The sequence below is a fragment of the Phycodurus eques genome, chromosome 16 (genome assembly GCF_024500275.1).
Source record: "Phycodurus eques isolate BA_2022a chromosome 16, UOR_Pequ_1.1, whole genome shotgun sequence".
In the NCBI taxonomy this organism is placed as follows: Eukaryota; Metazoa; Chordata; class Actinopteri; order Syngnathiformes; family Syngnathidae; genus Phycodurus; species Phycodurus eques.
This window is the reverse complement of record NC_084540.1, coordinates 1,315,852-1,460,030: the sequence shown is the minus strand read 5'-3', so window position 1 is coordinate 1,460,030 and position 144,179 is coordinate 1,315,852. Positions and strand designations below refer to the sequence as shown.

Below are 144,179 nucleotides of genomic sequence, written 5' to 3'. Positions count from 1 at the left end.
TTGTGGTCATTTTGTTGTGGCTTCTGTATGATTTATTTTGTACTGTTTTAGATCAGGCACGCTGTTCGACTGGTTAGCACATCTGCTTCCCAGTTCTGAGGTCCACGGTTCAAATCCGGCCTTCCCCCTGTGTGTTCTCCCGGTGCCTGCATGTTTTTTTTTTTTCCGGGGACTCCAGTTTGCTCCCACATTCCAAAAATATTGGCTGGCACCCTGTTCAGGGGGTACTGTGCCTCTCGCGCAGAGTCAGCTGAGATCGGCACCAGCACACCCGTAACCCTAGTGAAAATAAGCAGTTCAGAAAATGGATGGATGTTTTCGAACAATGCACTAGATAATGCGGTGAGTGCGTTTACTAAAAACGGCCACCAGATGGTGACAAACATCAACACTAAAATGCGTTTGCTGTCACCGACTCGAACTTTGAGTACCGTGTAATTTACTGTACAGTCTGCCACCTCGGTGAGAAAACTCAATTGTTATATTTGACAGTTTTTCAATATATTATTTTTAAGCATATACAAAACTCAAGGCAAGACATGTAAAGTACAGCTATAATAAACTCACACTCCTTGGACATTCCAACATCAAGGCATTTCTGCAGTCGACAGGACTGACACCGGTTGCGTGTCACTTTGTTTATGACACAAACTTTGTCTCGATGACAAGTGTACGCCATGTTTTTCTGGATGCTCCTCCGAAAGAACCCCTAAAAACAAATATGAGAGAATATTGCAATGACTTCAATTTCTTTTCAGAAGTAGCGCGACCTTGAGCCGCTACTCTATGTGGTATACTCCAGGGAATATCTTTGTTGCAGAAAACTTTGACCAAAAACTGTGTGTGTTTTTGTGTTGTCAATGCTCGTAACTGTGGATGATATGGTGGGACACGAGTGTGTCCTGAGACCAACAAAAACTCACAATGGTTAACTAAGTAAATACTAATTGCATGTTAAGATTGTGTGTGTGTGTGTGTTTATTGGATTAGATAAAGCGAAGAGGATTAGTTATCCTAGGGGAGGTGTAAAGGTCATGGCCTCCACGCTGACACATTATGCAAGCACCGTGTCGACTCAACCTCTGTTTAACAGACTTCCTGCAGGTTGCCTAGCTGCACTGCTGTTGTTGTTACCCAGAATCTTTATGTTGTGATTGTGAGATTTTGCGTACCTTGCAGCCCTCACATGCACTGACTCCATAGTGGTATCCTGAAGATTTATCCTGACATACAAAGCAAGGCTTGTAGATGCGCGGTGGTGGTGGTGGAGATGGGGGACTTGTGACCAGCAAATCTTCTCCAGAACTCGTGCTTTCAGTTTCTATTGCTGCAAGAAGAGAACAAAAATATTTAGTGTGACACCAATTTAATTACCCCAACCCCAATTCCAAGGAAGTTGGGACATTGTGTTAAACAAACAAATTCAAAGTTAATGATTATTGGCTAAAAATTATTTTTTAAATTATTGGCTGTATCAGTTTGAACATTAAATATCTTGTCTTTCTAGTGTATTCAATTAAATATAGGTTGGACATGATTTGCAAATCCTTGTATTCTGTTTTTATTTATGTTTAACACAACGTCCCAACTTCATTGGAATCGGGGTTGCAGGTTTCTGTAAGCAAATGATTCACCTTTTGCTTCATTACTTCCTTCAACTCTAACCTGGTTACAATTCGGACACATTTATTTTGCAGAGGAAGTGCCATTGGTTAGCTATGTTTGTTTACCAACCCCAATTCCAATGAGGTTGGCGCGTTGTGTAAAACGTACCTCAAAACAGAATACAACGGTTTGCAAATCCTTTTACACCTATATTCCATTAAATACACTACAAAGTTTAAATATTTAATGTTCAAACTGATAAACTGTTTTTTATTGCAAATATTCACTCTTTTAGAATGGAATGCATGCAACATATTCCAAAAATCCTGGGGCAGGGGCATATTTACTACTTACTGTTAGACTTTACGCCGATCTGATGGGTCTTATCGGTATCGGCCGATAATTAGCATTTTATGCTGATCGGCTTTCATGTCATAAGTCGCCGATCCGATTAATGGCGTCATCGAGGGGGGAATAAATAAATAAATAAATAAAGTAAAACGGACTCAAATTCTGGACAACACCCGTCCATATAGGCAGGACTGAGAAAGTTAGAGGAAGCATGTCATTAACAGTATTTATGAAAGTCATTTAATTGCAATAAAGTAATTTAATTACAGTAAGCTAGCACCCATTATTTCTGTCATGTAATGTTGATTTGACCTAAACTTATGTCAGTGGCCAATCCTTGAATGCTCCCTAGAGGTCATTGATGTTTTAACTTTTGACTAAAATGCTAGAGAATAATTTGAGCTGGGACGCGGGCTCCAGCACGCCCGCAACCCTTGTGAGGATGAGCTGTACAGAAAATGGATGGATGGATACAGTACACAAGTATATACAATAAATGAACAAGACATGTAAAGTCCTGTAATACAACCGTCTCTACATAAGGTTCACAAGATCTTTTTTATTATGACGTCTGTGGGTTACAGAGTTGTCTAAGCGTGGGAGGTAACCTTCCTTTCCCCCCATTCTCTTGCCATTTTTTTCCCCATCTTGTCTTCCACGAGAGCCTAAAAACAGAATGTCTGAGGTCTTCGAAAGGCTGAGTGAACATCTGATCTTCTTTGGCTCTGTCACAAACCCTGTGTCTTAACCAAAGTGTCACTGTCAATTTTCAGTACAACTGTACACACCTGCCAGAAAACAGAGCAAAGTGGAATCGCAATACCTTGGGACGAGCATTGGACAAAATGTTCTTGATTGATGAATGTCCAATTATGTTACTTGTACAGGCCACTTCTGCCTTATTTCAGGCATGACATCATGACTCCAAAAGTAACTTTTTACTCACCTTCCCGGATTTTCTCCAAAACAGCAAATTCTCCCAGCGTGGACATACTAAAAAGGCATGCTTAGTAAAGTACTGTATAGTATGCCAGATGCTATGTGGCCTCAAGCAGCAGTCACTTGCTGCAGCTCTTATGAGACAGCCATCTACAAACTACAGGCTGGGTCTTTAAAACATCACGAGCTGATGGCTATCCATGAAGTCAGCAATAGAAAAGAAAAATGTTTAACTACCATTTAATAGGGCCACATTTAGGTCATTGATTAATGTTACGGTTTATGTGTATACGCAAGCTTTTTTGTTGTATTTAATTAATTATCAAAGATAGTTTCTGGATCCTTATTTTGTATTTGCAGGGAAAAAAAGGATTGTCATAAAGAGTGTACCTCGTATATTCCACAAATATATGTAACATAGTCATTGTCCCTTGTTTATCACAGTGGCTACATTCCAGAGCCCCCCCCCCCCGCAATAGACAAAAATCCCCTAACTAGTAAGCATATATATGTATACTACGTACGATTGAAAAATCTGTGATACAGTGAAACCATGAAAAGTGAACCGCAATACGGTGAGAGACGACTGTGTACTGTATATTTCACGATATTGTTTTTGTCTCTACAGTTAAACGTGAAATAGCTTAAGTGTCAAATTGTAAATGGAGATGAACAAACAAAAAATAATTGTATATTAAGGGCCACAACTTTCTCTGTTCAATAATAATGAAATTATTTTCAACAGAACAAAATATGAATCAAAACATTAGCTGGAAAGACAGTCGAGCCTGAGGCCCGACTAGACCTCTTCACATTAAATATGCGTGCATCATAAAACAGCAAATGTAAACACAGTTGATATAACTTGGCCAGTGTTGTACCTGAACGAGTTCAATGAACAGAAGTTCATCAACTAGTTCGTATTTTGGGATGAACTGAACTTTGTTCATTTCTGCCCGATGAACGTTATTTAGAACGCGGTCAAACAGTAATTTACAGCTAATCCAGTTCAAAGTACTACATAGATCACATGCTACGCAATATAGTATGCATAAAATGGGCTGTTCAAAATCAAACAAATCCACTCATTGTATACTGAAAACACTCCAGACACTTATTTTCATGCTCTTTGGCATTGTATACCCGTACAGCACTTCTGGTCACGAGTTACACAGAAACTTGCCTCAGTTTTGAACTGTAGGATTCCAATTTCTCCCGATCTGTGTTTGCTGGGGGATTTAAAAGGTATAGATCTTCCAATTAAACACGCTCAACCAATACTTGTAATTCTAGCTATCGCGAAAAAACCCCAATACTGTTAAATAAATAAGCTATCAACATTATCCAATGGCAAAATCTTATCATAGAGTATATAACACTAGAAAATACCTGTGCCAAACATCATAAGCAAAGGGATAACTTTAAGAAAAGTTGGTCACCTTTCATTAAAATGGTGAAGCTTGATTCTGGTTCCCTGGGAAAGAATGTCATACAGAAATGTAATGTGACCAAAGAATGTCTTGTCATTTTAGACCCCCGTGCACAGCATAGGGTCACTTGCATGCATTTTAACCCCTATCCTTCTGGATTTGCGAGGTTGGCCTCTGGGGATGCTAGGCCTCCACCCCGCCCCCTCCTCGTGGGTATGGTTGTGTCCGTGTTGCCCTCCGGGGGAATGCCGATCCTGGGCCCGCTCTCTGTTCCCAGGTGCCGGGGTGGTGCCATTTGGCCCACTCCGGGGGTCTCGTCCTGGTCTCCGGGTGGGGCTGTGCTGCTGCGTCCTGGTCCTGTGCCCTCCTTTTACCTCTCCCCGGGTCGTGCTGCCGGGGTCGTCGCCCTTCCCTCCCTCCTGGGGCCTACGCCCCTCGACGCCGGTTGTTGGACAGCGGAGAGGTGGGGGTCCGCCCCCCCCCGGGCCCCGCCTTCCTCTCCCCTCTCTTGGCGCCCTCACCCATCCTTGCTCACGACGGACGCGTAACATGGGCTCGCTTTGGCGGGCTATGACCGTTTTTGGGTGGGTGATGGCTCCGTCGTTGGGCCCTGTTGGTGGGTCGGGCCCCCTTGCTCTCCGGGGATAGTGGGGGGGCTCGCTGGGTGGGGGGTTGGTTTGGGCGTGGCCCCCACCCTAACATGCATGTGATATGGTGTTCATTCACTAATACTAACTGTGATAGACACACTATAGGCTTTAATTACTTGTGCTGGGATCACTAACAACAACACAGGTTATATTACCATAGCAACCCACAGGTTGTTAGAGGTGTTTAGACACTGAAAAAATATCCCACCGCACCACTCGTCAGTAGCACTGCCTTGCTCATTTTCCCACATCCTGTCCTGCCCTTTTCTGTTCTCTCTTATCTTGTTCTCTTGGTTATTGCATGTCCTCACCGGGTGTGTGCGTCCCCCATCTACAAATGACTGTTGAAACGTTACTTGTATTCAAGTATCTAGACTGTCTCAATATTGTTCTGCTGTGGTTCTCACCCCTAGTCTGCTTGCCCACTCTGTGCTTTAGTTAAAACACTCACATTGTCACAATATGTCATTTATTTTGTTTTGTAATATAAGAATAGATGAGATTTTTTTGTTTTGTTAATATAGCTGTTAGTAAACATTGATAATTATATTTATCCATCCATCCATCCATTTTCTGTACCGCTTATCCTCACAAGGGTCGCGGGCGTGCTGGAATCTATCCCAGCTATCTTTGGGCGAGAGGCGGGGTACACCCTGAACTGGTCGCCAGCCAATCGCAGGGCACATATAAACAAACAACCATTCACACTCACATTCACAATTTAGAGTCTTCAATCAACCTACCATGCATGTTTTTGGGACGTGGGAGGAAAGCGGAGTGCCCGGAGAAAACCCACCCAGGCACGGAGAGAACATGCAAACTCCACACAGGCGGGGCCGGGATTTGAACCCCGGTCTGCAGAACTGTGAGCCAGATGTGCTAACCAGTCGACTACCGTGCCGGCCCGAGCAATGCCAAATATATCCAAATACCTGTATATACAAATATATAGTATTGGCACTTGGCACATGCCAGAATAATAATTTTTTAAAAAAGTTATGAAGAGTGTGTGGTCAATACCGTTTGAGAAATGGTTCATTCTGGCATATGATCAATTCAGCCAGTGAACAGGTCTCAACTGCATTAAAGGTGTTTGGCAAGGAAGGAAGATGAAGATATCCTGTCCGGTTGTCTCCCCAATGTGTAATCATTGATCTGCTCACTCGCATCCACATTCGAAGTGCCTCTCAATCATGTCACTGATGGGACCCGAATAAGAGACGACCATAAATCTTTGATATCACGGCTCATAAAATGTTGGCCCTATTAAAGATATCATTTACTATGTTAGGTGGGGGGGGTTAAAGGGAAGGATCAAGTGTGTGACTTTGGCGTAGAGCTGGGAAAAGCAGTTGTCGACTATAAAACAGAAAAGTGAGCTGATGTGTACATTTCATAGAACCGTAATGGATGGAGTAAGTTTTAGCTCTGTATTCATTTCATCTTATTTCAAATACAAACTAGCCAGCTATAATTGGTGGGAAAGCAGGAACACAGATGTGAAAATAGAAATGGGCATAATAACCTACAGGTAAATATCAAATAGTTCCGACAATTGTGTAGAGTTGATGATTGTTGATTAATTATATCTGGGAAAACTGAGGCAAAATTGAGTGCCCTAAATGGTAGCGTTGCCACCTCAGTCTCAAAGACTATGTTCACACTGCAGGTCAATTCCATTTTTTTTTTGCCCATATGTGACATGTATCTGATTTTTTTTCATTTCATTTTTTCACATCTGACCCAGGCCTCTTGTGTGTGGATATAAATCAGATATGTATCTGGTGCGAGCGCAGTCTCACCGCTCAGGTTGTGCTGTAAAGTTTACATCATCAAAAGGCGACACGCGTCACAGTTGTTCGACAAAATGCACGAAATGCAATGGTAGACAAAGGAGCAGTAAACAGTCAGTGGCGAAAAGAAGATGCTTTAGAACTAATAAATATAAGAAAATGTTGGCTCCGTTTGCACAAAATCCTTGAAATTGTCATAAATGTGTCAGGAAGAGGAACCATATTTACTTCCATAAACACACTGTGCCTCATGTATTGTGCACATGCGCACAAAACACGATGTCACGTCACTTCACGGACGAATTCTGTTCACGGTAGAAGTCACATTCATTTTTGTAACGTGAACGACTATATAGATCGATCAGATTTTACAAAAAAAAAAAAATGCAGTGTGAACGTAGCCAAATTGATTGTGGTATAAACAACAAAACAGTAGTATGCACTTTGGAGGAACTCTTCTAGGCAGCAAAATGACAATGGCATTGAAACAGGAGTACAGAACATTCGGAGAGAAAGAGAGGGAGACAGAGCGAGAGAAAACTGATCCTATCCATCAAAGGCAACTCTATGAGCGGGTTCACCCAGGCGACCAAAGAAGCACATAGGCTAATGAAGTTAGCATGTCATCATATCTGGAATACCTAAAGTGAGATTAAATTTGCTGGACTGACTGTAAGTAGACTGTATTCATGCTGACATGCTCATATTTCTGCATGAGAACTAAAACGATAGCTTTAGGTACTTTCTCAACGTCTTTTTTAGTTGGGCCACTGGCTTGACTAACTTTCGCCTGTTATTCCATTTCCCCCCAAGTGTAGGCAGAGAGACACCAAAATAGACCAGAAAGTAGTCAGATGTAGGGTTCAAAAGTAAGTGAAAGTAACACAGCGTCACTTAAAAACAAGTCTTTACCGCAGAACTACCAGCTTTTGGAAAGCAACAAGTGTGCATAACTGGGACCTATCTGGTATAGCTCTGAGCCTAATTGGATCATTTTGCACACTTTGCAACTCTCAATTTCTTCAAGCTGCAGTACCAAAGAAAGCTAGCCATCATAACCTTAAATATAGATTCAAACTTTTCCTTCAGAACAATTTGTCTCCACCCTTTCTGGCCTTTTGCTTTTGTTCAGAGACATGGCAATGATAGAGTGTGACACATTCTAAGGTCATGACCCTCCAGATTAAAAACACAATCCCTTTGCTTCTGCCCCCTTCCCTCTGCCTCCACTAACCTCTAACCTAACACACTTTCATGCACACACGAACACACACACTTGTCCCCTCCCCCTGCCTCGGTAACCATACCAGACATTCCACCATAGAGAGATTGAGCTTCCCTCCGTTGATCTACTCTCTTTTAACTAAGGGGATCAACACTGGGAAATGGGACTGTCCCATAGCCTCAGTCCACATCCGAATATTCCACTCTATCCATTGGACACTTCATTCATATTTGTGCTTGTGTTCTTCTGGCACACTATTCAACAGTTTCCGAAGAACCGGCAGTGTTTCTAAACCCCCACTTACACAGCTGCTTTGGGCTGGGAATGTTATGATGCCAAAGCTGCAGCAACACTGCCAAAACTCGACATGCAAAGGTGTAACAGAAGTGCCAATAGCAACATGACAAGATTTCCCAAAAATGGCCATGACAACTGGACTCCTCATTTTGAGTCCAGTTGTAATGGCCACTTCAACCGGAGTACAATACACCAATCATTTTGAAAATCAGAGGATGTGTTCTGGAGAAAGAGTTTTTGTGTCTGGAAAAATAAAATTGCCCTTTTGGGGAATGATTTTTTTGTGATATCGCCTACAGAAAATCTGGTCCAAAAAAACGCCTTCAAATCGGAGTAAAAGAGTGTACCTTGATTATTTCTCATCATACCTTCTCAACTGTTTCATCTTCTACTCGGGGAACCCTTTCTCCGATTGGCTGACAAGTTTCAGTTAAAGGTACTCTCCAAGTCGACGTGTCAAATTTACCGTGACGTTTCAAACGGTGTCTCTTGCCCTTAAGTGCTCAACTTAAATAGTGCAAATGGAGCATTTTTTTTTTTTTTTTTTTTTTTTTTACAAGAGCAGTGTGAGCAGTGTAATAGGTCATGTACTTAAGTAATATTTTTATTTTTGTCAATTTGTGTTGTAGAGGATTTTAGAGGCGTTTTAAGAGCTTATTCCATGATTACTATTTTTTAATAACACAAAGATGTCAGCCACTTGTCACTTTTGTTTGTAAAAAAAGCAAGTTTTATTCTTTATTCGATTTAGTCTTTTACTTATCAATCTTCCTCTCTTACACTCTCTTCTAATGACAAAGTAGGGACTGTTTACTTTGTAAAGTTTTCAACTAAAAACTGTTAAAAACAGTGCCACGTCCCTTACTGCCATTTCACTGAAGTGAGACATAATACCAATCGAATATTAACAAATGCGCAAATGATGTTCACTTTAATAATACGCCACACGTTTACTTTAGTTACCATTACATTATTTGAGAACAATTGCGGTCCTTGGTGCAAATTAGTGTTGACATTTGCCTACAATGCCTGCATATGCCAGTGAACATAACAAAAACAACATTGCTACACCGCAGTGTCGTTAGTGCGTTTGTATTCTCCAAGATAATACATTTGATAACACTTCGACAATAACTACTAGCGCGGCATGCATATTTCATATTTGCATTACTGGTCTATATTTCGCGGCACAGTGGGCGACTGGATGGAGCGTCTGCCTCACAGTTCTGAGGTCCGGGGTTCAATCCCCGGCCCCGCCTGTGTAGAGTTTGCATGTTCTTCCTGTGCCTGCGTGGGTTTTCTCCGGGCACTCCGGTTTCCTCCCACATCCCAAAAACATGCATGGTAGGTTAATTGACAACTCTAAATTTCACATAGGTGTGAAAGTGAGTGCAAACGGTTGTTTGTTTCTATGTGCCAGTTCAGGGTGTACCCCGCCTCCTGCCCGATGATAGCTGGGATAGGCTCCAGCACGCCCGCGACCCTGGTGAGGAGCAGCGGCTCAGAAAATGGATGGATGGATGGATGGATGGTCTATATTTCCAGTATTTTCACAAAAGTTTGTTCAGGTTAGCGTGAATGGGAATCTAACTTTATGAAAACGCAAAGAAAAACATTTTGTTTTGTCAAATGTATTGGCTTGAGAAAAACAAAATATTCACTGTATCGGGTTAGGATGTGGGCGATAAGAACAACAAGAAATGAAGACAGGATATTTTCGGCCTTTTGCGATTTCTACAGAAGAAATACAAGCTGCTTTTACATTAACAGTTGAGCACAAGAATACATTTTAATTTCAGGCTTAAAACCCTTTGCATAAACGATATTAAAAAGCAGACCAATGCAAACTATGTCTCCAGAGCTTCTTTTGAACTGTAAAAACGTGTGACATTTAAACTGTTTCATGTGCTAAATAACACGGAACTACACAAAACAAGCATCGATCATCCATGGCACGTGTAACCTGGACTCAGGAGTAAGGGAGACTTCTGAGATGACTGAGGATAGTCTTTGAAAAAACACGTCTTGAAGAAAGTAATCACTGAACAAAAGCAAAAGGTTAAGGGCAGGAACAGGTGTACAGTTGTTTCCAGGAAAAACAGTGCTATAATTACATAAATGGTGGATGAGATAACTGGCAGAGGCAAAGATAATGGGTCAGTGTGGTGTGCTCGGCAAGGTGAGCAGCTGTGTGCAGGTAAAGACGGATGACCGGGCGAGCTTAAGCTGATGTAGTTGGAGGGCAGTGAGAGAGACAGGATTTTGAATTAAAGGAAGTGTCTAAAAGGTCAAAAAAGCCACAGAGTAAATGAATGTATGATAATGAGCCTCATTATCATGAGGCAAGTCAGTTCAGACACCGTATAAGAGGTTCTTGTAGTTTGTGACATATCTGAGCTAAATACATAACAAAGTGTGTTAAGACACTTTCAGGAATAAAAACCACTCATGCCATGTTTAAAATAAAAACCACTCATGCCATGTTTTTATTCTGTTGGACCATATTGAGCTTTGGCTTTGTGTATCACTTTTCAATCAGTAGCGTTGCTTATCAGGATTTCTTTCTCCTTACTACACTTTCACAAGGAGAAGGCGAAAGGTCAGCCTTAAAGTATTACACAATGAATACGATTGCACAATGACAAAGGAGCTGTATCATCATTTTTATTTCTGATGAAACCAAATGCATGCAAGACAATCAAATACCGCTTTCAACACCCGGAAGGGAAATGCTCCATGACCTTTAGTAAAGCAGTATTAAGTATTACTTCTACTGAAATGACCACACCAAAAGTCAATTAGAGGAGTCAGAGGGAGTGGCTGTGGGTTAAATCAGTCCATCAGCAATTGCACTGGCTTCTGAAGCTGAAAAGTGCCTGTGTGTAAGAGGCCGTGATCAGAGTATAAAGTTTAAAACCTCAGATTCAATTCTAATGCCTCTTTGCTTTGAAGCCAATTGTCACCGTCTCAGACGCTAACAATAATGTGACCAAACAATTTAATCATCTGAATGCTCTCAATTGTCCGGAGGTGTGAATGTGAGTGTGAATGGTTGTTTGTTTGTATGTGCCCTGCGATTGGCTGGCGACCGGTTCGGGGTGTACCCGGCCATCTCTCTCAGCTGAGATGGGCGCCAGCACACCCGCGACCCTAGTGAGGAGAAGCGGTTAAGAAAATGGATGGCTGGATGGATGAATGCCCCAAATCGCAAGGGCTTTGGGAATGGCCACTTTGGCCACGGCAATGTAAATGCCTACTCCACTGTTATGCCAATTTTCCTGGAAGGCAGCGAAAAGGGGCTTGTGCTCATCAATCTGCCACAATGACGCTAATGTATGTACATTACATTGCATTCTTGCCCAATTGTGAATTAGTCTCTATATCTGTTACTTTTTCTATTTTCAAGTGACCCATATCTGATGACATTTAATGAACAAACCGCACAACAATGCAAACATACTCAAAATACAGGTAAACAAACAGAATTTTTTTTTTTTTTTACCAGATAACTAGCAACCCTTTACTGCTCAGTGACTGTTTTTTTTGGTCGTCAATGTCTTTCTGTCTCCAAAGTTTTTCTCTGTCAATTGACTGTCTGTTGTCGTACTCGAGCGGCTCCAACGACCGGAGACAAATTCCTTGTGTGTTTTTTGGACATACTTGGCAAATAAAGATGATTCTGATTCTGATTCAGCTGATATTCCTTTGCACTGACAAGGGGCTGGATTGCTGTTTTGATTATTGATAGATTTTAGATGTTGTCTTGGCTTTCCACACCTTTTTGCACTTCCCTTTCTTCATGTGTTCAATACTTTTTCCATGTGTCATTTCACATTATTACACACAGCTGAAGGTCTGATCTTATTTGTTCTACTTTCTTTGTATGTATGGATTACTTGGGTTGTTCCCAAAATCTGGTGAAAATTTCATGTCAATAGCACCTTTGGAAATATATTTAGTGAGAAAAATGGTGATGTGTTGAATACTTATTTCAGCCGCTGTGTGTGCTTGCAGGAGTGTTTCCGTCTGCATATGTGTGTGTCACTTGTGCTAACTTTTTTTTTTTTATTATTGTGTGTAAAAAAAAAAAATAAACATCAATGAAATCACACTAGTATTAGTAGTATTGTGGAAGATATGATATGGCGCAGCCCTGGTTGGTTGTGTTGCATTGGAGGGGTGGGAAGATGTACTGAACTCCTTTCCATGTCTGAGTCATATTGAGCAAATAATGCTGCCTGGAGGAGTTGTGCCATAGTGGAAGTCTACTTGGTTGTACAGTAATTTAACTTCCTGTGAAGCTGACTGCATGTTGTTGTTCTTTAAACCGCAAAGTAAAAAGTAGTGCACTTCAATTTCCCTCAATTGTTTCATGATGGGATAAATTAGCAATACGTTTCACAGAGCTGGCACAATTTGTAAGGACCAATTAATAATTACGACAAAATAATGAATATTAGTAAATGTAATTGATTATGCCCATCTAAAGTCAGCACCTCTTGCCCAACATCAGTGTCTGACCGATAAATGCTCTTCTGGATGAAAGGTCAAAACTCCACACAAAATCTGAGTACAAGCAGCAAGCCCCCATATTTTCATTTTTAATTCCTTGTACATGTAATGTCCATGAACCGGATAAATTTGTAAAATGTGTGTATGTCAGTGGCCTTTGGGTGTGAGTGGCTATATTATGCAAACAACAAAGACAGCATAATAATGCTACGTTCTTTTTATGAAAATAACAGCGCTTTGATATTGTATCGCAACGCTATTAATACAAAAACTCCTGAAGAACAATGCTGTGTAGACTATTGCGCTTTCATCTCCAACCCATAAAAAAGATACAACACAAAATGAAAGCCACCCTCAGTTAAATGCATGGCACAATGAGGCGGGCTACAGCTGAGGACTCTGTCAAGGACAAATTAATTAATAACTAGCTTTCCCAACGCCACACTTCTGTCTTTCAACTAATGGACTGTGCTCCCTCATGCACATCCACAATAAATACGCCTATTTGATATAAACACCGATACGCAACTATTCAACTCCTCCCTTTTTCGCACACTCTGGTCAAACTTAGTCAGTGTACTCTCACATTCCCAGGCAAACTGTGAGTGTGAGAGGATCCATGTAGTGTGTGTATCGCTGTGTACATGCGCCCCCTTTGTGTGCGAGTGTGTCTCAAGCAGACGGAGGGAGAGAGGGGTCATTCAGTGCGGAGAAGTGATGACTGGGCAGCTGACACAGGAAAGAAAGAGGCAGATAGAAGGTGGATAAAGAGAGGGAGAGATGTAGGTCACTTCCCAATTGTCAGTGAGTCATTGCTCTAGATCACACCCAAACACACGCATACACAAAGCCAAGTGCCGTCCCACGGCTACTGCTTGCAAATCACCGGAGCGGTCGTCCGATGCGAATGTGCGTCTGTGTCCATTCGGCCTTTGACCTTTGAACCGGTTTAATGCTCATCATTCCAGTCACACACAAAGACACACAGACACACACTCTGGAGGCTAACCCCCATTGCCCACGCCAATGTGCCTACTCCTCACCGGCCCCCCCTGTCAAACATCAACTGAAAAAAAACCCTATCAGGTCTTCAACATAAATATGTAGACATTAAGCAGCGTAATATGTAATGCGCAAATATAGGGAGTCATAATTGTAGCTTCATCTTATATCACTAGTCAATGCAGTCTTTTCAAAATGGGAAGCGTTAGCAAACTTTGACCAAAACAGATCAATCCCTTTTTTAATTCTCACTATACCTTCGTCTTTTCCTCTTCTGTATTTTACATTTTGAATAGTTAGTGTGATTTTTGAAAATATGCTCGATATTAATGACCAACTGGGTGTCTTTACTTGTAGAATTTGTTTGGAACGTTACCTAAATCTGTATGTTATAACTAAAGGATTATGGAAATTGTGCAAATATGGCAACTGTCTACATAAAATTACGCTTATTAGTTAAATGCATCTATACCTGCTGTTGTCTTGTAGTTTATAAAAAGGGTATAAAATGACAGACTACTCACCCTAACCGAAGCCCATTTCAACCCCAAACTAAGTGTGTTTAACTACTGTTCCGTCACAGGCAAATCACTGAAAGTGGAGCTCAGGGTGCGCTTGATGTGGTGGTCACTGAGTGCAGGCAGCTGTTGCTCCACTGAAGGCCATTTCGGTGAAAGACGCACGACAAGTCGAAACAGGGGGATCATTTTCGATGCAAAATTACGTCACACTAAGTCGTACAAAAAAAAAAGATAAAAGAGCACAAACACATTCAGAATGCTTAAGGAAGCAGAAAGATAAGAAGGCACTCGATAACCACAACTTGATTCACCGTGTCGTGCGCTACTTTGCTCAGGTTACTTAATATTTAAGATTTGAATTGTGAAATTTCCTGTCCGTTCTGTCAAGCATAGCTCTCACGGGGACACAAAGCATTTTCCAATTGTTTGAATGTGAACATTATTTCTGTACTGTAGCTCTACCTCGAGTCCGGATGACGACACTAAATGAAGGGAGTAAGTCACCTTCATAAAAAAGGGGCTATCGTGATTGACAAAAGTGTCTTCCACCAATGACTATAAGCGACACGACTCCGAGTAAGCATGTTTTTAAAAAGCACAACACGTCATGTTTGAACGAGACTCACAGTGGCAAGATCCGCTCCAGTGCCTGCCGGTCACCAGGGAGCCTCCGAAGGGCCTCTGAAGCCCCCCGACGCCGGCGAGGAGTCCTTTCTCAGGCTCGAACCCCGGCGGTCTGTGGTAGTAGTCCATGCCCAGGAAAGATCCGCTGGTGGGGCTGCGGGGGCTGGGGCTCAAACCCACCACGTCCACGCTTTCGTACATCCCCGCGCCTTGTCTTATGGTCTCGGTATTTAACGTAAGAAAAACAAACACGCAATATAGAAGCTGATGGAGTTCACATCTTCATCGAGGACTGATGGGCGAAGGGACAGCGGGAGGTGACCGGTCCTTTTGACCTTTCACCCTAACACGAAGCGCCGTTTGCAGCACCGGTTAATGCCTTGTTTTCTTCTCTCTTCTCTTTTATTGTTATTTGTTATTATTATTATTATTATTTTTTTACATTCACGGGGCTACAAGTGCCAGGCAAATGAACACGCGGGGTGGTGGTGGGGCTTCGAGTCCATGAAAGCACAAAAAAACAAGACCCCGTTAGCGTAACATTCAAATGTCGACACACGTGGTCTGTATTGACTTTATAAAGAGTCCAAACGTACCTGCTGCCGATTCGAAAACATAAAATCAAATAAAAGCAAAACGTCGCTATTCAGCGCTTCCAATTTGTATCGCTAGCTAACACGAAATCCCGGTCGAGCGTCAAGCTTGGCGTCATTCGGCTTCTAAACGTGCCCGAGAGCCAGGTAACGGCAGCCGGTAGCCGGCGGCGGCGGCGGCGTGTCGTTCGATCCACGGCTGCACCCCGACCGCTCCCGGTCGCTCCCGTCACTTCAACGAGTCCACGCGGCGACCGAGACATAAAAAGCCGCGGCACTTTAAAATTGCCGCTGCGTGTCTGCTAGGGAAGCTAAGAGGTCCCGCTGCCCGCTACGCTCAACACAAGTCGGCGGGGACGGTCTCGTTGATGGCGCTTGTTGTGGTCTGTTCCGCCTGTGTCCTGTGGTAACCTCCGGCCTGGACCCGTTGCACCCCCCCCCCCCCTCCCTCTCTCTCTCTCTCTCTCTCTCTCTCTCTCTCTCTCTCTCTCTCTCTCTCTCTCTCTCTCCTCTCTCTCTCTCCCCCTCTCTCTGTGTTGTGTACACGAGCGCCACCTATCTACCTCTGCCTACTGTCAACAAATACGTTTTGCTGAAATAGGTAGTTGTTGAAGTCACAAATTACACTTACTTCGAACTACTCTACTTGAGTATTTCATTTTCTGATGACTTTTCTAGCAACACCCCAGCCCTACATTTTAAACTATACTGCTTGTATCTACTGCTTATAAGCAGTCAACTTTGTCAAAAGAGGCCTGTTACCTTTTTCGACTTCCGCAAATTACCTCACGATTTAAAGAAGACTTAAAAAGAGAGAGGTGAAGTTCAACCGCGGTCGACATTTTGACTGACTGATTGGTCTTGGGGACTTAACAAGGCGCAATATGAACCAGGGAGCATTAACAATAATGTCACAGATTTGAGAAGCAAGATATTCCCTATCCATGACCTTAATTCGGTTAATTGTTTGACCTTCTCAGCTTTAAGAATTATTTGTGGCGAAGATGTTGTGCTTTGTGCCAGGCTAAAAGCTACCAGCTTCTGGCGTTTCCAAAATTCTCCGTCTAATCTGAAAAAAAACCACAAAGTTTAGGTGTATATATATATATATATATACAACTAATATATATATATATATATATATATAATTCTTTTATTTAGCAATTTTTGCTATTCACTTCCCAATGTTAGCCAAGCTATGGCATCGCATTTTGAAAGCATAAAATCCTGAGTCAACGTGAGCTCTTGGTCTAAAACATGTTTCCCCCCCCATCGTACTAAGTTATCAATCGATTATTGTATATAACTGACAGTAAAAAATAACTTTTAGTTTTGTACTTAACTACGTTTCAGAGTCTGGTACGTTTTGAATACCGCCTCTGCATGTCAGTATATTTAGTGGTGCACTTCCACAATAACCTATACGTATTCTTATGAAGCATTGCATAAATGACACTTGAAAAGCATTGTTCGAGCGTAAGATCGAAAGTGTTTATAAGAGTATGGTAGAGGTTAATCCGAGTGTAGGGAAGTTCATACAGCTTTAAAGTACGTATATTAATAATGACAAAAATATGGTCGCTACTTTGCGGATTTCATCTATTGTGGGGGGTGGTCTGGTACCCAACCGCCTCGACAAACGACGGATCGCTCTGCATGAATACATTTTTGTTCGGTGGTGTGTCCGTGAGATTTTTCCAATGTAAAACATGCGCCTCGGCTCAATAAAGGTTGCGAAACACTGGTACATGAACTAACATATCATTAACTAAGAGACTAGTTTTACATTTCTGAATGTTGATCATAATGTATTATAATTTGTGTTGTTAATACAGGTCCATCTCAATCAATGTGAATATCGTAGAAAGTTATGTCAGTAGTCTAATTCAAAAAGTGAAACTCATATACAGATTCATCATCCCTCCATTTTCCGTAGCGCTTGTCCTCCGTGCCGGAGCCTATCCCATCTGATTCTGGGTGAGAGGCGGGGCACATAGAAACAAACAACTATTCGCACTCACATTCACACCTACGGGCAATTTACAATCTTCAATTAACCTACCATGCATGTTTTAGGGATGCGGGAGGAAACCACAGTGCCCGGAAAAAACCCACCCAGGCATGGCGAGAGCATGCAAACTCCACACAGGGGAGGCCGTATTTGAACCCGGGTCCTCAGAACTGTCAGGCAGATTTGCTAACCAGTTGTGCGCTGTTCCACCGTCGAGTTGAACTACTAAAATCAATTATTTTTCCCTCCATGTTCTAATATATTGAGGCGTGCACGGACGCAGGCACACACACACAAGTACAAACGTATATTGATTCAATCTCCACGCAGTATCTCTTGATCTGGCCACTCGACATACAGTAAACCTATCCATGCTCCTGTACTGGTGATTTACAGTTCATGTACATATCAGCACGGCTGTCTTTCATGTCTTATGTCTAGTACACAAAAACACACGTACGGGCTCAAATCTTTTTTAAATGAAACAAAAACCCAATCAATGCTCTTGCTCCAAGGCCTCCCTTTATCGATTACCTGCTGGTTAAAATGTGGCCATTGAACGGGGAAACACATCACATTCATCTATGGCTGTTCATCGATGCGGACATGAAATCTCTGGACGCCACTGGGGAAAGTGAGCAAAAAGCGCTGGCAACAGTGAGCATGAGGATGAAGGAGCGGATGCTTGAAAGACGCAGCAGTACACCGTCGCAGACAAACCAGAAAATGGGATCGGCTCACTAACAGTACGTGATAGCATGCAGGCACAGAAAGCGTTCAAGTAAATACAACATATTGGAGTGGAATATACGACCCCAATTCCAATGACGTTGGAACGTTGTGTTAAACATAAATCAAAACAGAATGCCATGATTTGCAAATCATGTTCGATTTAATTGAATACACGACAAAGACAAGATATTTAATGGATGGACTGACGCAAAGTGGAAAGGTGTTCTGTGGTCTGACAAGTCCACATTTCAAATTGTTTTGGGAAATTGCGGACGTCGTGTCCTCCGGGCCAAAGAGGGAAAGAACCATCCGGACTGTTATGGACGCAAAGTTCAAAAGGCAGCATCTGTGACGGTATGCGCCTGTGTTAGCGCCGATGGCATGGCTAACTTACATGGGCCACATCAAATGACGTGGCCTTGAGTTGGACACCTGTGCCTCACACTGTACATTGGTGACCCATTTAATTTACTGTAACATCTCCGATTTTCCAAATGTAATTGGTGCGGTGCCACATACAATGTAAGGAAGTTTGACGCGTTCAAGTCTCGAGGCACAACAACGCTTATTATGTTTGAAGGATACATATTTTACTGTTCTTTTGCCCTATTGCACTGGAAAAGGACCACTAGAAACAGGGGAGTTGAGCTGAAATCAGGAAGGAACACAATCTAATAACATTAAGCTAAGGCTTGAGGGAATGTGAGAGAAGAGAACAAAGGCAGGATTGCTGCTGATGGAAACACTGATAGTAACTCTGTCCTCCATTATTCATCGGACAGCTGTGCTGTAAGTAGGTTACACTTTTCAAAGACAACATGGAGTAGAGGACTGGGCAACTGGGACGAGGAGGAAAATGGGACTGTAGGAGGGAAAGAGGGGGCGCATAGACAGAGATGTGCAAATAGGGATTGTCAACAGCAACAGAGAGGCTGAGAGAATCCAAACATTGCGGCTGTGTGCCTAAGGTGAAAAGAAAAAATGTATTGATGCACATCGACTATGTATAGAATCCGCTATGGTTGACTTCACACATCAGGCCTTGCCACGCAATGTTGGAAGGGCGCCTCATGTTTACAGTGACACAAAATGCAAGCGAATCAATTTGTCAATTGAAAGAATGTGCAGTTCAGGAAGCTACAGATATTGCAGATTCTGTTGCAAAGAGACATTGACTTCACCGAGAATGGATTGCACTCGTTGAAAAATGCGCACATCTCCATATTTCATCTCTTTCCGCACATGCCTGGAACCAAGTTACAAACATACATAGTCATACAGATATCACATGCTCTTTTCACATTTCAGAAATCAGCTAAACGCGTTGCATTATGCTACACGAGTTGAAAGGAGGTATGGGGTCTTCGTGGTCCATAAACTAACAAGTCGATTGTATCTATTTGCTATATGTCATGGACCTGAAGATGAAATTCATGAGAAGATTCGCTCTTTCCAGGGACAAGGGCAACTTCGAGAGTTGTCGTGGGATACGGGAAAACCTGCCGTAAACGTACACACAATATGCCCGTCATGGTAAGAGTGATGGTGTGGATTGTGTGTGTGTGTGTGTGTGTGTCTATGTATATACAGCACATGATGTTCCTCTAGAGTGTGTACATTTGAACGTGTATATGTGTGTACGTGTGATTCTGACCTACTGGTGGGTATATCCGTGTTAACATTATTTATAGGTCAGTGAGTGGCAAATCCCAGATGCAAAAATTGCAACAGAAGGCCATATCTGGGCTTTTACCCTCAACCAGATACAAAATATTAACGTGCCGTAATACGTAAGCGGAAAGCCAACCGTACCGGCATAAATTTGCCTCGATCAGAAGCTCCTCGCAAGATTTCTGGCAGAGGAGTGCAAAGAATAATCAGAAGAGTTGTCCAAGAGCCAAGGGCCACCTGTGGAGAGCTTCAAAAGGAGCTGGAATTAGCAGGTACTGTTGTCACAAGGAAAACGGTGAGTAATGTACTCCGCCGCCGTGGCCTGTATGCACGCTCACCACGCAAGACCCCGTTGCTATGTTACAAGCCAAAATATCATAAAATGATCTTTTTCATTTTCGTGGGACATTACCATGCACGGTATGGTATTGATTGGAGTGTCGTGTCTCTTTAACGGAGACAACGAGCAGATACTGTCGATTGTAAACTTGCTCAAAACCCCCCCCCCCAAAAAAAAACAGCAAAATTGTTGTCCGCTAAACCAAAGCTCCGCGGCAGAAGGTAGACGTTCCGCTTTAACACACGCTCCTTTGCCCTACTCCGAGTCCCTGCCTCGCTCAGGCAAGCAAAAATCAAACAGCAGTGTTCCATTTATGATTGACAGTTAGCGGGAGTGGCTAGATAAGACGGTGGCGTCCGCGTTTGCTGCGGCTGCTTTGGCTCATAATAGTTTTGCCGAACGAGGAGTAAACACGGCATAGGTACAGCAATCTTTGAACAGGTTTGTAAGTGATTTCATTTGGAAGACTCAGAGCAAATGAAATAATTCCTAAAGTGACTATTTGATCACTGAGGGCTTTTTCTTTCATTTTCATGAATCATCCTTCTTTGGTCTCTTTTTTCCCCTCCACTTTGGGGGCCCTGGTGAGGGGGCTGGTGGAAGCATGCCCACAGGCCTCTTGCACATGCACGCAGTTGCTGAAATAAGAGGCCAACCCTCTTCAATAACTTGGACTTCACTTTCACACTATTCAAATCACATTTTCCTTTTCCTTTTCCTGGCTGTAATAAGGTTTCATGAACATATGTAAGCTGGTACGGGTGGTTGGGGACCACTGTTATAGAGCAGTGAATGACATGTTCAAAATGGCACAGGTGTTTTTTATAATCGACACTCGGTTCGGGACGTTCAGAACTGCTTTTTGTGTCATGTGTGTGTGTGTGTGTGTGTGCGTGTGTGTTCCAGGTTTTGTCTTCCCCTCTCTCGTTGCTCACACACCTGCTCCTGTGAGCATCTTCACCACCTGTGCCTCGTTCATACCTAATTACAGATTGTATTTAACCTCGTGTCTCATTCCCACTCGTTGCCAGTTCGTTGTACCTTGTCGTCACGTTCCAACATTCCTTGTCACAGACTCACAGTAAGACTTTGACCCTGTTCCGATTATCGACCTTGCCTCTTTGCCTCATGTTCTTGGATACTGTTGCCCTTCTTGGATTGCCTGCCCGTGTACCGACCTATGCCCGTCTATTAAACCTCTCTTTTTGGAAACTGTCCATTTGTTTTGGAGTCTTGCATTTTTGGGTCCTAGCCTCTGTTCCGTTCATGACATTTTGGTGCCCATCCTGCAAGAGGTCCCCATCAATGACGATGGAAACAGAGCTCTGTCCCCAAAATGTGATGCATACAATTACCCGCATTTTGTATCTTCTTTCAACTCTGCGTGTGTATTTTGTGTGTGCAATTCGCTTTCAAGTATCAGGTGTTCGTGTTGCATTTGCTCCAATCTTTTTGAAGGTCAGGGTGGGATGGGTTTCGTATGGGGTCGATCAGGAGGTCGGAGACTGACTTTGACGGTGGCTAGCGACTACTTAACAGCTGCGCGGCAAATGTTGAAAGGTAGTCGCGACTGGGTGAATCAAAGGCTTACTGTCGGTAATGGAAACCTCAGTCATAAACGACGCGGCGATTTGGTTTAAACTGTAACTGCATCCATCCATCCATTTTCTGTACCGCTTATCCCCACTACGCTTTTAATTCATTTCTACTGCTAAGTGCACAAACAGCCCATGTAGAGTCGTAGCACATACAAAGAAGTCCTCCTCTTCTTCCTGCATCCATTTCCATGGCAACCAGTGTCTGGGTTAAAGACACGAGTTTTGAAGGGAAACTCACTCGCACCGCATCTGTTTTCAACCTGGCTCGAACTCTGCCCGTGTATCCGATACTTTCTGTTAAAAGTTTCCGAAAACACACCTGTTTGAAAATGTCACGTATTTGCGAGGCAGTCACAGATGCGCGGCTTCCAAAAGCAAATGAACGGAGGGATTGCCTCCTGTTACGTCACAGCCGACCACAGCCGAAGACGGGAAGGCGCTCGATTCAAAACGCCGATGACGCATTCGGAGATATATTTAGTGGCTAAACTGCGGCATAACTGCTAAATAAACAAATGGCACTTATCGTTTATAAAGGGGTTGAAGATGTATTGTATTAAGAGGCATTTTTAAATCTTTGCACTCTTATCTTTAGAGAATAACATGGAGAGAATTCACCTCCCTTAGAGAAACAAAAGCAAAGCAACATAAATCATGTTTTTTTTTTTTTTTTTAAGGATTGAAGTTTCAGTGTCGGTTAAATCTCCAGGAAATGAATGGAAGTTAATGCAATAATCTCTGAAGTGATAATAGATTAATTTAGAAATGAAACCAATAGAGCATTTGGGGAAGTGGAAACACATGATGCTCTTTAACTGCGGTCACATTCTTGTCTTTAGCCAGTGACTTTGTGTTTGTTTGTGATGGCAAATTAAAAGAGAAGTCAGAAAGGCTTGCCTGGAATACAGAACAGAGAGTTTGCTCAGATGGGAGGGGGAATATGCAGTGGCGGTCCAAGCTCGAATGGAAACATTCGGAGGAAAGAAACATGGAATTGGATAGCCTCACGTCGTAATCGGGCCGACGTCTGCCGACATAACACAAATCAACCCAGTTTCATCCCAGTTTTTGCAGGCGTCACATTCAAAATGAGAGAACGTTTGCAAAAACAAACAAACAAACAAAATATAAACAATGTTTGAACATTAAATATCTTGTCTTTGTCGTGTATTCAATTGAATATAGGTTGAAAAGGATATGCAAATAATTGTATTCTGTTTTATTTACATTTTACACAGTGTCCCAACTTTACTGTAGTTTGTCATAATTCCCATCGACACTGCCTTTAATGATTGCAAGATCGGCATCCTGGCTTTATTTTTGTCTGAGCTTGACAAAACATTACGAGTTGATTACTTTATACATCTCTAATTCATCAGCTATGCATTCAAAACAGACTGTAGTAGAGCACTGTCTGGTTTAGCAGTCAGGCTACTAGGGTGCAATAAACCGCTTACAATTAACTTTAAAAAGTACATTTGGGAGAGTTTCGCCTGGGAACTACTTGGAAACACGTACAGCTTTCCCTAAAAAAATGAATCCCCAAATCCGAGCAGAGAAGTGCATGAAAAGGCGTCTAAACGAAGAGCTGACAAACTGGGGCCATGCTACACAAAAATGAGGGCGGAGAATTTGGGGTCTGCAGGCTAAAAGACAAAGCTCTCAGCGAGCAGTTTGTGACCCCATTACCGCAGTGGCAGTGATGTGCACTGGCAATAATGTGAGGAAAATCACGTCACAGTTATTGTGTGTGTGTTTGGCCTATTGTGTAAGGTCAGATAACTGCGTAACTTGATACAAAATGTATCCACAGCAATGGTGGTCTCGTCAGTTGTTTTTTTTTTTTACATGGATCCCCCTGTGCAGCAGGGCAAGCGGATTATTTTGACGGTTCTTCTCGCCATTCCGCTGGTGATTTGTTACAAGAACTAAACCCTGTAGGGACAGACAAAAGCGTGAGTTGCCACACGGTTGCTGCTGCTACACAACACGCAACGTTGTCTGTGCTTTTGTCATTGTCGACCTCAGTGCCTCACCGAACTGGGAAATGTAGGGGAATCCCGACATGACCCCCCCCCATTGTTTGAAATATGCAGCTTCGCCTTCCCTATCTTTAGCCACACCTCCGTTCCTCAAAACAATATCTACCTTAAATACCTTAGGTAGATTATAAGCATCAGCATTACCTTCAAGTGTAACTTGCAATGCATTCTACTTGGCGTCGTCCAAAAGTCCATGACACCCTGTTTGCGTATGAACCGTGTGACTGACTGGCAACCAGTCCAGGGCGTAGTCTGCCTTTTGCCCCAAGTCAGCTGGGATAGGCTTCTGTGACCCTTAACAGGGTCAGCGGTATCGAAATCGATCAATGCATTGTTTCTGATGAAAGAATAGTCCACCCCTCAAACGGTTACACATTTACATACATCACTGTACTGATTTTCAGTCATTCATGGTCAAGAATGTCATGCCCGGATGATTTTTTTGCCGTAAGTGAAGAAGTCCAAAGTGAACATTCCCATGAGCCTCTGCAGGTTGTATATACTTCCTCTTCTTCCCTTTTTTGACGCCTACAGCAGGAAATCCTTTGTCACCGGCCTGCGTTTGCACGTCTGAGTAATTGAGATTGGGGGAGAGAAGCATACGCATTTGGAACGAGAACTTAATGACACGCACGCATCACTACCACACACGTGAGGTTGCGCAAGTGTTGTCATTGAGAATGACCATCTTCTCCAAAATTGCATCGAAGGTTCCTCTTTTCACTTTATCAAGCATGGTATTGTTCCTCAAACGTAGCTGTGGGGAACGCATAGACGCTTGCGTTCCTCACTGAAAGCATTCTTTTCAATGCAGTCAATTTGACAGAAAGAAGTGAGATGTTATCTGAGGTGAGAAAAACACACACAAGAGGGTCTATGGTGTTCTATTCCCTCTTTATGTTCAAGTCTGTGTCAGCCATGCAAGATGGAGGCGGAGGAAGAAAAAAGATGATGAATTATTAACAATGCAGGCGCATGCCTCGCTCGCTCCCTTTTTTTTCTTAGTCTGGCCTACATAGCGAACACCCGATGCAGGCTTCCAAATAATCCCGTTGACATCCAGCGAAGTGTGTCTGCTTTTTGTGGAACTTTATTTGTGGACGTCGTTCTGTCACACGCATGGGGGCCGAAAAGAGAATAATATAAATTAGTCAGAGTATGGGTGGAGAAAAGAACTGAGTACACACACGCAGATTGCTGCGCTAATGATTCTGTACTTCTGCATAAAAGCTTTGGAGATTTTAGAAGCAGAATTGAGCTACTTTCTACTTCAATTTACAAATTAAATACGCGCTATATTAATACTTTACTTCCTAAGTTGAGGAGTAATGAAGTTTGATTATATGACTTCGATATAATTTAGTAAGTACTTTTCCTACGTACTCCCCTTCTCAGACAAAGAGTTAAAGGAGACATAGGGCTATATTTCCGTAGACGACACATCTGCGGCGGGGCACAAACGCCACAGGGTCCTGATTTTCGTGCAAGCGTCAGCCTCGCCGCGCGCGTTTGCCAATTTGCAGAGCAGTCTGGACCAAGATGGTCGTTCTGGCGCAGTCGAGCGAGTGTCGTCGGAGAGGCGCCGAGCGGAGTGACAATTTGGTGGCAGAAAGTCAATCTAAACTTACGCCTGCTCAGACCACGTCAGACCACCTAGCGCAGCCTTGACCGCTGCTCTAATGAGCTTCTGGTGAATTTGATCATGGCACCGGCAGACAAATGCTGAGATCTGCAGACATGATTTGTGTCATCGGCGATTATCACCGGCTGGTTCTGTATTTGATAAGGCTACCTGCTCACAATGCGTGTTGCCACACAAGACCAGAACAGTGACAACGCTCCACTCACGGCTGTAAACACTCCCACGGCGGCACGGCCCACCCGTTGTCGGATCCGCCGGGCTGCGCTGGTCTACGAAATTGCCAACACTGGTCTAACATGCCCCTGCCGCACAGTGCCCCTGCCGCCCGCCTTGCTGAATTTGAAAAATGGGCCTGTAATGTGTGATTTTAATGTGCTTTTTAAAAAATGTAAATAGTTCCAAGGTGTCGTAATAAAAGTTTGTCTCCGACAGTCTTGACATTTCGTGCAAAGGCAGAGTGTACGGCTTTTGTTACCATCACGACTGAGGGTGGAGCTCAGTTTTGAGGACGGAGCGAGCAGCTACTCGGTGTTGCTAACTTAACGACTTTTCCGAACCCTTTAGCAGCTTTCTTTCTTTCTTTTTTTATACCAATGAGGGGAAAAAAATGGAATTGGAGACTTCTGAAGACTCTGAGAGTCCCTCACGTCACCGTGTCCAAGATCGCAAAGGAATGGTGCTTGAGTGACGTCACTGCTGGTTAATTGAATTGTAGTGTCACGATTTGGCCAATTCCAGAACGGCTTGCTCTCAGACACATTTTCAGACGTAGGCAGAAACGAAAAGAATGACTTGGTTGTTTACATTTCCACTTGCTAGGTGGCCACGCCACTGCAGAGACCCGCCTATTTGCATACAAGCGAGTAGAAAGTCAATTTTCCATCATATATTCTCTTTAACAAATAACATGAACCCATTTTTTTTTCTTATTTGATGTCATTATGCTGTGTCTAAATCAAACTCCCATTTCTTCAAACAAACAGCTCGGCAAGGCATCGTCCATTCGAAGGAGCGAGCTCCGTTCGCGAAGACGTCATTTCTATCTGCAGGAGATGCATTGCGTCGTCATCTAATTAACATTAAGAGGTGCTTCCCAGAGAGGGGGTTATATGTCCTACTTCCAACTTCACATTGCGAGTGGAAGGAAACGACACCATGAACAATTAGAATGATGGAAGGCCTCTTTTCCAGTCTTTACTGCGTAGCCTCTTTCGGTCTTTCTGTATTTCTCTCAACCATCTCTGCTCCCCTCCCTCTTTCTTCATTTCCCCCTGTCGCTACATCTCTCCATACCTCACCTTAATGAGTCTTTGTGAGGGACAGTAGCCTTTTAGTAGAAAGAGAAGTTAATAGGTTTGATGATGGCTGCAGCTAATGTCTTTGGTCTAATGGCCTTCGCCGCTGCTGATGATAACCACGAAATCGTGGCAGCAATGACGGATCGCTTGCTGCTTTTACACTTGTGTTGCGGATCAAGAACAGATCTTAGGAGAACAACCACGTCTTGTCTGAATATTGCAGTCGCGGCCACAGGATCCATCGGAACGGTACGGAACAACTGCGCTCTAAAAGCCAAGACACGGTTGCGACAAAAGTGAATGACACTCAGAGCTCGCAAGGGGAGGCCAGGGATGCCGAACTTGTTTTCATCACGGGCCACGTCATCGTTATGGCTTCCCCTAATGGTGAAACCACATTCAGTACACCAAAGAAATCACAGTACCCTTCACGTTCACATTCAGTCCAGTAAAGGAACAAAATGCTTTTGTAGAAACGGGAGCAGATTTAATGTTTTTGAAATTTAAAATTTCAACGTCAGCAGCATAAATGTTTACTTTTTAGGTCTTGTAACATTGTCTTGTTCAGATTTTTAAGACCGTGGGAAATGAATTCAGCGATTTGTTTCCAAATAAAACCCACCATTTTCAAGATAATTGCTGTAAACGTGCAAAGACTGAGAACTTTGAACTCAATTCTGGAGCTATAGCGTGAAACTGTTTTTCACCATTTCTTTGGGCGCGTCACGGCCCGCGCTACGAGTCACCACTTCCCCACTTCATAAGAACTTGAGCACTCTCGTCCACCTCAGCGGTTATCGGACACAATTGCGACGTGCACTTAGCGAGATGGCAATGCCTACGCCCCAAAAATGTATCTTCCCTTCTGATTTAGAGCACCTCGTTGTTGGCCGTGAGTGTGCGCACGTCACACAGAGCAAGGTGGAAGAGCGAGGAGGGGGGATTTGAGTTGTTTTTAAAGTCTGCCGATTCTGTTTGGCTCATTGTCGCTGTGTGGAAAAGCCCCACGATGACACGGTGGGATAGATTCCAGCCACCGGAGGCTTTAAGTGGATGTACAGGTCAAGTCACAGCGCAAAAATGGAGGGATGCGGATAGGCATAAGAAAGTTGCTTGATAAAGTAGCATCCATTGTTCCCAGTAGAGAGACTTTATAGACACTTGACAGTTGAGCAGCTTGATTTTTCACGATTTTGAAGCCTCATTACGTATGCAGTATTTTGCGACTTTTGGTTTTTGTTTTTTAAGCGTTCAAACTTCTTAACAACTCTCATCTCTGTGGCGAGTCAAATTCGGAAGACATTTTCACTTTACGGGGACTTTAAATGCTAGCCGGAAGCTGAGCTGTACTGTGTTTGTATGTAATAATGACAGCAACGTTTATACGCATGATACAGTATGGCTTCGGCGTGTGGCTACAACGCAAGGCAATTACACCTCTTGTCCTTTAGTCGGAAAAAAATGTTTTGTGGGCGACATAAAATGGTGCGAAGGTCTGTATCTGGCCCTCAGGCCTTGAGTTTGACACCTCTGGGTTTTCTACGTCATCAAAAAAATGCATAATGCGACCTAAATTGTGAAGGAAGATATTGTTTAAAAGTCAAACGAGAATACAGAACCACGTGGCCTGTGAAAAGGGACCATCGGCGTTTCTAGCCCATGCCGCACCTCCAAATTGAATCCGAGCACCCCTAATATTTCACATATATGACATATATTTTTTTACGAGCAAGAAAAGCGTACAAACCCCACAGTAACCAGCTGAAACGTAATATTGCCACAACAAAATGGAGCAATGAGAGTCAAAAAAAAGAAGTCCAAGGTCTATTTTGGGTTTTCACTATCGGGGGCCGGTTTGCTGCAGAAGCGTGCGTAGTGTTCATGCCGTACGTATGTCGAGGGTCCGCTCTGTCAATTGAATTGTTTTCTTCCAGAAATTGGGGTTTCGGTTTATTTGACTCTTCCAATCCATTCCTCTTTTGCGGTAGCTCGACATTCAAATAGCCTTTATCAGATATGATGGTGTAGTTGCTTTAGTTAGGCGCTTGGAAATTGCATTCCAATGTACTCAACACTGAGATTTAAGCCTGGCCAGGAGCTCAGCAGCCCTAAACCTCTACACCTAGAATCACCCCTGAAAGAGACTGTAGCTTCTTTTGCACAGATATCGCGCAAAATTGACGCATCATTGCCCAAATATTTGATTCGGCATTTACTAACCTGCGCTTTTTATTCGGAACGCAGCAAAGGGGGATATTGCCGCGTCCCTGTGCACTTTACGCAGCCCCGTGGAATCCTGTGTTCAGATCATTTGATGATCCGGTTACTTTTTATATCACTTTTCCTATTGAAGGACATGAGAAACTGGAGCCCAACCCCGGCTGGGTTCAGATGAAAGGCAGACTACACCCCGGACCGGTCGTACGTAAATCACATACTGGGACAAACGATCATTCACAATCCAATTCACACAGTCGCTGAGTGGAAACTGAACCCACGCTGCCTGAAGTCAAGAAAATGAAGACGTATAAAATACTTTTTACAACACAATAGGGCAGGAAAAGTCTAGGGTGTTCACACAGGCGCCGTCCTGCCGTGGAGCCTACCTAAGAAGCAAGGAAATTCCCAGGTCGACTTCCCCATTCCACTGCAGAACAGCAGCGCAGGAAAAAGCCCGGAAAAGGCCAGACGGGGTGAAAGGCGCGATGAAGTGTCTCAAGCTGATGTTTCTCTCGAGCCACCCAGTCTTAAGAGGATTTGTTTGTGGTTTTTGTGTGTGGTGTGGAGCCAAAAAAGAAAAATCATAATGACTAGGGATCGGACTCACACTCACGGAAATCTAATAGTCCAGCAGATGAAAAATCCAATTTGCTTCTTGGAAAAGCATCTATTGACCTGCAAAGAGAGTATGTTGGCATGTTTTGGCTCCCGCTTCTGTCTCCCGAAAAGTTGTTCTTTTTAGTTTAAAAAAAGGGCTTACTTTAACCAGGATCCCTCAGCGTACTGTGGCCAAAGGTAGGTTGGTTTTGCGCCTGTCGCTGCTGTAAATCCTTGCTGCCTTGGAACAGCTGTCACCTTTCTAGCTCGCCGGCTAGATAGCACGAGGGCTATTTAAAATGGATGGCCGGATATGACGGAAACAAAAATTGGGATTGAAATTGTGCAACTTCAAGGGGCATTCAAATGCCGACCTTCCATTGGTCGTAATGTTACTGAATTGTCATCAATCCAAATGTTTGTGTCGGCATCGTCGCATTGTTATTACTCTTTGATTTGCAAGGTTGACCGCCTGAGCCCATTCAGCCTTGTCAGTTGCTGGGGACGACAAGTATGATAACACCGTGGGACCACTCCGATTTACCTCCAGAGCGCCAAAGTGCACACACATCGACGGGTTCTACACAGTCACTGGCCGTTGCAAGCAAATCCCAGTCAAGGACCTTTGCCTTCAAATGTTAAGCACCTCAATCTGTCGAGCTCCTCGGTTCCATCTCTTGTACTCGAGATAATCAGCATTCTTTTGTTTCAAATTGAAAAACGACACGATCCGTCAATATATCGCGTAGCTTCAAGGTTATATTAAAAGCCGACGAGAAGAACGCGATTAGAAAAAGGCCCTTTGCACCGAGCTCTTGGATGGGAAGGTCACGCGGTGGCGGGAGGAAGACGAGCTGGAGCGATGAAGAGCTAAGTGTCCCGCAGAGGCAGAGGCAGAGGCGCGCCATTCCGGTGACATACAGCCATTAGCCAGCTCAGCTCTCGGCTGCCGGTGGCCGTTAGAATTCACTTCCTATTAATGCGCTGCTTGTCATTCAGCAGGGATAGCATCCTTATGAGCTATGCATCACATATATTGTCTGCCAGGTAGCAGCCGTGCCATAATTTCTCCACTCACTCCTGCATTAAATGACACTCAATCTTTGCTAAGAAGGCACCCCGATTCCTCCGTCCCCCCCGAGCACGACATCACACCTCGGCGTCTCGGATCCTAACTCGGCTGCTCGCTAAATCATTTGTGCCTCCGTCTCATCTGCCGCATCTGATTTTGTCATGTCCTACTCTCTGTTCGAAAATAACAACAGTAAAGCGAGGGGAAGACTGAAACGTTTTGTTGTGGGTTGTAAACACTCAGCCGAGGGAATTTGCCAGGCGTAACGAGTGAGGTACTGTTGTCAGGTTTTGGGGCGAAATGACGAACGCTGTGTTTAATAAACATGTTCGGCAATCAAAAAAAATCTAAATAAATAGCTGATGTCAACAGATCGTCATAGTCTGCGTTGCAATATATTGCATCTTTAAGTTTGTTTTCATGCAAACAGCAGGATGTGCTCTGACAAGAATGAGGCAGCAAGTGGAAACAAAAGTTTCTTATTTAGAAGCTAAAGCCGTAGAGGAGTCATTTCGTGGATGTAATCATTCCTCATGTTCGTTATTCATGACAAGCGCCACCCACCGTTTTCAAAAGGACCACGATGACTTAGAATAAGCCTTAAAATCAGTCGAGCCGCAATAATAATAACGTACGGAAACATGCTCGGGCTGCACCGTCTGCGAGTGGGCCAAGGGGGGAGGGGTAATATCAAGATAGCCGCGGTTGCCGAAAAGTCAAACACAAATGCAACATGAAATCGCTCACAAAGAGCGCGGAGAAGACATTAACGCAGAACTAACTACGCGGGAAAAGGTCAACGCGCTCCTGATGTCCCGCACTAGGCCCCGCCACATTTAAAGGCACAGCAACACAGAAATCTATTGAAATACAGTGAGAGATACTTTCTGCTTGATTACACGTAATTCAACTTCTTTACACTATATTTTAATATGTTTATTGATTTTTTTTTTTGGTAATACAGTGAGAGATACTTTCTGCTTGATTACACTTAATTCAACTTCTTTACACTATATTTTAATATGTTTATTGATTTTTTTTTTGGTAATACAGTGAGAGATACTTTCTGCTTGATTACACGTAATTCAACTTCTTTACACTATATTTTAATATGTTTATTGATTTTTTTTTTGGTAATACAGTGAGAGATACTTTCTGCTTGATTACACTTAATTCAACTTCTTTACACTATATTTTAATATGTTTATTGATTTTCTTTTGTAATACAGTGAGAGATACTTTCTGCTTGATTACACTTAATTCAACTTCTTTACACTATATTTTAATATGTTTATTGATTTTCTTTTGTAATACAGTGAGAGATACTTTCTGCTTGATTACACGTAATTCAACTTCTTTACACTATATTTTAATATGTTTATTGATTTTTTTTTTTGGTAATACAGTGAGAGATACTTTCTGCTTGATTACACGTAATTCAACTTCTTTACACTATATTTTAATATGTTTATTGATTTTTTTTGAACACTTTACAATACAGCGCCAGATTTCTTAATGAAGAACATCTTGTCTGGGGTGTGTTTTCGTTTGTGCCTTGTAAAGGTACAAAGCCGGGTGAAATTTCACACGGATTATTATTTATTTTATGATTATTATTTTCTCTTTTGGCCATTTGAAATACAACTTATGTGCTCCTGCCATCCCAGAATGCAAATGTCTGCCTCATTTTAAACTTTTCGTTCAGCCCTAAAATTTGAGAATCTTATTTGATTTCTTTTTAAGAAACTGTTTGTCATATTTGAACCTAGAAAATGGGAGAAGCACACGAATTGTTTGCAATGTAATAGTTTCATGGCAAAAATACGGCAACCCCCCCTTGCCTCAGAAATGGTTTGCGCCACCCCTCTCGGCCGTTTTGGGGGGGGGGGGCGATCCCCTCGGATGAATGAACCCCAGCGCCCCGAAACCTCTGATCCCTGAATCTCCCCTGAAAATCACGATGGGGGCACTCCCCTAACCCAGGATAAAGAATGGTGCAGTTCTGTCACCTCACTTCATCCTGCGTGTACAAACACCGAATGACTTGTGAAGATGTCATTCCCTCTTCGAACTTCGTTCCCCACAGGTGTCCACAATACACACAGCTGGAGTACAAGTAACCTCGGTGGAATTTTCAAAATCCTATGCACCACATCGCTGGCCTGTGACCACCGGTCGCCGAGGGCCACCTCCCGTTGGCTTTCTCCGGCCCACCTTTAGGTTTGGTCTAATTTGCTGTGCTAGTGCGTCTGTTAGTCCATCCGTCCTCCTAATCACCCGGCTCCTAATTCCCCGGTTCACGACTGCACTAGACAGAGAGTCCATTTAGTCGCTGTGTGCGGACATGTGTGCATGTAAAACATTCCTTCTGCGTCCATTTTGAGAGGCGGTGTGTTCTCAAGCGCGAAGGCTAGCTGTCAGTCCGGATTACATTCAGTTGTGCGCGCGTGTGTCGTGGAGCACGGTCTCAGTGCCGTATACGAACAGATGAAAAGACTTTGTATCTTTCATTGTTCTTGCCATTGCCGCGTTAATCACGTGCGCCATAGATGGACATCTACGCACTTTGCACGACTTTTAAAGATGTGTGTTGAACCAAACGCTCTTGCTTCACTCTTTGAACCACAGAAACACACACGCACGCACACACGGCACACGTAGATGCCATCCTCGCCCTAGTTCTTGTTTTGCACTTCCGCTGCTCGCACATGACCCACAATAACCTTTGCACGAGTTGCGCACCTCTCATCTGTACCCTATCTTTGGAAGAAGCAGTTGTTGGGAACGGTTTTTATTTTGATTTAGATTTTTTTAAAGGTTGGCTTGGCCTCCCCCTTCTGACAAGTCTTCAGAGAACCCTGTTAACAGAGTTTGGGGTCGAAAATGAGTTGCACGTCATCAAACGTTATGGATAAAAAATAACCTCCATCATGCATAGATGTGTCATCGTCATTGTCTAAAATGTCGTGATGGTCGGAATGATCAAATTGTGTCACGCATACAACTGCAGAGAATCAAAGATGCATCACTTCCAATATTATTACAAGCAGTAAAAAAAAAATGTTTTCCCCATTTTTAATTGATATTAAATGCTGGCTTTATTTCTGTATCCATTTCATTTCCTTTTGTGATGTTTCCTCTCCAATCGCCGCATCTGGCCGAGGCTCGCCGGCGCAAAGCGAGCGCTACTGTGAACCGAAACAAAGCGCAGGTGTCATGGCGGACGAGGTCACAAGACCTGCAGTTGTGGGTGCATCAGGGAAGAAGACTCGATGCTAAAGATCGATGAAAGAAATGTGGATTCAGTCACAACAACTTTCAGTTTCAGTTTCTTTATTTACCTTGATTAGGCCAATGTTAGCCAATCATGTGCGCGACACTTTTCTCGAGCTTGGTGACACTCAGACAAACTGGCATCACTGCTTTTGCCACGTAACAAAACAGATGCGCATTCCCAATCCCGCTTACAACTCACAGTTTTTCTTCCTCTTCTTTTCTATCTTTTGTTTTCCTTTTTGCGCGCCCTGAGCGACAAGTTTGTTGCCTTTGGTTGTCTCTGATACAAATATTTTAAGCACAGCGTGTGGCGCTTTAGCCAACTGCTTTTGACACAACTCTTCTCATGAACATCCTCAGATTGTGAAAGAGAAGCAACTATAATGTTGCGGCGGGTATCATCAAATAATCTTGTTTCCGCTAGTACGCAAGTGTCAAGACAAGGCCCGAGGGCCGGATCCGGCCCGCAACGTCGTTTGACGTGGCCCGTGCAAACTCGGCACCGTTTTTCAAAACTAGCTGTAAGAATGTTCGTCATCGAATGCAGGGACAATTATGCAATATGATGTGTGCATTATTATTCGGGTTCCCGTAAGGAACATATTAGGCAAGGGACAAGAAGTGAAACTGCCTTGCGTCTGTAAACAAACACAGTGCAGCTCAGCTACTGGCTAGCATGCACTGTATGTATAGCAGCGCAGTACTTCCAGCGCCATTTAAACAGCCTCTCTCTGGCTCTTCCGTTACAGACAAGCAACAACGAATGCCATGCTCGGTGCGCTTCGTTCGGCTCCGACTGTTTTGGATCTGTTTTGTTCTGAATAGTAGAACTTGTCTGAAGGATGAATTTCCAACAAAGAAGATGAGCTGTTGAAGTTTTAAACGGTTGTTTCTTTGCAAAATCTCGTCAAATACGTTGAGAAAAGAGGAAAGCAGGGTTCGTTTGCATTTTGTTATCTTACTGTGCCGAATGTTAGCAGAGCCGTGACCTTACCGACCCTATGCGTTTATGTGGTTTCACCGTTACCGTCAGGCAACTGCGAGTTTGACACTACGGCAGGAGTCAATTCTTAGTTCTTAGCCTGATACTGATCTGTGAGCAGAAGGCAACATTTCGGAATATACAGAGTTCTTCAAACAGGTGCCCTCGTGAGACGAAAGCGCAGTGGAAGTTGAGAGCGGGTCGTCGTAAATGAGAGGCGAAGGAGGATTCTCACACGTTAGCCACTTCCTCTACCTTGTCACGCCATGAGGCTCGCTGAGCTGTCAGGATCGCTCAGTGCGCAGACAAGCGTGCGTCGCTTGATGAGCGCTTCGATCCTGCCTCGGGTTTTGGCGAGGGACGGTTCGCCAAACCGTCCGTCCAGGTCAAGAAACCCCAAGTGGCAAAAAAGAAGAAACATGAAACAAGACTTGTCTTACTCAAAACGTACGCACGCACGCACGCACGCACGTAAAGTGTAAAGCCAATGCACAATACTCTTGATTTGTGGATCTGGTGAAAGCTCCTGATCAAAGAGTCAATTATTAGGATATAATGTCATTTGGAGATTTGTAAAGTGTCCTCCGGTGGCCTCTAGTGGTCACTCTTGTGTACTGCTGTGGTCGCATGAGAGTTGTCACTAAACGGCACACTTAAACCACAACTAAAACATCGGACAGAACCGATGTGTTTTCACATTTAGCTTCATGTTCAATTTATTAGAACATAAAGACGGCGTAAGCCCGTAATTATTCATTACCATTTAGTCAACAATGATAAGGGTGGCGGATTGTGTGCTGCAAGTGCCTCTGCTGCTGTTCACGAGCTTTCCTCGAGAAACTACTCAACTAATTACAGAACAAACACTAAAGAATAAAAACAAAAAGAGACAAGTTGTTCGTGAAACTAATATATAGTGCGCTATATTTGTTTCTTTTGATTGTTCCTTGGTTTTAGGTTGGGTTGAGAAGAAGAGCCATGCCGGAGGTCACCACAGCATTTGAATGTTTTTCCACAGCATTCCCAGCCGAGCTGCTTAAACTATCCTCGCGACGATGGCACTCACACTAAAACGAAAACCACACAAAAACCAAACAAGCAAAAGCCCAATGCAATGCAAGTTCACACGCGGCGTCGTTATTTTCATAATCAGTAAATGGTCTATATTTATTATTTGACGTTTGAAAGTTGTGCTGTACAAGGGTTGTGTAAGAAAATGGTGACAGATGGATACAAAGACTGGAGACAGCAGTCGAAGCATTTTCTCGTTGAAAATGTTCCTGATCTAATGGACTTCCATTTGAAATGCCTGACTGCACGTGTCCATTTAGGAAATGTAAACTTGCACCCGAACCTATGGAAGCTCATTACAGACAATGTTGTGTTCCGTCGTCAAAGTCAGGTGCTTGATTTTCCCAATCTAACAACTTCCGTCATTTGCTCGTCTTTTCTTGGATAGACAACAAACGAAGGCTACGCTGTATACACAATGCGTGTTAAATCATTGAATTATTTTCTGCTCGGACTTGACTTCCAACAATTTTATTTCAGTACTCTCCCCCCAGCTTTCAATTGTTTAAAATGAAATGAATCCAATGAAAAATGCCAGCTTTGTGTGTGTTACACGTTAACTAAATCAAAACGGCAAGTATAGACGAGTTAATAAAATCCTTTCATAAATGTTCCGTTCTACCGACGATGGCATGATAAACATACACCGCAGCTCGGTTCTGACCAAGATTAAAACATTTTGTTTTTTGTCATTAATAAGCTTCCATAGATGTCATTTTGCATGACCAAATTATAACCCTTGCCCCTTAATCATTTTATTAGAAGTAGAGTGTAAACATTGGTTAGCCGTGACAGAGGTCAATCTCAGACATCACATTTTCTTCCTGCCACATTCAAGAACACGAATGAATGAATGTATCATGTCAACACGAGGTCAAATATTTATTTTAGAGGTTGAAATGAGAGGGGCGGTCGAAAACAGCAATCGTTGCAAATTTGAAGCGATCTCTCTCAATAAATAAACCATATAGGTGAGAGCGAAACGAATCGAAATAAATAGACAAATAAATATGTACAACGAGCAGACGGAGGACAGCCTTCCACCGATCTGGAGGCAGAGCGACCGGGAACATGCACGATCCGCCCCTGTACGGTCCGCGTACGAGGCGAAGCAGCGACAAATGGATTTGGCACAACCTGGCAGCGGCTGCGGCTAAGCCGGGCCTTTTGGTCTGGCGACACACGAGAGGCAAATTCAAAAGAAGTTAGCGCTGTGGGCTCACTGCCAGGCATCGTAATCTCCCTCGAATATCAAACTAATGCTCGAAAAATAACTATTTAGGATGAAAGGATAGTTTTCTTTGTCAGAACAGTCGTTTTCAGAGTCAGACAAATGACCAGATGGCTTTTTGTGTTTGTTCCGCATCGCAAAGTTGTTACATTTGAGCTCACCGAAGGTTTTCTCTGTAATTATTAAGGCTTAAACGCAAGATTGAAATTGGATTGGAAATCCTACACCGATGTTGAGCTTGTATATTACCATTTCTAAATGATTTCTCTTTCGCACACAATCGTCAATACAGTGGTGCCTTGAGATACAAGCCGTCCTTTTCTGTTGTGCGCGCTTCGACTCGCGAGCGAACATTTTCGATACAAGCGCCGTATAGCGGCAGGTGAACTCACGTCGATGACAAGTCAAGTCTGGTCAGGGAGATGGTGAACAATTCTTCCAAAAAAAGAGGTTTCAAGCTGTTTAATGCCACTCCCACTTGACGCAAACTCAACGTAAAAAAAAAGAGAACGACACCTCGTGTATTGAAAACAAGCGCACACACGTCCGCTTTCATCCTAACACATAATGGTAAACGCCATGGAGGACAAAAATAGTGCAGCAACACTTGGAGACAGACAATATAACAATACTCACAGTTGTTTGTTTCTGTACTATACTGCCCTCTGGCTAAATCGTGCACACCAGGAGGAGCTGCAATAATATTTTTTATGATGTACAAGCTGTTTCATTTTTTTTACATTTTCCATTGTATTTACATTTTACTAAATGTTTTTAACAATGTAAACTACAATAGGGTGCTATTTTCCTTATCAAATAACACATTACAAAGGTTTGAATTATTTTTTGTGTGGATGTGGGGCGGGGGGGGGGGGGGGGGGGGGGGGGGGGGCCTGGAAGCACTTAATGACATTTGTATTCATTTCAGTTAGGGGGCTGCCCGATATTTTCTTTGAGCATCGTCATTGCGATGTACCTGTGCGCAATAGTTACATTGCAAAGTCTGCTGCGATGTTGGTGTACTGTAATATACAGTGAATCAACTGTAATATTTAAAGTGACTGTTCGGACATGCTAATAAGATAAGCACTGATGTTTACGTTCAATTACAACGCTTCAAACAACAGAACGAACAGCCCAGAGTGTACTTCTCTCCTTGTATGACAACTATGAATGAGGACACGGGAAAAAATGGACACCCGCTGCATTTCTTATTTTGCTCTTCGGAATGAAACTCGGCAGGCCGCCGTGTGAGCGCGCGAGGTGCGTTCGGGGACATGGGACTATGTTTTCTTTTGTAATACAATACATCGTCGTAAAAAGGGATTACTAGGAAAATATTTGCATCGGAATGCTTTAGTTAATACACTGTACGATCACACTGTGACAATATGGAATTCATTTTTTTTGGTGTGTGTAATATAAGAATAGACGAATTATTTTGTTAAAATAGTCAGCCAGAGCTGCGAGGAATGCAGAGTTATCAATGTCCGATGTCACCATCGCTCATGTCATACTGTGTTGCGCGTTTTCGTTTGCACTATAAGGACAAAACTTCAACTCGGAACTGAACTACTTCATTTTTGGTACGCGAACTGAACTTTGAACCAGTTCGTGTCGAAAACGAACACTGTTTTATTTGATGATATATATTATGTTATTATTTGTATATATATATTATATATACAACAAAACAAAAACGCAATGTCATTCCCCCCCCCCCAATATTGTGCAGCCCTAATTTGAATGGGGAAAGATGATCTGAGATACGAGTACGGAACCAATTCCACCGTATCTCAAGGCACCACTGTATATGGTTTAATATCAACATTTTATTTCAGTCTATAATTGATATTCCCTAATATCATTCTGAGCGAGTGAAAAAGTGAATTTTTATTTGGTGAATGGGTATGCTTGAGCTGAAATTGACACAAAGTAGCACAGACACATTAAGAAGTTGTGTTAGGAATATTTTCTCTATTATTCATCAGTAACAGAACCATTATTTCAATGGTGCCCCTTCCTTTTTCCTGAACTTCTAACCAACGATTAAAACCTCACAGGGCTGCTTTTCCTATTACGATATCCACATTGTTCAGTATGTCAATCCTTTTCAAACCAGCCGCTGCTCCAAAACTGATTTGACGTCTTTTTCTGTTGTCCGTCCTCTCGCCGGAATGACTAAAACAATCCATTTTTGGTCTTGAACAGACAGCGCTGTACCTAACCTGGAGCGTGCACGAAACATTTCCACAACAAGCTGCAGAAACTGACCATCACGCCTTCACTTCAAACGTTTGCCTGCCAGTCCAAATGATTACAATTTGATTTTTGTCTGATTTTCTCCCCTCCAGCTACTGCGCCTCAAACACAAAGCTCTTTTCCAGAACTTAGCAGGATCCTTTAGAACGACGCAACATGCTAAACGTCTTCATCTTTTGACTTTGTGTTATTTCCAGCCAGAAGGCACCTGAGTTTACCCCATTCTAAAAGGAAATTTTAACATTTTTAAATGCATTTTTGTTTTAATTGTAATATTTATTTGACTTGAAGATTTTGACAATACGGGGCTTAACTAAGTGTCTTCATTTTTCAATTGTGGTTTATCTGAACTCAGCAAGACATGACTTCCGACTCCAAACTAAAACACAAAGGCATCCATCAATTTTTCCATAACTCTGGGATACGCTAATTTGCTGACATTTGTACAACATTTCAGGAACTTTGAACATTTTTATCATCATCTTTGCATTTCGTGGATTTGCTATGGATATTCCAGTACTACTGGGAGAGTACAGGCTTCTGCTGTCTGTAATGTGCATTTATATTTTCATGGACATGCCTTTAAAATCCTGTTTTCTTCAAATTTAGCGCAGCAGGTAATTTGCAAGTGAGCCCGCTGACACCATAGCAGCACCCCAAAAAACAAAAAAAAACAAAAACAAAAACAAAAACCCCTCCTCCCAGGCGGAGGTAATAAATACTGAAATCCCCGAACTTTTCAGAAAGTAATTTGACCACAACTCATGTTCACCTCTAGAAACCCACGATTGCAAAAAGAAACCCCAAACCAGCAATGTGTTTCCAAAATTGAACATCCCTTCACTCTAGAAATACTTCAAAATTGACACATTGTCGTCTGACTTTCAACATTTCGAGGCAGGGCGCCGCCTCGCAAGCGTTCAAAGCGTTCAAGGCAAAAGCACTTAACCGTCAATCAAATTGCTCCAGCAAAAAGTCAAATTCCTTCTTCACACTCGATCAGCCTTTCAAGACACAGAAGCCGGAAGTGGACAACAGCGTCGTCGTATCGAGCGCTACCATTTCAATGTCAAGTGAGGAAATGGGAAAAACGATAAATTGGTCAAGCGTGCAAGTCCAACAAAAAGGACAACGTAAACTGTTGTTTTGCAAATGTCATGGCATTATGAGGAGGATTATTATTATTTTTTTTAAACAATTCTGGTAACATACGGAAATGGGGAAAAAAAATGGTGGCGGTAGCTCCAAAGAAGACCGGAACCTATGGGTTCATAAGACACACACACACACACACACACACACACACACACACACTCACAAAGAGGGCGAAAAAGAGAAAGAGAAGTTCCATCCGAGAAATTGAGAAACTGTCGGATTTCATTCCCAGCTGGTTTGTGTCTGAGCAAGAGAAGACTGAAGCTTTGAGGAAAAACGGGCAGCTATATTACATCGAGTGATGAAAAAGAAAAGAAAAGTTCGTACTTCAGGTCTTGTTTCATTGACCGTGTGTGTGAGTGTGGTTAAAGTGTATAAGCACACGTGTGAGTTCCACCAGAACGGCAACACCAAAGTCATTGTTTGTGTTTTTCTAACAGCTAGCGCTCGGTCGCACGCCATCGTGGGAAACGATCCGACTTTGTCGTCCGAAACCTCCTGCGCCCTTCGAAAAAACGAAAGCGGCGGCCAGACAAGACGTCACCCCGGGCCTTTCCGCTGCACTTCAGCGTCTTCTTCGGTGAACACCATCCAGTCACGTGGCGCCCGTTGTCTTCCTCTCGACGGGGTGCGGAGGAAGACGGGCGTGGGGCGAGGGGGCCGGAAGACGAGCGACGGTGTTCTGTTTCCTGGCCGGCGTTTGACAAGAGCGAGGGAGAGTAAAGAGGAGGAAGGTCGAAGTATTGCGCTGGGTTGCCAAGGGTGCGATGGCGGTCTTATTCGATAACCATGCAGCGCGGGAGGTGTTGCGAGTAGTATTTGAAGAGCTCGGCGGTGGCCCCCGGGCAGTTGGTCAGCTCCAGTTCCTCCAGATCCTGCAGCCGAATGAGGCCCGACAGGCCGGTGGTGGTCAGCAGGGGGCAACCTAGAGGAAGGGCACTCATCGGTTTAGGCGTAGCTGAGAGTACAACTTCCAATGTTTCACGGGGCATTCTCATATAATTTGATCAATAACGGTAAAGATTTTCTTTTCAAAAGCCATTCACTTGACTGATATGATCATTGGAATTATTGCCAGTTGTTATCCATCCAAATGACACTTAGACGCACGTTCCGCATTTGCCACGCGCACGCACGTATATGTGTGTGTGTCATTGTACGTGGCCTCCGAAAAACAATTCCTGTGTCGCTATTTCAAAATTCTAATTGCACTACGCAATACACAATACTTCAAATTGCAAATTGTCTTCACTTTTTCGATATTGCGAGCATTTTTGCGGTACCCGAGCCCCTTCTGAAAGGAAATAATCGTTGAATTAACTATTTTCCCTGACTTCGGATTTCAAAAGCAGGTATACATTTGCTTTGAATAGAAACCGTGGGAAACTAACTTCTTCCTATGTGACCTGTGACAAATATGAGTTTGACACCACTGCTCTAAGGTCAAAGACAAAAGGTGTGACTAGAGTACATTGTATATTATAAAGGCACAAAAACAATCCAGAGCCCGAAATGTCATGTGAGATCGGAATCCAGCGAGTTCCAAGTGGGAAAGTTCGCAAATTTCAGTTTCAGCAACCCGCCAAATTAGAAATCCGGCGATATTGACGAAGGAAAGCTCATTCGTCGCTCGCTCGCCCATTTCAATCTAGTATTTTTACATATGCACAAAATGTCAACATTTTTCAAATCAAACTACTGAAGTGTGCTTGGTGCACCCCCCAAAATAATAATAATCATAATAATAATAATAATAATCATACAAAATAAGTTAGTTCATGGTATGGTATATATCTTCTACTACGACTACTACTATTCCTGCCTCTCTTTCTTTTTTTTTGCTTTCTTAAGGCAGCCCGGATGCCCTTCGGCATGCAGATTCTTTTCCCAACAAGCTGAAAATGATTGCTACTTCCGAAGAATAAACCGTGCGCTTCCTATTGCCTGGCACCGCGTACGTCATGTTTCGCGAGCTGCAATTCCCGACCGGCACATGAGAGGTTGCCAGCTGTCGGGGTATCGCGTGTCCCTCTTTACCGACAAGATTGTTGTCGTTTCTTTATTTCTCCCGAGTAACCACTAGAAGGCGATGCGAGGTAAACGGCAGCACAAATACCTGCGCACGTTCAACACTGTATTGTTTCAGCTCATCTCGGGACTAACAAACCAGGCGAGTTACCCAATCACCCAAGGTGAATATTGAACCTATTTCGGGTCTATTCCTATTTTCTTCGCATTTAACCCACGGCAGCAGGGCCAGCCCAATTATGGGGCCCTGAGCTCCCGCCACGCTTTTTACTGATGATAAACATGTCTTACGATTGATTATACATATGACTTGGATGTTTAAGTCCACTCTTTCTTTTTCTTGAATATTCAATATCGTTGTTTTTCTTAACTGCATACACTTTTTGGGGGCGTCCTAGCGGAAAAACCCTAAGTCCGGCAGTTAGTGAGCGCGCCTTTTTGTGCGACACGATGACGTATTCTTATGTCGCCGTACCTGCCAGAGAGAGCAGACGAAGGCTCCTCATTCCGAACAAATGCTGCAGTCCGAAATCCTGCACCTGAAGGTTGCGATCATAACGAAAGAACCACAAGTTTGTTAGAACCACGGGCTTCATCGCTTTCTCGAACACGTCGTGTATATTTTGCGTTACCTGACAACACCAGCGCAGGTAGAGGCTCCGCAATGATGACATTGTGGACAAATAGCCCAAGCCTGTGTCTGTGATCCGTACACACCTAAAAGCAGCACAACACACAAAAGCATGGCGTAGTTCCCTTTGTCTTCCATTATGGGCTACAATGAAATGGATTCTAATTTCAGCTTATTTTCAGTGGTAAGGGCGCTGATACGTGACATTTCTCACAAAAAACAACAACAAATGTGTGTTCCTGTTTTTTGTGATGTTGCTACTATGTTATAATGAACATATACTATGCACAATTGAATAGGGTTAATGAGGTCCATTGTCAATCCTGCACACCAATGAGCTGCATGAGAAAAAAAAAATCAATCAATCAATCAATCTGCCTTTAAAAATAGGTTTTTTTGCAGCTTTTGTGTTTGATCTCATTGGATAGGTGTCAGCAACTGGGGACGCAATGGCTACCATGTCAGTCTCAGTCAAAAGGTTCTGGGTTTGAATCTCGACTAAGGCCCTCCTGTGTGGCGCTCTCCTCGTGCTTGCGTGGGTTCGATTCCTTCCGGAGTCCAAAAACGGCAATGTTAGGTTCATCGAAGACTCCGAATCAATGCTTGTTTGTCTACACAGTGAGTGGCCTGCGATTTGCTGATGACCAGCCCAGCGTGCCCAGGGTCAGCTGGGATTGGCTTCATCTCACGCGTGACCCTAATGAGGACAAAGCGGTATAGAAATGGGATGGATGCTTGAACGTCGACAAACTTTTTTCCCCTTTCGTCACGTCGAGCTCCAAAATGAATTTGTGAGATAACGTAACTGTTTGGACCACGATCTTGCGTAAATCCTCTTTTGAACTACAGCTACGTTGGTCGGGAAAACATTTGAAAGTACACATTTGATGACTCCACCGTTTTTTTACCGGGACTCAGCAGAATACCGACACCGCCACGACAAAGCTCCCGTCTCACTGGGATTCTCCCCCCAGCCACTTCCCGGCGACGGCGCTGTGTGTTATCATGACAAGAATCTGGAGGGACTGTTGTGGTGATATATTGTCCTCTTTTTGTGTGCGTGTGTGTGTGTGTGTGTGTGACTACAATCTACTGGGAGTGTGCGTGTGTCATTCAATTATAAAAGTGCGTTGGGCCGGACATAATGCATTATAAGTTCTACATACATTAGTCATCCATGTAAACAAGACAAAACGAGGACTCGGAGTGCTGATGCTATTTCAATTCTGTGGCATATTGCAGCTGAAAAGCTGTACAAGAAGTAAAACTATTGAGTCATGCAAGTCATCTTTTGCCTGATCGTGCCATCATAATTGTGATAAATGAGTCTAAAAATGGTATTCTCAATATCGAGTTCCCCTATAGTCCCATATGACAGCTAATTGAATAACTAATATGCAATAGAAAAGGCTGTGCCTTCTCTTAGAAGTGGCTTTGCACTTGCCAATGTAGCTGTAGCTGCGTATACAACAGTGGCTTCAAAGTCTTTGTTTAGTCTTTCGGACAAAAATGCTTTTTAGGTTGACTCGCATTTTAGACATTTTTATATGTGATAATACTTGTAAAACAGGTTTCAGTCTTCTTTTAGCACCCCCAAAAAAGAAGAAAGTATTCGTCTTTTAACAAATCCAAATCATCATGCGTTTCAAGTTCAGCACACAATTTTGACAAAATACTACCATGTTACTAGAATAGAATACCTCAACTATTAAAATTCGAATGTGCTTTCTTTTTTTTTCTTTTTGGCATGACAGGAACATTTTCTGTCTTGTCAACGAAAACGTGCACATCTCGTCGTGTTTTTGTATAATTTAGAGGCCTGCTTAGCTATGACCGTGACGTTATCGTCACGGAAAAAAGGGTTGACGAAAACGACACTCAAAATGATCCATCCGGCCATTCGTTTCTATACCTGTGGTCCTTATGAGGGGTGTGGGTAACTGGAGCGATTAGGCAGGCTACACCCCGGACTGGTCGCCAGTCCATTGCAAGGCACATATCGGAAACAACCCTTCACACCAAAGAACCATGTTTGGGGGTTGTGGGGGGGAAAACCTACACAAGCACACAGAGTACACGCAAACTACGCAGAAACGTTTCAACGGACGTGCTAACCACACTGGGGTGCCCGGAGCAAAAGAAAATCGCATGATTCCTTACTTACGGCTAATTTATTATGAAGTTGTACTTCGATTCTTGGACAGACGATATCAAATTGGATGTGAGCTCAGAATGCATGCATTACATATGCAGTACTTTTGTTCCTACAACATACGTGCGAGTACTTTTTGAGCGTTGTTTTTGTCTTCTAGAAATTGGAGTGGAACCTTCAAAAGTCCAAATTGTACAATTTGGAAATTGCCCGATTGGAACGCTGACAGTGATAAATTGAACCCAACTATCCAACTTGGTGGAAACGTGGCTTGGATAGCCTTCGAGTAACTTTGATTACACATTAGAGACAGACCGACCTGTCAAGGACTAGTTCCTCCAATTTATGCAGGTCGCAGGCAATGTACTCCAGGGCCATGTCAGTGATTCGGGGGCACCACGACAAGTCCAAGCTGCGGAGCTTTCGCAGGTTCTCCGCCACCAGCTCGACACCGTCGTCAGTGATTTTGGAGCAGCCGGAGAGGCTGAGCGCTGTCAGGTTGGGAAGGCTGTGCACCATATTTACCACGCCGTGATTGGTGATCTCCCAACACGAGTGAAGCCGCAGAGTGTGGGTGGTGTAGCCCTGTATGGGGGCGAGATGCTATTAATGTTACGGGAGACGTCAAGCTTGTTCACTTCCAACACTTCATTTTATTCTCATTCATGTGAGAACCGACCGACCGAGTGCAAAGAGGGAGAAATATATATATATATTTTTTTTATCGGTCGGTTGGTTAGTTAGTTAGTTCGAGTTACAAACGCGACGCTCATCTCCCTGACTTGCGTGACCGTAAACCTTGTGAGACTTCAAGTTTCGAGGGCATCTAAAAGGGTGTCAAACTCATCTTTCACAACAAAGTGAATTTGAAATCAGACGTCATGGAAAATAGTGACAAGCAAATATTTGAACTGTACAATTATTCATTTTAAACCTATGGTAAGAAGGGATTTGGTGAAAAACAATGCTTGTCATACATCATTTTGGGGCAGATATTCTGCCAAAACCAAAAGCACAAATCCATTTACTACGAGTCACAAAGCAGCCATACTTCATTTGCTTTAACGGGCCCCGCAATAGCGCGGCTGGCTGGATCCGATCTGGCCGCCTGGCCTTGATTCTGTTTTGCCCGTCTATGGCGTTTTGATATCACCACAGAATAGCGTGGGCGATGCAATGAATTAACTATCAATTAAACGCACAGATGACTTCAACCGAGCAGATTCAATGTAAATAGCATGTCGCTGAAAGCATCATGGCTAGCATGGGGGGGGGGGAGCTTTTCGTTCCCTCTGGAATCGCACCCGTCGGGCCTCTTTAAAGGATAAGTAGCTTTACTCTATTGTTATTTATTGTCCAAATGATCTTTATTCCTGTGCTTACGCTTTCATGGGCGCTTCTGTTATTTTTCATTCCTACCTGTTTGGCTGTGAAGTAGGCCATGGCTGTGTCAGTCACGTGGTAGGCCTGCAGACTCAGCTCCGATAGATTGGGCAGGAGCTGGGAGATGGCGGCGATGGCGTCATCCGCCACATTGATGCAGTCGCTGACGCTGAGCGACGTTAAGCGGGCGTTTAGACTGGACCACAGGCCGGCCTCCGTGAAGTCGTTACACCCCGACAGTTCCAGATGCACGAGACCCTGCATCTGCTCCAACATGACCTACGAAACCAAAGGCCATATTTGGTCACGCTCACTCAGGTAGCTGGTAAGACGTTGTCATTGACAACGTGAACTATTGACTAGTTGGATTGAGCTACAGTGGAAAGAAACCGCAAGAAGCACATGTCGTGGTTCAGTGGAGCAGATTAATTAATGAAGTGATTGACATTTTGCGCAACAGAAAAGACACACACACACCATTATGCTGTCAAAGGACATATGTAGTGTAAGGGGCCAATCAATTGGTAAAATTTCAGCACCCACAGCAGGAGAGCCCATGTATACTGTAGCTCACGCAGTCAACAGTTCCAGCTTTCACCATGGCAACCGTCCACTCATCCCAGAATAGCACCCTTGCCTAGCAGGTATGAAAAGCCATCTGAGAAACACTCACCAGCGTTTGTACATAGCAATGGGATACGACGACACGGTATCAAAGAAAATACCTCGAAAAGAAAGATCGCGTCTCTTTTCTAATGCCGCCATTGATAAAGCCTCGTAACAAATAGTCATCAAATATCCACACAAACTCACTCGTTTTTGCTACCCACTTTCCAAAAAGGAGCCACGTTTTCCATTGCTAAAGTCAATCAGCTCCCCTCCTGCGTAACATAATAATACTGCGCACGAGTTCATTTGAACTTCGAGCTAACAGTCGGGAGCGCGACATTTGACACCACTGACCACGGCGACGTTGGATTTGATCGCTTTTGTTAGTCAGGTTGGCACAGTGACCCGATCGACAATTCGCTTGATCTGGATACGATATGACTAAAGCAACAATAGAAGAAGAACGGAACGGACCCAGGAAAGTGAGCTGCGTTTGTCTATGATGTGAACTTGCCTTCCATGAGCATTTTTCTCCCTCTGCAAGCTTGTGACATTTGATTGTTTTCAGTGTTTTACTATGAGGAGCAACTAACCTTTTCTTATACACTGAGCCCCCGCATATTCACGGTATGACATTCACAAATTTGCAGCTAACCTCTGGCCGTCACTGAAAATATCGGCTTTTGGGTGTTTTTGTACTGAGGCCAAGGCAAATAAAATGTTACTTTAGCACTAGCTGGTGTAATGTTGGTGTTGTTGTTTTAGTGTAATGTATTTATAGTGTTTGCTTGCATTTGATTTGCCCCGTTTTATTTGCGGTGCTGGAAGGCACCTTGAGCAAAGTCCAAAGTGAAACCGAAAGTATGTTTCTGCTTTTCTCCCGATACGGCTCCTTATCGTCTGTGTAGTCTCCTTTGCCGATATAAATATGCATGTATTTAGAATTGTGTGTAAATGTCAAAAGGTGCCCTACTATTTGTGTAAAAAGCCAGCGCATACATTTGTTTGCTGTCACGTCAGTTTGCGCTATCATATTAGTTGCACGCTGGTGTTTTATGATCCTCTTTGGGCAAGAGGCACGTTGGGCTCTGGGCTGGTCGCCAGCAAATTGCAGGGCACATTCACACTGGCGTTCACACCTATGGACAATTTAGAGTCTTCAATGAAGCTAACATGCATTTTCTGCAATGTGGAAGGAAGCCGGTGGAAAAGTTTCAAGGGGTGAACTTCACGCAGGAGCTTCGAATCTGGAACGCACAACAACACTGTGGCGCCCAAACAATCAACTACTCATTGTTGCAAATGAAAGAAAGAAAAATGAATAACATTGACTTGCCGGGCACGTGTGTTCGACTTTGCGAGAGGTTGTCATTTTTTTTTTTAACCTATCCTCGGTTAGTTGCTGAAAAACTCACCTATTTGCCGTTTTATGCTTAGGATCAAGCCATAAAAGGATGACTTTGGCACCATCTTGTGCCATTTCGGTGTCAAGGAACGAGGCGGATGAGTTCTTCGGGCAGGAGGCGGGGGTACACCCTGAACTGGTTGCCAGCCAATGGCAGGGCACACATAAACAAACAACCATTCGCACTCACAGTTCGAGTCTTCAATCGACCTACCACGCATGTTTTTGGGATGTGGGAGGAGGCCGGAGAGCCTGGAGAAAACATGCAAACTCCGGGATTGAACCCCGGTCCTCACAACTGTGAGGCAGACGCTCTAACCAGTCACCCACCGTGCCGCCAGTTGAGCTTCAGTTAGGTAGTGCTAGTGCTTAACCACCATCTTGTGGGATCTTCGTTTTGAGAAATTGTGTTGAAATGAGTTGAGGAGTTTTATTTAGACCAAAGAATTGTGCTCTGTCGCCATCTTGTCGCATTTACAGCCAATTATAAATGTTTTGGGGGTGGCCATCAGTTACTTGCGGATTTCCGCCCTTCGCGACAGGCCTCGAATAACACGGGAATACGGCGGGGTCTTTTTTCAAATAAAATCAGTTTTCCAAGACAGTGACTCACCTCTAATCCAGCATCCGTGATGGTGGACCTCTTGAGGCTGACTGAACGAACACCCTTCTTGGAGAGCGGGTAGTTGTCAATGAACTCACAAATGTCCAGGTCTGACACGCCAACCAAGCAAAAAGACTGGAAGCCACGCAGGGCGAAGGCCTGCAGACTGACAAACTCCTTGTCTCCATTGGGCAACAGGGTGTAAAGCTCCTTGGCATGCAGTATGGGTGTCACACCTTCCCAGAACTTGGGCTGGTACAGCACCTTACGCCATGTCTTGCATACCTGTGCCAGCACACACTTTTCGGCAGCGGTGAAGTACCAGAGCAGTCGGTTTAGCAGCTTCTCATCCAGGACGAGCTGGCGCTCCAGTAGAATGGGTTTGGGTAGAGTAAGCAGGGGTAGTTGACGCAGGGATGGTTTCAGGCCTACGAGCTGCTTCCCGGGTTCCAGGTCACGACCGAGAACGGAGGCCGCCGAATGCGGCATGACTGCGTTGTCCGGGTGGTGGTGGTGGTGGTGGTGGTGGTGGTGGTAGGGAAGGGAGGATGGTGGAGGAGGCAGAATGGTGGGAACCGAGGAGGACTGGCACAGGCGGTTCTTGGCAGCAGGGGTGCCCTTGGTGATGCTGGCACTGCCCAGACCGTTGGGCTGGCTGGGGGGCAGCTTCACCATGCCGTTGCGAGTCACGCAGGGAGACTTCAGCTCACTGGGGGTGGACATGTTCAACATTGGGAACCTGGGGGGAACAAGACATGTGCCATATTAAGACCACACAAAAGGGACTTTGGCAAGTCAAACCAAACTAGAATGACAGAACTCCGCTGAATTGTCGCCGGCAAGTCCGTGCTCGAAATGTACACATACAAAACGACGCTGTGAACGTTTCGGTTTGGCATTTTGACATTTAGGTTTTCGAATGGGCCCAGCGATTGGCCGGCAACCGGTTCGGGGTGTACCCGGCCTCCTGCCCGGTGGTAGCCGGGGTGGGCTCCGGCACGCCCCCGTATTTTTTGCCCCGTGTTTGGATCTCAAATACAATTTTACACACACGCGCACAAATCTAAACTCTATGATGTGTTTGTCACACAACGGTTCTCAGCAACGTATCCCCTCAAAGCTGTCATAACTACCGGCTGCGTTTGTCCAAATAATGACAACTGAAAGCATGGTCCTAAATTTGTTTTGGGGATGATCATTTAAAGAAACTTGCAATGAGACGATAACAAGATAAACATTTCTGTTTAGAGATCTCATTCCGATTAAAAAAAAAAAAAAGATAACAGAATTCTGATGCCAGCGTAGTTAAAATAATAATAATAATAATAATAAAAAAAATCTAGTTGATCACTTCATTGACAAAAAGAATATTGAAGGGATTATAACTGCCATGTTCAAAAATAGGCAGCCCGGTTGGACTGGTTAGAGCGTTCCATCCCCGGCCTCGCCTGTGTGGAGTTTGCATGTTCTCCCCGTGCTTACGTGGTCCACTCCAGTTTCCTCCCACATCCCCAAAACATGCACGCTAGGTTAATTGAAGATGTGAATGTGAGCGCGAACGGTTCCTTTGTTTGTTTGCATGTGCCCTGCGATTGGCCGGCAACCAGTTCGGGGTGTACCCCGATGATAGCTGCGATAGGCTCCGGCACTCCCGCCACCCCGGTGAGGAGAAGCGGCTCAAGAGAACAGACGGACGGGACGGATGGATGTTCAAAAATAGATTCCGAACTTTCTGACAATGCGGCCCGTAGACGGACGGACGGACGGACGGGCCGGCAGACAGACAGACTTGCGCAGTACTGTATTATAATTCTATCGTGATGATACGATATTTTTCGATTTGTTCACTTATGACGAGCGAAGTGTGGACGCTTTCGTCACACTGTTTGAATGCGCTCACGGGCAGGAGCTGGACGCCACGTTCAAAGGAAAACACTTGAGAGTAAACAATCCGCAGCCCGTGGCCTCGTCTCGGCTGTTCTCTCTGTGTCAGCGGCAGGAGGAGGCACACGGGCTCCAACTGATCACTTATGTAACACCCTGACTTTCGGGCTTCACACACGACAGCATCCTTCTGCCCTACTTTGCCAAAAGCACACACATGCCACATCCATGTACACTTCCATGCTATCTCTTCACGCTATCGGTTCTTTAACACGAGCTCCTTCCGACCTTTGCGGAATTTCCTGCCGGTCCCTAAACAGATGGTGCCTCGCTCTGCCTCCGCTGCAGCATCACCAGGTTCCTCCATTACGTAATGCAACAATTCTTTCAGCTAGACCGGCTACAGCTAGCACTGTGAAGTGTTGCAAAAAAGGGCAGACATATTTCAGAGCAATGAAGTGCCATCGCAAATGTGACATGATGAATCTAATGAGATCGAAAACAAGTAAACAAGTAAATGTACGAACAGAGAATGAACATGCTGTAAAAATAACAAGACCTGGTCCATGATAAACAATGGGATGCAAAATACAGTACAGTTTTATCTGTAAAGCTAAATGGCTCAGTGAAGGAAGAAAGGTTTAATGTATAGTTTGGCAACACATTTCTCTCATGAATACATACCTTTTGCCTTGCTTGCAAATCAATACACACATTCTAGAAAGAGTTTCTTTTTCTGAGCTTTTCCTGTGGTCCATTGATTACATTTCGAATGAAAGGAATAAGTCGAGTCACGTGCTCATGGGCAAAACTCAACTCGCACACATAGCTTGCCGATCAAGATGGAATGAGGGAAAGGTCACAAGGATCAATTATTGAATCGTTCATTAAATGTATCTTAAAGCAGCTGAGGAAAACATGAGAGCGTGACTTGGCCGCAAACAGAAGAGGCCCTCTCGATTCTTCCATCGGCGCATTTTCTATACCGCTTGCCCTCATTAGGTTCGTGGGTGAGCTGGAGCCGTTCCGAGCCGACTTCGGAGCAGAGGCGGGGTGCGCGCCGGGCTCGCCGTCAACACCGGACCTCAAAACCGTGAAGCAGACACGCTGACCCGTAGGCCGCTCTGCTGCTGGACAACCTCATTTTAATACCAATGTTAGGGAGGCCCCCTCTAATCACAACTAAGCACACTTCCAACAACGCAGCTGCACGGTTCCACAATTTGATACCGTTTCTAGCTGTCTTAGTAACATGCTTTTGTCAAAATATCCCAAAGATCAAGCGCTGTGTATTTCACTTGACGCCCACTATTGTCGCCTTGCTGGAATCGTCATTTGCTCAAGGGGCGGTCCTGTCTCATGCAAAAGATCCACGACTGTCGAGCCCGCCCACTATTCTGTGGGGCCAGTGCCGGGCAAGGCTATCATTACTATGACAACTAGGGGCAGAGCGAGGGGGTCGCTATTTGTTGCGCCCGGAGTCGAAAAAAGCCAGTGGCAGTTGTGAGGCACAAGTCAGCCCCCATAAAGACAGCACTCGCGGAGTCAGTACTTCGTCACCGAGCTGCCCGATTGCACTTGGCAATCGGTGTGCTGAGCTGTGCATGTGGCGCATGCAGCCCACATATTGCCAAACAAAAATACACTGACAACTTCGGCGAACAACCGGAAGCAAATGCTGTTAGCTAAGGCAAACCTGTGCATCGAACAAAGCTTAATGCAGCTCTGCTTACCTTTTGGTTTTGACATGATCATTTTTCAGACAGGGTACTTAGTCCGGGCGTCACTGGAAAGAGACCGATCTTCAGCCAGTCTAGCCACCAGAAACTTGCCGAGGTGTAGGTGCAGTATTACGTCGTCAAGTTATTATTCTTCTTCTTCTTTTTTTGAGTCAACATTTTGAGTCTGAGTGCAGTCTAAAGGTATTCGGCTTTCACAGCATCATCTTTTCCATGTGTAGTAATAGTATTCAGACGCTTAATCGCTCGGATGGTGTTCAAGAACAGGGGTGCCCAAAGTCTAGCCCCAAAGGCCACTTTCAGCCGCCGTCCTTTTTTCGTGGCCTCAACATTCAACCCAGATCACAATGCTGTTAAAAAGGAGGGTGGGGGAGCATCGTGAAGAGTGTTTGTGTTTAAAAAGTGTGTCGGGGGGGGCGATGCGACTGGGACAGACCACGTGGGGGAACTTTAACCATCTGCAATCTATTTTGTATAACACTACATTTTATATTGAGCTTAGATTATTCACAATTCGAATAGTACCGCAACGTCTCTTCATTAATCATCAGTCAATCGAAAATAATTCCGTTTCAGAAAGCAAATTCGTTTTTGCCACTTTCTGCTTCTCTTGCCCAGGTCAGATTCGTGAAAATATCTCATCCAAGAATGTCAGTTTACAGATTCCGCTCGTCTTATTTCTGAATGTGGAAAAGTGTTCTGGCTGCTGTTCAGTGCAGGGATGGGATCTATTCTAGAGGCCGACGGAGCTTCCCCCAAAATCCTGAAAGGTCCTCAACTCTTTGTATTGTTACCTTTACCTGAAAGCTGCGACATAGCGGTTTTTCCAAATAAGTACAATTCAGTATATATATCACAACTCCATATAATTGCTTAATGGACTGGTTTTAGTTTGTTTCATCAATTGAAGTCACAGAATGTCAAAGTGACCACGGCATAATTAACGTGGGCCTCTGAGGGAAACGTTTGGACGTCCCCGTTTGAGAAGCTCCGTGCACATTCACGCGCTGTGTGGCACTTTAAGAGGAGGCAACAGGTTCGCCTCCCCTGATGAATCACTCTCGCTGATCTCGACATACTGTAACTGCGGAGGGGCACTATCGGCGTGTTTATCCCGCCGAGTCTGGAGTTACCCAAACAACTCTTTCTTTCCAGCTCAGTGGCACTGCCAGTGACGTGCGCTTGCTTCGCTGCAAAGGCTTCAGTCAGTTAACAGGATAATTCGGCCCGGCCTGTCAAGTGGAGCTGTATGAATAACTCATTTTCCATCTGACTTCCGTGATTCACGGAGCCAAATCCGGCACCTCTACAGTCGGCGTTTCTGTCCGGGTTGTTCATCCGGTGCCAGGATCTCAATAATCATGAGCTCACGTCACATGGATGTCTTGGATTTTCTAATTTTCCATTTCATTCAGAGCCCAACACTCCTAAAACACAAACGTGGGTCGTATACTGTATACTGTCTACTGTATGCGAACTGGGAAACGAAGAAGAACGTTGTGCTGTTGGTCAGTACTCAAGTGTTTAAAGGTCCCATGCCATCGAAATAAAACATTTTTTTGTCTGTTTTGCGCTTAACGTAGTTCCAAACGAGTCTGTGACATGATTCAAATGTGACATCTACGCGGTTTGTCGATGGAATGCAAAAGACAGTAAATGGCATCATGCTTGCAAAACAAGCGGATCACATTTCTGTGTGTTTGTGGCATCAATAGTATCATCGTTATTCAAGTACCTTCCCACTTTGTGGTTGGTGCCCACCCACCCGCTCAACTCAGCTGAACAGCAACACTGCATTTCTGGGTTTTACGCGAGCGAGTCTCAGCCACCACCGAGCCATACAAATGCAGTCGACAAAGTATAGATATATGTTATGTTTCCCACAATACTTAACGATATCGTTTCTAATGGAACTGTGGATGAAATAGCAACGCTTGTGGTCATTGTTGCCAACATTTCGAAGGATGCAAAGTTTGCTACGAATGCTTGCCGAGGGCCTATCAGAGCAAAGCTGTTTTTTTTCCGTTGACCGTATTGACATAAGCAATAACAGCCATCCAACCAAAGCAAAGCTTCTCTTACATCTCAAATCCGTCCATCGGTTTTCTGCAGTGCTTATCCTCACTAGGGTCAAGGGCCTATCCCAGCTGACTTTGGGCACATCTAAACAAACAAGCATTCACAGTCACATTCACACCTACGGGCAATTTAGAGTTTTCAATTTGCCTATCACGGATGTTGTTGAGCTGTGGGAGGAAAGCGGAGAACCTGGAGAAACCCCACGCAGGCAACGGGAGACCATGCAAACTCCACACGGGCGAGGTCGGATTTGAACCCGGGTCCTCAGAACTGTGAGGCGGATGTGCTAACCAGTTGCACACCGTGCCGCCACATATCGAATATGAATGAGAAATCCGGCCAACTCAATTGCCAGGTGCAAAAAGACCAACTGAAATAAGGTGAAAAAGGACACTCTGGGCATTTTCCCACCCAAATGATCTTGTAAACCTGATTAAAAGATATCCAAGATTATGAACAAAAGGTGACCCGACTTTTTGTCACACAAAAGGTGACCCGACATGTTTTGGACCCCAGGAATCCGATAGATGATACAGCACATTGAAAACGCATGCCTGCATTTCCCCGTGAAACGCAGCCATTCCGCCATGTTATATATCTTTGGATTCCTGTCGGGTCATTCGTGTGCGTAAAGTGATGTCGAACGCGTTCAAATGCGCAAAGCGCGGCAATGAGCCGAGCTGAAGAATATGTGCTCAACCCGTGTAATTATACAAAGTCAATAGAGCGGCTCTCGCAGCAGCCTCTCTCCTTGTGTAATCACATTCCAAATACGCTCTTCGGCTTCTGAAAGGAGCCTTGATGCGCTGCATTCGCAAAAGCGGGCACGGTGAGGAAAAGGGAAAGTTTCATGATCATTTTTCAAATCGTTCTGGGAATCCTCATCACTAACTTTAGCGATATGGAATAGAATCGTTTCATAGTTTATTAGCTATTCGGAAGTTCATATTATTCCATAATATACAATCTATGTGCATAAGAAAATGTGTATTTCTAAATATAACTGTATATATGTACATATACTTTTTGATGTACAGTAAGTATGAATTTCATATCAGTAGACCACAACAGGCGGCACGGTGGCCGACCGGTTAGAGCGTCTGCCTCCCAGTTGTGAGGACCGGGGTTCGATCCCCGGCGCCGCCTGTGTGGAGTTTGCATGTTCTCCCCGCGCCAGCGTGGCTTTTCTCCGGGCACTCCGCTTTCCTTCCTTCCGCATCCCCAAAACATGCATGCTAGGTTCATTGACAACTCTAAATTTCCCGTAGGCGGGTTAGTGAGTGCGAATGGTTGTGTAATTTGACCATGAAATATCTTGTCTCTGTAGTGTATTCAATGAAATGTGGGCTGAACACGACTTGCAAATCATTGCATTCTGTTTTTATTCATGTTTAACACAACGTCCCAACTTCATTGGAATTGGGGTTGTACTTTTGGCCGTGGCATCGCGAGGGATCCCGGTTAACGTAAGCCATTTTGAACGAAAAACGCCGCGGCCAAAATGTGCCAGCATACTCGCTTTCCGGTTGAGTAGACCGTTTTTAAATCATCTCATTGTATTTTGGATTGTTTTATTGTTCGACTATAACATGTTTTTATTTCCGAATAATGCCAGGCGTGCCGCCATTTGATTCTGATTCGGAAGTCGTTCTTTACTGTGAACACAAACAGTGAATGAGGATTTAGAGGGCAGGTCGGAGCCTTCACATTTTCCAAGAACTGTACGTCCATGTTTCTTTAGTTGTTTTTTGCTCCGTACACCACGAGCGTTCACATCCTAGATTCCCCCGTCCTCGTCTTGAAGCCATTAGATAGCAATGTGCAATACATCAGGAATCTTTCTTTGTTCTAACTGTCGGTCAAAAGATGAGCTGACCAATCCGTGTTCTTTTAGACGATAAAGGCGGCTTTGGCCACATTAGGGTCAACGAAACTGCGAGCTTGTAAACAATGTTTAGCCCCAAATAGAGTAATGCGGATGCTTCTATACCAGTCGTTTTATCCGAAATGCAAAGAACGGCAGTGAAGGCTTCTCCCGACTGGCAGTAGCAGAGAACACAGGCTGCTTGTCAAACTAGCCGCCTGTTCGATATTCGCTAATGGGTCTTCCTGCGATGAATTCAAGAAACAGACTGGTTTGCAGGCACCCACACACACTGAATCCTAAACACTGAGGATTATTTACGTACATCGCAACCGCCGACCTCTTCTTCGTGCATTTAACCATCTTATTCAAATGTTTTTCATCGTGGCATCGTGCAAAGCCTGAATCGGAGCCTTTGGAACTGGTACGCTCTCTATGAGGAAAGGCCTTGAAACAAGCTATCGTTGGCACAATAGGGCCCCAGATGCATTATGGGAGAGGAGCGAGGCAGATCGCGCGGGTCTCGAACTGCGCGTATTATGGCGCGAGCGGAGAGCGGCGCACATCAACCTAGCTTACAAAGCCTTCGCAATCTGGCTAAAACTGTCATTCATGGCAAAACAAAGCCAGCGACTTGCAGTGGCATCAAAGTGATGTCATGAAAGCTTGAAGATATACTAGTCGGGATTATGCGTTACGTGAGATCAATGGCAGACTGTATGCGTCTACGTGTCAGATATCGATGCTATAGTTAACCATCCGTGACGCGCTCGCCCTTACGAGGGTCCCGGCCGGGTGAGCTGGCCGTTCTCTGAGCTGACTCCGGGCAAGACCCCGAACTGGTCGCCAGTCAATCGCAGGGCATATACAGACAAACAACCATTCACACTAACATTCGCACCCTTTATCTACCAAGCTATAGCCACAAATTTCCCTTTTCAATGTGTACAAATTATGACTTCTTAGTTTTAATTATGACCAAACAGTCAAACTTTGCAAAAACACACCCCAATGCATGGAGGAATACGTGCTCAGTTTATGATTCATCATTACCGGGTAATTACCGGGTCGATTCATCGTCGCACTCCTCGAAGCATGTTTTTGGGTTTTTTTCAATGTGGGTGGAAGCCGGAGTAACCGAAGTGAACCCATGCAAGCACGAGGACAACATCGGCGAGCCTCTCAGCTGTGAGGGTCTTAGAATCTGTAGTATGCGCTTAACCGGCTCTACAAAAGCAAAAGGAGAGCTATAGCGCTGAGTGCACACAATCACAACAATTAATACCAAATGTAAACGAATCAGAGGACGACCAGCATTCCGGAACCGATTCCCCTCGGTCACGAGATGTCTTCGACGACTGTCGGTGCGAGTGCGCACGCACAGCACCGAAGCATCGTGAGAGCAAGCCCACCTTGCCCCCCGTTTCTTTTCCCGGAACAAACCATTCCATCGCGCGTCTCGACATCCTCACATTCGGCTTCGCTGCAGTCGGAGCGAATGCCGGCACTTGGACATCATGAAAAATCATCTCTTTCTCGATTCCGCCTAAAGTCATACTCGGCACGAAGCGACGCACGCTTGTTGTTAACCGATTGCTTACAGGCTATATGTCCTACTGTCTATAAGAATACAACATACTATGAAAAGAAGGTATTTTACTGCGGACTAATATATACTATATATTCAGTTTGATCAATATTGGATCTCCACTTACTGTTGATCATTGACAGAGAGTCGCAAACAATAGAGTTCTGCACTAATAAAGTGAAATGATTGTGTGTAAAAGCGTGAAGTAAATTGCATGTCAAAAATATGGAAGCCCGTTTAATGACGTCGGCGACTGGAAATTCGCATTTCAGCGAGGCCTCTCGCGCCACCGGAGGACCTTGATTGGGCCGTTGCCAAACACGAGATTGTTGCTGATGAGACTTTTTGACTGGAGTTAGCCTTTCATACATTCGAGATGTCCAAGGATTTGGACTTGATAAGTGGATCGAATGCTGATAATGCCATTCGAGTTCATCCCTCCGCAGGTTGCTGCCATGTGTTTATTTGTATTATACAATTATTATTGTATTATACATGTGCAAACTCCCGTGTGGAGTTTGCATGTTCTCCCCGCGCCTGCGTGGCTTTTCTCCGGGCACTCCGGTTTCCTCCCACATCCCCAAAACACGCGTGCTCCGTTGATTGAAGACTCTAAATTGCCCGTAGGTGCGAAAGGTTCTTTGTTTCTATGTGCCCCGCGATTGGCTGGCGACCAGTTCAGGGCGTAGCCCGTCTCTCGCCCGAAGTTAGCTGGCTCAGAAAATGGACGGATGGATGGACAACAGCTTCATTTGATCCTAAACGGACAGACAGTCGAGCACAAACTAAGAATTTGTTTTGTTTTGTGCAGGTCACAAAATAGCGGAGTGCTGCTTGTCCGCTGTGTCGGTACGGAAGAAGCGGCCTACTTTCTGGTTCACGGAGGATGACGAACTGCTGGGTGTTTCCATTTATGATTCATAATTGCCATCGTGACTCAAACGGCGAAAATTAATTCAGCCTTTATCTGCACCATTGTATGGATTGTCACCAAATGTTACATGGGTTATCCCTTCGTCACGCATGTGCCCCGGGGGCTCTGCCAGGGATTTGGAGCCTGGGAAAAAAAAAAAAAAAAAAACTTCCAACTTCGGAGCCCTCCGCAATCTTGTTATCGTTGTTGTTTTCAACGTTGTTGTTGTTGTTGTTGTCGTGACCTTCGGCTTTTCCCATCAGGAGTCGCCGCGGTTAGTCGCTCGCGTGATTTATCGCGGCGGTTTTGACACCGGATGACCTCCCTGACCTTCGCTACCCGGGCTCGGGACCGGCGGCGGCGGAGTATCGGAACGCTGGCCGTCGATCAAACCCGCGCGGCGTGCCGAAAACGCAGCAGCGACTGTACGTCATTACTGCAAATCCCAAATATTCGTTTCTCACGCGTGGGCCCAAATGTCGACCGGGTTGACCACGGTAACCGTACCGCGGTGGGAAGATCCCAGTTAGCGGTGGTTCTGGATGGCTCACCCCGCAATGGAGGGACAAACCTTTTTTTGGGTTTGGTTTTTCGGAAAAACGTCAGAGAATAACGAGTCCGGTGGAAAATAGGGCTGCGGTCCATCTGAAGAAATACGAGTACACGTTCCTTATCTGTAATATTGGCTATGTCAATTGGTGGTCGGGGGCGAAGAAGAGAAAAGCAGGAGCAACAGGAATCCCTTTTTGCATTTTGGGTGAGAACAACTCGTGTTTCTTTTTCATTTCACGGGAGGGAGAAAGAACACGTCCTGCAATTCGCCATGAGGTCGTCGGAGGACGTTTGTTGTAGTCGCACCGCAGCGCTCCAATTCGAAAGCGGTCGAATACAATAAAGAGGGCGTGGCCTGTGAAAACGTGTTGAACGCATCACGAACACAAACCCGCCATGTCGCCCATTCGCTGCCCAATTCAAATGCCCACGTTAACGCGGAGGCCTGGCGGCGGCGACGAATATGAGCGCCGCCGCCGCAGCGGCCTCAAATGGCGAAATCACATCGATCGCAATGAACGCGAGCGTTTCTCCAGATGCCGCAAAACGAAATCCCAGTGCACAAAATGGCACGTCACTCGCCGACGCTGACGTCATGACGTTAGTTAATAATCCGCAGCTGTGCCGAAGGATGCACACAAAGCCCCCCGAGCCCCCCCGAGCGCGATCGGATGATGCCGCCGCCGCCGCCGCCGCCGCCGCCGCCACCGAGCAGCGCTTCACCCGTCCCGGCCACCGCCCATCCGCCACGCGCCCCCCTCACCTCTCAGGTGGCTTTCAGTCCATGACCCTCGCTCTTTCCTCTCGATGGCTGCCGAAGCGAGAAGCGCTCACACGCAGGTGGACGAGCGGCGAGCGAGCGGCGCGATCGTCCTCCGGCGCAACACGACAGCGCCCGCGTCATGTCTCCCCCAACACGCGCGCATTTAAAGAGATAGGATGGGGCAGCTGTGCCCGCGCGCAGCCTCTCCCTCTCCCGCTTCTTATGTAACGGGTGCGGACGCATCTGGGGGGGTCAGGGGTCACGTGGCCCCCTCGCTTGCACTCGCCCAGGTCACACCAGGCGAACATTTCGCAGCCAAATAAAAACAGCCATCCCGCCGCCCTTTTCACCTTGACCTCACGCGGACGCGGCTGAGGCTTTTCTGTCAATTCTGCGATGATTTATTCATTGTAGTCGCGGGATCGCGGTCGACGTCGGAGTTACTGTATTTTTTTAAAACTCGCGTTAATTACCGTAAAACCCCAAACCGGCGCAAAACTACACTAACATATCCATCCATCCATTTTCTACCGCTTATCCGAGGTCGGGTCGCGGGGGCGGCGGCTTCAGCGGGGACGCCCAGACCTCCCTCTCCCCAGCCACTTCGTCCAGCTCTTCCGGGGGGATCTAAGGGAGAGCCCGGACACCCTGCGGAGGAAACCCATTTGGGCCGGCCGCTCGTTCTTTCGTCCGCAGGTCGTACACGATCATACCGTGTATCAATTTCAAATTGCACTGGAGCGGGATTTCATGCAGACTTGGACAAAGTCAGTAAAGTCCATCCGTCCGTCGTCTGTACCGCTTCTCCTCACTCGGGGCGCGGGCCTGAACCGGTCGCCAGCCAATCGCGGGGCATATATGAACAAACGACCAGTCGCACCTACGGGCAATTTAGAGTCTTCAATCAACGGAGCACGCGTGTTTTGGGGATGTGGGAGGAAAGCGGAGTGCCCGGAGAAAAGCCACGCGGGCGCGGGGGGAACACGCAAACTCCACACGGGCGAGGCCAGATTTGAACCCGGGTCCTCAGAACTGGGAGGCAGACGTGCTGAACGGTCGCTCACCGTGCCGTCAGCTGTTGAGCAGTGGAGCATTCGTCGGATTCCATAAGGAAGCCATTTTGAAAGGTCCCAATACTCTTTTGGCCCCTGTTGAGATCTAAATTCGTATGGTATAAACCAAGTATTTTTGAGGCGAGGGGTTGCTGTTGGGTGTTCAATTATTAACGTTTCAACCAAGTACTGTATGGTTATACATGTTTCCAGTGTGTTTAAAAGTGACATGAAGTTTATATATATATATATCTATATATACACAGACACACACACACACACACACACAGTCTCTCAAATTTTAGGGGTGCTGAGATTCAATTTCGTGATGTTTGAGCACAACTAAAATCGAGCTAGAAACACCGATGACAACATCCACTTTCATTGAACTTCCGCCCACTGGATTCATTTAGATTTTTTTGAGGGGAAAAAGTGAAACTCCTCTCAACGCTACTATTTATTGTTATTACTTGATGAGAATTTGAGCGATGATCACGGAAGTCGACACGGACGATTTGCTTTGGCGGGCCACATGAAATGACTTGACGGGCCAGATTTGGCCCCCGGGCCTTGAGTTTGAGCCGAGCGTCGTGAATGACCTCAGGCCACTTAATGAAGTCCAAATGCTTTGTCATTGGACAAAAGAGATTTTTCAAGTGTTGGTGCTTGACTTCGGTGTTGGACAATTTGGGACTTTTACGCTCTCTATTTGAAAACAGCGTCGTCAATATCACTGTGAGGTGCTTTTTAGACGTCCCCATTTCAAGAAGCTTCAATTTTCCATGAAACTTCACATTCCCAGCGTTACACAGACGTTGCGCTGTTACACATGCACGTTGGTCAAGCTCCCGCACTTTTATTTTCTTTCAATAAATGATCTGCAAGCAGACAATAATGTCAGCCTAAAAACCACAAGCTCCTGGCCTTCAAATATTCTCTGCCTCATCTGAAAAAACAAAAACAATTATTTTCTCATTTGTCATCATTAGCCAATTCAAAACGTTAGCAAAGGTTCGGGCGAGCGAGGCCGGGTAGATTGTAGACTGGTCGCCAGCCAATCACAGGGCACATATAAAAGCATTTCGGAGTCTTCAATGAACCTAACGTTCCTGCTTTTGGAATGTGGGAGGAAGCCGGAGTACGTGGGGGAAAGACAACAACACACAAAGTAGGAGAGACGAAGGCTTCGAACCGCAAAACTGGGAGGGATCCACTGGGCTGACCATCAAAACATACCGTTATCGATCAGATCCATTACAAGGCAAGTCATCTTTATCTTTGAACATTACCTTGTACCTGTAAGGGAAACTGCATTTATATGTTCACCTGGGTTGTCATTGTCTGACGGTTACATTTGTTTGGCGATTCTAAACATTTAAGTGAAACTTTGAAACTTTGCAAAAAAGGAAGAATTTGAGAAGGGAGGGGGCGAATACGTTTTCACAGCAATGTAGACGAAGCGATAGATAGATCAACTACTCTCCTTTTAAAATCCTGGGCGCACAAACAAAACGATAGCTTAATAAACAAACCCAAATGAATGAAAACATTTCATCCTCCTTGAGCTTGGAGGGAAACAAACAAACCCACACAGATGATGACAACCTCCTCCGCAAAGGTCAAAATTCCCTTTCATTATTCAACTTTTAGGACAGCAACTATTCACATGAAATGTTAAAGTATTCCAGTAGCAGGTTTTAAAGTGCATCCATCATTCAGGCAATTCTTCCTGAGATCATACAAAGATGATGGAGACATCTGGATTTTCGCTTTCTACTTCATGTCCAAAAAAAGAATTGTTCCAGTCAAGTGTTGTTCAACAACAGGTGTGTTTGGACAGGCTGCTCGGAGGTACCGAGGCCGTCTCGAATCTGTGGACGCGCTATTGTACATCCTTCTATGGGCATCACCTCGGTGAGGAAGTGACACCACGGTTCATCACCTTCCCTCCTCTGCTTGTTCTGAATCTGCATTTTCTCTTTCTCTCCGTAATCATCCTTCCTTCCAACCTTCCTCCCTTTCCTTTCGTTTTCTCTCTCTCGAGTCCAAGATGAGAGCTAAGAGGGAGCTGTAGAGGTTTCTATTTATAGACCGCTACCCGCCCCGCTCAGCCTCCTACCCTCTTCGACACAAAGAAGATACACCCACACAGGCTCACACAAAGCACCCGCGGAATGGACAAAGCGCACACACACACACACACACACACACACACACACGCACACACGTACACACGCACACACTGAAACGGCAAATGAATTCATGCATTCACAGTGTAAATACAGAAGCACAGTGTGCACACTTGACGTAATACAGGCAGAAAATGTCAAGTGCAAGGCAAGGCCAAATAAAAACCTCGCATACGCTCAATGTAGTGCACATGCTATAGCATCAATAATGCAGGGCTTTTCGGGGGAGGAAAGCGAACACTCCCTGTAATGGATAAGGGGGCGAGGGCTTGTGCGCATGTCGGTCTGTGGACTAGATATGACTGATGCTGTGGGCATAAATCTGTTTACAAAGTCACATTGTGGTAGCTTGTCTCCCTTTTGGTGTCAGGAAGCACAGATCATTCCATTTTAATGAACACTTTCAGTTGGGGAACAAGGGTAAGCGAGAGGATTCTTGCAAGAGAGGGGTGAAAACTGGGAGTCATGGTAAAAATGCAAACAATGGTGCTTATTAAGGCAAGGCAAGTCGAGTCAAGGATACAGTATAGCTCTTAACAAAAGAGTCTCAAAGGGCGTCAGTCGTACGCAGTTCACAGAGATCGACGACAACATCCCCTGGTCGCAATCACCTATCAGGCAAGGAATGAATCCCAGAAAACCCAGATGGAGGGATCCCCCTTCCAGGATGACCAGACATTAATCGGATGATATTATAAACAAAATGCTCCAAACAATGTAAGTTTAAACAACACGAGAGTCCATTTCATTCGATCAAGTGACGCAGGTAAACGCCTCCGTTGGTCGGTGGAGACATTGGCTGGCGACCAGTTCAGGGTGTACCCCGCCTCTCGCCCGAAGACGGCTGGGATAGGAGACGCGGAACGGAAGAGGAATGAACGAATGGTCGGTGGAGAATCGTCCACAGCGATAGCCGTCTCACTTCGTTCACTGACAACTATCCTCCTCTCCGAGCAGGAAAGGAGAGAAACGAAGCTCCAGTGAGACGGGCCAAGATGTCAGATGTCAGGGGATGAGGCAGGAGACTAGTTGCTGGCTAGGTGTGCTTGAGTGTACAAATAAACCTTAAGTCGACATTTCAATACTTCTACAGAGGTAGCCAGTCTAATGTTCATGGGTAGGGCATTCCACAGTACTAGCAATCTAAAAATCCCATCTCAGGTGGACCAGGCGCAAGGTGGCCAGTGTGGGGGCATTTGGAGCAAACATTCTAGTCCTAGTCAGGAGTCTTGCTGCAGGCTTTGAACACTAGATACGCAAAGACCAGAAACTAAACAGGACAATAATCGAGATGAGATTTAAGAAATGAATAAACTATGGTCTCTGCATCACTCATTGATGGAATTTTAGCAATATTGCCCAGATTAAAAAAACAAAACAAAAAAACGGTTCTAGTAGTGTTCTAAATATGCAGTCGAAGGGAGAGAGTTGGGTCAAATATAACTCCCAGATTTTTGCTGAGTCACTTTGGACAGTGGTACTTTTATCAAAACTGAGAGTGGTGTCCTCAAACAGGTGCTTGTGTCTGGCAAGACCGATAAACCAGCATTTTATGTTGTTGTTTTTTTTCAGGATTAAGAAGCAAGAAGTTATAAAACAGTCATTAGTTGAATCTCAATGACAAACGCCTCCAGGTTACAGCAATTGCGTGGGTTAGTTGGATCAAAAGTCATGTGTGGTTGCGTATCGTCAGCACGACGGTTCATTTCCTATTTACGTATGATATCTTCAAGTGGCGGCATATGGATAATGAACAACAAAGGTCAGAGTACCAATCCCTGTGGGACTCCGCAGGTAACATTATGATACTCAGAGGTCACACTGGCATGAATTACAACATGTGTCCTTTCTGAGCGATAACATCTTGACCAGGACAATTTAATACCGATACATGTATCAAGGAAATCTAGTAGTACATGGTTTGACTCTATCAGAGGCAGTGCTAAGGTCACGTAGTCTACTAACACTAATTTATGAAGTGTCCATGTCCATCGCCAGTAAAAGAGCTCTTGTTTCCCAGCTCAGTAGACTCATTAGCACTGAATCTGGACGGAAACAATTCAAATTGAAGATTGCTAGAGGGCATGTGATCATTCATCTGTTGTGCTACGATTCCAAACTTTGGAAATGAAGGGGAGCTTCGACACGATTGCTAAGACTCTCAGCGTTGAGGTTGGGTCTTTTGAGTCAGCGTCTAATTCTGGCTGTAAAAGCTGCAGGTACAGTGCCGGAGGAGAGGAATAAGTGAATAATGCTAAGAATCGAGGGTAGAAAGTGGAAAGAGCAAACTTGTTGTCTATTTTACTGCACGAAGAAACTGTGTGGCTCTTTCGAGGCATTATCGTGTTATTCTGGAGATAATTAGTTTTGGCTAACATGAAAGCGTGTTTGTATTTCAACAAACTATTGCCCCATGCCTGATAGCTCTTCAGTTTAGTAGAACGCCATTTGTGCTCAAGTGTCCCACAGAATTGCGTGATTGCTCGGTTTCTTAGTTTTCATTCTTAATGGTGCCACAGCGTCAACGTAATGCAAATCCATCCATCAATCCGTCCATTTTCTTTACCGCTCCATCCTCACAACGGAGCCGATCCCAGCTATCTTCGGGCGAGAGGCGGTGTGCACCCTGAACCGGACGCCAGCCACATGGAAACAAACAACCGTTCACACCTACGGGCAATTTAGAGTCCTCAATCGACCTGCCGCGCAATTCTTTTGGGGATGTGGGAGGAAACCGGAGTACCCGGTGAAAACCCACGCAGGCACGGGGAGAACATGCAAACTCCGCACCGGCGAGGGCGGGATTCGGACCCCGGCCCTCAGAACGGCGAGGCACATGTGCTAACCGGTCGTCCACCGTGCCGCCTGGTTTTGGAAATCAAAAATGTAAGCATCAGTCATAAACAGGGTCGTTAGGACCAGGTGGTAATGTATAGATCCTTCTCAAAGACATTTTCCGTTCATGGTTAGAACTCTTTGTCTGTCGACGGCTCTCCTGGTGTATATTATGTATGTACAGAATGTATTTTATGTTGCATTCCGAACGTGCGTTGACCTTTGACCATTGGCCGTCGACAATGCAAATGTCACCTTTGATTTGCACGCCGGCGGCGCACTTAAACGCTCTGGGTCAGACGTCTCAGCCCAAGCCATAACGGGAGACTCGTTCTGATCTCAGTTTGCATCTCACGGCAGAGGCAGTGACGTCACGCTGGAAATTGAGACTACATCAGAGTGCTTGAAGCAGTCGGTCGAACACGAGCGATGAGGACTGCCTTGTTATATGGTGATCCCGCTACTGCTCACTGCCATGCAAAACACTGAATTTGAATGATGATGCAAACTGCGAATGAATGAAAACAGATACACGAGCACATGTGCGCGCACAGGCAGAGCAGGCACTGCGGTGAAGATGACTCAGCCGCTAGGGTTGCCATGGAAACACGCCATCTTTGCAATCAGACTCGAAGTAACTGTGCCGTTGCTGAGGACTGAAATTGTGCATGTGAATACCATGAGGTCCACTGATAACGGCCAAAGAGATGGTTCTTTCAGCAATTTTCATAAGCATAGTTCAAATTGGAATCTTGTCGACGTCTTTTTGAACACTTTTAACAAAACTCATTGGACGTTACGATGTAAAGAGAGTTTGCAATAAAAGAACTGGTTGAATGTAAATAGGACCATGGTGAAAACGAAGCGTCCCTGACATGCATGACAATCACCTCCCAACGATATTTATTATTCCTACAATGGACAGTAAGATAATGCGATGCAACGAGTGAGACGCTTTGCCTGCCCTTCATTGACAAGCAAACAAAGGCAGGAGGAAAAACACAAAATACATGTTTGAGACTGCACACTGCATCCCATTTTGGAACACAGATATCCTAACACTGTATGTCCACGTTTTCATCGTGATTGATGCTCGAAAACATTGTAAGGTCTGTTAGTGGTTTACGGTGAGCCCGTGCATTCAAAGGAAAAGGAATGATTTCACGAGTATTATGAAGCAAATGAAAATAACAAAATTGTTACACTATCATGTTATTTATACATATGTGTGGCCATCACCTCAGTCTTTCTCTATTAACGTACACAGTTGAATACTGTCTACTCCACTGTCTCTTAATCCGACCAGGTCGACAACTTATCGTAACTGAAGGTTTCATTTGACAACTCCACGGCTAAAATACGTTCAAGACAAACGGAATAGAATAAAAAGAATCATTTTGTGTGAGTACGGGCAGGCCAGCCTTGCGGAAGTGTGGTTTTCCAAACTCAATAACCAGTTTGCTCTCTGTTGATCCAAAGCAAAGTGTTGAAAACCTTTGCCTTTGCAATTCGGATTGACACTGTCAGAGGAAATCATTGAACATATTGATTATTGGTGGTGCAGTTCGAAGTGGCGCAGAACACATACCGAATTCTTTACCTTTCACGACGTGAGACAAAAGAACTGAACGAGATATACATTATACCTCGAGTGTGGTTTCAATTTCGATTCACAGACCACGACTACAATGTGCAAAGTCAAAGATAATAAACCTAAGCTGTAGTTTTCCCAAACCCCTTGAATCGGACGTGTCTCCATACTAAAGAAGCGCCCGTTTTTCTTGCACATTCTTTTGCCTTCATCCACCTTGCTCCCCGCCCCTCTTCCCATTCATCGTTTTCAAGCCCTTCATTGTGCGCTATGCTACTGAGATCAGCTAACAGAGCGACTTAACCTAACCCACTGCAAGCTTGTTGTCCACACAGCGATCTGTGTGTTTGGACGGATTGACGTCAGGGCTGACGCACGGCAGCCTGGGACGTCCTGCGCCATCAAAGGCCTGAATCCCAGGCCTTGAACAGAGGTATTATGGGCCAGCAGAGGGAGAGATACACAAAAGGACTCGGATGAGAAGGGAGGAATGGGGAGTTTTTGAATGAACCTCACAATATCATGCAGATATGGTTTGCTCTGGGAGAATGACATAGCGCAGTCAACCCTCGCTATTCGTGCTTGTTAGTGACCGACGCAAATCACCAAATGTGTTTATCGTTGCATATATCAACGTTTGAATACACTCCAAGCTGATGATCCCGACACACTTTAATATCATTTTCAACTCGTCGTACACTACCCACAAAAATAAATTGCGTCGAGATTATTTGATTGAGAAAATATGCAGGCGTGGACTTTGTTGTACCAATTGCTACTGTCCTGTGAGCAGTTGGATTACGCTTTTGACTCCCTATTTCATAGATACCCTATCATTTCTTAAATAATTCCTGTATGTGCTCTTTTTTTGTAGACAGTGCAACTTCGGTCGAGCGTAAAAACTGGCATATAATCATCATCATCATCATAATAATAATGATGCATTCCACTTATATAGCGCTTTTGTAGGCACGCAAAGACGCTTTACAATTTCATGCAATGTTCATTCACTCCTCAGTCACATGTGCTGGTGGCAAACTACTTGTGGAGCCACGGCTGCCCTGAGGCAGTCTGGCTGCCATTCTGCCCCAAACATTCAAGCACATTCATTCGTGACATCTTGATTTTCGTACAAGTGCGAGGTGTGTTTGATAATTTGGCAGACTGGTCTGTGCTTACCTGGGTGTGCTATTGGAGATGCGCCTGGCAGAGTGAGAATTTGGTGTCAGAAAGCCCATCTAACCTTACAGCTGTTGGAACCATGTCTACATTTTGCCACATCTGGTCTAAACGCGATTTTGGTGAATCTGACCAGGGGCATTGCCGGCAGACAAATACGCGAGCTCCTCGGACCCGCGTGGCGAATGACGGAATCATTGTAGAACTCAATTCTTTGAACACATTGTTATTATTATTTTTATTATATTTTGGAAAACATCCCACGTAATCACAGCTCTGATGGGAGCACACAAACGATTGTCGATGGGGCTAGATAAAGACTGGACGAAAACGTCTGCGGACATATTTACGTCACCGGTGGTTTCCAACAGCTCATTCTGTATTTGATAAGAGTACCCGCTAATGTTGTATGTTGACACGCCAGACAAGAGTAGTGACAACGCACGGAGCGCTGTGATTATGTAAGGTGCGTCCCCATTTGACAGTATTCCGCCGCATTTAAAGGGAATAAGAGGAACCACTTTGATTGGAGGTGAATAAAGTCGGCCGTAGACGGCTACATTTTTACATACGCCGGCTAAATTCAATCATGAAAACGCGCTCTAACGCCTCCGAGCAGAGTTATGCCACGCACCACGCGTGGATTAAGATGGACATGAAAATGAATTTGAACTGTAATTGTGCATATGCTATATGTTATTTACTTATATTACTTTACCTCAGTCCTCTGCACTACCATTGCTCCTAGCAATTAATGTATTTTGTACTTTTCTATTTATCACCACACGATTTCAGGCATTACAGGCAAACTTTATACTTTTCCTTGCACAATTTCTGTTTTTTATATTATGTAAAGTGATTTTGAGTACTTTGAAAAAGGCTATATTATAAATAAATTCATTATTATTGTTATAAGTATTCTTATTATTATTATACAAATGTTTAAAACATTTGTCTTTCAATTTCTATTTATAATAACCTCTTTCGTCCGATGTTTTCTGTATTTCCAAATTGTTGAAGATGCAGCATAGACTACAAAAGAAGCTCTTACGACCAGTGGTTTCGACACATTTGATGCGGTTGGGTTCCCTCTGGTGGTCAAAATGTAAAGTACAATATTGCCTCAGGATTTTGTGTCGCCTTTCCAGTCAATAGGATTAAATGCGTCGTATACAGCACAAGGCACAGACAGAAAAGACAAAAATCATGGTTTTCAAATTGATAGCACGAAAGAAGAAGAAGAAGAATGTCTCTATATCCATGGGCATCAGTAGCCCAATTACGAACCGTATTGTGTGACTGCTGGGATTCGAACATTACCAATGGAGTCGCCGTCGCTCAGCAGGTTAGAACTGAAAGAGCAACAAGTGCAGCTCGTTTACGATACATTTTTGCTTCATACGTTTGGTCTATGGACATTTTCTGCAAGACGAAGAAGAAAATTGATAACAAATACACGTTATTTATAATATACTGTATATGTAATTTTAAATGTGTAATTAACACATTTGTTTTCTTTTTTTTACATAAGAAGTATAAAGAATAGTTTTTTTTTTTTTTTTTTTTTAAGTATACATTTTCAATGTATTTATTTATTATTAAACCAAAAATAGCTGTTTCCGCATAATCTTGCCAAACGGTGACACTCGCTGTCGGGCATAATGTTTCATGTGTTTTAGATCAATACAAATAATAAGAATAATAATTTCACAACCATCTCTCATGCCATGTCTTTATTTTCGACTACTTGGTGACTGTAAAAATGTGACGACAAAAAATGATTAGTAGACAGCATCAATCAGGAGCTGGTGGGGTAGGCCTCGGTCGGTTAGGCCCAGTGCAGGTAAAACCTCTAGTACGCCTTGGTCGCGTCGACCCATCTCTTGTAGACTAACTCCCAGGGTTCTTTGAACCAATGCAGCCAGTACCGCTCGGTCCAAGAGAGCTGGGGCTGTCGCTCGTTGTCCCGGGTCTGGTAGGGTCTGTTCCAGTAGTTCTCAGTCCAGTCGAACCAGGTCGACAAGGCCGTGGTTGGGTCACCCGCTGTTCCTTTTGCGATCATCGCCCAACTGGTCTCGGGAGCAGCTGCACAGCAAAAAAAGACACAAAGTGAACTCGGGAATTATTTTGTTAGGCACTTCGTCAGCCTAATCGCACCATTGAGTTATGTTTTCAGAAAGCAAGAAAACAGCCCGCAACAAATTCAACAAACAAGAAGTGTCAAGTGGTACACAGTTTCATTGAGTTGAGCGTGTGAGCGTGAGCGTGAGTGTGAGTGCGTACCTGGAGTCGCCGTAATTCTTTCTCCACTCGGACGGCCAGATGCTCCCACGATGGCGGCCGTCATCGTGGGAGAACGGGCTTGCGTGAGTGAGTGTGAGCTGCGGTGCGTTTATATCTGCTTGCTTACGGTAAGTTTCGTTTTGACTACTTCCACTTTTGATAAGGGGTGTGGGCATGGAAGCAGACTTGTAAAAAGAAGTGGTGCCCTTGGATGTACTTGAGCAGGGGTTTTGGGGTCTTGGTTCCAACAATGAATCAATTGTGCAAGGGGGTGTGGTGATCTGCTCACATAGTCCCTGGATGTCGGGGAGGTGCCCGCTGGCCTCATTCCTGGGGCCCTGACCTGGCCTCTGGGTCGGGTGCTCCCGTGGTGGGCACGCTCGCGTCCTGTGCTTTGGCTGGGCACTGGGTGCCAGTTGGTGGTGCCGTGGGCCTGATCGATTTAGCAGTGGGAAAGGGTGCAGTGTCATACACACAGCAAATTTATTTTACTCTCACTGTCTATGTTCTGCATATAGGGCACTTGGACCTTCTCAGTCAGGGTCTCCAGGGGGGCCGGCGCAGGGCATGATTATGCCAACGCCGAACCGGGTCTTAGCACATTAGTGCTGGCCTCTGATCCGGTCGCTCCACCAAGGTTATAGTAGTTTGGGATTATTTGTTATAGTTATTTTTTTTTTAATTTCGTTTTAGTTTTAGTAATAGTTTTAATGTTTTTAAAAAAAAATAAATAAATTTTTGACATGGGATATTTGTCGGGTGGCGGCACGGTGGAAGACTGGTTAGAGCGTCAGCCTCACAGTTCTGAGGACCCGGGTTCGATCCCCGGCCCCGCCTGTGTGGAGTTTGCACGTTCTCCCCGTGCCTGCGTGGCTTTTCTCCGGGCACTCCGGTTTCCTCCCGCATCCCAAAAACATGCATGGATTGGAGACTCTAAATTGCCCGTAGGCGTGACTGTGAGTGCGAATGGTTGTTTGTTTGTATGTGCCCTGCGATTGGCTGGCAACCAGTTCGGGGTGTACCCCGCCTCCTGCCCGATGACAGCTGGGATAGGCTCCGGCACGCCCGCGACCCGCGTGAGGACAAGCGGCTCAGAAAATGGATGGATGGATATTTGTCGGGTGCAAGAATAAAAAAAAGCTCACCACGATAGTAAAAACTCAACCAAAATGCATTAACTTATTAACATCTACCAGATGAACAGCCAGTCACAAATTGAGTCCTGGTAGATTCACAGTGCACAGAACATGAAGTGCAATAAGTGCAGTAAATAATGCTGCTTTGCTGCTAAGGTTAGACCAAATAAAAAGCATTGTATCTCCTGCGATTCTGCAGCATTAACCATTACCACCAAATCAACTGCTGTATTAATAATGTCTGGAGAAGTGTGGCGGTAACCTAACCTAACCTAACCGAGCCGGGAGAAAGGGTGTGTGTTTGTTTGCAAGTACAGTGTGTAGGTGCACGCACCAATTCAACAACTGAAAATTGAAGAAGAACATGTGGACTATGTGGTACTATGGAACTATACAGCTTTCAAGACTTTCAACAACAACAAAAAAGAAGCATTGTCACCATGTTGTAATGTTCAAATGCATGTATTAGTATTCAGTAAGTGATAACAAACATTGTGCGTTTTGGCACAAACTATTCTCTAAAACCAACATATCGTAGGAAGCTCCATGTATGGATGAAATCATATTGTGACGTGTCAGATGTAAACACAAAGGCCCTATATTGCTGTTGAGGAAAATATGATGGTGTACTGTTTTTGTCAGTGGTTGCCAACGTCTCTGCCACATTACATTAGTGTGCCAAAAGAAATCATCATTGTATTTTGTGCTCCATAATGTGCCACACATTTTCAGTGGGAGACAAGTCGGCACTGCTGGCAGGCCAGTCTAGTAGTCGCACTCAATGACTACCAAGCCACGGTGGTGTAACAGAATGCAGAATGTGTCCCGCTGAAATAACCAGGAACGCCCCTGAAAAAGATATTGTGCCATGACATGGCAGTGCAATCTGTATGCACCATTCATGGTGCCTTCACAGGAGTGCAAGTTACCCATGCCATGGGCACTGAGACATCCCCCATACCATCAGAGATGCTGGCTTTTGAACTTTGGTCCTTTTCCTCTTTGGCCTGGAGGACACGACGTCCATGAGTTCCAAAAACAATTTGAAATGTGGACTTGTCAGACCACAGCACACTTTTCCACTTTGCGCCAATCCATCTCGAATGAGAAGCCGGCGGCGTTTCTGGGTGTTGTATCTTAACAAGTTATTTCATAAAAGGTATACAAAATGTGTCAATGAAAACACTGATTCATAAGTTTGTTGAAATTGCATTCATTTTTATTACGAAACTTCGGACTACTGTGTCTTTATGGCTCAAAAGTGTTCTGTGTCAATTGACTGTCTGTTGTCGTACTAGAGCGGCTCCAATTACCGGAGACAAATTCCTTGTGTGTTTGTTGGACATACTTGGCGAATAAAGATGATTCTGATTCTGAATAGTCCAAATGTATTTGTATTCATTTATTCTTTACAATTGTTGTTATTGATAGCTTATTAGTCCACGAATATACTGGTCCAGTCCAATTGAGATGAATGCAGCCCTCGAACTAAACTGAGTTTGACATTGACACCCCTGCTTTACAGCATACATTTTCAGGAGAACCAGATTCACCAATACAGTACAGTGTGTTGAGTACACTGTCGTTCAAGTCAGCAGTCGATAGGAGGCGCTAACGAAAAAGAAGCGTGATTGGGCTGCGTCTTCCAGCACGAAGAAGGCCAACCAAACACACAACCTCAAGCTAACTGTAACAACGAGTTGCGATACTTGACATTATCAGAAAGTGAAACATAAGCCCGAAGTATTCGGTAAACGTTACCGCTGCAAGCGGGCCATGCAGCTCCCCAGAAGGTAATGAGCCGGAAAGCCTCGAGGTCTCGGCTCAGCGGTGCCCACAAACTGCAGCAGCCACACCGGAATGACTGGCAGCCCAGGTTGGTGCTCTGTTTCGGGGATGACTGATGAAAAGAAAACGCTGTGTTTTCGGGCCTATGCTCAGCTTCCTCGTGAATTTGTCACCGCGTGGAAGGGAACTTGTTGTTTAGCCCCTAGTCGTTCAATCAAATAAACACCTATACGTGGCCTAGTAAAACTACGTGGTCACTCGCCGACACTTGTCTAGTTGGGGGTTGCGTGCAGGATTGACTTGGCGATGTGACGCTAACGTTAGCATGGGATTATTCGTAATGTGGTGTCAATACATGCTCATTTGTAGCAGTTGCGGTTGGACGTTTGGCCGTAAACCGCGCGCTAACGTGTCACAAATTCGGACATACATGTGCCTTTGTTTGCTGCTGGCTGGCGGTGTGTGTTCATTTACATTATACGCGTTTATGGAGTTCTTACAAGCATAATACACTTGCTCGATATGTTGTCTCATCTGATGTTTTGATGAAGGCAGATCATCCTGGCTAACGGGTCTAAAATCACCCAAAGATTCGTTTTGGGAGGCCGAGGAATACATTTTCATCATTTTCGTTTTCACGAAAGCTCGCCCTGACTCATCGCTCCCCTCAGAAAGCGTCCACTTGATTTCCATCCGCTCCCGCTTTAAAGTTCCGTTTTAATTTGTAGCCGCGACGATGATGATGATGATGATGTCCGGTTGATGAGCACGAGGTGTCCCCAGTCCATTTTGAACTACGACCATGCGGGAACAACAGTCGAGTGACGGCGCCGCTGCTTAATATTCTCACTGTGCTATTTGCAACTGCTTACATTTGGACAACTTCCCCATTTTGTAAAGTTTAGTAACTTCTTCTTGGGGAGGTCATGTACACTTTTTTTTAAATGCACACTATGCATTACATTGTAAGACATGGGGTGCCAAATGTTTGAGTTAATTGGCATCAATTACAGTATCGACTTGAACAACCGCCAGTTGAATGAGCTAAGACACGTGTCAAACTCTAGGCCCGGGGGCCAGATCCGGACCGCCACATCAGTTTATATATTAAAAAAAATCATTTGCTTGAAACGCCATGATTCTTGCTAAAATCTGTACAAAAAAATGTAATTGTCATTTGTAATAAATAATGTTGTGATACTGCAACCATGTTTTTGGTACCAACACCCTTTTTACAATACAGTAACTTGAAGAAAGTATTACCCTTGACTTTTTATTGTTGTCTATGTAATAATATAAGGAGGTGAACATTTATATTTCACAATCATAAAGGCCCTCTGAGAGAAACCGTAATTACCATGTGGCCCGTGGCAAAAATGGGTTTGATACCCCTGATCTAAGATACAGTAATTAACACAATAACATGTTGGGTACTGTATTTCATTTAAAACACATTCAGAAGCCAGATTTTGTAAACCTTGAACCTTCAACTCAAGTGTGTTATTTGTCCTTCAGTTTGTTGGCAGTATTATGACAAATATAGTGCACTCTATGTATTTAGCAACGAGCATGAAAATTGCAACAATTTGGCAGCATTGCTACCAAATTGGCTATAGACTACATATGTTACGTACTGATTTCTAATTTATCGTCGTCATAGGCTGTTTCGTACTCCTTGAAGACTGGGAGCCAGATCCTTTCCGCACATCCACACACAGATGTAATTGTGGATATTAGTCCGCTGCGGAGGTTCCGCCTGTGTGCGCTCGGGACCTGCTTTGGATAAAAAAAACAAACAAACAGAAAAAACACTTCCGCTGCTTCTGCTGTTGAGCGGTTTTTCCCCGTTAAAATGATCTAAATGTCGCTGGCGACTTATTGATCCGTTATTATCAACTATTTTATGTATTGTAGTATTTGTCTGGCACTGTCTGCCCGAACGTGGATATTTCAGCTCACTTATAACCCTAGAAAACACTGTGCAGTAAATTGTCACCTTTTTCATGCCTTTGGTGTTTGCATGTCTGATAATTTGCACTAAATTGATCATCCAAAAAAAAAAGTGAATCGGGTCATAGCGAAGCATTAATGTACTCCAAATATGAACTCCTTTGTTTTACGCCCACCAGAAAAAGGTTTACACGGCAGTGTGTTATTCAGAGCATTTAATGTCTGAGTACTTTGCATTCTGTGCGATCATGGCAACTGTATTATAAACAAAGAGCAAAGCTTCCGTTTTTTTTTCTTCTTTTCCCATTTGGATGCATCCGAAATTGATCAAACTCAGCATTTATACCTTTTTTGTCTGCATTTGTCCTATTTTCCAGAGTTGATAGTGTGTCATTCATCGAGGACGGAGTGAGGTCCAGAGAGCTCGGTTCGGCAGCATTTCCTGACACATTGCCCTTCAGCTTGGCTGAGCAGCCTGTGGTGCCCAGCGATGCCTATGCTGCTGCAGATGCACTTCTGGAAGAGGGTGCGGCCTCTGCACTTTTAATGCTCAAACCAACTAATCTTTCTTCCCGACTTGAAGAGATAAACGGCGTCATCTATTAGTCAAAGAAGATCCTAATTAGATATGTGCCATTGGGAAAAGAAAAAGTGCTCTTTATGGGAACAGTATACACGTACAATGTTGCTTTAATACAGCATATGTTACATCCCTCAGGTGGATATGAAGCTGGTCAAGGTGTCTCTGATACTACTTTTGGTTGGAAGTCGCTGGGGCAAGAGTTGAGGCCAAATGACGTGACGGCGGATTTAAACTCTTTTCAGCATGGAAACCGTGCTTTAGCTTCAAAGGACATGAGGAAATCGCAGGGTGAGACTCACTAAGAAGTGAATTCCATTCAAATATTCAGTGGTGTCATCCTGATTTATCTTTTTAAGGCTGCTCTACCTTGGTCAAAAAAGTATATTGCAAATGTTGCAATTCACTCACATCAGTCTGAATAGTTAAGTGTTTAATGTCAATGTGCTATTGTAGACAGAGGGATGGCTCACTCCGATGAGTCTCGGTTGGCCAACCTCCTGCGCCGAGTCTCAAGGGAGGATGATCGTGATCGACGGTTGACCACCCTCAAGCAGTTAAAGGAATTCATCAGTCACAATGAGAACAAAGTGGTCAGTAATAACATCACCCTTACCTTGAACAAGGGAAAGAAATAGGCAAGTTTGACTTGCTAACTGGGTAAATGTATATGTCTATATTTTGCTTCAGAACTTGGTCAAACAGTTGGATACCATCCTCAGCACCTTGAATGATATTTTGAATGAGAGGTAAGATGAACTGTGAACCCGTGATAGTCACCAGATTATATGACTAACAGGTAATAATGTTATTCTGTCATCTTGCACATGCATTCATTTTTAAACATGTTTTCAAAGGTTTTTATTTCATAAAATAAATTGGCTGGGTTTGACTTACTAGACCTTTAGAAAATGGGGGTCCCAGGTTGTGGACAGTTGAGAGAACCCCCAGCTCTCATGGGAGTGAACGTTGTGGATAGGCATCCATTCCCCTGCCAATATTTACCTCAACTTTATTTATAGAGAACTTTTACAAAAGCCGCAACTGTAACACAAATAAATGAAAACAAAATGCAGTTTTACTGACAATGAGTACACTTGATTACCTCTAGCCTCCTTGTGCAGTGCAGTATTTTTAAACCAAATAAATCAGAAGCCTGCTCCTAACATACAGGCTTCCCTGTGTTGTTGATGGTTATAGTAGTAAGCTGCTCTGGGAGTTGCGTCAGGATGCAGCAGCCTGCTTGGGTCTGCTCTGCACTGTGCTCAGCTATGAGGCAGAGCGCATCTTCAAGTGGATTTTCCTCAAGTTTGCTTCAAGCAGTCGTGACGAGGTGAAGCTGTTGTACCTGTTAGCAACACAGCGTGCTTTGGAGGCCGCGGGGGAGAGAAAGACCTACACTCAAGTCATGCAGGTAACCAGAGGCACAGATCTCAACTGCGTTCAACAGGTACTTCTCTTTACATTGTGGGGACAGTTTCTTGCTGAAAAGCATGACACCATGATGTGATTGAGTAATTTTTTTTTTTATACTAAATACCACAATCAATATTAGAGCCTTGTTTTATTTGTTGTCAATCTGCATTCATTCATTCTGTAAAGTGTACAGTGGACCCCCACTATTCGCAAGGCCAGAGGATTATTGGCGACCATTATAATTGCATCGTTAAAAAAATAAAATTAAATAAAATTACCCCACCAAAAATTATTGAATAAGTGGAATTAAACCACAAATAAGCGTTTTGGGGGTTGCTTCCCCATTGAAAAGAAAAATGGGGAAAAAATGAAAGGAGAGGGGGGGGAATTTGCATCCGTAAGTATGCGGGGGTCCACGATATATATGTTTCTAGCTAATATTAACTGGCCTGTTTTGTGTGTTGTAGCTGGTGATGAGCAATCTCCAGTCAATCTTGGAGAATGTGGACACTCCAGAGCTGCTTTGTCGAAGTGTGAAGTGTATTCTTCAGGTGGCTCGCTGCTACCCACACGTCTTCAGCACCAATTTCAGGGTGAGAGTGTTGGCTGGGGTACGATGTTGTTGCATATGGTTGGGATATACATTAATAATTAGACTTTACACCGATCTGGTCAGCTCGATCGGTATCGGCCGATAATTAGCATTTTATGCCGATGGACTTTAATGTCATAATTTGCCGATCCGATCAATGACCTCCTTGATTGGCTCCGCAAAAGACATTCACTCCACGTTGCCATTGTGTACGGTATACTTGAATCCAAAAGTTAGTTTGTTTTTAGCTTTGTCGCGTGTCTTTTGACGTAGAACTGTAAATATCTGACTGTCGGCGGTGTGGGACAGACTACACGTCTGAGACGAGGCCATGGAGAACGATTTCCGGTCGTCTTTGAGGAAATTCTGGTCCACTATCTGGCATCTCAGGATGGGGAAGCAGTGCATCATCAACACTGTATAGAGTGAGGATGGGGCACTGCTGACCTCGACTCGGGACGTCGTGAGCCGGTGGGGAAAATACTTCGAGAACCTCCTGTGGGTCGTGACCAAAAGAACAAAATCCCGGATACAAGTGGCCAAAATGAGTTTCCTCCGCAGGGTGTCCATTATTTCTGTCATGCTGTAATGTTGGTTTGTTCTGACTGAAAACTTAAACTTATGTCCGTTGCCAATCCTTGAATGCCCCCTGGATGTTATTGTTTTTCCTTTTGTCTGAAATGCTAGAGAATACTTTTGAAGATACTCAGTATACAGTACAGGAGTATATACAGTAAATGAACAAGTCATTTAAAGAGACACATTGGTCCATCTTGTGATAGGATCGGTGATCGGTTATATTTTTTTTAAACTCGCTGAACGGTGATCGGCCCCAAAACTCCTGATCGTATGAAGCCTATTAATAATCATTTCTCATAATGTGCAATAGCATGAACGTTATATTAACATGGTGACTCTTGCCTCCACCTCTTCTTTTCATTAGGACACAGTGGATATCTTGGTGGGCTGGCACATTGATCATACTCAGCAGCACTCACTCACTCAGCAGGTGTCAGGTCAGTAACAATACTGTTTTTGAAGGGAGAAGTGTTTATGTTCCAAAAAAACATACCTGTCCCCAATTAAGTTTCATACACATACTAGAAGTATGGATCAAGCATGAAATGTGACATATTCGTTGTACGAGTATAATGACATAGAATAATATAACTTCCCAGCCTTTTTTTTTTTTTAATATTTTTTACACTTAAAGCCTGGCTACAGAGTCTGGAGCAATTCTGGGTGGCAGATTTGACTTTTTCCACCACTCTGCTGGGACAGTTCTTGGAGGATATGGAAGCATATGCAGAGGTAAAGCTTGCTTGCATGTGCTTGTGTGTGTGTGTTAAAATGTTTAATCCATCTGACATACTGCCTTGGTTTTGCTTTTAGGATCTGAGCCATGTTGTGTCAGGTGAGGTGCCGGATGAAGACATCCCACCTCCTGCAGTGTCTCTACCAAAACTGGCAGCTCTTCTGAGGGTGTTCAGTACAGTAGTTCGTAGTATCGGCGAGCTTTTCAGCCCCATCAGAGGACCCCCCATCACTGAATTCTATGTCACTGATGTAAGAGCAGCAAACATTGAAACATTTTTTGGCTGGGCTGTGTTGATGTGATAAAATATATGTGGAATTATTGATGTAGGCTACCAAGTCAGTGGGGAGGATGGAAATACAATTGCGTCACATGGTGGGGAGTTCTTGCCATGCATTATGTAAATATCCATAACTAGATATTTCATTGTTGAAATCAGAAGATGCTAGTACAACATGTCATCAGAGAAATCAGGAGAGGAACTAGTTGAAAGTAAATGAAATTTTCAAAAAACACAAAGTATTTCCTAACAAATTTGTTAAGATTTACAGTACTGTCGAACAGTGCACGAAGTTTACCGATTCCCAATTGCCTAGAGCAACTTCAAAGCAGTCATGGGCAAGCTAGCAAAACACACAACATTCCCAATCGGGTAAGCGTATAAAATGTTTTGTTGTTGTATGTAGTGATGTCACAAAATACCCGATATTGCAAAATTAAAAGTTCCTCAATATCTTCGTTGCCTTGTCTCGGGGTAAAATAATGACCTTTTGTGCTTAAAATGTAGTTTTGTCCCGTCTGTACGAAGCCAAGCCGCTTAGCCAGGCGGCTACAGCGCTTCACTTCCTCATTGGAGTGTAAACACACTCGATTGGACGCGTAACCCGTGTGACCGTGTGTGTACGTCTAAAGCACAGGTGTCAAACTGGTGGCCCGGGGGCCAGATCTGGCCCGCCACATCATTTTATGTGGCCCGCGAAAGCAAATCAAAATTGCTAATTGTGTTCTGGTGCAATAAAATTGTGATATTTGCAAGCATTTATTGTTACCAGTCCCCCTTTGAAAAGATATGTAATAGTTGAAAAACATGTTCTTATAGAATTCTGATTTCAAAACTGGTTATGCCGGGTTCCCTCTCATCATTGTCTGAGTCAGTCTCGTTGCCGGGTGGCTGTTCAGCAATGATGCCGGCTTTTGCGAAAGCTCGGACAACAGTCAAAGCAGATACCATAGCCTAGGCATCCACAATCCATTCACATATGGTGGCGTAACTCACCCGGCGCTGTCTCCCAGTCTTAGTAAAGGTGTGTTCGCCGTCTCTCATCCATCGAAGCCACGCTGTTGTAACACGTGCAGAATGTGGTTTGGCATTGTCTCGCTAAAATAAGCAGGGGCGTCCATGGAAAAGACGTCGCTTGGATGGCAGCATATGTTTCTCCAAAACATTGTACTTTGAGATTAATACCGTGATAAAACAGAATCCGTAAAATATACCAAACATTCAAGTGCACTTGAATGAAGAGGGCAAGCAAAAATGTTCGGGCGCTTGCCCTTTAAAAAGTTCGCTTCAAGCCCCGGTAGAATATTTAATCTTGGCCCATGAACTCACTCCCACACACTGGGTGATGATCTGTATTTCAGAATGTATGTGAGAAGTATCCATTTCCATCATTTAACGTTTAATCCAAGTGTATCAACCATTTAGCTTTCCTCTACTTTTTTCAGATTCTTAACCGGGTTCTGGCATGTGTGACCACAGCCAAGCAGGTCCAGTTCTCTGAGGCAGTTCTAACTGCAGGGAATGAGTGTGTGGGTGTGTTGCTGGCCAGCATGGAGCCCTGTGGTCAACTAATGGAGACAGTCTTAGCCTATGGCTTGGACCAGTTGGACTGCTGCCGTGCTTGTGGTTCAGACTACAACCTAGCAGCACTCAGCCTTCTCACTCTGGTATGACCACATTTAATTAGCAATTGGTATTTGAACGCAATTTCCTGTGTATCTAACCTGGAAAATTAGATGACAAATATTTGTTTTTTCATGAATTTCAGAGAAATCTTTCCCCCACAATTTAGTCTTTATTCCAAGAAGCGCCCTAATTACAACACTTCTCGTAAAATTAAAGTTAAAATCTCTGGTAAACCAAAATGAAAAAAAAAAAGTACAATAGGACGGTAAACACGAGCTCAAACTCTCATGGTTGAATGCATGTTGCAATGAAGTAAAGTGCTGCCGCTTAATTCTTACTGAGAAATATGAGCAGCAACATACAAAGCCACCCAGACAGTCCATTCAGATTGTTGCATTAACTCTGTCAAGCTTTAATTGTACTTTCCACCCATTTGTATTGGAGGGTATTTGGTATTACAGTATTTACAACAAACATTTAGAGCATGTCCTACTTCCTGTTTTAGTTTTTTTCTGCAGCCCATTCAGGCATCAAATTAGATGCGCAATAATGGATTGGACCCTTTGCTGTTTGTGAAATAAAAAAATAAAGACCTACGGTATTGGCTGACGCTGCACAACATAATTATTAATACAAATCTTAGACCAATCAAGTTTCAAATGAACAAATATAAATCTTGATCAAATATGTTAATTGATGTATCACCATGCCCATAATTACTTATAATGACAGCTATTACTGATTCTTTTATTTCTATTAAAGATGAATGTTTGAATGTGTTTTAGATTGTGGAACAGATCAACACAAAGCTGCCTGCGTCCTTTGTGGAGAAATTATTAGCACCTGACTCGCAGCTGCTGGAATTGCGTTCCCATCGAGAGAAAGAGGTTTGTGACCAGGTCTTAACAAATATTAAAATGTGTGCGAGCACAGCAAGGTGCTTGTCTTTTACATACTTCGGTTTGAACCGTTGTTGTAGTATTTTTATTTTATTTCATTGTTACACATAATGTAACAACTGATTCATCCAGAAAGTATTCACAGCGCTTCGCTTCTTTCACATTTTGTGTTACAGCTAATACTTTTTTGCTAGGTTGGGTAGAATCCGACATTAATGAGTTTAATGTGACTTCTCAGGACAGCCCAAAGTTTTGTGAAAATTGTTTAGGTAATTAGCAATACTGATGCATTATGCTGTTAACAAACTCAGCTCTTGTATTTTATCCCATTAGCTTTGAAAAGGGGTCATTTTGTTGCATGATAAAATGACGGGAACCATAATTTCACTTTAAATTTTGCATGTGCAATAGAAGTATTTTATCTCCACTTTTGAATTAGTTTCTGATAGCATACGTTTACCACGCTTATCGAGTTATGTATGTGCTCTCCACAGGTGGTGGCGAATGTACATGGGGTGTACCAGGCACTCCTGAGTCTGAAAAACATTCCCACACTGGAGGCAGCTTATAAATTGGTATTGGGAGAGATGGCGTGTGCCTTGTCCAGCATTCTGGCAACCCTGAAGCTGACTAGTGGAATTGAGGCACCCGATATCCGCTGCCTCAGCATCCAGCACCCTGCTTTCGCTTCAGTCACCCTCAACCCAGAGAAGGCACAGTTCATCCTCATCTTCAATCTCAGCACCCTCACTACCATTGGGAACACCAAGAACTCGCTCATTGGGGTAAGCTACACAGGTTACCAGCTCGTTGGTTTTGGCGGGACGGCCGCATTCATCTGACTTGAATCCAAAATGTTTCCACATCCTTGCGGTGGCGTTATGCTTTAGAACTAATTCCATTTGTGCCGCCCAGTTTTCTGTAACTGCAGCTCGCCGTCAGAAAACCTAGCTTCGTGTACGTGAGCGCCCACATTTCAAACGCACGCACGCGTACACGCCCACGCACATGCACACGGCCAGTCAGACCGAGGGTCCCCCGCTAGTCACCATCTCTGATTGATTTAGAGACCCACCCACATTTCACACACACACACGCACACACACACACACACACACACACACGTACACACGGCCAATTAGGCCTAGGGTACCCGCTATTCACTATTGTGTGTCTGCTTTTAAGTCGCGGAAATGTTTTTTTCTTCCTAAAATGACTGGGCAGCTCTCCACACCCTCTTTTGCTGCACCATTCAAAAATTAGGGCCCATATGCGACCGAATTAGTCACACTCTAGCGTCCTGTCTAGTAAAAAAAAAAAAAAAAAAAAACTATACGCCGGATTTCCAGCACCACACCCACAGTGTTATCGATCTTTGTGAGATTGATCGTACTTTATGCGGTTACGTAAATGCGATCACATTTCCAAAAGTGTGCAAGTATAAAAGCGCAACATATTTTACTTTTAATGAAGTACTCCACTAAACATCACATTCAAGTAAGTGGAAAAGTCAAGTTGGATTCCATTACTGATGTAAACAACATTTGAGCTTTTCACTGAATCTACATGAGAAGCTTGATGGGGAGCCAAAGTTTTTGACCTGCTCCTCTTTTACGCCTCCTGGAAGTCTTGTTGTTTGAACAATGGATGGACTGCTTTTTGTCACTGTCGCTAATGTTCTTTTGTTTGACCCGTTTAGATGTGGGCTTTGTCTCCTACCGTCTTTGCCCTGCTCAATCATACGTTGATGCTGGTGCACTCTGAGTTAGCAGTCTACTACCCTGCCGTCCAGTATGCTGTGCTTTACACCCTCTATTCCCACTGCACCAGGTAATGTATAAATGAGGGCTCGGACTCTGCGTGTATATCTACTATTCGTGAGGACGTGCAAGAATGACTCGAGAATCAGATTCAAATTGTAACTCCAGGTACTATTCCACATATAGATGTATGATGTCATAGTCCATTGAATGAAAAATCCATAGTGCTCATTTGAAAACTATCTATAAACTTTACTAATATTGTTTTGCAGCTTTATATTATTGCAAAAACTACGAAACGTTAAAATAAAATTCTCTACTGGAAAATGTGTGTAGTTCAGCTTTTCACCGCAAGATGGCAATGCCAAATCCTCTGCCGTTTGAATCTAAAAGGTTTGTGGTACGATGTGAGCATTTGCATTTAATTTTGCATGGAACAAAAAAAACAACTAATATGTAACTAACAGTACAGTGACCAAAAAAAAAAAAGTGTTTCCATACATGGGATGGCGCTTTTCACCCAAAAATCTACCCATGTAGCAGAAGAAATCTCCATCATACACTGCAGGATTTATTATTTTTTTTCCATATGCAAACACGACAAATCCCTGCCTGCGGTGTTGTGCTATAGGTCAAAATGGCTGCGGCCGTAAACACATGGAGGTAGGCAATATTTTGTGTTTTGTTTTTAAATGCGGCATGGTTGCAGCTTCTGTCAGAATAAAATAAATAGTATTTAGTTCTTAGATTTGTGCTTCGAATGCGAAAGTTCTGATTCAACTGCCTTTTTTATTTCCCCCGACTCGCTAGTCGACTCCACTCACAACTCACTCGTTCGTAGGACTAGCATGAACTGTTGGAATTTGTAAAGCAGTCAAGTGCCACATATCCACCCAGTAGTATGGGTCACTTCAATTTGCCATGGTACAGTTCGGAAGAGTAAATCTTGATCAGGTTTCCCTGCGCTGTGGTGAGGCAGGTATGGCGAAGGCTGTATCTGCTATGTAAATAAATTTGCACCTTACTAGTTCATCAATGTAACCTGCCAGTGTTGTCATTAAAAAAGAGGAACTCGATGGTTAATAGAAGGCAATAATGGAGGACTGTAAACAGTCAAGAAGCCAAACATTGTTTGAGAGTAGGTTCCCTGTTAATTCCCATTCCATTCCTTATGGCCCATAAAAGTGATGATTCTTATTGTGGAAGGTACCCTAACGAAGGCTGGCAAAATGTGGTTTTGTACAAGATTAAATGTAATATTCACAACATTTGCCAGCTCTACATTGAAGAAGTAAAGTATATTTTTCTACTGATTTAGGCTTAGGGCTACTATTATTATTTGCAGTCCGTCGGGAAGTCGAATCGCAGATTCAGGAGGAGCAATGTGGTTTTTGTCCTGGCCGTGGAACAGTGGACCAGCTCTACACCCTCGGCAGGGTCCTCGAGGGTGCATGTGAGTTCGCCCAACCAGTCTATATGTGTTTTGTGGACTTGGAAAGGTGTTCAACCATCTCCCTCGGGGAGTCCTGAGAAGCTCGGTCATCCGGGAGGATCTCAGAGTAGAGCCGCTGCTCCTCCACATCGAGAGGAGCCAGATGAGGCGGCTCGGGCATCTGATTATGATGCTTCCGGGACGCCTCTCTGGTGAGGTGTTCCGGGCATGTCCCATCGGGAGGAGACCCTGTGGATGACCCGAGAAAAACTGGAGAGACTATAGCTCCCGGCTGGCCTGGGAACGGCTCGGGATCCCCCCGGAAGAGCTGGATGAAGTGGCTGGGGAGAGGGAAGTCTGGGAATCCAAATTGACCCCAAACCTAAGATTTAGAAGTAGAAGTCGTTCGCTTCACGCTGCTGCTGCTTGCTTTAGTCGGCATTTTGTTGTTTGTTCGAGTATGGCTTCCGTCCATACAACACGAATCACACTCACAGCGCCTCCCAGTGGGCAGGAGGTGAATCGATTCAGAGGATTTGATGAATCGATACTGAATTGTTGGAGGAACTATGGCAATGCATTGATGATTTGTTTTAATTTATTATTATAATTTGTTTAAGCCAACCCCTAACTGACGCCATATCTCCTTTTCTGCTTTCTAAAATAGACATGATCATTTCATCTCATCCAGCTTGTCGTCATCTTCCCCATCCCTGTTTGATGGTGCGGTCATTAGCACTGTCACAACAGCTACAAAGAAACATTTCAGCACTCTGCTAAACCTTCTGGGAGGGCTGCTGGTGAAGGAACATCTGTACCCTGAAGCCAGGTTTTTTTTCTTTCTCATTCTTTAAATCAGCAATCATAGACAGCACTATTAACACTGCCAAAAGAAGTGAAAGGATTTGATGTCACCATGAGATTTGTAACATTGGCAAGAGTGGTTACGGTATATGGCACAAACAGAACATTGAGAGTTTATTTATCAGGAGGCTGCTGCTGACGTGGGCTCAAGAGATCTCACTGCTGATGAAGAAGTCAGACACCTACAGCCCTCTCTTCTCCTTGCCTTCCTTCAACAAGTTCTGTCGCGGCCTGCTTTCCAACGGTGAGCTCAGGCTGTCCATTATTCGCTTTCTTTTAGGCTTACAGATTTTTTTATACTTAATAAAACTGGTCCTATTTTCTTCTGCTGTTTCACTCAATAGCCCTGAATGAAGATCAGCGTATCTGCCTTCAGACCTGCAACAGTTTACTTATTCTCTCTTCATCTTTATCTGTGGAACTTCTGCAGAGGTAAATGCATCCTTATCCACACATAATGAGCTGCCTTCGGGCATTGTGCAGAATTTGAGCTGGAACATGAAACACAGTGTTCCAGCACTTGATGTCCGCTTTTGATTTTAAGATCCATTTTTAGTTGTGTTATCGTAATTACCATTTTGATAATGCGCACGCAGACACACAAATGCAAAAACATAAACTGGGAGGCAAGGGTCTCTGTTTTTGTTTGGGTTCTGAATTCTTTTTCGATTGTTGTATGACTTTCTCTGAAATGTAATAATAGTCTAGTTGTGTGACTGCTTGACCATACAGATTGTACGTATCCGTTGCACCATGAGTCTGAGCCACCTGTCCGGCTGAATTAGATCATGTTTTGTGTTTTAGGTGTGTGGATGTGTGCAGAGTCCAGCTGGTCCACTCAGCAGTGAGAGTGAGGCAGGCCTATAGCAAGCTCCTTAGGACAATCCCCCTGGATGTTTCCTTAAGGTAATACTGGCCCCATGAGTGATGTGCTTCCGTTCTTTATATCTACATTGAAGTCTTTGTTGTCACAGTAAACTATTAGTTAGTTCTCATGAATGTAATGTAATTGCTCATGTTCTAACTTCTGATTTAATTTTAAATATACCTGTAGAGTGGTTCAAATGTGTTTTTTAACAATTTACTTTGATTAATTTCTCAATAATATGTATATTTTTAACAGTCTGTCCTAGACAACTAGTCCAAACACATCATTTTGTTCGTTTTATCACCAGTACTTATTAGCATCTGTGTAAGTCACTGTGGCAATAAGTAAATTATTTCCTGAATGATGAACATGGCAGCAAAAATCTGTTCCTTACTTATATTATAAGATAGGGATGCACAATAACTATCGGGACCGATTTCTATGGACCGATATTGAGGGTGGGGGGTTGACATCGCACTGATTGGTCTGATATAGAAACAAATGGACCGATAAAATTAGCTCTCTCATTCAACGCTGCGCTGGTTACCGCTGTAGTCTGAGTTCCAGAGAACTCTGGAGCAAGTTCTCTTGAAGAATTTCTCAATATTTGGCAGTTGTCATCTTACCCTCTATGCCACAGGTGACAAACTGGTGGACCGGGGGCCAGATCCGGCCCACCACATCAATTTATGTGGCCCGCGAAACCAAATCAAAATTGCTCATTGTGTTCTGGTGTAATACCATTGAGATTTTTGCTAGCATTTTCCCTGCAGCAGAAAAATAGCCCCAAAACATGATGCTCCCACCACCTTGGTTCACGGTAGGGATGGTGTTAGCCAGGTGATGAGCAGTGCCTCTTCTTCTCCAGATATGACGCAGGCCAAAAAGTTATATTTTGGTCTCATCGGATCAGAGATTTTTGTTTCTGCAGGTCTGAGAATTCTTAAGGTGCCTTTTGGCAAACTCCAAGCGGGCTGCCATGTGCCTTTTAGTGAGAAGTGGCTTCCGTCCGGCCACTGTACCATTAAGGAATGATTGATGGAGTGTGTTAGCAATGGTTTACCTTCTGGATGGTTGTCTTATCTCCGCAAGGGAAAACTCGAGCTCCGCCTTAGTGACCAGAGTTGTCGTTCACCACTCTGACCAAGGCCCTTCTTCCCCGGTTACTCAGCTCGGTCGGGCGGCCAGATCTAGGAAGGGTGCTGCTGGTTCTAAACTTTCCGAATAATCGAGACCACAGTGCTTTTCGGGACCTTCAATGCTGCTGAAATTCTTTTCTATCCTTCCCCAGATTTGTGCCTTGACACAATCCGGTCTCATAGGTCTGTAGACAATTCCTTAGACTTCATTGCTTGGTTTCTGCTCTGATATGCACTGCCAACTATGAGAACTTATATAGCCAGGTGTGTGCCATTCCAAATGATGTTCAAGCAACTGAATTTAACAGAGGTGAACTCCATTCAAGTTGTAGAAGCATCTCAAAGATGATCAGTGGAAATCCGATGCACTTGATCTTAAGTTTGAGTGTCATAGCAAGAGGTGTGAACTTATGTTTGAATGTTTACATTTTTTTTTACAAATTTACACAAATGTCTGAAAATGATTGTATGTTGTCATTAGGATATTTTATGTAGATTTTTTTAAAAAGAAAAACTATACTCAGGTCAGGTTTAGAATCATTCTGTAACAGCAAAATGTGGAAAACGTGAAGGGGTGCGAATACTTTCTAGTGGCACTGGAAACCATTAAATATTATATCGGTTATCGGTAGCAATGTCGGTTTGGAGAAGCAGCAAGTTATTGGTATCGATGGAAAAAATAGTTATTGTGCATCCCTACTTTAAGATAACAAGATTGGGGTTGTACAGGTTTTCACAGTTTTTTCTTCTTGAGGGCATTTTATGCACCTGACCTGCCAATAATCTGAAAAATAGCCCATTACAACTGCAAATAGTTACTTTTTATGCTTTGAATGATTTTTTTTTTTTAGTTTTTTCTGTCCTTTCATACACAGAAATAATCCTCTTGAGTTTTACTATATATATATAACTGTTTGCTACCCATTTATTTTATTTTTATCAGTAACCACAGCCGCCCAGAGATGACTCAGATCTCATTGTCCATCCGCCACCACATGAGTCGAGCACCAAGCAGCACCTTGCACCCCCAGGACTTCAGTGACCTCATCAGCTTCATTTTATATGGAGCCCTGCACCGTGGAGGGTATGCCCTTTTTAAGAGGATTCATACATTCCTAATTTTCCCTTAAATGTTTAATAAAGTAGATCTATCTGTAATATAACTAAATCCAGGCATTTTATGCAGTGTTAGAAACAAAGTATAAACCACTGTTCTTCCGCAGTTTAGCACTCCATTAGTCCAATATTTTGGGAGGTACTGATATCTGTAGTGAAATTGTGCTCTCCAGTTTAACAGTTCATATCTTCAGTGATATCCTCATAGAAAACAAAATTAAGCTCCCTATTTTTAGTTAGATGAAGAGAAACAAAGTTAACACTGTTTGTGTTAAATGTTTTAGTCAGCAATCCAAATCCACTGGTAAATGAGTTAAGGCAGACTGTTTCTGTGTCAGTATACTGAGGCTTTCTAAGCTTCCCATTCTTGTCCACAGCAAGGATCCATGGTTGGAGCGACTTCATTACAGCTGCCAGCGCCTCGAGAAACGGGATGGCCGGGGTGGTGCTGATGGCATGCGTCCTGGTGTCGTGCCCCGGGCTCTGTTAAAAACTGAAGTGGTGCTGTGGCAGTGGGCAGTGTGGGAAGCTGCACAGTTCACTGTCCTGTCCAAACTCCGAACTCCACTTGGCCGAGCTCAAGACACATTCCAGACCATTGAAGGTGATACCGAAGCTCTTGCTTGTATTTAATTGTAAGTTGATATTGGCCATAAATCAGGTTGCCTTTAGTAGTAAAGAGAAGACGTAGCAGGCCTATATACACACACACACACAGAGAGAGAGAGAGAGAGAGAGTGAGTGTGTGAGTGTGTCTAATTGAAAATGTTTGGGGGCAGCTGAAATCTGCCATTGGGGAAAAGAACCCTGCAAATGTTCAAGAGCGTGAACAAACTTGCAAAGGAAGAGTGGGAGAAAATACCTAAGAAAGGCAAAAAGCTTATTGATGGATACAAGAAACGTTTGGAGGCTGTCAGGCGGCACGGTCGACGACTGGTCAGAGCGTCTGCCTCACAGTTCTGAGGACCGGGGTCCAATACCTCCCGCCTGTGTGACGTTCGCATGTTCTCCCCGTGCCTGCGTGGGATTTCTCCGGGCACTCCGGTTTCCTCCCACATCCCAAAAACATGCATGCTAGGTTATTTGAAGACTCTAAATTGCCCGTAGGTGTGAATGGTTGTTTGTTTATATGTGCCCTGCAATTGGCTGGCAACCAGTTCGTGGTGTACCCCGGCTCCTGCCCGATGATAGCTGGGATAGGCTCCAGCACGCCCACGACCCTAGTGTGGAGAAGCGGCTCAGAAAATGGATGGATGGATGGATGGATGGAGGCTGTCATGGCTGAAAAAGGGTGTGCAACCAAATATTCAGGACTGGCGCCGATATTGTTTTACATGTTGTTGTTTTCTGTTTTTTAGTTTGTTTTGTTGTTGTTGAAATTACACTTTCTCAGTTGAAAAGTTTCTTTGTTAAATTGTTAGACCTACAATTCAGAGATCTTGATTGTTTGGTACATTTCCATTTATTTCTGAAGATATACAGGCTATGCAAAAAATGAAGGGGTGCTAATCATGGGAAGAAGTTTTTTGTTTGTTTGTTTTTGTTGTATTAGCTTGCCAAGCCTTCCCTTATTTTCCTCTATTTCAGGTATGATCCGCAGCCTGGCAGCACACAGCCTAAACCCAGAGCAGGATGTTGGACCATGGGCTGGTGCTGGAAGTGACGGAGATGGTCACCATTCCAATCAGCTCCGGATCACGCTACTGCTTCAGTATCTTGAGAACCTGGAGAAGCTTATGTATAACGCGTATGAGGGCTGTGCTAATGCGCTCACTGCCCCACCAAAGGTAGGCTGGCAAGTCTCACTCCACTGTTTGTTTAAAAATGATAATTATCTGGTTTAAGTGTTGGGCATGGACAACATTTACACATAATTTACATCTGCCTTGGTTTGAATAATACAAGTTTTTGCTTTTTACTCAGGGTATCAGGACATTCTTCTACACTAATCGTCAGACGTGCCAAGACTGGCTGACAAGGATCCGCCTTTCACTGATGAGGGTTGGTCTCCTGTCTGGCCAGCCAGCAGTGACCATACGTCATGGCTTTGATCTTCTTGCTGAGATTAAAAACAGCAGCACCCAGGTTAGGATGAGGACACTGTCAGTGAGAATTTTAGGTAAGCAACCTCGATGCAAATTCTAATGATTATTTCTGTTTTCTTCGCTTCAGGGTCCAGAATTAGAGGTTCCTCTAACATTATTGGCAGAAGCTCTTTGCGAGCTGCGTTGTCCAGATGCTATCCAAGGACTTGCTGTCTGGAGCCTCTCTAACACTGGCAAGAGTCTCAGCTGGTTGTCCTCAGTTGCTTTACAAGCAGAGGGACGGTAAGCAACCTAAAAAGGTTTTAGATTTAGGTTGTCATTGTTTTGCTTTAAAACTTTATAAATTTATTTTGTATGAATTAACAAACAAAATTATATTTGGGCATTGTGTCGAGTTTTCTTGCATTTGTTTGCATGTGTTTAGGTTTGAGAAAGCAGCTCTGGACTACCAAGATCAGCTGTCTGCAGTTTCCGGGATGGACTGCAGCATCAAAAGCTCTGACTGTTACCTGCTTAAACTCACCAGTAATACCAGCAGCCCCAAACATACAAGCAATGGTAACTATTAAATGTAAATTTTAACCAAGTCAACATTGGTTCCTACTAGGGCTACACAATTAATAGAATTTTATTTGTTATCGTGTTATCGCTCTGCCCGCGAGGCTCGCTCGCTGTGGTGAGGGGGCTGAACGGGCGCATGTGCCGGCGCCCATTGGTGGTTCATAATAACGAGAAGGCGCTTTCTTCATAAAGGAGAGCGTGCAGGTGGTTTATTTTATTTAAAATGGTAATTATAGGCCGATACCGAACAAGCCGATCAGATCGGTGTAAAGAGTACTTTCAACCACAATGTCTTATATATTGATACTGTGTTACATTTTTTTATTATCTATCATTTATTCTTAAGGATTCATTTTCTGCTGAAAACTTGTTTGTTAAAAAGTAGTGCAATTAAAAATACATATTTTTCCCCAACATGAGGAATAATCGTTAATAAAATATTGATCAAAATAATTGTTTATTATTTTGGCCATACTCATGCAGCCCTAGTTCCAACTGTATACACTTTCATTCCATTCAATTGTGGAGATAACAATGCACCATAGTACATACATTGAACATTGTTTTTATTAATATGACTGTATACTTCTGCTAATACAGTGCTGAACATAAATGAGTATACCAAACAGTTTTGTGAGAAAGCCTTGAATTTCCTCGCAGAAACAATATTTCTATAGCATACTATAGTACAAAATACTCCCAGAGATGTGGGTCAGTGACTACAAATGACATTTGACATACACAAATACTCAGAATTGAATGGTGATGGAGGTGGAACGAAATGTACAAACCCCAATTCCAATGACGTTGGGATGTTATGTAAATTGAAAACGGAATACAATTATGTTCAAATCCTTTTCAACCTATATTCAATTGCATACACTAAAAAGACAAGATACTTTATGTTCAAAGCGCTATACTTTGTCTTTTGATTTTGATGCCTGCAACACATTTTAAAAAGCTGGGACAGGTTCATATTAACCACTGTTAAATCACCTTTCCTTTTAACAGTACTCAATAAGTTTGGGAACTGAGAACACAAATTGATAAAGGTTTGTAGGTGGAATTCTTTCCCTTTCTTGATTGATGTACAACTTCAGTTGCTCAACAGTCCGGGGTCACCGTTGTCGTATTTTGCACTTCTTAATTTTCATATTCTCTTCTTTATCGCTACTCTAAGACTGTGATATGTACTGTTATGCAGACAGAGTAATACTTTTTTTCTGTTTTCTTGAAAAAGGTGAAAGCAGGAAAACTGTGTTGCTGAAGTCAAATGAGTGCTCTCCTGAGGCGGTCAACCTCCTGGCCAACAAAGCATGTCAGTGCTATGTGGCACTTTGTGATTGGCCCTCAGTCAAGGAATGGCAGTCCTCTGTTCATGCTCTGAAACAGAATTCTACCAGTCTAGTCAGCATCAACCTAAGGGCTGATTTCAACTACATTCAGGCCCTAAGCCGCTTTGAGGATGGGGATTTCCCTGAATGTGGTGCTCAGCTGGAACTTCTGCCTGGAGAAGACTTCAGCTCACTTTCCAGTAACAAGGACAAGATGGGTAAGTGTGGGCTTATCCTTAGATTCAGCTTTTAACTTGGGGAATGACAAGCAGTCATTTTAAAATGGGTGACTGTGACTTATTTGTTGATTAATACTGAACTATGTAACTATAATAATGAACTAGTACTGCTTCTGAAGGGACTGCACATAAAATTATTTTCTCAAGCATTCTGTGCTAATTTGGTTGTGTGTCTGTTTAAGATCTGAAGAGGCTTCTGCCCTCATTGAGTCCTGATCCAACAGAACTTCAGAGAGCCATTGAGGTACAGCTCCTCCGTACTGCTGTTAGTGCCCTAGCAAAAGCCAGTCAGCCAACAGAGCAAAGGGCCACAGCCAATCAAGAGTGAGTATTTACAAAGACAATCGAGTTTGACGTTGCTCATTTAGGTCCTGAATGTATCAAACTTGCCTTACTTAGTCAAATGACAACAGCGATATTTGGTTTTACTCATGTTGTAATTTAGTCTGTCTAACAAGTCGTGTATTTTTGCAGTACATTGGTGCGATGTCTGAAACAAACTGGACGGATCTGTCTGGGTCCTCTTCGCCTGTCAACACTGACCCTCTCTGATGCCTTGCCCACCCTTTCCACTTTGCAGCTCCATTGTATTGCCACTCTGGAGAACACTATTTCAGGACAAGAGGCACGTACACCAGTGTCTTACATCTGAGTTGCATTAACCTTTATTCATTCATTCATCTTCCGTTCCGCTTATCCTCACTAGGGTCGCGGGTGTGCTGGAGCCTAGCCCAGTCATCTTCGTGCGAGAGGCGGGGTATACTCCGAACTGGTTGCCAGCCAATCGCAGGGCACATATAAACAAACAACCATTCGAACTCACATTCACACCTACGGGCAATTTCGAGTCTTCAATTAACCTACCCTACCTGTTTTTGGGACATGGGAGGAAACCGGAGTACCCAGAGAAAACCCACGCAGGCACGGGGAGAACATGCAAACTCCACACAGGCGGGGCCGGGATTTGAACTGTGAGGCAGATGTGCTAACCAGTTGTCCACCGTGCCGCCCCATTAACCTTAATGTTTTTGCTAAACGATATGTTGAATGGTTACAAAAAAATGGGATGTGTTCATCTGAGTATTATGACACTGCTGATTGGTTGTTTCAACAAATGAAAATGGGAAAAACTAATTCTTGATGAGTCACAAGGCAAAATCTAAAATCTAAAAACAGTGTTCTTTGTAATTTAATATAGACATTTTGTCTGGTGAAAAACACTGATACGATCAGGATGGTACCAATGATGATGGTTTGGAAGGATGAATTGTCAAGAATATGTAAATATTCTCTCAGCTCGAGTATTCTTTAAATGTGACTGGCTTCTGTTTGCCTTATACAATAAAAGGACCAATGTAAACATCAATCCTGCTGCACTAATAAAGTCTCGAATTTTTGTGTTGTTTGTATTCGCTGTAGGACTATGTGGTTCCTTTGAACAGTGAGGCTCTGAGCTCATGTAAACAACAGGATGTTCAGCCTTTCCTTCAAGCCCTCAGATACACCATGTTCCAGAGACAACTCCTCAACAAAGTGAGAGGTAATACAGTCAGTATTTATAAAAACAACCTGTTCTTAAATTGCAAAATATTCATCCATCAACCTCCGTGCCAAATCCTTTAAAAAGTTTTAAAGTCAGAAGCTAAGAATCCCTGAATATTGACATATGCTTTATTGGATAGTAGGTATTTGTGCTTCTGGGTGAGAACAGATTCCAGGCTGTCACTGCACAGGACTTCACCTCAGACTTGTACAACTACTGAAGCTCCAGTGATATCCCTGTGTGCATACAAGGAGAGAAATAAACAATTCAGAAATGTTATCAAAGAATTGGGATTATATGAATTTATTTTTCTAACTTCAACTGCAATAATTTTGCCTGAGGCAGTCCTCTCCTACATGCTGTGCATTGTCCATTGGTGGGCTTGAGCATCATCATTCAGGGAGAAAACACTTTTTTCCTGTAATGTGAGGTAAAGCCATTTACAGCTGCCCGTCTGCCAAATTTACTAAATGTAAAGCCCACTTTGTGTCGAGACAGTTTCCTCCTTACAGAAGATTGTACCTGGTACAGCATTCATAGGATGTGAGTGGCTCAGAGGTACAGGAGTTCGTAGTTGCTCAGTTCATTATTTCACTATAGTTACGTTTTTGACCAATAATCATTTTTAACTATCAAAAACTTTACAATCCTGTAGAAATTGCAGTGGACCTGTAGAGACGAGTACCAGACCATTTTTGCCAATAATGTACAGTAAAGCAGTGTTCCCCAATGTTTTGTGCACTTTTTTTCGCTCAGTTCAAATTGAAAACATGTGTCCGAATGAAACGTTTCTTTTCCATCCTCTTCCAGGTTCGTCTCCAACCACAGATGCCCACCTCATGGAACTTTGTTTGACCACTGTAAAGTTTGCTCGAAAAAAAGGCAACATTGCCCTGGCATCCCGCTTGCTCAGCCAGTGTTGCGATGGAACCCAAGACGAGGAGCAGGGCGATGAACTAATAAAGGCCTTCCGGCGCCTCAATGTGGAAGGCACACTGGGAGAGAAGTGGGGACCAGAGCTGCAGATAGAAAAAGCCAAAGTAGTGAGGACTTCAGGTGAGAATTCAGTAGTCCAGTGATAATTCAGCATAAGCTAAATATGGATATGAAAAGCTTGATTACGTGATTATGTAAAGTTAAGGCTTGCATGACAATTCACAAATTACTGAATTGTCTGTGACCTAAGTTATAACCATCCAGGTCATATGTGAAGAGCATCAAAATTATTTTGTTTTAATGTTTGGTGAGCCATGTCAGCATAAATATTGGAACTCAACTCCACAGGCCAGTCCATCACAGCGATGGAAATGCTGAGCAGGGCTGCTCTGTCATATTGCTATGTGGGGAAGAATGAAGGTGCTGCCTGTCGCTCACTGCTCACGCTCTGCAAATGGCTGTTAGCCGACTGGAAGGACATGATACCCCAGCTTAAACAGGTACACCTTTTTAAATTGGTACTCATTTGGTGGTAGGATTTGATTGTGTGAAAATTGCTGATGTGCAGGCATTACTTTTTGTCCGTTAAGTTTGCACTCTGCTGTTTCGCTCCAGGTTGTAAAGATGTCAGGGGCAGTAAACTCATCCAATGCGGTGAGCAACATGTCACCTTTGTGTCAGAACATTTCTGCTCTGCTGGAGCTTCCTCTCGTGGAACTGAGCATTCCCCACATTACCACTGAGACTTCAGGTAATTTTGAGTACAGTTTTATGCATACAATTGCTTATGGCGTGCCACTTGGACATGCTATTGTTTCAAAAAATAAAGTGAAATAACCTTTTAGACATTTTAAACATCAAGCGCTCTCTTCATAATACTGCTTGAAGAGGGCTTGCCTCACAAATATAAAATGCATGTTTACAGAACATGGGTGGCTAGAATCTAGACACCCTTTGAACATAAACCCTGTTATGTACCAACTAATAGGGCTCTGGTTTGCATTTCTAAGGGATGTGATGATCAGTCAGTTCAGTTTCAAAGGGGTGTGATGTTTCAAAGGGCATGACTGTTCACATACTGACTGCTAAGCTTAACATGATGTGTTCCAAAGATGTGATGTGTTCCTGATCAGAATCAGAATCCTATTTTATTGCCAAGTATGTCAAAAACACACAAGGAATTTGTCTCCGGTAGCTGGAGCCGCTCTAGTATAACAATAGACAGCCATTTGACAGTAAATACTTTGAGACATAAAAACACACTACGGAGAGTCACTTAGCCTCGGGCAATTTTTAATGGCAAGAGGAAAGAAGCTGTTTGAATATCTGCTGGTTTTAGTTAGGATTGTTTGATAGCGCCTACCTGAGGGGAGGAGCTGGAAGAGGTGGTGACCAGGATCTGGAGGGTCCAAGAGGATTTTGCATGTTCTTCTCTTGGTTCGGGCAAGCATGCAAGTCCTCAAGGGTGGGCATTTTACTGTGACTAACTTTTGTCAACATCTCAACTCAACATTTTTGTTCTGATCCTCCTGAACCTGAATTAAGTCACGACGACATACCAAAACAAAACAGGAACACAAAGTTAGGCTGAGATGAAGCAGGCAGCATTTTAATAACAAAGGTGCTACTAAGCATTGCTAGAATGCTGACGATGAGAATGAGGTCATAGGATAACAAAATGTCTGTGATTTCTGTGCAGTGAGTGTTGGTGTTGGGGAGCCAGACTTTGTGCTTGGTCAACTCTACCAGCTCTCCACGAGCTTGGCCCCAGAGGTAGCAAAGTCCTGGGCAGCACTGGCCAGCTGGGCGTACCGCTGGGGTAGGAAGGTTGTTGATAATGCCAGGTTAGTGGACCCCAGGCAAATACGGTATATGACTGATTATCGTTAACATTGTTGACGATGATTTTGTTGGTGATACAGTTTTTTTAAACTCTTGCTTATTTAATTACTCTATTATGATTACATTCATAGACCAACATTGCACTTTATTTCCCAATAGCCAAGGTGAGGGATTGCCTCTTCTTTCTGGAGAAAAGAAGGATATTGAGGAACTTCTCCCTGCAACTACAAGTGAAGAAGACAAAGAAACCATTTTTAGCATCCTTGGTCAAGCCATGTGTCGACCAACTGGCATACAGGTAGAGTCTAATGTCTATTAACCATCATGACTTTACTGGATAAGTTGTCTTCAGTTTAGCACAAACAAAGCAGATGCTTTATATTGGATTATGTGGTACATCATTCACAATAACTAATGTTGAAATATTTCAGTTTTTTTACGTACTAATGTAGATTGTTCTAATTGTACACGTGTTTTGCTTTAGGATGAGGATATGGCGCTCCAGCAGGACGATGACGAGGATGACATGGTGGATGTGATATGGCGACAGCTAACAGCTTCCTGCCCCTGGTTAGCAAAGGCCGGCCAACCTGTTGCAGATGGGCTGATACGGGTTTGGAGACGTGTGGTGGACCGAATATTTGGCCTATACCGGATCTCTTGCCAAGCATATTTCACATTCTTGAAGCTCAATGCGGGCCAGGTAAGACTTGGGGTCATCTTTGGCATGCCTGGCAAGGATATCTGCACTGGGGGGGAACAGGTTTGATACATATAGTAAATGTGAAAAGAAATAGTTTTTTCTTCCAAGAAAACAGGTAAAAAGAACAACATTAAATTCTCTACCTTACTCTTTATTGATGCTGTAATACATCAGTAAACATCTTCCTAATGTACTGTATTATGGTATTTATTGAGCGGAAATGAAGATGTTGAGGTTCGCTCTCGGAGTGACCAGGTTGGATAAAATTAGAAATGAGCTCATCAGAGGGACAGCCAAGGTTCGATGTTTTGGAGACAAAGTTAGAGAGAGCAGACTTGGATGGTTCGGAGGCATCCAGAGGAGAAATAGTGAGTATATTGGTAGAAGGATGATGAGGATGGAGCTGCCAGGCAAGAGAGCGAGAGGAAGACCAAAGAGAAGGTCGATGGATGTCGTGAGGGCAGTTCGAGGGGAGGATGCAGGAGATAGCCTTACGTGGAAAAGGATGACGAGCTCTGGCGACCCCTAAAGGGACAAGCCGAAAGGAAAAGAAGAAGAAGATTGTGTTTATTTTATATATTAGATAGAGTCAAAATGAATAACAACTGACGGGCCATCATTGCCACTTGACTGCATGTGTGGGCAGCCTTTCATTAAGGTTCTGTTGTTTCAGGTCCCTATCGATGAGGACGACCCAAAACTCTTACTGTCCTGTCATAACAGCAAACAGAGTAATGATGACGTGATAGTCATGGCAACCCTTCGTCTCCTCCGTCTGTTGGTCAAGCATGCTGGGGAACTGAGGGAAGGGCTTGAGCTCGGTTTAGCGTCCACCCCGACAGCACCTTGGAGGGGTATGTCAAACTTCAACAATTTAGTTTGTTGTTTATTCTTGACTGAATTTAACATGTTGGAATTGAATTGATCCCAAAACCCTGTGATATAATTGTTTATTAATATTCTGATTGTCTCGCTATCTCAGGTATCACGCCACAACTCTTTTCACGTCTTAATCATCCAGAAGCATACATACGACAAAGCATATGCAGCTTGCTCTGCCGAGTGGCCCAGGACTCCCCACATCTCATCCTTTACCCTGCCATTGTGGGTTCACTCTCTTTTGGAGGGGATGCTCAAAATTCAGGTAGGGCTTAATGTTTGTATTTATTGCTTATAGCTCATTATAGTTACTTTATCATACATCAGACATTGACTGAAATAGTCCTTATAAAAACAGCTAATCTGCTTATGACAGGGAGCAAACTGCCATCCGCTTTGCCCACATTTTTGGGGAGCATCCAAGTGGAGGGCCTTGGTGGGGAGGAGGAGGAGCAGCCAGAGAGTGGTGACAAAGGAGACACTCCAGAAGAGCTGGCAACATTCTGCTCCAGTCAAGACCAAGCCATGATGCAGGATTGTTACAGCAAGATAGTGGAAAAGCTGTCTTTAGCGAACCCAACCATGGTGCTTCAGGTAATGGGCTTCACAGCTAGATTCAATTTTGATAAGAAGATCCTAACAAGTCATGTGTGCTGACCAGGTCCAACAGTTAGTCGGTGAGCTGCGCAGGGTGACGTTACTCTGGGATGAATTGTGGCTAGGTGTGTTGCAGCAGCAGCACATGCATGTCCTGCGCAGGATCCAACAGCTGGAGGACGAGGTTAAGAGGGTTCAGAACAATAACACGCTCCGCAGGTGAGATGTGCTCTCTCCCCTTCTTTTCGCCAATATCACCATTAATATATTGTCTGTTTTCTCAAAGGCAAAATTAAGTCTGATTTATCTTTTTCCCTATTTTGTACTTCAGGGATGAGAAGATAGCGATAATGCGTGAGAAGCACTCTGCTCTGATGCGGCCTGTGGTTTTTGCCCTGGAACATGTCTGCAGCATCACATCGGCCCCTGCGGAGACACCTCATGAGACCTGGTTCCAGCAAACCTATGGCGATGCTATAAAGTCTGCCCTCGAGCGACTGAGGAACCCCCACAACCCTGCCAACCCTGCCAGCAGCTGGCTCCCATTCAAACAGGTGTGTTTGACAATTATGACGTTCTGCTCTAAATGTTTATAATTTAATTACAGACTACGTTTTATTAATATAACCTGCACAGTCAACTGAGAGTATTAATTGTAGTTACCTTTGTGTTAGATTATGTTAAGCCTGCAGCAGCGTGCTCAGAAGCGAGCCAGCTATCTTCTCCATTTGGATGAGATCAGTCCACACCTGGCATCTCTGACTGCAACAGAAATGGCCCTGCCAGGTGTGGTGTCAGCATCAGACACTGTCACCATTCAGAGCATTGGCAAATCCATCACCATTCTCCCCACCAAGACCAAGCCAAAGAAGCTTTTTTTCCAGGGCTCTGATGGTCACAACTACCCATACCTTTTCAAAGGTAAATACCACTTTAATGCTGACTCTTTATTGTGTTCCTTATTTGATTGTACATCCATCTTATTTCGTCCCCTTTAAGCGCCTCAGTTTCTGTAATTTTGCATGTACAAGGTGTGTCAGAAAGGTTCTGGGACTGGTGTCACAAAAGAGGCTTTTCAAATCCAAACTACAAATTCCAGCTGCACGGACGAGGTTAATTAAGTGTGTTAGGCAAAGGTGTGCTTTGATCTGACGAGTCTACATTTCAAACTGTTTTGGCAAATTACGGACGTCGTGTCCACCAGGCCAGAGAGAAGAAGGACTGTCCGGATAATTATTAGTGCAAAGTTCAAAAGCCAGCATCTGTGATGCTGTGGGTGTGGGTGTGTGTTTGTGTCCATGGCATGGGTAACTTCGACATCTGTGAAGGCATCATTAATGCTAAAACGTATATACAGGTTTTTGGAGCAACATTTCAGCAAGGCAATGCCACGCCACCTTTTGCATGTGTTACAGCACTTTTTCTCTTTTGTCGCTTTTGTTTTATGTTATCAATTTCTGTCCTAATGCATGGTGAAATTACATCTATTGAATTTAGGTTTTTAAAGGCAACTTTTCAGACTTTTATTTGAATCTGAAGACGGAGGAGTGTGGTAACAAAGTGATATTGTGCTGTCTCTCAGGTCTTGAGGATTTACATTTGGATGAGCGCATCATGCAGTTCTTATCAATTGTAAATACAATGTTCACCAAGATCAACCAACAAGAGCAGCCACGCTTCCATGCTCGCCATTATTCTGTCACACCCCTTGGAACGCGATCGGGACTGATCCAGTGGGTTGATGGAGCCACGCCCCTCTTTGGCCTATACAAGCGCTGGCAGCAGAGAGAGGCTGTGCTGCAGGCTCAGAAGGTAACATACTAAAATGTTTTATTCCTATTGTATGCTACTAAATGATTACTATGACTAGATACAGCAACAGTATTTGTCATACTTTAATTGCATAATTGAATGCAATTTTCTTTCTTTCCTGACTCAGGCCCAAGACTCATTCCAGCAGCAGCCAGTGCCTCTTGTACCACGCCCAAGTGAGCTCTATTACAGTCGCATTGGTCCTGCCCTGAAAGCGGTTGGGCTCAGTCTGGACGTAACACGGCGAGATTGGCCCCTCAGTGTCATGAAGGAGGTGCTGAAAGAATTGATGGAGGCTACGCCTTCCAATTTACTGGCCAAGGAGCTGTGGTGTTCATGTACCACACCTAGTGAATGGTGGAGGGTCACTCAGGTAATCACTGTTGCCATTTTTGTGTCATGCATTTTATATTGTATCTTGATTGTATGGGTTTACAGTATTACATTTAACCCTTGTTGAGGATGTTTAGCTTATATTAATTTTCTATTCTATAGTCATATGCCAGATCCACTGCTGTCATGTCAATGGTGGGATACATAATTGGCCTTGGAGACAGACACCTTGACAATGTGCTTATTGACATGACCACTGGAGAGGTTGTACACATTGATTACAATGTCTGTTTTGAAAAAGGTAAGGACAGAGAATCAATTCAGTTCTTTTGATTATGTTAAGTGTCTTGGTGCTACTGGAGACAAATGCTGACGAGCATCAAAATTTGCGGTTTACTTTATTTCTGTATCCCTGGTTGAATACCTTTTAACGTCATTGTTAAATACCTTCTAACATCATTGCTTTTCGTGCTTTAGGAAAGAGCCTAAGAGTCCCAGAGAAGGTACCATTCAGAATGACACACAATATTGAGAGTGCACTGGGAGTTACTGGGGTGGAGGGCATCTTCAGGCTTTCTTGTGAACAGGTAAATGTCACCTCTACAAATAAGTAAGTTAACAGTAACTACTTGCCTGTGTATGTTATCTAAGATGTATAACTCTGTGGCATGGTTCTTACAATGTTGTCTTGCATTGTTAACAATTGCCAACAATTGCCATATCAACACTCAGCCCTTCCACAAGTTAAGAGTGTTGTTCATAATGAACAGACTTTGATCATAGCAAAGCCACACGGTTTCAGCAAAATGGGTTATTTGATATTTGTATATTATTCCCAACGCTCTGCCTCATAATTTCCTGACTGACTTTATTGTGCCATCATTGTGCAATTGTTCAAGGCCTTCCATATCGGTAGAGAAGAGAAAATTGCCATTAAACTGTTTCTGAATACGTTTTAATCTCCTCAGGTTGTTCAAATGATGCGCCGAGGCAGAGAAACACTTCTGACCCTGCTGGAGGCCTTTGTCTATGATCCCCTGGTGGATTGGACTGCTGGGGGGGAGGTGGGCTTTGCTGGTGCAGTGTATGGAGGAGGGGGCCAACAGGCTGACAGCAAGCAGAGTAAGAGGGAGATGGAGAGAGAAATCACACGCTCCCTCTACTCCTCTAGAGTCGCAGAGATTAAGGTAAGGCCCAAGATGACTTAAAGAAGTAAACAGATTGTAAACTAGGTTCCTCCATGATTAGGCACCCAATTGTTCTGGAAACAAAAAAATGAGTTGTCTATGCACTTTGTGAAGGTCAACTGGTTTAAGAATCGTGATGAAATGCTGGCTGTCCTGCCACAAGTGGAAGAGGCTGTGGATGAGTACTTGGTCCTCCAGGATCTGCTCTGCCAGGGAGAGAAACTACAAGCCAAGCTTCAGGAAGGAGGTAGCCTTCCTGGAAGGAGCAGAGAACCAACCAGAGCATCGAATTGTCACTCTGGAGCAAAGGTAAGCCTGACACGATGCTTAGTTTCATTAACAAACCCCAATTCCAAAGTTGGGACATTGTGTAGAACGTAAATATAAACAGAATACAATGATTTGTAAATCCTTTTGAACCTGTATTAAATTCAATACAATACAAAGGCAAGATATTTAATGTTCAAACTGATGTTTTGTTTTGTTTTGTTTTTTGGCAAATATTTTGTCATTTTGAATTTGATGCCTGCAACGCATTCCCCCCAAAACTGGGACAGGGGCTGCATAATACTTGAGAAATGCTAAAAAAAAAAAAGAAACACTGTTTGGAACATTCCACAGGTGAGCAGGTTATTTGGAAACAGGTGACATTTCAAACTATATTTCAAATTATTTTGGAAATCATGGACGTCATGTCCACCGGGGCAAAGAGGAAAAGGACCCGCGGGATGTTTATCAGTGCAAAGGTGATGTGTCAGAGTGGTAAGCATGCCCCCTCCCTTTTTACAGATACTCTGAACACACCCAGCTGCAATCGCGACAGAGGACTGTGCAAGAGGCCATTCAAAGTAAGCTGGCTGACCTGGATCAATGGATTTCGCAGTACCAGGCGGCATTTTCCAACCTGGAGACAACTCAGCTGGCTGCTCTGCTGCAGGACATCAGTACCCCCATAGATCTGGGTATAATCATATTTATTTTCCATGAATTGGTATACCTACCCTTTGTCCTATTGAGGGTCACGGGTAAGCTGGAGCCTATCCCAGATGACTTTTGGGCAAAAAGAGGAGTACACCTCGTATTGGTCAGCAGTCACTCATAGGGCAAATATAGACAAACAGGCAATTTCGTGTGTTCAGTTAACCTGCCCTCCATATTTTTGGATTATTTGAGGATGCTGTACTATACAACTAGAGAAAACTGGGCAGAACATGAAATTGCCACATGGAGCAGCCTGAGCCAAGATTCGAAGAGGACCCCCCCCCCCCACACACACACACACACACACACACCCACACGCACACATCACGCACACATACATACACACTTAAGGAAGTTGAAATCATAAATGGATCACGTATACCAAAATCTACAAATGCTATTGATTATTATTACATTTCTATTACGATTCTCCCCAGGTCCTCCCAGCTATGTGCCAGCTACAGCCTTTTTGCAGAATGCAGGCCAGGCCCCTCTGATCAGCCAATGTGAAAGCCTGGAGGCAGAGGTGAGCTCCTTGCTCCAGCAGCGCCGTGGGGCCCTTCGTATTTGCTTGGAGCAGCTGCATAGCTACGCAACAGTTGCTTTGCTCTACCCACGAACAAACATGCTGCGCCATCGAACCCACCAGTGGAAGGCCTGGTTGGAGGAAATGCTGAGAGTCATGTCAGTTGATCACTGCCAGCATATCTACAGACAGTAAGCAAAGCACATCCATCAATGCCTCTATTCCAAATTATCATGTCTAGACACAGATAGCAACTTAGGATGTCCCGATACAACTTTTTCAGTTCCGATACGATACCGATATTATAGCCTTGAGTAGTGTCTGATACTGTTATTGATGCTATACGATATCAGCACGAGTCATAAATACTTATTTTGTAGTATGGAATGTTAAATATTGATATCAAGTGATATTGCTCAAACAGAGAACAATAGTCAGCAGTAGTAGATATGAGGAAAAACTGACCCATTTATTATTAACCAATGTTTTACATGAACAACCTTAAACATTTGAATATACTAAAATTGAAAATTAATTTTAAAAAATGTAATTACAAAATCCTGAAAAATAACCCCAATAAAACAAATAAAAAGAAATATTTAAATTGCAACATAATCAGAGTTTAACTTGAACATTAAGCATACAATATAAAAAGAAATTAGAAAACACACGAAAAATAACAAATCCAAATCCAAAATAATTCATCTTCACTTAGCACGTACACAACATAACCTTGTTGATATAAATCTTTCATTGACCTGAGATGTTATTTTTCTGCACAGATATGAGGTGCTCTTTGCCCCTCAGTCCAATGCAGCCACCTGCCAGTTCATGTCCAATGTAGAATTGGCTCTGCAGCGCCAAGTGGCTGACACCAATGAGCGTGTGATGCACCAAGCTGAGCGACTGAAAGCTGAAGGCACAACTGCAGCAGCCTGTGAGGAGCAGTTGAAGGAAATTGAGCACTGCATTGGGGTCTTCCTGCGGGAAAATGGAGAGTCAGGCTCACTCAGTCTTGCTGGGATAATCACCTCTGCCCTTGGCTCACTCTGCAGGTTCAAATATCTGATCTACGTAACAAATCATTTCAGACATCCATTAGAATGCAGTTAATTTTCATATTACTAACTACACAAATCAAATGGAAGAAGATAATTGCAAATGTGTTTATTTAGGCGCAACCTTGTGATGGAGAGTGCAGCAGCCAGTGCTGGAGAGCAGCTGGTAGATCTTATGTCCCGAGATGGAGCATGGTTCCTAGAGGAGCTCTGCAGCATGATTGGAAACGTCAGTGCCTTGGCAACGCTATTGCAACGCTGCCCCCTCCTGCCTAATGATCTGGAGCTTCCATCACCCTCCGCCACCATTCAGGCAGTTTACCTGGGCAATTCTGTGTATACCTGCTTGCAGGTAATGTAGTCGCATCCTTACAACACCAACCGTGAACCTGGTTTGAATGTCAAGTAGACAAATGATCTAATTAACTTCATTTCTCAGCTTGTTACCATAATGCTTTAAAATTACTCTATTATGTGGAGAAAGCTGACTTGTGCCAATGCGTAAACATTAGTCTAATCAAGTCAACAACAGACTACAGTAATCCCTTGCTATACCAAGGTTGATTTATGATTTGAGGGTTTTCTGGAACATTGTTTTGCTGTGGTTCACACCGCTATTCCCGTTGTCTGTTCCGTCCCCTAAAACTCTTTTCTGGCTGGCTGCATTTTCAATAAACATCAGCGTAATTAAAACATTACAAAATAAGCAGAGGGAGTATTTCAAACTCCCCTGTTGCGCATCAAAACTGTTCCAGCACAAAAGGCATACAGATCCACCATTCTGCATGGCCATGCAGCTGAAGAGGATAGGTTGGAAAAAAAAGATAGCTCATCATCGTTGTCTTCGATTGTTATCACCTGAATTGCAACAAGTTCCTTGAAGAATCTGTGTTCCTTTTTTTTGTTTTTATAACTGCAGGAACTGAACACCAATTTCCGTCAGATCATCTTTCCTGAGGCTCTGCGATGTATGGTGAAAGGAGAGCCCACCCTGGAGTCCATGTTGTCAGAATTGGAGCAGCTGGTGGAGCAGAGCTCTGATGGTCTCGGCTTGCAGGGCTTGGTTGACAATCTGATGGCTACCACAGAGCTAGACCACGGTGGACACAACCAATGTCTGGACATCACAAGGTGAAAAGTGGTTATTTAGGAATTTGATTTGAAACCACATTGGGTAATGTATTTCAAATGCTAAAGTCAATTCTATATGGTTGTATGTAATATATTGTGTTCACACACAGAATGTTGCGTGCCCAGTACTCTGAGCTCATTCAGCCACGCTGCACTGACGGGACGGGCCAGGACTCACCGAAGATGTCTGCTGGTCAAATGCTCCTGGTGGCCTTTGATGGAATGTTCACTCAGTTAGAGACCGCCTTCGGACAGCTCACTGAAAAGGTTAGGCCCTCTCTGTAATTGTAATAGTTGTCAACACAAAGTAACAAGTCCCTGTATATGGGCAGTTACAGGTTTTTAAGGTGATTTGACTAAATGTATTATGATACTCAACACACTTTCTGATTGCATCTTGAAGCCAATGTTTCCCCCCCACTCCAGTCATAGTCCATTTTCAGTGGTACCCTGACTTACGAGTGCCCCAACTTTGTAGTTTTTCAGGTTATAAGCCATCACTTGGTCAGTTTATTTTATTTATTTATCTATTCTTTTGGTATACGGCCAACCTGACTTGACTCTGGCTCCTGATGTCACTCACAAGGCCACGCTCCTTAAAGGCACACCTCAACAAATGAATACTACAGTGTGACTTTTGTCTTAGTAACACTTTATAAAACCAGTTTTATCTCTTCAATTCTTCTCTTTTATTGTTTTTATATTTTACAATCCAGTGCAATTTCTCTTTATTAAAACATAACAAAAAAAGTGTTTTTTTGGGAGGGCTGGAACGAATTCAATTGGGAAAGTTGATATACAAGTAGATTGAGTTGCAAGCTTGTACACGGAACGGATTAAACTCGTAAGTCAAGGTAACACTATAGTCAGAACGCTGAAATCTTTATAGAGTTAAGATAAAAGAACTTTGGCACGGTGGGGGAACTGTAAATTTATTCTCACCATGAACCTTAAGTGCTTTCAAATGAGTCCACTTTTCTTTGGGAAACTATCTTCATTTTCCCTACTAATAGCGACCCGTTTTATCTGCTGCTCATCCTCAGTTGAGGTCACTGGAAGTGCCGTCAGCGTGGAGGAAGGTGGATGTTATGAGAGAAGCACGCGCTGCACAGCTCCACTTCTTTGACAGTCTGGCTCAGCGGGAAGTGATGGAGGAGGTTTTCTTCCTCAAAAGACTACAAACCATCAGAGATTTCTTCAGAATGTGCTCCTGCTTTGCTCAGACACTATCTGGTGGGATTTCTTCACTGCCAAAAAGACGCAGTTAAGTGCATACGCACTTAACTTCTAAATAGCCAGTCACTGACTGATTCGCTAAATGTCTGTTTTCTTTTTTGGAAACCTGCATGTCAAGGGCCCCCTGGTGATGAGCTGTTGAGCTCCAATGGACCAGTCGGTTTAGGAAAACCGTTGTACCGGCAGACGAATGCTACTGGCACGACTGGGGCAATAATCAGTGAGGAACAAATGACCCGCCCCATCAAGGCCTTTACAGCTGAATTTGTTTGGCAGATGCTCATGGGTCTGCCCAGCCAAGCTCTTGGGCTAGCCCTCTGCAGCACCCTGTCTGCTCTTGGGCTGGATGTCGTTGCCCAGGTTGAGGCTAAAGATTTCGGTGCAGAGAGCAAGGTACAACCTTTTTGCATTCAAATAGTTTTTGATAGAGCTTTTTTTTTTTTCCCTTCCTCCAACAAGTTGGCATCACAGATGTGGTGTGAAGTCAGTCATTATTTTACTGCCAGAGCTTATGTGTTATGGGCGGCTGTGGCTCAGTTGGTAGAGCGGGTCATCCAGTGACAGAAGGGTCATTGCAAATCCTGGCTCCGACTGTCTGTATGTCGAAGTGTCCTTGGGCAAGACACTGAACCCTAATTTGCTCCCAGTGGGCCTGGCAGCGCCTTGCACGGCAGCAGCCGCCCATTGTTGTATGAATGTGTGTGTGAATGTGAGGCTTTGGGCACTGTGTTGGTGTAGATAAAGCGCTATATAAGTGCAGTCCATTTACCATTTTTACCACACTTTTGCTCAAAGGACATTGAATGAAGTCACATTTTCAGAGCATCCTATTTTTAAAATATGACATGCATGAACGGCCAGTGTTTCACAACGCTTACTGAGCCAACATTACATTAGAAAAAAATATCATGGCACGCCACCAAACAAAAATGTCACAGTATCTATCTATACACTGAAATAATGATGATTTTTGTCTCAATTGACTCACAAATGTACTCTGGCCCTGTTTATTTGAACACAAAGCTACGATTCTGCTTTATAAATTGTAACAGGTGGATGCACAGGTTAGTTGTGTCTTCTGCTATCTCGTGGAAGAACATTTAATTGTTCTGCCTGTTACTATATGTTGCTGGCATAGATATAGATGAAGAAATACTTAGCAGTACATTTAAAATAAATAAATAAATTATACATTTCCGTCTAATTAAGTGAAATTGGATTATTTCCCGAGGCACACTAGTTGGGAATCACTGCTCTAAGCAACTCTTTAATATTTTGGAAGGTGTCTTTGGACGAACTTTGTAAGAAAGCAGCAGAGCAGAACCTTGCAACCGGCCATGTCTCCCAACTGCTGCTAAACAGAGCCACAGTGCTGGCCGCCTCTTACGACACAGCCTGGAAGAAGTTGGACCTGTTGCGAAGGTTGGATGGAAACCTGGATGCTGCAAAGGCCAGCCTACAGAGGATTCAACTGCATGTTGCTATGTTTCAGGTACTCACCAGAGAGGCTTCATTCACATCCTGTCTTTGTTGTTGTAACTTCTCATTGGTCTGTCTATCTATCCATCCATCCACCCATATATTTATATATATATATATATATAAATATATATATATAACATTGTAAATTTATTACATATTTATAAAACTTGTTTTTCAGTTGTCATTTATTTCTTGTCCAAGTAAAACAGGTATTTTTGTGTGTATTTCCTCCAGTGGCAGCATGAGGACATCCTGGGTCCCAATAATCAGACGCTAAGTGTCAACATTCCCCCTCGTGCAGTCATCCTCAGCAACATAAAAAAGAAGTTGTATAAGCTCAGTCAGGATGAGGGAGCCATTGTTGCAATTCAGGTGTGTGTTGTGACATAGTGAGGCAAAAAAGTATTTAGTCAGCCACCAATTGTGCAAGTTACTCACACTTAAAAAGATGAGAGAGGCCTGTAATTTTCATCATAGGTATACCTCACCTATGAGAGACAAAATGAGAAGAAAAAAAATCCAGAAAATCATGTCTGATTTGGTATTTGGTCAATAACAAAAGTTAATCTCAATACTTTGTTATATACCCTTTGTTGGCAATGACAGAGATCAAACCTTTTCTGTAAGGTTTTCACACACTGTTGCTGGTATTTTGGCCCAATCCTCCATGCAGATCTCCTCTAGAGCAGTGATGTTTTGGGGCTGTCGCTGGGCAACACAGACTTTCAACTCCCTCCAAAGATTCTCTATGGCTGGCTAGGCCACTCCAGGACCTTGAAATGCTTCTTACAAAGCCATTCCTTCATTGTCCGGGCGGTGTGTTTGGGATCATTGTCATGCTGAAAGACAGCCACGTTTCATCGTCAATGCCCTTGCTGATGGAAGAAGGTTTTCATTCAAAATCTCCCGATACATGGCCCCATTCATTCTTTCTTTACACGGGATCAGTCGTCCTGGTCCCTTTGCAGAAAAACAGCCCCAAAGCATGATGTTTCCACCCCCATGCTTCACAGTAGGAATGGTGTTCTTCAGATGTAACTCAGCATTCTTTCTCCTCCAAACAAGGCAAGTTGAGTTTTTAACCAAAAGTTCTATTTTGGTTTCATATGACCTCTTCTGGATCATCCAAATGCTCTCTAGCAAACTTTAGACGGGCCTGGACATGTACTGGCTTAAGCATGGGGACACATTCGGCACTACAGGATTTGAGTCCCTGGGGGCGTAGTGCGTTACTGATGGTAGCCTTTGTTTCTTTGGTCCCAGCTCTCTGCAGGTCATTCACTAGGTCACCCCGTGTGGTTCTGGGATTTTTGCTCACCGTTCTTGTGATCATTTTGACCCCACGGGGTGAGATCTTGCGCGGAGCCACAGATCGAGGGAGATTATCGGTGGTCTCGTATGTCTTCCGTTTTCTGATAATTGCTCCCACAGTGGATTTCTTCACACCGAGCTGCTTACCTATTGCAGATTCAGTCTTCCCAGCCTGGTGCAGGTCTACAATTTAGTTTCTGGTGTCCTTTGACAGCTCTTTGGTGTTGGCCATAGTGGAGTTTGGAGTGTGACTGTTTGAGGTTGTGGACAGGTGTCTTTTGTACTGATAACAAGTTCAAACAGGTGCCATTAATACAGGTAACGAGTGTTGGACAGAGGAGCCTGTTAAACAAGAAGTTACAGGTGTGTGAGGGTCAGAAATCTAGCTTGTTTGTAGGTGACCAAATACTTATTTTTCACCATAATTTGCTAATACATTCTTTAAAAATCAGGACACTGTGATTTTCTGGATTTTTTACCTTCTCATTTTGTCTCTCATAGGTGAGGTACACCTATGATGGAAATTACAGGCCTCTCTCATCTTTTTAAGTGGGAGTACCTGCACAATTGGTGGCTGACTAAATACGTTTTTGCCCCATTGTACTTTGTTCCATGTTCACATTTCACTACCAGGTCAATGATATTACCTTGAAATCAGACAAAACTGCTTTAAAGCAGAATTGGGCAGTAATGCTGAAAACAGTTAAAACTATTTTTGCCTTGCATACAAGACAATGATTCTTGAAAATGTGCCTTATTTAAGTTAGCGCTCATGTAGTTGAACAGAAATTCATTGTCTGTTGTTTGATGACTCCTTTCTTCAGGAGAAGCTTTCCTCACTGGAGGCTAGCATTGAGCAGCGTCTTAAATGGGCTGGGGGTGCAAACCCAGCACTGGCCCCAGTCCTTCAGGACTTTGAGATGACCATCAGGGAGAAACGTGCCACGGTGGCCAGGGAAAACCAGCGGGCAAGCCAGGTGCCGCAGCTTACAGGGCCTGTTCATAAAACCTGAGACTGCATACTGACCTAATGCCAGACGGACGACTCATTTTAAAGATGTCTTTCCTTCTAGGTCACCTTCTTGTGTTCCACCATCCTGAACTTTGAAGGCCTTCGCACCCGATCCCCTGAGGCTCTCAACATGGATGCAGCCTTGTTTGAACTGTTGAAGCGCTGCCAGCAGACATGTTCTTACGCTGCCCAGTTTAGTAGCACAGTGTCTACACTGGAGCTGGAACTATTGCAGAGGCTGGTGGGTTTTACATTAGTGTGACATGGATTATGACACTTTATACATACCATTTAATCGCCCTTAACAAAACTGTTCATTTTTTTATATGGTCAGCAAGCCTACTGTTAATTGTACAAAAAGTAACCAGTTCTATCTGCGTCTTCAACTGCAACATAGTTTGATAGGCAGTTTGGTTTCCGACAGTATTGACTGAAATGTACATGTTCTCTTTGGTACTGCAATAATGGTTGACCACCCATTGATTGTATGAAGAACAACTAAAAAGCCAGGAATGCTATGGTCCGTTCCTAGAGTAAGGCTGGAATTAAATGTCGCAAAATAGCAGAAGAATGTACCTGTATGTCATCTGAAGTCATGAGATCCAGAATGGTTTCAAAATCGTTAACTTACCAACAGTTAATGCAGATTTTACCAGATAATACAGTGAGAGCTCTATAATTGCCTGATGACATAAATGCTACATCTTTTAATATATTTCTGTGTTGATTCTCAGTAACCAAGGTCATAGATTCAATTATTTTTTAACCACTGGTACTTATTTGCTGCCCATTTTTAATGTATTGAAATATGTTGATGTCAGTAGTGGATTTGTTTATGTCATTCATGTTAACGCCTCTATTTGGTGGTATACAACAAGAGTAATTCGGGTAACCGTTTTCAAATGTAAAAAGAGTGAGCATGTAACACAATATTAATCATGCTTTAAAACTCTTTTTATGCTCACGACAGAGTCCGGTGCTGGACCTACCAATAGGCAGCCCCGATTGGCTGAGCTGTGCCCAGAGACGGCTGGAAGAGGAGCTTAGTTCAGAGCAGAGGATGCAAGAAGAGCGTGAGCAGCAGCTGGATTCCTGTGCTGAAACACAGCAACTCCTCGTCGACTCCATTAAAACCATTTTGTCCAGCCACAACCGCCAACTGGCTGATGTCAAGCACCTCCTCCGAGCCATGGCTAAGGTACTTTCTCTCGGTTTACGTGTGCATATGGTTTGTGACACGGCATACAATCAATGCATGAGTTTGTTTTTAAGTACCCACGGGTCTATTTAAACCTTTGCTTGTCCTGTGTACAGGATGAGGAAGCAGCGTTGGCCGATGGCGAAGAGGTGGCATATGAGGGCAGTGTTCGTCATTTTTTGATGGAGTACAAAGCATGGCAGGACAACATCCAGGTGGTCTTATTCACTGTCATTCAGGCCAGTGGGCAGCCACGTAATCAGGAGCAACTCGAATTGCTCGAAGAGATCCCAACCACTGTGAAGGAGCTCCAGTCCCAGAGTCAGAGGTCGTCCCAGTCTCGTACACACAAGAATTTTCTGGTATTGATCAAGTGTTCATTCTCTGTGTTTGCTTCTCCACAGTGTATATAATGGCCTAGTGGGCTTCGCCTCCCCACTGGTGACGGACAGAGAAAATGACTGCGCCAGCCCTGTGCCAGCAGCCCAGACGAGCTTTGCAGCGGGTATGACTTTCACGAATTAACACAATACATAGCCATCAAACGCAGTGGATAATTTTCTTTTCTTTTCGTTTTTTTTTTTTTTTTTTTTTTTTTTTTTTTTTTTGTAATTCAATCCGAGTAACGTGCTGGAGACATTGTCACTTTAACTAGAACTGTTATGTGGTACAAATGGGATCTGATTCACACAGAAAACACTGTAGAAATAGGGTTAGGAATCAAGGACCCACAAGAATGAGCCGCGCACAAACAAAGTCGAAAAACCTATTCTTACATGTCAAACAATATTTTTGCATTTTTAAACCATTCCGATAAGAAATAGTCCAAATATCAATAATCCGTTTCAGAGCAAAACTCACTCACCATCATAAAACATTAACTATTCAGGCAATGTTTTAAGTAACATGTTAGCACACTTATTGGTGGAAAAACTAATTTAGTCACTTTAATATTATGTTAAAAAGAAAATTGCATCCAAACGAATAGTGCTATCTAGACCCTCGGTTTTTCAAACACGTATCGCAACAATGGTAGACGCTGTACATCAAAAACCTCAAAGAACAACAACACTGTTTTGCAAAACCGAATGGAAAAAAACCTTACTGGGTCACCAATAAATCTAAAATTCTTCTCTTACAAGAATGTATCAGATTATTAGCAGAGGTCATAGTACACCAATGATAACATTTATAAATGCAGACATCTATTCTGGCCAGTAAACAACTGAAAATGTTACACAGTGTCCCTTTAAAGTGCATTTGTGTAAAATTGTGGTTGTTTTGCATTCATTATTTTGAAGTGTTGCAATTTTAATTTTCCACTCTGGAGATGAGAGGCATTTCATTCAATATGGTAACCAGAGTTTCGTGTCCTTAAGCTGTTCGATGCAGCGGGTTGAAGACCCAGCCAGAATCCATGTCCCAGAATGCACGGAAGGCCCTGCCACGTAACCTTGGAACCCCCACGGACACCCCACCCAGCACACTGATGAACAGCAAAGGCCTGAACCCCAGCCCCAAGAGGGCTGTGCGAGACCCCAAAACAGGAAAAGGTATAATCACTCTGCATTCACAAGTACTACCGAGGCAGAAAGATTGAGTTGCCTACAAATGTAAATGTATATCTTCTTTAATGAGAGTTATGTTAAAGTAGAATCTAACAATGGAAACGATCACTCCAAACCCTTTGTCCTTCATGGCAAAAGAAAAGTGAGTTGGGCAATACAGCCACACATAGTTGCATAGTCGTAGCTGCAACTACTTGTATTTCTGTATTTTCAGTAGTTAATCCTCCTGTAAACCTCCTTTGGCTGCAGCTGTCCAGGAGAGGAACTCGTATGCTGTCAGTGTGTGGAAGAGAGTGAAAGCCAAGCTGGAGGGCAGAGACATCGATCCGAACCGGAGGATGAGTGTCGCTGAGCAGGTCAGGCTTAAAATGCACTCTGCGATCTTTCGACCATTGTAATGATTATACAATATAAACTTTCGGGGCATTCGATCATCTTAGTTACATCTCAAAAGCATCATTTAAGCTGGGAAGAGTGTCAGTGTGTCTACGTTTGTGATTGTTTTTACTTTACCCGACTGGTAGTCTGAAAACCGATAAATAGTGATTTTGAATCTTGCTACTGTGAAGAGTCTTGTTGTCAAAAAGGGTACTTTCACACTAGCACCGTTTAGTCCGTTGTAATTGAACTTGAGTTAAAGCGGTGGTCTCGTAAACAAATGAAACCGATGACATACCAGTTTACCAGTATGCAGTTAGCATACACAAGCGCTTCAACTGCGAGGAAAAATGTGTCAATATATTGTGATATGACATCGAGTCGTAACAGCCTGGCTAACCAATGTGCCGGCCACATTGGGGGGACCGAGGGGGGGGGGCAACGTTTCCATCAAAAGCAGTGTATGTACATGAAATAAGTCGGAAATTGCTCGTTTCTCAAACAATTTTCACAAGGCTTACGTTTTTGTCAATGCCAAAGCGCGTGCTATCAATACAGAACATGCATCTTTGATATTGACGGTTTCCGTGCTGTCCACAAACATCGAATGCGCCCTTTGCCCCTACTAACTTTAACGTCTCTGTTGCTCAAAGCATAGCTGTGCGCTCAAAGGGACTCTCTGGCAATTCATTGACTGTCTGTTGTCGTACTAGAGCGGCTCCAACTACCGGAGACAAAAAATATGCATGAATTCAGGAAAAATACAAAAATAAAAATGGGGGAGTAGACGACATCACATGAAAGTCATTCTGTAAAAGTGCGTTTTAAGAAGTGATTTCAAAGATGCCACTGAATTTGCGCAGCTCAGGTCCTCGGCCTGGTCCTTCCAAAGTCGAAGGGCGATCACATATAGTTTTAAGCCTCGACTTCGAAACAACCAGAAGATCCTCGCCCGAAGATCTGAGATTAAAATGTATTATATGTATTTGTATATACAAATGTGTATGTTTATATGACCAGTGGTTAGTTGAATCACAATTCAAGTTGGTTTATGTTGTTGTTGTGACTTTAGTTTTTGTGTATAGTGAGTAGAGTGACCTCCCAATCAATACACACTTAGTAGCGCACGTAGTTAGCAAAGCCTAATAAGGCATCGCTTGTTAAAATCTAATGCTTTAGTCTATGACTGTATGCACTTCATTGTACTGTACTGAACTTTGTGCTGCGCTACAAGGAATAACTGATATTTAAGAATACATTTAGTTTAACAATGTTATCTAATCCATTATTGCTGTACCTGCTCTACCATTATAATAAGAGTTTGGGGTGATCATTTCTATGGGAAAAAGCATGTGCCTTAAAAAATATAAATGGGAGAAAAAAACAAAAATCGTGAGATTTGCCGATGATTTTGGCCCATTTGAAAAGGGCCATAATAGGCCTATTAAATCAGGCAGCCGATCCATCGGTCGCGCCCAACCATGAACCATGATGTATGTGGTTCAATGTAGGTTGAAGAAAACATCCGAGTTCTGGCATTGGAAGCTATGAAAGAGATCCAAATTAAACTGGTTTCCAACTGTTTGCTTACAGGTGGACTTTGTCATCAAGGACGCCACAAACATGGACAACCTAGCCCAGCTGTACGAGGGCTGGACCGCCTGGGTGTGAACACGGCACCAGCGTCATTCATGTCTTTGGTCCAGTGACGGGTTAGAGATCCACTAGAGTCCAGCGGGTCTTGGGTGTCGGAACAGCAGTACCAGGCTACACTGCGAGGAGGAAAATGGAAAGCGGAAGCTTAGCCCGCCCTCCCGACCTCCTGGGCACCCGTACCGGGCTAGCCCCCCCACTCCCGCAAACATAGGCGGGCCAACGCAACGCATAGTGGGTCTGCCGCCCCACCTCCTTTTCTGGGCCCCGACCAGGCAAAGCTGCGCCGGGTCGGGGGAGGGGCGGGAAGGAGGGCAAACGCCTCCTCGCCGTCACCTGGGAGATACCTTCCCCCCCTTACCTTTGCAGCCCACTATCAAGTTGCACCCCAAACATCACTGCATCCTGTTGAGCTTGTTCAACTTCGCCTGAGTTCAGGATGAAGCAGGAAGTGAGCCGTTTCCCTCTGAAGTACACCGCCATCAGGCTGTGGGTGGGACTTCACCGAGGGCTCAAAGCTCATCAATGGCTTGTTGGCGTAGCCCCCTCCACCCCCTGTTCTCTTGAAACTCTGCCTCAACGGGTATGTGATATTGATGGCCTGTGGGCCAGTTGGGCCGGAATAAAAAGAATGAAGGTTCCTCAGAATTCTTCTGAAGACTGAAATGGGAGGGGAAATTGATAATCAAACTGTTCTTTGATTGATCAAACCATCATTAGACTTGACCAAATAAAAGATTGTTATTCGGAGTGATTTGCTCGTCGGGATGGTCCTTTGTGCTTTTGTATGTCAAGCTGAAGCACCAAGTCACACGTGACAGGAAAGTGTGAATTTATTTAGAGGAGACATAACCTCCATGAAATATTTCTTCTGTGTGCATCTTACTTAGTCTGTGTTGTGCTTTGTAACATATTGACTCTTCTTTACAAATAACCAAGTGTAGACTGTTGCTGCCTTTTTTGACTAGCCGACGTAGAAGTTCTTACTTTCCTTATTAGTCGCAACTACCTTAGCCCTAATGATTGTATTTTATTCATCTGGACTTTCTAGTTTTACATTTTTAGTGGGAGATATGATGCTTTTGGGTGATGGTGAAAATGTTTTCTTAAAGATTTTACTCTCTTTGTTTGACTCTAAATAAATGTTGAATTCATGTCTTTTTTTTCCCCAGTAACTCAAATTAACCAATTAGCCACTGAGCAGAAAGCAAAAAAGCAAAATGAAAAGTGTAAACCATTTCCCCCAACTTTTTACTCCTTATAACAACATACAAAAACAAATGAGGGGGGGAAAAAAACAAAGAAGACCAGGATTTGTCACTAGTCAGTCATTGCTGGGAGGTGGTATGAGTCGTTTACCTCATTGCGTATCTGTGAACAGGCCGTGTCCATTTCACCCACCCTCTTGACATAATTCCTCCTTGACTTTTTTTTTTGGGGGTGGGGGGGGTGATTCTAAACGTTTTCAACTGCTATACCTGATTAGTTTTAAGTTGTAATAGCTCCATTTACCTCTAGATGGCACACTTTGCCTTGTACCGCTTCCACCGACCGGGCCGTCTCCATCAGGAATATCATTAAGAATAGGAAGCACTTTATACACTATATTGACAAAAGTAGTTGCTCACCTGCCTTGACTCACATGAATTTAAGTAATATGGCATCGGTTCACCCTCTGCAGTTATAACAGCTTCAACTCTTCTGGGACGGTTTTCCACAAGGTTTAGGAGTGTGCTTATGGGAGTTTAAAAACCATTTTCCCAGAAGTGCATTTGTGAGGTTACACGCTGATGTTGGACAAGAAAGCCTGACTCTCACTCACTGCTCTAATTCATCCAAAAGTGTTCTATAGGGTTGTGGTCAGGATTGTGCAGGCCAGTCAAGTTCATCCACATAAACTCATCTGTGTCTTTATGAACCTTGATTTGTGCACTGATGCGCAGTCATGTTGGAACAGGAATGGGCCATCTCCAAGCTGTTCCCAGAAAGTTGTAAAAGTCCAAAATATTAGCCCCTGAGCTCCAGTGAAAGGACCTCTGAATGCTTCAGCATACCAAGAGATTTTGGACAGTCAAGCAGTTTGGGGTTTACCCCTTCCTGTTCCAACATGTGTGTGCACCAGTGCACAAAGCAAGGTCCATAAAGGCACGGATGACATAATTTGGTATGGATGAACTTGACTGGCCTGGACAGAGTCCTTCCCTCACCCCAAAAGAACACATTTTGGGTTGATTTTGAGTGGACAGTGAGTCAGGCCTTCTTGTCCAACATCAGTGTGTGATCTCACAAATATGCTCCTCGAAGAATGGGCAAATATTCTCATGAACTCACTCCTAAACCTTGTTGAAAGCCTTCCCACAAGAGTTGAAGCTGTTATAGCTGCAAAGGGTAGACCAACGTCATAAGCTACGTGGATTTAGAATGGGATAGCACTTAAATCAGATGTGAGTCAAGGCAGGTGAGCAAATACCTTTGGCAAAATAGTGTATATTCAACACATTTAAAGGCAAACATATGTATCTAGTTTGCTTAGAAATGTTGTCAGCCAACATTGTTTTGTGGTGCTGATCAGTCATAAAAGACAAATGGCTATATTTGGTCAGACGCAAGGTAACACTTAGTTCAGCTTAGCTTAGTTAAGCGTACAATGGAACTGACTGGGATATAACCCAATCAGGGTTTCATGCAAACAAAGTGCAACACAAATTTAAGATGACAGTTAAGAATTGATCAAGTACTCATTTATTTAATTAAGACACACATACTCAACAAAGTACAGGTGGCGCAATGCATGCTTGGAACTGAAGTTAATGTGAGATGCTGCCAAGTTCTCGAAGTACAGCAAAAACAGCAATTTTTCTCTTCACGAGAGCCATTGATAATTTGTTTAAAGTGCATGAGGAGTCACTCAAATTTCTGTCCCCCAAAGTCATGGATATATTTAACATCTTTAATAGTGTTGCAAACGTGTATTGGACAATTAAGCGCAGGACGGGCTCCTTCAACAAAGCAGAGTGAACTGCCCTTCACTGCAAAGTGAGGAGGCTGAATGATTTGGGGAATGCAGGACAAATATAGTATCCATCCATCCAGCCATTTTTGATATAATTCTGATGATATTTGTGAGTTGCACTTCGTGTTGGTTGGCTGTTAAATCCTCACAATATTTTTTCAAAGAGAAATCACTTTTGGGCAGAACACGTGAGTGAGTGCATGGTCTACCTTGACTGCCCTGCACTGGCGTCAACATGGCTGTACTACTTAGATGTTTTTTTCTTGATTTTGAATGTGATAAAGAACCTAAAAGTGTTCTGTCAACAATGTTCTCTCCAAACGCGAGACAGTGTTTCGGAGCAAAGATATGGTGTTATATGTGACCGTTCGGTCTCAGTGATATTTAGCGCAGGTTCTCTTTCCCTGCTCTATTTGAGTGTTCCCCTTTCCGTCCGTTACGTTACATCACATGGTACGGTATGGCTAGTTCAGTCAACCTTGATTTGGAGACACCCATTACAGTTAGAATAATTCCATGTCTCTCTAGATCACGGGTGTCAAACGCAAGGCCCAGCCGGGGGCCACATCATTTCATGTGACCCGTGAAAACAAATCATTTGCATCAACTTCCATAGTTCCGCCACCCTAGTGAGGATAAGCAGTATGGAAAGTGGATGAAAATGCAATCCACTGTAGGAATCACTTATCAAGACTGTTAGGGATACGATAGGCTATCCAACGCAGCAGGCAACGATTGTTCTCCGATTGAGTTTCCGAATTAAAGTTAACCGCAGCTGCGGTGTAAATCAGGTCACACTAGCTACACAGACATAGATTTGTAAATAGTGTGTCCTGAACCCCTCCAACCTAAACTCAAAAGGTGCGGCACTTTTTGTGTGCCTCTACATCAAAATATAGAGGACATTTTCTGTCCCCCCCATGCCCACGAGCCCTTATGAAATTTCAAATAATAATATCCACAAAATACAGAGACATGCATGCACTTGTTGGGTAAATGGTACCCTGATGCGAAGCGGTTTATAAAAAGGATCAGATCAGATTGTCTTCTTCACACTGCATTAAGAAGAACAATCATCTTTGTTTCAAATTAATATTCCTGAAATTTGCCCATTGCATTTGTGAACACAGCAAACTCCCACTATTTGCTGCACACTGGAGCATGGGGCTACGCAGCCTAGTTTCAGGGGGGGTGGTCCATCACCGCATCCTCTGTAGCTCTGTCTGTTCACACCTGACAAAGCTGATATTTTTTGCTGGTCGAACCGGGGTCCCCCATAGAGTCAGGCGGGAATCGTTACCACTTGGTCGCAAGCCCACGGCTACCGCTACCTTACTAGAATATATGTGAAGGGAAGTTCTCTGCTGTCACCATTGGCATATAGATTATTATATGTATATGGTCAATATTGTTGATGTTTTCCTTCCCTTCGCCCAGTGCATCAGTGCATTTCTAATGTTCAAGCCGAATGCATTCACACAGGCCATCCGAGGGGTTTCTCTTCAAACACAGCCTCTCCTGTGTTGGAAACCGAAGAGGTGGACATTCCTCTCTCAATGCCTCGAATACAGACCCATATTCTTCAGAGGAGCTTCGCAGGGAGTGCGAGGCTGCTGCACTCTCGAGGTGGACAATCAGCCTCTTTGTGATGCCCACGGCTTGCACTGTGGCTTTACCCGGGCAGTCTCTCAGTTTTGCTGCTGGAGCTGTGTGATGTAGCTACTCTGGATTACCGCTTATGGATACGAACCAAGAAATTTGCTCTCACTCTGATCTCTTGGTGGATTCAATCTTTTTTTTTTTTTTTTGGATCAATGGATTTTATACCCTCAGATCAATATTGGGACCTCACAGCACCATCGGAGAGGTAGGCTGCTTCACGATCGAGAGTGACTGTTGTCATTAGAATGAGGAAAAAAGTATGGGACATAAAAGAGGTTTGCAATGATTCAGCTAAGTACTGTAGAGAATATGTTAAGAGTTGCATTTACAAAGTATGTCGCCCTGTTGCACAACCATGCAGTAGTAAAGCCAGCAGTAGTTTTAGCGTGCTCAAATATGCTGCAGTACAACATCTTTGGGGGGAGACGTTGTGTGATCGCATCTATTTCTCTTTCCTTCAAAGCATTCTAAAAAGGTGTCAACGTTCGAGATCAGTCCTGCACGGGCAGTCAGTGAGACAGTGAAGGCAGGATTCATTGTACGACCACTTAACATGCTTTATTTCAGCATTCAAATAATTAAAAACATCTCAAATTATTATACATATACAAAATAGGTACAGATCTTTGTGGTGTTCCTCCCAATGAATGTTTCTTTCTCTCGATGGCTCTCTTTCTGTGCATTTCAATTTTTTTTTGGTCTGAGAAAACCCACCTCCAGAAAACAAGAAACAAATGACAACAGAGGTTTCGATGTTTTGATGAGGGTGAAGGAGGGGAAGGCTTTTGAAGAATTTGCTTGATTTACATGAGCAGGGGGGTTGAGAACAGAAATACAAAACTGAAAAAGAGAAGGTTTCATTTTAGGTGGTTTCATTTTAGCACCAAAAAAGGCCTCTGTCACATCACTGAGCTCAATAGTAAAGAACAGAAGAGACAAAGTGGATGTCAGGGACCCTAAACAAGAGAAGAGCACCTGTTTTGTTTTGACTAAAGTGCCTCAATGACTCCACTGACCGCAGGCAAACACACTTCTTTCAAGCTTTTTTGAGGTAGCCATAGGATGTTCTTGAAAAGAAAAACAAGTTTTAAAGCCATGTTTCTCTGCTGGTGGTTTTAATGTGACTTTCGAAGACAAACGGAACAAACAAGAGAGTCGCCACAACAGCAAAACAGAACGTGGTTTTGGGCAGGTGGAGAGCGGGTGGCACAACAACAAAGACAAACATGGCTGTCAGTTTCACCGTTTATTCATCAACACCTGAAACGTGGTACAAAGCAATCGGGTTCTGTCTGTCGGGACTGTCCTTTCATTCCTCTCACCGCAGGGCGGGTGTATAAAAATACAAAAGTCACCTGTGTGTTTCTGTAAACTCCAGAGAGGCCTGGATGGGCTTGGTTGAAGAGGGGGGAGTCAATTTTTGACACTTTACAGAAGCATATATTATTTTCTTGTTGCCAGTGAAAATCTTCTCTATGGGATCCTTGGTGTTGGTGATGGTAAAAACAAGACAAAAACAGAGTCAGAAACAAACCCAAAAAAAAGTAGTGGTCCCAAGCACGACGATGCGAGCATTGCCGCATCACTGCCATCTTTGTTGAAGTGCAGGTTTTAGGCATGGTAGACCATTGGAACAACGGTCGTATAGAATCGCAGGAGGATGAGTAAAAGGGGGCCAGATCAGAAAAATGTTTTGGTGGCTTTTTCTTTTTTTAAGAGGGATGGTTGCTAGAAAAAAATAAAACACACACACTCACGCACCACAACATATTCAAGTCCAGATTTCTTTTTTTACAAGAAACAGACAGGTCCAACTTCAAGGCCAAACTCTTGGTCTGGAGCACCAACATCCATAGGAGCGATGTCAATGATGGGCAGGCGAGATGTTTTCGATGTCTTGTACTCAATGACTGTCTTGCCCCATGTACCGGTGTGTGACTGCAAGGAGAGAAAAGACATGGATAGGATCAGTATCAGGACGTGTGGGGAAATACAACAAAGCCACAGTAGAAATATGTACAGTATATTTGGACATCATCAGCAGCCACTCCTGGACTGTTATTTCTCACTCCCTTTCTGGGTTCATTAGGTAGGAGAATTCTTGTGGGAATGTGGTGGCTTTCGCAAATAAGGTTCTTTTCCCTATAAAGAGCCACGGTTCCAAACAAATGTGCTCACCGTGCAGCCATCCTCGAGGACACTGTAGGTGAAGCGGCTGTTGCCCTCAGCTCTGATCTCAATCTCGTTGGAGCCCTGGAGGATCACAGCCTTCTTCAGGTTGCCAGTGGCAGCATCCATGTAGGAGATGCTGTTCTTGCAGTGGTATGTGATGTTCTGGGAAGCCTCAGTTGACATGAGACGCAGGAAGGTCATCTGGATGTTGACATCTTCTGGCAGAGAGCCCTCGCTGCCGTACTCGAACTTTGGTGAAAGCAGAGAGCAGAGGGCTTCGTATGCATTATGCTAGATAATCAAACGAGACGAAGGGCCTTGTTGGATTGAATGCGTTTTACCTGGAAGCCCTCGTTCATTGCCTCGCCAAACCAGACGTGCTTCTTCTCCTTGATGTTCTTGCTGACGTACCAGTTCTTCATGGCAACCTCACGCTGAGTCGGGGACACACAGGTCTCTCCGGTTTCCATGTTGCAGTAGACCTTGATGGCATCCTGAGTGCAGCCCTGGTCAGGGTCAATCCAGTACTCTCCTGAAGATGGAGGGGTACAAGAAGTTGTCAGAAATCCATCTCATATTTTAACAGCCACAACACAGCATTATCCACTCAAGTCTAATCTAAGTCTGTCTGTGTGTCTGTCTGGGCCACGAACACCATTACTACCTTTTGAATAAGCTGTGATAGAGAGACTCACCGTTCTTCCAGTCTGGGTGGCACATCTTGAGGTCGCGGCAGGTTCTGGCAGGGTTCTTGCGACTTCCGTCGGGGCTGCGGATCTGCTCAATCTGCTGGCTCAGGGTCTTCAGAGTGCTGTCCACCTCCAGGTCGCGGTCACGCAGAACGTTAGCGTCATCAGCGCGGTACATACGGAAGGGATCGGGAGCCTTCTCCTGGGGCTGGGCAAGGAAACCGAGGTCAAATCCGCTACCAGGGGCGCCTGGTGCTCCGGGAGCTCCGGGAGGTCCGGGAGGACCCTAAAAAGCAAAACAAGGGGTGCAGAATGCTGCGTTAATACAGGTTTGGTGGTGCATCTACTGTAGAACGCAACGTTAAGTGAGCCTTACAGAAGGTCCCATCTCGCCAGAGCGTCCACGAGGTCCAGGAGGTCCACTGGGACCAGGAAGGCCAGTCATACCATCCTTACCATGAGAACCAGCAGCTCCAGAAGCTCCCTGTGGAAAGCGAGAAAGACAACCTTAAATCTCCTAAAGGAAAAAGTATAACACAAAACAAAGTTTCTTCTGTGTGTTAACTCACTCTAGGTCCAGCGGGTCCAGCAACACCAGCAGGTCCTGGCTCTCCAGCATGACCCTATGGGTGTACAAAGAAAGCATTAGTTAAGACCTGAATGTGTAATTTTCCACGCTACACAAACAAATGTGTGGCATTTGAGTGTTGAGTAACATACGGTGGGTCCAGGTGCTCCCTGCATGCCAGTGAATCCTCTGTGTCCCTTCAAGCCTCTCTCACCAGTCTCACCGTTCTCTCCCTTGTCTCCACGAAGTCCAGCGGCTCCCTATGAGGAGATGACATGATTCACCTGATCTCTGTTTCCATTGTAGAGCTCGATTGCTCGTGCTCATCATGCTACTTACAGCGGGGCCACGAGATCCAGCAGGACCAGCAGGGCCAGCAGGGCCAGCAGCTCCCTGGAATATACCAAATTAGCTGTCATGCAGCAACATACTTCACATTCATATATTTTTATTTCCCAACTTCAGTAATATAAAATCATTGTCTACAAACATAGCATTAAGTTGATGTGAAAGACACTTTTCACTCACAGTCTCTCCGCGGTCACCGTTCTTTCCAGCAGGTCCGACAGGTCCAGGGGCACCAGGGGATCCGGGGGCACCAGGAGCTCCAGCAGGGCCAGACTCTCCACGGACTCCCTAAATTGTTCCACATGATCATCTCAGTTACTCTCTCTTTCAAACAAATCTGCAGACGTGCTGAAATATTTCACCATTCTGTAGTATTAGAACTGTTGGACATTTTGTACCATATACAGTATCTTGTTCAGTGACAGAGGGGAGCCATGGCCTATCCCTGCTGACTTAGGTCAAAGCAAGGCAAGGCAAATTTATTTATATAGTGCATGTCATACACAAGGTAACTCAATGTGCTTTACAAGATTAAAAGCATTTTAAAGAGTAAGAGGCAGGGTACACTCTGGATTGCGTCCCAATCAAATGAATGAATATGAAGGTCTCACCAATTGGGAATTGAGCTGTGGTTAGCTTAAAGTAGCTATGTATGTGATGATGCAAATGGTCGGCTTGCAACTTGGGTCGTCGCAGTCCGCTGTTGTGAGTCGCGCTATCCAATTGCTTTCCGATTGCCAGCACATATTGTTTGTAGCGATGTCCTCTGAGCTCACCTTGGGTCCAGCAGGTCCATCACGGCCAGCAGATCCCTCATTACCAGGGGAACCCTAAACAGAGACACAAGACAGATCAACTGTGTTATACTGTCAAAGCACTGACATGCATACACACGGGAGTTTGACAAACAACTTAAGTGTACAAGTACTACTTTCTTGTCATACCTCACGTCCGGTCTCTCCAGCGGGTCCAGCCAGTCCAGGGGGTCCCATTGGTCCAGGAGGTCCACGCTCACCAGCGGGGCCAGCAGCTCCCTGCTTTCCGGACTCTCCCTGTGGGTGACATGTCAATTGTGCAATCAGTTACAATAGCCTAATAGCCTTTCTAACTGGATCCTCTCTGAAAGAATGATGTCTTGTTAACTTTGGGACTAAATAATAGTATGAGCTTACAGAAGGTCCAGGCAGGCCGGGGAAACCTCTCTCTCCTCTCATTCCAGACAGACCGACAATACCACGCTGTCCACTGATACCCTGAGGTCCAGAAATACCAGCACTACCCTGCAAAAGATTGCAGAGGTTAAGTGTTAGACAGGCAGGTGTGGGGTGGAAGAAATCACCAGCACATAGACTCGAAATTATGCTTAATACTTGCGAGCAAGGTTAGTAAAAATCGAATAGGAAGTTGTAAGTTGGGGGCCTTATTACGGTCATGATTTTGCGGTGTAGGTTTTATGGTAAAGTGAAAATAACTTACAGGAGCACCATCGGCACCAGGGCTACCCTTCTCACCAGCAGGACCAGGGACTCCAGCAGCTCCAACTTCACCAGGGCGACCAGCAGGTCCGGTGTCACCGCGGTTTCCTTTGGGTCCTTCCTTTCCACCGGGTCCAGAAGGGCCAGGAGGTCCAGCATTGCCCTTTTCAAAACAAAAATAGATTACACTTATCCGTAAGGTTCTGCAGCACCCGACATGCTGTCACATTGATGTGCTAACATTCACTATAGACTTACAGAGGGGCCAGGTGGTCCAACTCTGCCAGCAGCACCAGGGAAGCCAGTAGCACCCTTGGTAAGTACAAATATGGTTCATTAGAAGGGCAAAAGTAAATGTGAATTTTACGGATGAGGATGATGCGAAGGCCTCAGAACAGTAACAATTCTAACTCACAGGAGATCCAGCAGGTCCGCGACCTCCCTTGGGGCCAGTGTTTCCAACGGGACCCTGAATGAACCCAGTACACAGTTGTTCAGCATGGGAAAACTACGGTAATAACGGGCATCCAATACAATGATGATTGATGGTTTTGGCTTATAAACCTGGGGTCCAGGGGCACCAGTGGGTCCAGAAGGACCAGGAGCACCAGCATCACCCTTAGCACCATTGTTACCAGCCTCTCCCTTAGCACCAACAAGACCATCAGCACCCTAAAAGTTGGTGATGAGGAAAAGGTTAGGTTGAGGATTCAAACAACAGGACATGTCTGTGAGGGAAGCCAGACTATTTATGAACTTACAGGAGGTCCAGCAAATCCAGCAGGTCCAGGTGGTCCTGCCTCTCCACGCTCACCCTATGAAAGAGGAAGAGAAGGTTACAGAACTTTAGAAGAAGAAGATGACAGAGGTATGAGAAGATGATGAACTGAAGCTTCTTCTGCTCTTGGATGGGCTAGAGAGAATTAGTACATCAGCATGTCTAATGATGTCAAAGGGAGAGTTGGACGAGAGGCGGCACTGTTTCATTAGAGGGATGAAGACAAGAGGTGACTCACAGGGCCTCCACGGGCTCCAGCAGATCCAACAGGTCCAGCGGGGCCACTCTCTCCCTTGTCTCCGGTGGCTCCAGCAGGTCCGGGAAGTCCAATAGCGCCACCCATACCACGAGGACCATCTTTGCCAGGAGCTCCATCAGTGCCCTTAAGTCCTTGCTCACCCTGGAAATGAGAGAAATAATCGTGCATGAGATTCTGATACAACTGGAGCTTTCTATAGGTGGAATCTGATGGTGGTGTGACAACTCACTCTATCTCCTCTCAGTCCTGGAAGACCGCCGGCACCACGCTCACCAGGCATTCCCTGCAGTCCAGGTGGGCCCTGAGCTCCGGGGGAACCAGGTGCTCCAGCATCTCCCTAAAATAGATAGAAGGACATTAAATGATTAAATAGAATAATTACTCAAGGCAGAGTCAAAAACATGCTTCAACCTCTGCCAAGATTACCTTAGAACCCTCGTTTCCAGCAGATCCAGGGGATCCACGGGCACCATTAGGTCCGATGGCACCAGGGGCACCACGCTCACCGGGGAAACCTCTGTCACCCTGAAGTAGAGGGGTAGCACAAAGTTAGGACATGCTCAGCTGTAGCTAAATTTAATATGGGCTATTTTCCGATTGGTTGGATTTACAGGGCTTTGGGCAAATCTAATCCAAAAGGCAACATTCGGCCAACAGAGAGTCCAGAATGTCCTCAGTGCGCTAGTTTTGGTTTTACACATAAAACATCCCAGCCATTACAGCCTGTTGTCAGGTATTGGTGATTGTGACTTACTCTAGAACCAGCAACTCCTGTGACTCCAGCCTCTCCGGGCACACCCTGAATTACAGAAAGAGTTAAATTCGTTAGTCCATTAAAAAAAAATATATATATATATTTTAATTATACTGCCTCAAAGAGTGATCAGACTAAATTAATTCTGCACCTGCTCTCCGGACTTGCCAGTCTCACCAATGGCACCCTGGGGTCCTGGAAGTCCCTGGAATCCTGGAGGTCCGGCAGGTCCTTGCTCACCTCTCTCACCAGCAGGTCCCTGAGAAGGGCAAAGGAAGGAACGTTAGAACCAAGATTGAGCAGGTCCCCTTCGGAACTTCGGTTAAGGTGTGCATCTACTTACGTTAGCTCCGGCAGGTCCCTGAGCGCCAACCTCACCGTCCTTTCCAGCGGCACCCTAAATAACCAAAGATGTTGTTTTTGCGTGTCTAGCTAGCTTCTATATATAACAAGGACCGAAGAGAGTGTCACAGAGAACTTACAACAGGGCCAGTAGGTCCCATCACTCCTCTCTCACCGGACTTTCCAGCATCGCCCTATCGACAAGTGGTGGGGGAAAAAAAGTCAATTATAAGAGACATCTCAACAATGATCCAGATAATTTCATGCATCTGATCAAGTTGGTATGACTCGGTACTTACAGCGGCTCCCTTGGGTCCGGGGAATCCCATGACACCAGGCTGGCCTCTGCCTCCAACTGAGCCAGGGGGTCCAGGGCGGCCATCTTGTCCGGGGGCACCCTGATGTAGTATATTCATTCCATCATTGTGCACTCAATTCAAAGACTGAGTGTATTAAAATGTGAACTTACAGTAGCTCCCATCTTGCCATCGGGTCCAGGGCTGCCAGGGCTGCCAGTCATACCCTAAAGGTCAAACACATATGTTCAGATGATGACACGGGCAGTAAAGAAATCTTTTCGTGTATAATAAATAACTAGCAGCAACGTCTTACCTTAGCTCCGGGCAAACCAGCCTCACCAGTGCGGCCGGACTCACCAGTGGAACCTTTAGGTCCAGCAACACCAGGGGCACCGCGCTCACCAGTAGCACCCTAAGATTGTCAGGGGGACAACAAATATTTGAACACAAACAAATGACTTCAACAGAAAACAAACCATATTGACAGTAGTGAGTAAAAACGCTGTGTATTAATTGTTTATGTGTTTTACTTACTTTGAGTCCAGAAGCGCCATCAGCACCAGGGAAACCACGACCGCCAGTTCCACCCTGTAGAGCGGAACAAACAAAGCTTACATTTTTAAGTTAGGTTAATCCAAACTAGAAATGAATGGCTTTGTGTATTTGTTAATTATAGATGTTGTTTTGTTCATTAAGTTACAGGAGGCCTTTTTATTAATTACCTGCAGGGGGCACTAGAATGTTTGTGTATATAGTACATATGATATTCAATGATGGTGGTATTCCTGTGCAATATTTTGATGTTCCCTGTGTTTGTTGGGTACTATTCCCACATACCCTGTGATTAGGTATAAGGACATCATACACGATTGTGATCCATTTGAAATTTTGCTATGATGCTTACGCGCTCGCCAGGAACTCCACGGCCTCCAACGGGACCGGGCTCTCCTCTGGATCCTCTCTTGCCCTCCTCACCAGAAGATCCTGAAGGTCCTGCAACTCCAGGTGCACCCTGTATGATAAAAATGCACGGACAAATTTGAGTGAGCCCATTACATCCGGTACTTGCGTGTGCTTCGATGAGATGCAAACAGGTTGATGGTGGTGAACTTACAGCCTCTCCCTTGGCACCAGGCTCTCCCTTGCTTCCGGGGCCACCGGCCTCACCCTGAGACAAACAAATGAGCAAACATAAGAAAACAAGACTGAAAACAAATAAACAATAATCAAGAGTGATCATCATCTGTTTTGCAAGCGCTTTACTCACAGTGTTACCCTTGGGTCCGGGGGCACCAGCAGCACCTTGGGGTCCTGAAGGTCCACGGGGTCCGGGGAATCCGGGAGCTCCAGCAACTCCAGCAGCACCCTGCAGGGGGCAGCGCATGCTTTACTATCAGATCTGAGTCTCAGCAGCACGTTATTAGCGCCTCTAGCATCACATCGCTTACTTACAGGGAGTCCCTTAGCTCCAGCAGCTCCATCAGCTCCAGGGTTACCCTGAACGGATGAAAAAAAAAATCAAAAAGTCTTTTTTTTGGACTCTTTTAGGTCCAAGACCATCATAGAGGGATTTGTTTTTTTTACTTACAGAAGCTCCGGCAGCACCAGCGGGTCCAGGATTACCGGGCTCACCACGGGCTCCACCGGGGCCCTCGGGTCCACGAGCACCCTGAGTTCCAGACTCACCCTGAAAAGGGCGTAATGTGATTAGAAAATACGCTCCAAAAAAAATCTCATCTTCAACTTAAACCCAAACCATATGATGAGACCTGATTGAAGAGCTATCATAATTACAATGAAATGATCAATAATACATATTCTCAAGTATCAAGAGGGTGCAAATATACACAAAATACAGTAGCATTTCTCAAAAGGCACAGCTGATATTTCCCCAAAGTTGCCACAATTTAAATCTTTATATAAAAGCTAATAGATGCATTATGAGTAACATGATCTCTCAGCACATGGTAATATCATACAAATCCAATATATATATATATATATATATATATATATTTTTTTTTTTTTTCTTTAACTCTTCTGTCAACCAAATGCAAAACCCCTCAACAACAAGCTATCTGCACCCCTTCCAATGTCACCCAGCTCTGCAACTTCCTAAAAATCTAAAAACTACCTCTCCTAAGGAGAATGAAATGAACCAGGTACAAAGTGTTGTGTTTGTACCTTGGCTCCAGGGCCACCGGGGAATCCAGGAGGTCCAGCGGGGCCAGTGGGACCCTGAAGAGAAACAATAAATCCATCATATTCAGACAAATGTGCGGGACAGACAATCCAATTGGAGAGTCGGATTTAAAATGCACACTTACGGGAGGTCCGCCGGCTCCGGCGGCACCGTCGTTACCACGAGCACCCTGCAGCACAACGATAAGCGAGTTTGGCTCCAATCTTGCGCTGTGATCAATTGATTGAACGATCGCGTAAAAGAAAAGGTGCAGGGACTCACAGCAGCTCCAGCAGGGCCAGCGCGACCTCTCTCACCAGGCAGACCGCGGGGTCCCTGAAAGTCGAGAAAATTGGGATTTAATCCGTGTGACTTGGCAACATCTGGAAGAGAATCCAATATATATATATATATATATATATATATATTTTTTTTTTTAGCTCACCATAGCACCAGGAGTTCCGTTCTCACCAGCATTTCCAGTCTCTCCCTAGAGTCAAACACAGGTTGGGTAGACAATGTATGTTTGAAAGTGCAATTTCCAATATGTTGTTACTGTGGCTAAAATCAAGTGAAATTACAGACGACCTTACATCAAACCCTTCCATAACTGCTACTAATACCAATACAGTACTACTACCACATTGCGGTTGGTATAACAGACTCTTCCTTTCCTATTACGGATACAAATACGATATGTATTTCTACTTGCCTTCTTTAGGGCTGTCTGATTGTAAGTCTGCATTGGTTTACAAAATGGTAAACGCTAAATCTCTCCATTGTCATACTGTATGTTCACCATGACATCTTTTCTCTTCTCTAAGCTCAAATTCAAGTACTTTCAGATCAAGTTTCAAGCTTTTCCCAAAATACCTTTTATGCCTTTATAGGATACAAATATAAACATACTCAAAAGAATCTTTTTCCTTTGTCACAGTAGCCATTTTATAGCGCAAGGTAGTTACACCAAACGCAGTGCTCTGCTCCTCACTATCGGCAGGAGAGCAGAAAATGTGATTTTACCGAACCATTTGGGCTACGAAGGTAATGACAGTTAGTCCTGTTTTAATGAAATATAATGGGATGTATCATTATATATATATATACTGTCAGTATAAATACTGTACAAAAACAATCATTAGTGATTAAAAATTCAATGCCTCGTGCAGGTGAATTCACTACCTTTGTCTACAGTTAAGTCAGGCATTGGTTGTGAAAGCAATAGCTGCAATTTCAAGCGCTTTGGAACAGTTCATCCAAAATTGCAGCAAAATGAAAACTCAAGCGTCGTCAAGACTTCCAACCCGATAGCGTGTTTCCGTGCGAGCCAGCAATCGGATAGGCATTTACCTTAGGTCCAGCGGGGCCAGAGTCTCCCTTGGCACCATCCAGACCACTGAATCCCTGAGGACAAGCAAAGATTTACACGTCAAGTGGAATCAAGAAAATCGGTTTGAATTTTGCTGAGTTTTTGTACTCACTCTGTGTCCCTTGATGCCGGGCAGACCGGGGGTTCCGGGGAAACCGCGAGCTCCCTGCGGCACGAAGGATGTCGAGAGCTTGTTAACGCGCCTCTTTTGCTGACCCGATGTCATTCACGTGAGGTGCGTTGGCACCGGTGACTTACCTGAGCGCCGGCGGGTCCGCGCTCACCACCACGACCCGGCTTGCCAGATTCACCCTGGTGTTAAAAGAAGTCGGAAAATGTTGAAGTGACGCACGATGAAGCGAGGCGACTCGAGACGAGATTCGGGCGACTTACGTCCTCTCCGTTCTTGCCAGTGGGGCCGGCGGGTCCGCGCTGTCCCATGGCTCCCTGCAGAGAACAACGATTACGCATCAAAAGTCAGAAGTGCGTCGTCAAGTCACATTCGTTTTGGTTGCCGTATTTGTAGTACTCACAGCAGGTCCGGCCTCTCCAGACTCACCGGGGGGACCGGTGAATCCCTGAGGGCCCTGAGCAGAGGATACAAAAGCACTGTTAACAGGGCTGTAATACACACGTTTTATACTGCAATCACAGTGTAGCCACTTCAGCTAATGTCAATTGTCTTGACATCAAGAGGTGTGGTGTGTTCATGGCAATAACAAAGCATGGCTTTGGAATTCACAGCAAAAGATGTATGACATACAACAATTGTGTTTGCTTAGTGTTAGCCGCATGCTGTTTTGTTTGCTTATAGATGACATGCGTGTTTACTGCAGTTGCCATATCAACACTATATACTATCATTGTTCTGTTTTATACCCAAAAGGAACTAAAGGTAGTCAAAGGCAGAACATGCACCATGTTTAGTAAATGAGCCGCCCGTTGCGGGGGATTCTTTGTTTCACTTGGAAATGGACTGAAGTGGGGCTTTTATGTTGATCATTTAGTGTGCATATCTTATTTTATTATTTTATATGAAGGAGGAAGGAAGTTGTGTCCTTACGCTAGCACCAGGAGATCCAGGGGCTCCACGAGGTCCCATTGGGCCCTGGAAACGGGAAATCAGTGAGGTTAGAGAACTGTGTGGCCATTGGGATAGAATAAAAGTGTGCATGTGTGTGTTGGTGAAAGACTCGCCATGGGTCCAGGAACAGGCATGACAGGAGATTTGTCCTCATAACCGCTAGACATTTGAGGGGAGAAGTTCTGCAAGACAATTGAGCCACGCATGTTAGATGTTTTACACACATACACCAATGGCAAACTCTAGCCATTAAGTTGCACAGACATTTACAGTACGCAAATGTTAATGTTGCTTCCCAATGGCTGCTTGTCCATCGGGATAGAAATGATTGGTTATTACCATGAATCCATTTGTGTGTTTATTGTCATACAGTTTGCTAGTTTTCGATGAATTCAGTGCGTTACACACACAAAATAACTACAGATTGGATGAGGCAAGTGTGTGACCGATATCGTACCACATCCTATTGTTTTCTCACATTATTGCCTAACTTTACGGTGTAGTGTGTCAGTATAGATCTGAAAATAGATACAAAAATCTCTGTAGCGGTCACACGTTTCTCTTTTTCTATTGAAATCTCATTAAATCTTAATATTGATAGAAAACAAGTACAAGAAAATAAATATTAGTGTAGTCTTGCAGCATGCCGTTAACGAGGCTTGGATATGAAGAACATGGTGATCGTTATTAAAGTGTGCCGATATTGGAAGAGCGAACCAATTGGGTTAGCCTAGCATTACAATTAAACATAAATTCTACATACAAAAATAATAATTCTGTTTTTTATCAACCGCTTCACAATGTGACTGTGTACTGTTTGCAAGTATTATGCTTGAATAAAAGTGGATGCATGACAAATGGATAATAGTGTCTCAAGTGTAACTGACTAATGGTTTGTTTTTACTTAACATAACCTCCCACTATTTTGCTGTGATTGTGCAATACCATAATAATAATAAGAATAATAATATGATGATGATGATGATTAGTATAGAAAATGGTGCTGACACGTGTTACTTCATGTTGACTCTACTATTTGTAAACAAGCGCCAAATGGCCTTCTTGCATACATTGCAGTATTGCATTCATAGTCTCTCAACACAAAAGTATCAACAACAACAAAAATCAAGAAAAACTCTTGACTTACTCCACCGAGGCCAGGGGATCCAGGGGGGCCGGGAGGTCCAGGCAGACCGGGCTGGCCGGGGATACCATCGTTACCAGAGGGACCGACGGGACCCTGCAGGGGGGAAGATAAAAACGAGGGGCTTAAAAGTCAACCTAAAAATACAACATTGTTACGGCAGGAAGATTCATTGTTCAATCTGCCATTCATCATTTATCGATTGAAAGCTTTTTGTTCTCTTTACTGTGACGAAAACAACAATAATCCTCGATGAGATCGGACGCCAATGACGGGGACCGTGTGACCATGCGGGTCACGTGACCGTGAGAAACAGGAACTAGGTAAGAACTGTTAAGAAACAATTCAGGGATGCAGTATTCATAACAATCTCCACAACCTAAATCAATTGCACTGTGTAAGTAAGAATTACAAGTATTCTGAAAACAAATCACTAAAACTATGACACCAAAATAAAACATAATGCGCATTTTCCAATCTATGGCGATAGCAACCAAAATGCCAGCACTTTCTAGAGATGTAAATAATCACTGGAATAAACAAATAACTCAGATACAGCACCCAAGAGATTTTTCTGTGAATGACATTATTTGAACAATTCAATGTTAGCTCCCGCTAATTTCCCCTACAGTCTTTCAAACACATCCAGGCTTCAGCTCAGCTCGGCGTCCATGTATTCATTCACGGACATTCAAGCTATACAAACTCCTCTAGCAAAACAATGCTTGCCGTACCTTCCACCGAAGCTTTCACGTGATTTTTCAAGCACACGACTCGGCTTAAAAGCAAACGAGGCCAACACTTGAACGCAACTCAATGGGATTTTCCGCTTCAGCTTCTGAGTTTTGTATTTCATTGAATTATCTCAGCCTTCACGACAAAATGGAAACACATCTGCAGTTCCGATGTCAATGAACACGCACGCGAGACCAAAACAAGAGCTGACAAGTGAACGAGAGAGTGCACTTACCTTATCTCCTTTTGGTCCACGCTCTCCCTTGGGTCCCTTCAAGGGGGGAAATCAAAGACAAAAGTGTGTTTTTTTTTCGCAAAGGACACATCTAAAGTCAATGAACTCATAATACGAATCACTCATCACAATATGATTGATGTGATCAAATCCAGTAACGTAAGTAAGTAAATGAATGAACATTATCTTACATTTTTTTTAGAACAGATATGTACATGAATGTAAACCATTCATCAATCAAAACAACCAATATTCAAATCAAGTTGTTTGTTTATGATTTGTTTTTTATATGCAAAAAAGATATGATTTAATTTACAGTAATGCTTTACACAAATGATGTATCAATAGTTTTGAAGAACAATATGTACCAATTATAGTCATGTAATCATTTGATCAAGTATTTACCTCGACCTGAGATTGACCCTGGTAGCCTGCAGACAGACAAATGTGAAGTTAGTTGACACCATTTCTTTTGTAAATAGTGGGTGGGGCTTAGTTACAGGTTGTTAGCAATTATTTCATATTTTACAGTCGTTGCAGTGTAAAAATGAAAATTCAGATAATGTGTATAGGATATGTTTGGGGGGGGAGAAATGGACGGTTGTAGTACCGTCGTCGGGGCAGATGGGGCAGCACTCGTCATGGGGGATGACGGGGTTGGGGCAGTCGGTTGTGTCCTCGCAGATGACCTCATCGCACATCACGGTGCCGCTGTCGCACACGCAGATCTGGCACGGCTCGGGTTTCCAGACATCACGGTCCGCAAACACCTGGCCGTCTAGGGTGCAGCTTCCGCTCGCGACTGCAGGGGGCGACAGAGGGGCACACGCAGGTGAGACATTCCACATGTGTGCCAGTAAGAAATAACAACGGAAATAAATCAACTCATCAACTAGTATCCCATGAAATAATAATGTAGCACTGTAAGTACCTACTCCAAATTTGTATCTAGTTTTAAATTCATGAGAGTGAGTTTGAATAGTAGGATCATTACATGCCTATATGTGGCTAACCAAAGCAGAATGCAGGTAACATGATCGATGTGGGAGGGAGCAAGTGTGGAAAAAACATGTCAGCGCGTGATTTGAATGGATAATAATATGAAAGTGCCGCAATACTGCAACATTTAAATGCGTCACGTTTCTCAACCAAATCGCTGATTTCTTAGCAAAACAAAAAACTGTATAATTCATCTCCTAGAATACCAGAGAGGTGATCTCAGAGCATTCGGCAGGCTGTGGGCTTGGCAGCAGCTGCTGGAAACACTTTAGGACATGTGTTTGCAATCAGAGCACCAAAAAGGAAAGGGGGGGGGGGGGGGGGGCACAAGGGGTGAAAACGCTGCGTCCAGATGCGTGCAAGGTGCACAGAGCAGCCGCTAGGTGGCGCTGTAAGACTGACAACTCTCATCTACTTCAATCAGCAAGTTCTACGACGAACTCAAGACGAGCCACATCTGGAGCATTGAATTGATGCTCCTTAGTTCTTGTTTCCTGAGCTTAGTCGACATTACAGAGAGAATCACACTTGAGTAACTTTGACTTTTCACTTTTTAGTCGGACAAACAGGACACAAGATGAGAACCCATGTTTCCTGCAGACAAGACTCGGCCTGCTCACCTCCGCCTTTTCCACCCAAAGTCTCAGCGTCCTTCAGCTGGCTGGCTCCAAAAATGGGCCTCAGGCAGTGTTTAGTTTGCCACATCAATCAAACGTCTCCCATATCGAAGCCACGTCTCCTTGAAGTAAAGGAATATGCGACACTGACTGGAGGTCGAGCGTGTTTCAGGCCTATCTGCGTACCGAACGTTGCAAATGTGTGTGCGTCTTTTATAAAATACACCGATTTCAATCGAGTGATCTAAAGCAACTGATGATTGAATTTGGTAAACCGCGCTTGGCTGGGAGTCTATGCTAGGAACCCCGGGCCTGGAGGAAAGCTCGGAAAACCTGCTGCGACTTGCTTTGCACGCATGAGGGTGGGGGCGGGGGGCAGGGAGACTCATGCAAGGAGAAGAGAGAGGGGCCTCCCTGCGATGCCCGTTGCATTACGCAAACCTTACCCTAGCCTGCGTCTATCATCTAGCTCTCTCGTGGAAACAACGTGTGCATCGAAGTTGCCACATCGAACGCAAACGCTTTCCTTCCTCCCTGTCTAGATCTAATCCGTCACGTCCACATGAAGAGAAAATATCCATTTTCCAAAATGGAAAAAAAAAAGGTCGCTCGAGAAGCTCCACAAAATCAGTGACGAGATGATGAGACTTACGGTCGTCCTCTGCCTGTGCTCTCACCAGAAGCACCGCTGCGCTGAGCAGCAGCGCCAGCCGCAAATCCACAAAGCTGAACATATCTAGATGCCTCTAGACATGTAGACTCTTTGAGGCAAGAGAGGAAAAAGTTGGGGGTGTCTTCTCTTTCTGCTACACTCCACTCATACACGGGTGTTTGGGCAGGGTCCGCTTGTTCCACAGTCCTCCTGACCCCAGCAGAAAACTCCCTACTGCCGACACTAACTTTCCACCAGGGCTTTTATATGGGAGTCCACACTGGGAGGCGCTGGGACTGGAGCGACTGGGACGCACCCTCATTACCCTTTTGCCGCAGCTCACGTTTAGGGAAGACAAGAATGGACCCCTCCCTCAAAAGAAGGGGAAAAAAACAGATGAAAAGAAAGAAATGGAAGAAAAAAAAGAAGGTCCCTCCTTGTATAATTCCACAGCAGAAGTTTGGATGAAGAGAGGAGAAGAGGAAAAGGGGGTTGAGAGACGGAAACCTGATCCTGAAGAGCATCGGTTCGTTGGAGGAAGATCTCCTCCTCCTCCTCCAGCAGCCGCCGCCGCAAGTTTATTCCCGACTTTCTTTCTGAGTCGATCTACTTCCTGATTCACATCGACTTCAGTTGCGTCTTGTGAAAGTCAAGAGTGTTCACATTATCCTGGTTTACTCGACAAGCTCCTGCTCACATTGCAGTCCCGGTGCATGCGAAATCCTTTGGACTGTATCTTGGGTTTTTCCCGGTCTGGAGACGATCGAGTATCTTTTTTTCTGATGTGTAACACCCACTCATTTGACTCAGACATTAAGAGATCATAATGTGCCCCAGGAATCCTCAATGATTGGAAATAACAATATAAATAAGCATTTTATAACGGTCATCATGTTGCTCAAACTTCTGTTTCTCTTCTGAGGTTTGTTGCGAGTCACCTCTTGATCATATGGACTGAAGTGAACCAAATCCCCATTTAAGTAAGAGGCTGAAGTTAGCCGCCATGGAAAAAGTTCAGAGAATTGCTAGGGAATCTGCCTCGAAGAAGTTTCTAGGATCATCTAGGTTATCTACCTAATATCAGTATATTCATTGTTTCTTCTCACGCAATATAGCCTTGTTTAAGACTGAGTGGATTATCTCACGGAGCAACATGGATCGTTTCCTACTTAGCACCGTGACGTGGCCGTACAAATTCCTCCATTCGACTAACGGCTCGACGTAGTGCGACTTAAGTGGGAAGACCGGATCAGTCCACACACATAAGGACCACAAATATTTCAATTCCTCTTCTCAAGTCCTATCGGGCTCGAGCAACATTTCCAATTGAACCCGAGAGAATCAGACCACTGAAATTCATTGATTGTGACCAAATGCAGATATTTGTGTGTGTTTTAGGTACTGCGAAACCGCCCGTTTAGACAGAAATTGAGGGCGTCGCCAACATTATGATGAATGTGAAACGCCCTTTTTATGGCTTCTCCTTCTCGCCCCCTCCCACCACCACCTTGTTCAGGTGAGCTGTAATTAAGCGGAAGCCAGACATTACGACGGAGCAGATGAGCTGCAGGGAGACGGGCAGCAGACACGTTGCACAGTTTGAAGCTGGCCAACAACTTCTCCAAGTCACTCCTCCTCCTCGCTTTCTTTCTCTGCCCCCCCCCCCTCTCTCTCTCTCTCTCTCTCTCTCTCTCTCTCTCTCTCTTCTCCTCTCACACACAGCAGATACCTTCGCATTATCCATGTGTCTGCCTGTTCCTTTTTTTTTTTTTTTTAACTTACTGGGAGGAGGATGGAATGCGATCTGCCTTTCTGGAGGAAAGAAGGCAGGCAGAAGAAGAACAAAAAGTGCCACCTCATCGTTGCCTGATTCGACCTTCGCTCAGCTGTGTGAGCGTCACAAAGCAACACGATCGGACAACACGCAATCTTGGTTAACTAAAGCGTCCCAAAAAAGTACAATTGAACAGTAAATGCCACATTTTCTCATCTTACAGTATATTAAAGCTGTCTACACGTCATCACGTCTTAACAGTTTGAGTTCAAATCCGTCAAGGATAGACAGAATAAAGACAAAATAAACAACTACATAATTGTCCAAGTACCAAACAGGACCAAACAGTGTCATGAGAGAAGGAGGAAGGAGACATGAATTCTACGTGTTCTCATTGCGTCTGCCATTTTAAATTGTTGTGACTGTACGTCGTATTCAAATAAACAAGGCTACAAACATCCATACTTTTATAACGATGCCCTTCACGTAGCAATCGTTGGCTCTATCTTGGCGTATCTCGAGGTCCGCTTTGCGTGTTTGCCAATTCCTGCACCAAGATGGCGTTCCGGCGCAGCGAGCGCGTGTCCTTTCGACGTGCGGGCCGCCGTGGTGACATTTTGGTGGTAGAATGCCGATCTCAACTTACACCTTCTGAGACCACGTCGAACTTTAGCTCCAGCGAGTCTGACGCAATTTGGATGAATTTGATGGGGGCACAAGCGGACAGATACGCGAGCTTCGCGGACGTGTCGCGGATGACAGATGTATATCATTCCGAAATATGTGAACAGCGAGCATCGAACCATCGAACCCTCTGTATCTTTGTAGAAATCTATTCATTCAACGCATTATTATTATTATTATTATTATTATTGTTATTTTATTTTATTTTATTTTTATTTTATTTTATTTTTTTAAATCATCCCACTGACCGGCACGCAGCTTTGGGAGGCAGACGAACAATCGCGGATGGGGATAGATACATATTTAAGTCGCCAGCGTAGCTCTTATTCTGTATTTAATGAGGGCACCCGCTCACATTGTCTGTTGCCACGCCGGCCGAGAGCAGCGAAAATGCTCCAGTCGAGCACGGATCGCCGTTCTGCAGAGAGACGTCTCCACGCCGTAGTCATTGCGCCGCATTTAAAGGGAATGAGAGAAGCCGCTGTGATTGGCCACGACCGAAGTCGACTGTGTTTACTCCTACAATGCCGTAGACCTTTGTTTAAATACGCCAGCTGCGCGCATTTGCCAAATTACAAAAACCTGGTCTAACACGCTTCCTTGCAAAGTTACGCCACATGCCATACCTGATTTATAAAATGTCTTCCTATTCGCAGAGGCGGGACCAAGTCAGTGCTTTGAAAGTCACAAAGCAACTCTCAAGTCGTCACCCTCAAGTCCCGAGGCGACTATGTAAGTCCAAGTGGTGTATACAATACACAATCAATTTGGTCTACATTTATTGAATCACATATTGATTTTCAACGTTTATCTGGCAAATCGATGACGGGGGAGAAAGTGATGGAAAGGTTTGAGATTCCAACACAACAGGCAAAAGAAGATTGAAATGACATTAGTTATTCCCAAAGGCGGGCGACAATGACAGTCTCCGTGAAAATATCTGGCAAAAAACATAGTGATAAAATAAAGCAGGTTGAGTATAAGCGACAAACCTCTGGCGTTGCCCAAAATCGTTTCATCGCGTCCGAACGTTTTACTCGGGCATCCCGATGTAAAACACGGCGATCGTCGTTATGATCGTCGCTCGGTCGGATGTACATTCTCCGAACACAAACTCGTGTCCGGTGAGAGGAACGTGAGGAACGAGCAGGGACAACTGTTAACAAGCTGTGAAGTTGACTTTTCTGCCCTCTAACGACGCTGAGACGTCAACACAGAGTTGCTCGTAGCTGCGAGCAATATCATCACCGGCCTTCAGTGCGGAACTGCAACGAAGATATTTATTCAACTGTATGGTTAATTATTATGTTCTGGGGAAGGATTTGAAGATGTGGACGGGCATTCCTTTTCAAAAACCTGTTGCTTCTCTCATGATTGTGACACGGGGGACACGGGGATGCTTAGAATTTTTTCCAATGCTAATACAGCATATTCTCCTCCGTCTCCCAAAAAACGCATGAATGACAGGTTAACTGCTTTTTGAGGAAACCGAAGTGTTTCGCCCGTAAGCCTCATAGTATCGGAGCATCCGTCTTTGGCAACCAATGCGGATGTTTACGTGCGAGAGGTGCATTCAGGGACAGAATCTGTTCTTTGTGAGGGAAATTATTTGTATCAAAATGCTTTACTGATGAATGAACTAGTTCACCTAGAAAATGAACATTCCCAACACTGGGCAAAAATCCCAACACATTTGGTTCACACACTTTCTGTGTACTTCCATAAACCAACGCTCACATATAGTACATCCAAATATTTCCTTCCATTGTATACATTTACTGTCTTGCTAAGTGCCATCAACAAAAGAAAAAAGATTCCTCAAGAATGCAGGAAGAAAGAAGTGTTTGTATATATTGCCCTACTGTCAAAAAGAAAATCCATATTGGAAAGTTTAGGTTGTCTTAGTCAGGCTTACATACTTTGAGTAATACAATTAGAAAATAATGTTTGTATCTTATATTAAGATTGCAGCGG

General features: G+C 44.0%; 4 protein-coding genes across 4 annotated transcripts in view; 1 reads left to right on the top strand and 3 right to left on the bottom strand.

Moving 5' to 3' along the window:
- LOC133414859 (retinoic acid receptor alpha-B-like) overlaps positions 1-15,954 on the bottom strand; it is a 28,000-nt gene extending 12,046 nt beyond the window's left edge. The window contains exons 1-3 of the mRNA XM_061700535.1: positions 14,952-15,954; positions 1,173-1,327; positions 568-709 (exon numbers count right to left, since the gene is read on the bottom strand). Coding sequence (XP_061556519.1) covers positions 568-709; positions 1,173-1,327; positions 14,952-15,150 — 496 coding nt within the window. The 5' untranslated portion in view covers positions 15,151-15,954. The remainder of the gene's footprint in view (positions 1-567; positions 710-1,172; positions 1,328-14,951) is intronic.
- Positions 15,955-34,056: 18,102 nt separating this feature from the next.
- fbxl16 (F-box and leucine-rich repeat protein 16) lies at positions 34,057-61,106 on the bottom strand. Its single transcript, XM_061701404.1, has 7 exons — positions 60,937-61,106; positions 49,564-50,293; positions 46,973-47,215; positions 45,873-46,138; positions 43,403-43,487; positions 43,246-43,309; positions 34,057-41,667 (listed from the first exon to the last, which is right to left on the bottom strand). Exons 2-7 carry the CDS (start codon positions 50,284-50,286, stop codon positions 41,519-41,521), a joined length of 1,530 nt encoding a protein of 509 aa, XP_061557388.1. The 5' UTR covers positions 50,287-50,293; positions 60,937-61,106; the 3' UTR covers positions 34,057-41,518.
- Positions 61,107-74,847: 13,741 nt separating this feature from the next.
- smg1 (SMG1 nonsense mediated mRNA decay associated PI3K related kinase) lies at positions 74,848-119,603 on the top strand. Its single transcript, XM_061699985.1, is given in 65 exon segments — positions 74,848-75,077; positions 77,317-77,465; positions 77,658-77,810; positions 77,976-78,112; positions 78,210-78,268; positions 78,720-78,933; positions 79,403-79,528; positions 80,471-80,543; positions 80,741-80,838; positions 80,920-81,093; positions 82,568-82,789; positions 83,534-83,635; positions 84,142-84,432; positions 85,347-85,477; positions 87,507-87,668; positions 87,829-87,947; positions 88,048-88,135; positions 88,508-88,609; positions 90,654-90,794; positions 91,204-91,430; positions 92,414-92,613; positions 92,750-92,911; positions 92,999-93,153; positions 93,296-93,429; positions 94,673-94,984; positions 95,188-95,329; positions 95,480-95,630; positions 96,425-96,545; positions 97,359-97,604; positions 97,833-97,984; positions 98,100-98,235; positions 99,184-99,328; positions 99,486-99,624; positions 99,811-100,029; positions 100,703-100,883; positions 101,012-101,173; positions 101,285-101,502; positions 101,570-101,724; positions 101,837-102,059; positions 102,180-102,426; positions 103,088-103,317; positions 103,445-103,690; positions 103,813-103,951; positions 104,128-104,237; positions 104,619-104,837; positions 104,952-105,080; positions 105,082-105,146; positions 105,627-105,799; positions 106,256-106,535; positions 107,127-107,399; positions 107,520-107,754; positions 108,322-108,533; positions 108,644-108,800; positions 109,577-109,766; positions 109,888-110,162; positions 111,052-111,261; positions 111,486-111,623; positions 113,387-113,539; positions 113,636-113,815; positions 114,545-114,772; positions 114,889-115,100; positions 115,177-115,277; positions 116,152-116,325; positions 116,590-116,696; positions 118,312-119,603. Coding segments are annotated over 65 exon segments (10,962 nt in total). The 5' UTR covers positions 74,848-74,997; the 3' UTR covers positions 118,390-119,603.
- A 3,989-nt stretch (positions 119,604-123,592) lies between these two features.
- Positions 123,593-140,074, bottom strand: col1a1a (collagen, type I, alpha 1a). Its single transcript, XM_061700338.1, has 49 exons — positions 139,748-140,074; positions 138,090-138,281; positions 137,885-137,910; positions 137,480-137,515; positions 136,513-136,605; positions 135,479-135,547; positions 135,345-135,389; positions 134,815-134,868; positions 134,675-134,728; positions 134,540-134,593; positions 134,394-134,447; positions 134,263-134,316; positions 133,358-133,402; positions 133,195-133,248; positions 133,058-133,102; positions 132,915-132,968; positions 132,319-132,417; positions 132,183-132,227; positions 131,998-132,096; positions 131,845-131,898; positions 131,635-131,742; positions 131,265-131,318; positions 131,044-131,142; positions 130,901-130,954; positions 130,731-130,829; positions 130,572-130,625; positions 130,433-130,486; positions 130,241-130,348; positions 130,090-130,134; positions 129,762-129,860; positions 129,565-129,672; positions 129,315-129,476; positions 129,060-129,113; positions 128,863-128,970; positions 128,714-128,767; positions 128,557-128,610; positions 128,300-128,461; positions 127,996-128,103; positions 127,768-127,875; positions 127,600-127,653; positions 127,004-127,111; positions 126,815-126,868; positions 126,628-126,735; positions 126,477-126,530; positions 126,284-126,391; positions 125,914-126,193; positions 125,560-125,750; positions 125,225-125,467; positions 123,593-124,984 (listed from the first exon to the last, which is right to left on the bottom strand). The coding sequence occupies exons 1-49, from the start codon at positions 139,827-139,829 to the stop codon at positions 124,838-124,840; spliced, it is 4,347 nt and encodes a 1,448-aa protein (XP_061556322.1). The 5' UTR covers positions 139,830-140,074; the 3' UTR covers positions 123,593-124,837.
- Between the last annotated feature and the right edge of the window lie 4,105 nt (positions 140,075-144,179).

What these genes read in the sequence shown, in the direction of transcription:
- fbxl16 (XM_061701404.1), bottom strand. Translation starts at nt 50,286, where the DNA reads ATGTTGAACATGTCCACCCCCAGTGAGCTGAAGTCTCCCTGCGTGACT. An exon ending in CCTACTTCACAGCCAAACAG is followed by an intron (nt 46,139 to 46,972) that starts GTAGGAATGAAA and finishes GCCCCCATACAG; the next exon opens with GGCTACACCACCCACACTCT. An exon ending in TCGTCTGCTCTCTCTGGCAG is followed by an intron (nt 41,668 to 43,245) that starts GTACGGCGACAT and finishes CCCTTCCTCTAG; the next exon opens with GTTGCCCCCTGCTGACCACC.
- col1a1a (XM_061700338.1), bottom strand. Translation starts at nt 139,829, where the DNA reads ATGTTCAGCTTTGTGGATTTGCGGCTGGCGCTGCTGCTCAGCGCAGCG. An exon ending in CCGGCCTGCCTGGACCTTCT is followed by an intron (nt 127,876 to 127,995) that starts GTAAGCTCATAC and finishes TGTCACCCACAG; the next exon opens with GGAGAGTCCGGAAAGCAGGG. An exon ending in TCCTCGAGGATGGCTGCACG is followed by an intron (nt 124,985 to 125,224) that starts GTGAGCACATTT and finishes CTCTCCTTGCAG; the next exon opens with TCACACACCGGTACATGGGG.